This window comes from Drosophila montana, unplaced genomic scaffold (assembly GCF_035044405.1).
Source record: "Drosophila montana isolate Dmon_TW-CO22-7 unplaced genomic scaffold, ASM3504440v1 contig_402_1, whole genome shotgun sequence".
Classification (NCBI taxonomy): Eukaryota; Metazoa; Arthropoda; class Insecta; order Diptera; family Drosophilidae; genus Drosophila; species Drosophila montana.
In genome coordinates, this window is record NW_026998739.1 from 5,677,557 (window position 1) to 5,821,735 (window position 144,179).

General features: G+C 36.8%; 3 protein-coding genes across 3 annotated transcripts; 2 read left to right on the top strand and 1 right to left on the bottom strand.

Moving 5' to 3' along the window:
• The first annotated feature begins 16,132 nt into the window (after positions 1 to 16,132).
• On the top strand, positions 16,133 to 17,855 carry LOC135439362 (importin subunit alpha-5-like). Its single transcript, XM_064698081.1, has one exon. It carries the CDS (start codon positions 16,305 to 16,307, stop codon positions 17,646 to 17,648), a length of 1,344 nt encoding a protein of 447 aa, XP_064554151.1. The 5' UTR covers positions 16,133 to 16,304; the 3' UTR covers positions 17,649 to 17,855.
• Positions 17,856 to 33,692: 15,837 nt separating this feature from the next.
• On the top strand, positions 33,693 to 101,804 carry LOC135439513 (chaoptin). Its single transcript, XM_064698267.1, has 6 exons — positions 33,693 to 34,074; positions 69,525 to 69,829; positions 81,124 to 81,268; positions 94,861 to 94,971; positions 95,995 to 99,265; positions 100,249 to 101,804. The coding sequence occupies exons 2-6, from the start codon at positions 69,526 to 69,528 to the stop codon at positions 100,423 to 100,425; spliced, it is 4,008 nt and encodes a 1,335-aa protein (XP_064554337.1). The 5' UTR covers positions 33,693 to 34,074; position 69,525; the 3' UTR covers positions 100,426 to 101,804.
• On the bottom strand, positions 64,971 to 65,713 carry LOC135439213 (uncharacterized). Its single transcript, XM_064697887.1, has 4 exons — positions 65,647 to 65,713; positions 65,505 to 65,581; positions 65,335 to 65,445; positions 64,971 to 65,271 (listed from the first exon to the last, which is right to left on the bottom strand). The coding sequence occupies exons 2-4, from the start codon at positions 65,569 to 65,571 to the stop codon at positions 65,090 to 65,092; spliced, it is 360 nt and encodes a 119-aa protein (XP_064553957.1). The 5' UTR covers positions 65,572 to 65,581; positions 65,647 to 65,713; the 3' UTR covers positions 64,971 to 65,089.
• Positions 101,805 to 144,179: the final 42,375 nt, after the last annotated feature.

Below are 144,179 nucleotides of genomic sequence, written 5' to 3' on the forward strand. Positions count from 1 at the left end.
AATATGAAATTTTTTAATCGATATAAGTTATTTTTATTTTTTATATATATATATTAATAATCTTTATTTTGTATGTATATATAAAAATATATTTTGTTGGGTTCTTTATATACATATACATTTTAAGCTTATAACTATTTTAAATACCTTCATATTTTGTTTAAGTTATGTTATTTTAAAATTTATTGCGATTTTTCTATATATTATTATTTATATTTATATTATTATTAAATTGTTATGCATTATAATCTTATTTAATATATTTATTAAAATTTGTTATGTATAATGCATATTCCATATTTTAAAATAGCAATATGTTTTTACCTAAAATATGTTTTTATTAAAATTTAGTTTCAATTTAAATGCTGCAACTTTTATAATAGTTATTATTTTATATATATTTATATAATCTTTTTTAAACATAATACTTTTTTTTCAAAACTTACCGCCCGCCAAGGGCAACACAATACAATAAACTAACGCTAGTATAGCTCAAAAGTGGAAGTTCGCTTTTTAGCTGTGATAAAATCACAGTTTCCATTTATTGCCCAGCACTATGTCGAAGGTGCCTTACTATATAATACACACACATATTCACGTATATATTTGGGTGAGTGTGTGTGTGTGTGCATGATGAGTGTGCGGTATTATATGAGTGTGTTCATGGTACTTGTGTGCATATATAATGCATACATTATTATATATTGTATTGCATTTTACGCAAGTGTCCTTTGTGTGAACTACTCTCTGTTTTTTTTTTTTTTTGCTGAAATGCACTGCAGTGTTAAGGCAAGAATTCTGTGCCTTTGATCAGCAGCCATAAGCAATGGTCGTCGTCGTCATTGTAATAATTTCCACCTCCTTGACAACTTCAGGGCCCGGGCAATTCAATTTAATGCCATCGACTGTCAGCCAGGCAGCTACTTAAGTTTTATGAAGCGTCGATATGGCCTGGCCGAGTGACTATCCATAAATGGCGTCGACAGAGTGAGAGTGAGAGAGGAAATTGCCAATGCAACTTAATCTCTGTGTCCTGCCATGACAAATCGTCCTTATCGTTTTACGAACAACAACAACAAAATAATAATAACAAGAAACAAGCGGGCATATTAGAGTCTCGGGCATGCTTTGACTGAGTAATATCCTGTAGAATGGTCTAGATTATTATAGATTTATATACTCCCGTATGACTGTTCAGGTTTATATATATCTATAGATATATATTTTCCTGACCAGATTAATATAGATGCCTATACAAACACACTTTTAGCTGCTGGATCACATTGACCAAACATTTAGGTTCTAACTTACTTGCCTGATTTATTTAAAATGTTTTAAGCTTTTTAGGTTTTCATATTGCTAAATGTGAGGATTTTTAATTGTTGCTAATTTGGAAACACACTTTTTATGAGAACAAGAACATTTTGTAAAATTGGAGAAGTTGTTTGTTCAGCTTTCAAAAGTGTACGAACCTTTATTGGTTGGGCTTATAATATCATTATTATTGTTATAATATTAATTATGTTTGTGGACAATATCACTTGAGCAAAAATTTATACAAATTTCTTAACAATTCTTTGGCTAACTAAAAGTTGTTATAGCCAATGTTGGCAATCATCGAAACTTCAGGCATCCTTTGCTAAAAATGTTTGTTTTGTTTAAACTGCATAATACATAATATGGTTACTGCTGAATTCGAACCAGTGACCTTCTCTTTGCTGCCTTCAGAGCGTTCTCTGTGCCATCATCAGCTGGCTGCTAACATTAGCCAACTTTTTGTGCGCTTTCTAAGCTGCATAAGAGAACAATACACTTTTTGTTTATAAGTAAAGAATTGTTACATAATTGAACGCATTATGACTAAAAGCTTATACAATTTTATATACCCTTTATATTTAAGAATATTATCTTAGACTAGCTCATAAACAGCCAAAATCCAATATAAATTTGGGCATAGACCTGACACGGCTGTTAAAGCTAATAAATCTTGTCTGTCTCAATGTTATGTTACCCTATTCGAGTAATACCCATTTTTATAGGGTATTTCAAGTGGATAGACCGAAGGCAAAGCAACCGAAGTAAAGAAAAAGCAAACAAACAAGTTATAAAAACATACGAAAACAGGAGAGCAATTCACACGCACAACAAAAAAACAACAAGCGCAACAACAACAACAAAAGCTGATAAAAGATGTTTGTTTGTTGTCTTTTGTTGTTGTCTTTTTATGACTTCAATTAACTGTGGCACACAGGTTCAGCTTCAACTGCGGGTCCAGTATAATGTTGGTTGGGTGGGTGTGTGCGTGTGTGTGTGTGTGTGTGAGCGTGTATATTGAAGATTTGCGTTCATAATTTTTTATCTCTGCTGGCTGCGTGCTCTCAAGTTGTTGTTCTCTCATTGTTGTTGCTATTGTTGTTGTTGTCTTTGGCATGCATCATTAGTTAGCTTAATGTAGTGTACCCAGGCTAAATGACCACGCCCATTTTGGCCTAGCAGGTAGGCAGGCAGCTGGCCAGCAGCTAACACAAAGCTTTAGCGGGCAGTTCAACTATAGATACTAGGGGTGAGTGCGTGCCGTTTTTTTCACAGGCTCGGACATCGCCCTTAAAAACACGAAAAACAATGGATCGACCGATTAAAAGCTACATAAAATATTGTGCAACAACTAAGTATTGCAGCTAATCCCAAATCTAGCTTAAACTAACGATATAACTAATTAAAAGAAACGCTTTTTTAACCAAAATCCAAAATAATTATCATAGTTTACAAAATTTCTCGACTAAAAATTCAAGAAAATGAATAACTTATAGAAATACAGTAAAAATATTATATTTCTCGACAAAAAAGAATTAAGAATCTGTTCATCCAGAAAAAAATTGACATAAATTTAATAATAAATATTTTTAGACAATTAAAAAAACTGGACAATATTTCAAAAACCATTTTGCAAAATACAACGATTTTAATAAAAGATGTTGGTCTCTATAATCCAAAAACAAAACGAAATCATTAGCTTGCGGCTGATTATTTAAGATTTTAGTCCGCACAACTTAATTAAGTCAAATGGCGTAATTGGTCCATGAGAAAGACTATCGATAAGTTTTGAGCATTTAAAGTGAATATCGGTTGTTAATATACACAAATTGTAGCATACTTTTAAGGGTTACATGACGGGCCTGGCTTTTTACAAAATCTCTCTTGCGAGATGAGGCTCTTTACCCAACTGAATGTTTTGTGCTCGTGCCTGGCACGTGGCCATCTCTATTAGATAGCAATCACATATAGCCAAAGATACGCAGACATTTTGGCCAAGAAAAACGGGCAATCAATTGCCAAAATTGAACAGTCTTAACGTTTCGTTGCGAATGTTTCGAGATAATCGCTGCAAAAACGGCGCCACTTAGAGCCAATGTGCGGCAAGCAGCGGCATATTCCCCTGGCCCACACACAATCCAATATCGAAGCTGCCACACACACCCCCCCCCCCCCCGCACTCCTTGATCTGGCATAAACATAGACTGGCTGGCCCTGGTAACGACTATCCAACTAGGGTCCATTTCTAGGCCGCGGCATCGTTGTAGGCGGCCTTTTGTGTGTTTGACGTTTATGTTAACATGTGTGTTGTCTGCCGATGCGTGTATCTCAGTCTCAGTTGCTGTCAGTGTGTGTACGTGTGTGTGTGTGCGTGTGTGTGCTTGTGTGTTTGAGCATCTGCGGCGTGCCAGAATCCAGCTGGAGGAGCCCAGTTGCCACAGCTTTTTCCAACCTTCCGCTTTATGCGCCACCCACTGTCTGTCTGTCTGCCCCTCTTTCTGTCTGCGTATCGCTCGCGTGGCTGCCACCGCGTTGTCTCCGCATGTGCCACAGTGCCGCAAATGAAGCTATTAAGTGTGTAAATATTGAGTTGACATCAAAAATTCACACATTGATGAACTCGTCGATAATATAAATCAAGTTAAAGGCGGAAAATTACAAGTGAATTGCAACAAATATACAAACAAAGACTGCTAACAGTTGAAATTATTTTAAATCGATAGCAAATCAGATAAATCAATAAATTAAATTAATCTTTTTTAAAAGGCACGGAATTCGGATTTATTTATTTGTTAGGGAACTCTTTGAAATGGTTCCATTAACTGAAAAATATTGAATAAGTATATATCGGCGTTGAATTTACAGAATCCATATTGCTTTCTTTGATGCAATTGAGTTTGATTTTATGTCTAAATACATACGAGCCAAACTAGGAATATAGATAAGCTGTTTATTGGAAGAAAAACAAACTTGCAAGGTTCCAAAAGCATTGGTTGTACTGCAAAAAAGTTCGTTTTATATAATAATAATAATTATAATAATAATAATAATAATAATAATAATAATAATAATAATAATAATAATAATAATAATAATAATAATAATAATAATAATAATAATAATAATAATAATAATAATAATAATAATAATAATAATAATAATAATAATAATAATAATAATAATAATAATAATAATAATAATAATAATAATAATAATAATAATAATAATAATAATAATAATAATAATAATAATAATAATAATAATAATAATAATAATAATAATAATAATAATAATAATAATAATAATAATAATAATAATAATAATAATAATAATAATAATAATAATAATCAATAATAATAATAATAATAATAATAATAATAATAATAATAATAATACAATTAATAATAATAATAATAATAATAATAATTATAATAATAATAATGATAAGTTAATATATATTATTTAAAATAAAAGTATTTTAATAACATTGAGTAATATTAATACTAATAATAATAATTTATAAAATTGCTTTTGTTTTTAAGAATATAAATGTATTAAATATTAATATTAATGATAATTAAAATTAAAATATTTAAGAATTTCTTAATATTATTATATTATACAAATTTTTATTAAAAATATTACTATTAAATATAAAAGGAAATTTTTTTATAGTCTGATTATTTTTAAGCATAGCTTAAGCTGTTTAAAATACTTAAATTTTTTGATTTTTTATGTTATGAAATTTTTTACTTTTATATTCTTCATTTTATCAATATTTACTATTATTTCCTATATTACATTTTTTATTTTATTTTATGTTATTTTTTACTTTAAACTAAGCAACAAGTTAACTTAGGTTGAAATAATTTAATTTAATTTAATTTAATCAATCACTTCAGTAAATGACGCCTCGAAATGAGAAGCATGAGGAATAAGGTTCAAGTTTGAAATCTATGGTTCCTTCTAATTGGAGCCAAATATAATTAAAGGATATTACGTTAAATCTAATAATTATAACACACCTTTGAATTTCCTACATCAAATTTTAAGCCCACAAATTGCTGTTCAACTCTTGTCCCACTGTGCGTTTGGTTCTTTGTTTAAGTTTTCTCTAGCGTTGACGCTTTTGTTGCTCTTGTTGTTGTTTTTGCTGCGTTGTAAGTGTTGTTATTGTACGCCTGTTTGTGTTGTTGGGCATGGAAGCGAAAAAGGTGTTGATAGCGAACGGGGGGTGGGAGGGGCGTGCCAAGAAAGAGCGGAGCGCTGCGGTACGGGGATAGCGTGTGCCATAAAAAAGCGCTCGAGGTTGTTAAATTGACAACGTTAAACACTTTGTTTGGCATTTTCTGCATTATTAGGCGAAACTGCCGTCTGTCGCTGTAATTGATGCTCCGACAAACAGGGCACACCCTCCCCAACTGACAACATCGCCCTCAAATCCAGAGAGTTGACTGTGTTATCGCGACCCAAAAGTCACAAAGAAGCCCGAGCACTGATTTAAATGGCTCAAAAGTTAAGTTATCGTAATGCTAAGCGGATTAGCTATGAGAGAGGAATGGCAAGTCTCATATGGTTGGCAATCTTATGACCTGGCTTTAAGAGGTTAGCGGCAGGCGGCGGCGTTGGTGGGTGGGGGCAGTATTATTTGGGGGCGTGTTAAGTAAACATTTCAGTTGATTTCACTGTCAATTTGAAATGACATTATATTATGGAAAGTTTTAATCCTTTTAAGTGGCTGCCGAACGGGCCGGAAGTGAAGGCTGTGAACTCAACTCAACTCAACTGAACTGACGTGAAGCGAAGTAAACTGCTGTCCGCTGTTTGTTTTATGCATAAATTCGATTAAATGCCAAAAGGTTAAATCTCAGACATCCATGCTAGTGCAAAGCACGCACCGCACCGCGCCCAACCCCACGCCGCCCCTTACCGCCTTATCCTTAAATTAGGCACGAGCGCACGTAAAGCTGTTGAATGTCATGTCAAAGGGCACACTCAAGACGAGCTACGATGCTCGTAAATTTCAGTCTATATATATTTCATTCTTATATTTTGCTGCTGGCTCGCCCTCCTCGCCAACTCCTTGTGCACTTTTTTTATGACAAAGGCAAAGGATTATTCAGCTGCCTGGGCAAATCGCATAAAATGCAAAACGTATTAAAATTGACAATAAAGCGGCTTTTTTTATGTTTATATGCATGAGGAGACCGGCGGGCCTGCCGGAAACAACCTTTTCCCTGTCCACCCTTTAAAAACAAAAAAAAAAAGAGATTGTGAAATTCGTTTTAAAATTGTTAAAAGCTCGGCCCACTTTAAAGATCGTTATGCATTTTTTAGTGGCCTCAAGAAGGTTCTGTTTATTTGCCACTTAATTTACCACAGTCTGTTGCAGCAGCTGCTGCTTCTTCTTCCATTGCCGTAGCCACTGAAGTACAAAATATCCGCTCAACTGCAACTTATAACAATCCCCCTTCTCCACCCACACACACTCTTACACGCACACATATGCATAAACACGTGTTTGCCTGTTATTATTGTTGCTCCTTTTCGTCCTGCACCGCACTCAATCCTGTGATTTAACACACGCCGCTTGCCCCTCTCGCCCAACTACTCTCTGTTATTTTTCTTGTAGAGTTTTTCTTTTTTATTTTCTTTAATGCTCTCACTTGTTAAAGTATGTAATGTATTTTCTTATCTAGCTTGTTATTTACGAGCAGACAATTGTCGTTAATCTTTAGTTAAACTTTCTGCAGCACAATTAACAAACCCTCATTCGACGTATGCTAGTTAACAAGCTCTCCCAAAGGGGTTGTGCTTAAGAGTGTAATCAAATTCTTTGAAATCTTTGAAAATATTCTAAAGATATGCTTTAATTCTCAAGGCATCTTTAAAGAAGTTCATTTTAAGTAGATGATATTCTACCTTTTTTTAATTATTTTAAAATTTTAAAGAAAGAGAAAGACAAAATTTTTAATAATACCCATTAATATTTTAAGACTATAAATAAGATTTAAAATCTCCTCAATTGCTGTAAGTGCTTGCAGAAATTAATTGAACTTCTTTTGCCTTTTAAAAAAGTCTATTTTAATACAATACTTCTATATTATAAGACTATAATATAATGCTTTAAATATCCTCAATTCCTGTAAGACTTGTTTGCACTCTTAGAAAGTTTAAATTAAGGCATACCAAAATAATTTAAGACTATAAAAGGTTTATAAATTTCTTCAATTGTTGTATGCTTTGAAAGCTGTAAGTTGTTTAAGAGCCTGTTCTCAGCAGTTTTGCAATTCAATTCCGAAAGATTTCAATATTATTTCTCAAAAATTTCAATCAAATTTCTTTCAGATTGTTTTGCTTAAACAAGCAACCAAGTTTTGAAATCTAAAGTTTTGTTGCTAATTAAAATATACATTTTATCCAATTTTGTTTGATATACAGCGATAAATATCAAATATTTTTGAATTATTGCAAGTTATGTAATCGAACTAATCGGACTTGGCTATATTCTTAACTCTGAAGTTTTCTACGCATTATTCCAAACTTTAGAGCAAATCTACGCTTGCATTTTTAAAGAGCACAACATTTTGAATAAATTTCTAAATCCTATTGAATGCTGAAACTCTAAATCTGTAATCTGTATCTCTTAGTAGGATATTCAAATTGAAGCATATAGTTTCTTTTATTTTTTGAGCTTTCAACTATTTATAGAGCATAAGAGTTTCGTTCTTTTATCGATGTTTACATATTTTGTTTTTTGCGTTTTTACTTGCTCAGTTGTATTTTTGTGTGAGTTATTACGGCAACTTTCAAAGCATAAAAATTTCTTACTACTTGGCTCCAACGAAGCATAAAAACTTATGACTTGTCTATTCGACATACACACTCGCACACACACACATACCTACACACACAGATAGACCAGACACTCACACACAGACGCAATGAGCTGGGGCTCGTGCTGCATGCGCGCTGTTGGCGGCGTTGCACTTTGTTTGTTTGTGCCGGTAATATTTCCTTAAATCGAGTAAACAAGTGGAATTCAACAAAGCGGAAACGGAAGCACAATGCGTAGCTGCTGCCTGTGCTGCGAGTTACCTACACAGCCACACACTCAGTCACACACACTCAGCCACACACACATGCTTGCTGCTACACGTATCTCATACGCGATGTTGTCTCAAATATGGCGGCAAATATACTTTGCTGCTCAGCTGTAGCACCAGACGCTACTCTTCTCACATCCTACCCTTCACGCTGCTCCACTTCTCTGTTAACGCTTGCTTCGCTTGGCTTTCTGTTGTTTTTCTTGGAAATTGCTGTTAAAAATAACAAAGCTCCTTGTGAGTTTCTCGCTTCACGTTGCTTGCCAAGTTACTTCCTGCCTGCACCCGGCCTTTACTCGCTTTACTTTTCTTTGCTCTGGCTCTGCCGTTGAGCTTTTCTTGTTGTTGTTTGTCTTAGTTATGCCATCCACAACCACCCACCCACTCATCCTTCGCCCAATTGAAATTGAGACGCGGCTCTCGGCAATTGTATTTATTTGCTCTGCTAAATGGCATAATCGAAGACGACCCGACCAGACCCACTTGTGATGGTTGACAGGCTTTGTGGTGCTGCACAGATTTTCAAAATACCAACATCAAAAGGAGCAAACAAAACTCTGCACATTTAAGGAATATAAGGAATCCTTTATTTACCTTATTAGTGTAGACATTCTCAAAAGGGTCCTCATAAGAAACAACAATGCCTTGATTTATAAATACTTTTTGTCTTCAATTTGTGCAAAAAATGTACAAATATTGATTTTAATCAAATTTGATAGTTTTTGATTTTCTTTTGATTAGTTTTCTTTAAATCCTTAGTCTATTTTATTTTAAATAAGAAATATAATATTAACATATTAAACATATTAAAATATAACAGGTATATTTACTTATAACAATAATGGAAATAATCTCTAAAAATAAATAATTAATTATAATTTAGCTATTTATTATTAATCACATAATAATTTGAACAAAAATGTCATTATAATTAATTTTTTAAATTACTAAATATAATTAAAAACCAATATTTAATAGCTAATTATTGATTAACAATTTACAAATAATTTGTAAATTATTAATAATAACTATAAAATATTATTTAAATCTAAGGATATTATATTATTACTATATACAAATTAATAAAAAAAATGAATTAAATAATTAAATTATATATTTTATAATTTGCATATGATTAAAATAAGCAACTTACAAATCATTTATTTATATTCAATAATAACCAAAAACGAATATCACATATAAATTTTATAAATAATATATTAGAGTAATATCTTAAAATAAATATTTAATAATTTTAAAGTGATCATTTACTAATGATAACTGAAAGTAAATATTTATAATTCATTTATAAATACATTTAGGCATATATTTAAAAAAAAAATTTTAATAATATGTGGTTAACTAATATGAACTATAAAAAAATTATGTGTAAATAAAAAAAAAATGTAAATATACATTTTATTATTATAATTTATAAATGATCAAAAGTAACAACAATTCTTGTATTATTTATATAGTATACATATTATCTGAAATATACCTGTGCATAGGATGGGTTAAAACTTTAAATATATGACTTATTCTGAGAGACAATAGATACGATTAACCGCCAAGCATTTGTGTTAGGAAATTCAAATACTCCATGGTCTATAATATATTAAAATACAATTCTATGTGGACTGCATACAGTTTGATATAAGCCAATCGTTTATTTTAATATCTTTATTTAGCCACGTTTAATTCTGAATAGTCACATATTATTATTATTACAAATATTTCATTTCAATTCTTTTAACTATGCTCAAAATTCCGATAAAATAATGTTATATTAATTATCAAGAGGCTTAAATAAAGCTACAGAGAATCAGAATCCATAGCTAGCATAGCTAGTTTATGTAAGTGCTTGTAAATATGAACAAGCAACTACTTATATATAAGGTGTATATTGTTTTCTCCAATTAATTCTGGCACAACTTTAAAACAAATAGCTGAAATAGCTGTCTAGTGTTAAGAGTCAATCAAAGATTTGCTTAGATTCTTTAGAAATTTCATTAGTTGACAGATTTTGTGGTGACAACGGCAACTTCAAAGCAATGTCTGTGAACAAACTATAAACTAGAGGCGAGAGCGAGAGCGAGAGCGAGAGGGAGAGGGAGAGAGTGGAATTTATTAAATTCCGCTCGTTTGCACTTGGCTCATAAGCAGCGTAGCGTCTTTTGAAAATTCTCAGCAAAATAACGCAGCTGTATAAAGTTTTTCTGGCATATTCAGGATGTTTGTTTCGTCTTGGTTTTATGCAAAAGTCCTGGAATAGCTCAGCTAGCTGAGAGAGAGAGAGAGAGAGACAGAGAGAGAGAGAGAGAGAGCGAGAGAGAGACTAGAGCTAAGCTAAACAAAAAGCTGAAGCTGTTGCAATTTCGCATATATTTTGCGTAACTTTAACGTTCTCAAAGACAAAACTCACGCTCAAATTGTTTGTCATCAAATTATGTGGCCAGTTGCTGTTGACCCTGGCCGCAAAAATGGGCATCATTAAAATGCTGTTACCGGACACACAGAACCAGAGCTCCCGACTCCCAGCTGAACAAGTGACCGGACTTTGCTGCCGCCCGCAACCGCCCGCAACCGCTCTCCACCCTGTGTCAACGCTGGAGCCCTTAACCGCAACAGGATTGCTCAGGCATACCCTTTTTTAATTTGCAACATGTCATTGGCAGAAAGACAAGCAAAAAGGACGTGGCACATCGATGAGAGCCCGGCTAACCGAAAACTGAGCCCAACTGAGAACTGGCTACCGAGAAACCGAAAAACTGAGAAACTGAGAAATCGAGAAACCGAAAGACTGAGCAACGCCCAGCGCACACGCTTTGTTGCGCCTTTTGTTGGGCTTTGCCGAATAACCGAAGCAAAAACCAAAATTAGCAGCCGCAGCGGCACTGCAAAAACAAAAAAAAAAATGTCCAAAAAAGCACAGAAACGGCGTAGGCAAAACAGCCCAGAACAGTTGAGAGAGGGCAAATCAACAACTATTTAGGAAGCTCAGAATATGGCAAAGAAGATGTTGGTCTTGAGAAAGGCGCAAAAAAGACTGGGCGAAAAAAAATGTTAGCCAAGGAAAAGGCATTTTGACCTTAACAAATATTTGAACAATTTAAAAAAAAGAAGAATATTCCAGTTCAAAAGTAAAGACAAGGCAAATGAACTTGTCTAACACTATTCGGCTTACATTCAACACAAATATTAAGTTGCCTCTAATATTGAAACAGCAAATAGAGCTGAAACAGTTTTTTCTATTTAATATACAAACAAATATATATAAACTAATATATAAAATAATTAAATATTTGCACATTTATAACAATTTTATTTTAAATATTCATAAATATATATATATTTTATAAAATTAATAATATATATTTTAAAATTCAAAATAAAGTTGCATTAGGTTTTTGTATTATATATCTATCATATTTATTTTGTATATATATTGGTTTCTTTTAAATATTAGAAATTTTTTTAAATAATTTTTATATATAAATTATTTATATTCATTTATGCAGATATTTTTTAATAGTCATACATACATCCTTGTCAATATATTTATTACTTTTCTTTCAAATTTAAAAAATATATATTTATATTTATTTTGTGCAAATATGTCCATTATTATATGAATAATAGTAATATAGTATATACATTTATTTTTTTTTTTTTAATATAAGCATTATTTTGAAATGATTAATCTAGATAATTTATCATTTATCATTTGGTATATATTACCAAATAAAAAGAAAATATATATGCCCCCAAAAAATATAATTTCATTATATTATATTATTATATTTTAGTATATTATACATTTTATTATATACATAAGTTTTTAATTATTAAATATATATATTTTATCATTGTTGTTCTACAAATTTTCTATATTGTAATCAGAATTTATTGATTTTAATTTAATTTGATTTTCTTTATTACATAAAATCGCTTATTATAAGAAATATCTCTCCTAAACTATTCGACTTAACTTTGAGAAACTTTAACTTTACTTTTCTTAATACAATATATAATAGTATTAGTTCCTTACTAACTTTAATTTAAACTAAAATTTTTTCTATCAAGTAGATATTGGAAAGTTGTGAATATAATTAAAGTGGCTGCCTGAATAAAAAATAGAGGCTCATTATATGTATATTTATGGAGTGTGAAAGGTGTCGATTTTCACAGCTGACATCTATTAAAATGAGGTTTTAATTTAATAACATTTTTTTAGATGGCCCAAAGTACTTTCAAGTTAGTTGATCTTTTACAATGTTGTCTCTAGGTTCTTTGCCTGCTGTGAAGTTATAATGCCACCCTCGCACACACACACACACACACACGTAAGCACAACGTGATAGACGATGAGAAAAGCAAAAAGTGAATAAAAGCCGGAGAATTTCGGCATTTGGGCTAGGGGTATAACACGAAAGAGGGGGATAGGCAGAGTATGCCGCCCCGAATGTCATACAAATGACCCATATTAAATTTATTATGGCACAGTGAGCAGCACAATGAAATTCAATAGCTGAAAACCTAATGGCAAACAAAACAAATCGCCGACGCCTACCGACTATGTATATCTCCATATATATATATATATATATATATATAAATTGACATATATATATATATATATATACATATAATCTATCTCTGAATACATGCATTATGCTGTTGTACAAAGAGCCATACTTACATGGATTTGGGGCTTGGGCTTGGGGGGTTTGGCTGTATCAAAAGCAGCTTAAAGACGCTTGTGTGAGCCAACTTTTTGCATTGCTTGTCGTTACACTGTCATTCTGGCAGCTTTACCAAATTGATTTATAATCCTGTCTCGAATATCCTGAACAGGAGCCGATATAAGGCGCTGCTTTCAAAGTTGCGACGAGTTGCTTCGCTTTATTTTTGTTTTGGTTTATATATATATATTTATTTTTTTACTGTGCTTCCTTTCCGCGCGGCTGTAATGAAATTTTCCCAATTACTTTGCAATTATATGCGTAACAATTAATGAGCAGAAATTTTGTACGCTGCATACGCTGCGCAGGCGTTGAGGCGACGCGCTGGCAGCGACGCCTGCGTTTGTTTACCTCAGCACGTGCTTCGGCCCATTATCCTGCAGCTAATTAAGAAACGTGAGACAAATGACAAGCGCTAAAATATTGTTTGCTAGAGCTTAAAAGACACGCACACACACACATTCACAAATGCACCTAGAAATATGTACAATGATATTAAGCTAGACTTAAAGATATCCTGTTAAATGTTTATCATACGTTTTTTGTCTTTGGTTTATGGAATATTGTTATATCAGCTTAAAATTGCCTGAAACTATCTGAAAAATTACATCTTGCAGATAATTTGCAGTTATTATATGTGCATAGACATAAATCTAGACTTGGAAATATCCTGTAAATAGTTTATCAGAAGCTTAAATGCCTTTGCTTTGTAGAATCACATTATATCAACTGTAAATTGTCTAAAGTGAGCTGAAGTTAAGATTTTCTTCCAGATATCATATCTGAAATGTCATCGAGCTAGACTTTGACCCAGTAAATAGTTTATCACAAGTTTAATTACCTTTGCTTACTCTACTGAGCTCTATTGATTATTGCTCAATCAGCCAAAAATTGAAGTTTCCTTGCAGATGGTTCGACTAGTAGATATCCTGTAATTTGTTGTTGACTGCTTTTATGACTTACGTAGAATAAGTCTCTTCATGCTCTTTAAGCCGTTAGAACGCTAAAAATTAAGTTAGATTACTGATAAAATGACTATAAGATATCCTATATTTAAACAATTTTTAATTGTATTCATTTGTTCATTATTATTATGTATATATAATTATATATAAAAACATATATATATTATATATATTGACTGTACACCAGCTTAGCTAAAAGCTTTTGCAACATTGCTGTCTTAATACCTTAAGAAAACGAATAAGAACAAAATGTGAAATATAGGATATCGCTAAGTTGATTAAGCATTTGCATTGCTGCGGAAGCTAATTCAACTCTTTTAGTAATGTTAAGTATAAGCTTAGCACGCAATAAGATACCCTGTATTTACTTCTTGTTTATTTTTTGCTGAAAAATTATTTCTTATTGGCTTACAATATTATGAAATGATAAATTGATGGCTATGCTGCGAGATATCCTGCAATTAGTTTTTGATTAGAGTAGTTAGGCATTACTCATAAAAGATTGAAAAAACTGAACAAGTTTATATTTACATACTACAGATAGGTCGACTGCGAGATATCATATATTTAATTTTTGATAAGCTCTGCTTAACTATGGCCCATTCTTTTTGGTAAACTTTTCATTCATACCCATTATATATGTTTAAAGTGTATAAGGTATCTGCCTAATTATACTCGTATACATGTCATACATAAATAAATAAATGTTTTGCTGTATGTGTCTATATGTATGTATATATATAGAATGGTCTTAAGACAACACCAGGAATTTATTAATTATCAAGTGGACTTTAGTTACGACCTCGTTGCCAACCAGCCAACCAGCCGACCACCCATCCACCCAAACACACCCGCACACATACAAGCACTTCATCACACATACACATGCACATATACAAAGAGTTCTGCAATCACAGCCGCTTGATTGGCATTTAAAGCTCTTTAGGAAATCTTTAGCTCTTGAAGGAGCAACGGTCCGGTCTGGTCTGGCTGACAGCAAAAATCGAAGTGGAGTGGCTACATTGAGCCACAGCTGAGCTCCTTAACGCTGCTTCCAGTCTGACATAATCCATGCAATTGTAAATTTAATAAGAGCCGAAGAGAGCGGTGGTCCACGGAGGGGGCAGGCGTAGCTAGCTGTTCAGCTTTCTGGACAGGACGACGAAGCGTTCTGCGCTCGACCGAGATTTGTGTGGGGCTGGCCGGGGTTGAAACGGAAAAGCAAGTAGTCAAGGCAATTAAGTAAACCAAGTGGGCAGAGAGTGAAAGAAGCTGGTCTGAACTTTAAGTAGACATACAGTAGTTACATCGCATATATATAAGAAAGAAAACTTTCAAGTACCATCAGAGCTGTTCAAGTGCCGCAGACTTTTGCTCTGCGCCTATAAAACTGAAGGTCAAATAGGGCTGTCAAGTGCTACAACTTCTTTAAGCTAAACTTTCTGTGGCAACAGTGTCTATACCAACACAGTGTTGAGTAACTCATTTAACTTATCTGCCCATTTCCATTGGGTACTCAGGCTGGAAATAGAGTTGTAATGAAAACGAAACTTTTGACAAATCAATAGAAAGGCACAATTATCGATAAGTACGCAAACAAACAAGCTTTTGTTTTATCGATTAAAGTCTATATATCTAGCTCTTTTATCTGTCGCACAAAATTTTAGGTTATTTATAGTTGCCTGCCAACCCAATGTAGAGCTGAGCTGGAACAAAGATGTTTCTTAGATGAATTTGCACTACTTGGATCTACTCAGAAGCCCTAAGCTGTAGACTTGTTGGAAAGATTCTGTTGGAAAATACGTATTTTCCAGCACTGAGTTTCTTGTTTACAATTTATCCGCTTGGCAAAATTTGTCAGCAACTTTTGTAAATGGGCCACAGACTTTAAATTATCGATATATGTATGTCTGTTGTTCGTCAGCCCTGGTATGTCATGCAAAATTAATCACAAATTTAAAACATTTGTTGAAGCTAAATACATAAATATCTAATGTAAAACTTCTAGAAAGCAGAAGAAAAGATCTAGCATAACTGCACTTAAATAGGAAAAAACTACAATATTTTGAAATTCTAGAAGTTAACAATTAATTCCGGAATAATATTACAAATCTTTGCGATAACTGTTGCTTCCGCGTTTTATCCCATCCACAACACACACATCTCTCCTCGCCATGACCACCGAGGAGTTGAATTTTATTTGCGAAAAATTGGTCAGCTTTCAGTATCTGGACAATCAATTGGACTCGGCCAAGGAATATGCCCACTGGCTGCTCACGAACATCGAGCTATGCTGGCGCGGCGGCCTCATACCAGGTCTGCTGGGCTATCTGCGCGAGCCGGGCCCGCAGCGTTCGCCGCGCCAGTGCGTGAAGGCGTTGCGCGTGCTGCACGAGATGACCACCCATTGCACCAAGGTGGATTTGAAGCGTCTGGTGCTGACCACCGACCTGCTGCTGCTCCTCCGCGACATGCTGCAGCTGTCCCGTTTGCGTGGCACCATTAAATGCTGTTGCCTGGCGCTGATGAGCAATATCCTGGTATCCGGCTGGCGTTTGCGTGATGCGGTCGTGGAGTCGGGCCTTCTAACGGAGCTCTTGCAGATGCTGACGCATCGACGACGCGGCCAACAGCCGTTGCAGCCGTGCGACAAGGGGCAAGTTCTGTGGCTGCTCTACCAAGTGCTGCGCTACAAGGTGCCCGGTCCCACATTGACGGCCATCCGAAAGATTGCCCAGGTTCTGCCCGTCTTGCTGCACCACTCACAGGATGTGGAGCTGCTGCTGCCCGCATTGCAGCTGGCACGCTTAATTTCCGAATACCACTCGACCATGGTCCCGGCCATGGTCAAGTCGAAGCTGTTGAGCCGCGTGGTGCGCTTTGTGCTCAGCCCGCTGCCGGAGGTGCAGCGCGAGGCGATATTTGTGCTGGCCAATGTGTGCCTGGAGTATCGCCGGCGTCAGGCGCTCTTTCGCTTTCCCAAGAGCATATTGCTGCATGTGCATGGCCTGGTGCTGGGCGGCAGACCGGATATACGTGTCCTGGTGCTGCAGCTGCTTGGCGGCATTATAGACAACAGATGCATCAAGCTGGAGCACTTCGTGGAGCTGGGCCTGCTCAAGAAGATTGTCCAGTGCGCCAGCAAGCAGGAGAAGGATGCCGAGGTCCGTCTGGCCGCTGGCTGGACACTGGTCAGCCTCGCTCTGCACCTCTGCCGTTGCTACTTGGACTATTTTATTGATTGCGGCGCTCTGCATGCCATATGCGATCTGCTGCGCCTGGAGTTGCCCGTCCAACTGTTGCGCAATATACTTGTGGTGCTCTTTCTGCTCGGCGAGAAGCACTGCCACAGCAAACAGTGCCTGCTGCATGTCATGTGGCAGTGCAACATTTGGCCCAAGATTCAGGCCCTGCAGGGCAGCAACAATGCTGCCGTGAGAACTCTCTGCACACTTCTCACCTCGCGCCATGCCATGGAACTGATTTGGCCCGAGGCGCGAGTCTATCTGAGAATGTAGCTTGGCACGGTTTCTCGTTTCGTCCAACATGATAATCCTATGTAAAATGTAACGTTATATATTTCCACTTACTGGGAGCAAAGAAATTACTTTTTGCATGCCTCGAAAATGTGCAACAAAAAGGCTATCATAGATTTGTGCATGTGTATGTTGCAGGTGAAAGGAGCTGCTTACTCTTACAGCAGAATATATATATAATACTCTTAACGTCTGTCCAGCTGCATAAATGCCTATATCTCGGCAACCATTTGAGCTGGAGACAAATTCCTTCTATTAGCCGCGTAGTTCATATATATTTCAAATGTTTGATAACTTTTCTTGCTGCTTAGAAATCGATAAGAATCGATGTCGATATCCTTTATCTTATTTATATTTCATTAATAATAGTTATAATACATTTTTAATTAATTTATAACAATCTTTTTGATCAAACTTATTTAATTCTGCAATTTGTAATATACATTTTCATATCAGATTAACCACTATTTACTACCAGATCGAAAATATATATTTAAATCAGTTTAATTTGTATAACACAATTTTCTTCAAAATCCATCCAAATATGTTGAATACATGAGTGATTATTGACATTTATATATTTTGTGATAAAATGATTAAGCAGTAAAATCTTCAGCAAATGTGATATAGTTTTAAAGTGAAAATTTTACAGAAATAAATTTTTGAAATTGTTTTCAAATATCTTACAAGAGCTAGAATTTTTTAGAGCATTTCAGTTTTCTACTCCAATCGAGTGCTGATTGACAGCAAAGAAATTTGGAAATATTTAAAATGATGTAATTTCATGATTTATGATTTAGTTTTTGAATGGAATTTTTTGAATACTTTTCGTTTGTCTTAAAATAACTCTTTTTAGAGCATTAAAGTTGTCTTATTCGTTTTCTCTACTAATCAAACGAAACTAAAGAAATATAAGTATATAATATATATTATTATATATATTAAGAAATATATTGTCATTTCAATATTCCTTCCAATTCCATATGATGCATTTTTAAGCAGATAGATCCTCATCAAATTCGATATAGTTATTAAATAAGTCAATTTTCGAAGTAGTTTCGTAAATTAAACAAGAGCTGGATTTATCTTAGAGCTGTTAGGTTTTTTAATTCATTTCTATTTTAATCGAACTCAAAGTAATATTGAAATAGTTTAAGAAAGTAAGAAAAAGTCTTGAATTTCCTTTGAATTTCAATTTTCTGTGCAATGCCATATTATCATTTGTTTAAGCAGTTAAATCCCCATTAAATTAGATATGATTTCCTAATTAATATTTTTACAAAAAGGAACTTTTAAAATAGTTTTATATATAATTTTATAGAGCGTATAAGGATTCTAATTAATTCTTATGCTAATCGAACTCAACGAAATATTGAAATAATTAATGAAAATATGAAAAGTTTTTTAATTTTCTTTGTAATATTAAGAATCTATGCAACATGATAGAATGCTTAAACATTTTAACTTTTGTACAGAGCATTTAAGTTTTCTTGTTCATTTCTGTGCTAATCCCAGAGAAATATTGAAATTATTTAAGAAAATATGAAACACTCTTGAATATCCTTTGCCATTTGAATTTTCTATGCAATTCCATATGATTATTTAACATGCTAATTGAAAGTAACCAAAATCTATGTAAATGCATATATTATTTATGAATTTGAAAAATTTATTCTTTTTGCTGTTGCTGTTGTCAGTGGCAACGATAAAAGTTGTTGCTATCGCAGCGATTTTCAATTTGTTTTTCTTTTTATGCGCATTTAACTTTGCAAAAAAGTTTTTTGCGTGTGTGTGTGTGTGTGTGCGGTCTGTGTGTATGTGTGTGTTGAATTTACATTTCACAAACTAATTGTATGTAAATATGTCAAATGTGTGTCGTCAACACCTGCATGCGTGGGCGTATGTGTGTGTGTGTGTGCGTGGGTTGAGTGTGCGGTGTGTGTGTGGTCGTGCCTGTCGGTGTGTGTGTGCGTGCACACATGTATTTGTATTGCATATTGACAATTTCATAAATGCGGTAACATTTTCAATTAAATATGCGCAACGCCGCAAACACAGCTGCACAATCGCACATACAGAGCTGCCACGCCCGCCCGCCCGCCATGCCTGCCACGCCCAGACAATCAATGCAGCGCCCAGTCCATCAATCCACAGTAAGTCGATTGATATATACGCACAGACATATGTGCAGGTGTGCAGCTTTTGGTCGGTTACAAATTGCAAATCAATCAATAAATAATTGAAATGAAAATCATTTTGCTGGTTTCAACTTATCTTCGAATGCCGCTTCTCCCCCTCCCTTTTGCTACGCTTTGCGCTGCGTATGCAAATGGGCGAAATTGTGTACATCTATCACTCGATTCGGATCGGCATCAGAATCGAAAGCGGCAGACAGACCGACACACACCCGCACACACACAGCAAATAGAACTTTGGAACTGAAGCGAGAAGCGAGCAGGCGAGCAGCCAAATTCAGACTCGTGAGTGCGTTTCCAGGTGTGCGGGATTAGTGATGAGACAACTGATGTATCTATATATATATATATAAAAATATATGCAGGTGTGCGTGTGGGAGGGATAACTTTAGACGTGATTTGTTGGAGCTAGCGATAGTCTCTAAACTGTGATTAGTCTACACAAAAGTCTGGAATTGCAAAAGACTTTCAAAAAATGCACGGAAATTTCTTTTCTGCAGAAAAATTTGAAATTTAACTGTTCAAATTTTATTCATATATGGGTTAAATTAATATTTTCCTTATTGAATATAAGTATAATGATTATATTGTCAAGAACCGAGCCCAAAGCCTTGGATTTCGTTCAAAACGAAAAATAAATCATTTTTATAGTCTTGTTTAAGTTTACAGACACATTAACAGGAACATTCGGGATCTGAATCTGATTTAATAGAAATAGAAATAGAATCTTATATTGAGTATTGATATAAATTATTATTGAATAATAGGAACCATTCACATATAAATAATTCAATTTTAATATCAGAATGTATAGGACTTGATTTAATTAATGATAATTGCATGTTATACCAATTATGCGAGCATATACTCAATATGTTTTTTACAGTTGCTTAAATAATGGATTATGAAGACAATATTAGTTAATATTAATATAAATATTTTTTTAGGACAATCTAAATATTATAAATATTATTTTGAGCGACATTTTTTTAAATTCCTTTAATCTTTTCTTAAATCGTACCTGACAAGAGCCATATATTATATTAAATTTTTAATTTTTTTACAACAACATATTTATGTGTTTTTCGTTTAAGTATATGATGGTGATAGGTGAAAATGCTTTATATTTTCATGAAATAAATCGTTGAAAATTTAAGACAATATTAAAAAATATTTATGTGATTTATTAATAAATTAATTGAATTTATTTATCAGTTGCGATATATTAATTGCTTAAATCCACAATCTTTAATCTTTTCTTGAAGTGACAAGAGTCCTGTATCATATTAAATTCTTAAATCAAATTAAATTTTAATCTACTTATTTTGGTTTTGTAGTCTAACAAATATTATTTTTCTGCTCTTCCAACCAAAGCTATCAATTTGTTCTTAGTATTTATAAACTACTCGACATTATAATAGTAAATATTTGGAACTTAAAAACAATAAATCCAATTTTAAAAGATATATTTTTGTCAACTAATTAAAATCACAATATATATCAACTCTTAACACTACTTAGCATAAGTCCTATTTCACATTAAATTTGTGGCTTATTTCATTTTGTTTATGACAAACAAATATATCCAACAAATATTTATATTCTATTGATGTGAAGTGATGCTGTGAAAAGGCTTTTAATACTTATACTTATACTTATAAAATTAATAAATAAATGAATTGAGAGTAGAATAATACATACTAAAGGCCAAATAACAATATAAATCATATTTGCACGATATATTTTTGACAATTGCTTAGCTGCACATTCTTTTATCTTATATGTCAAGAGTCTCATTTTACATTAAATTTGCAGCCTATTTTATTTGGTTTTCTTATCTAACAACTATTAACATTGTGTTCGTTGAAGTAGATACCGTGCAAATATTTTCGAAATTTATTAAATAAATTAATGAAACATTTGAGATAATATAAAAAAGTATTTGCAACCAGAAAGTATTAAATTAAATTTTACACTATAAATTCGAATCAGTTTAACTAGCAGAAATTCTAATTCACATTCAAATTAAAGTTTTCCTTTGTTTGTAGTCTCATGAATATTTCTAAAAAATTCATTCCAGTGTATATATTTTCTGTATAAATAAAATTGTCGAAATCTTAAATGTTCACTGGCAGCTCAATAATGGTATTCCCTTTAACGCACAGTGATTTAATGGAACATCTCTAGTGCTTGTGTGGTTATTTGGCACGAATGTGTGTGTGTGTGTGTGTGTGTGCTGGCATCTGTGGTTGATTGTGAATATGTGGCGTGTGTGTGTGCGTGTGTGTGCGTGCGTGCGTGTGTGGGCGGCTGATATTATGTTAAATTACCAATTTCACAAATCTATTTGGCACTTTTTCAATAAAATGCGCGCGACCAAAGCGTGTTTGCCATTTTTAAATTGAAAAATTCTATCAAACAAAATTTGCTATTTTCTTCCTCTTTTTTTGATTGTTTGTATATTTCCCACCAGCCAATCTAGAATATGTATAAAATGAAAAACGCTTAGCCTCAGCTCGAGCTGTAGCTAGTATATATGTATGTATGTAGCTGCAACAGCGTCTCCGACTACAACTGCGATGGCTACGGCTACGGCTCTAGAGTACCCGGGCTTTAGCTGGCGGGTTAAATTTAATTTCAAAGTTCGCTTTTGTTTTTGGCTGTGCTTCGTTTTTGTCGTTATGCCCAAATCCCGCACAAATCCTTTGAGCTAGCACACGAACAGCTGCTTTGGACCAGGACCAGATCCAGAACCAGGGCGTTGTTCACTTTTGTAGCTGTTGCTGTTGTTGTTGTTGTTGTTGTTGTTGTTGTTGTTTTAAGCGCCGCTGCTTTGGTTGCAGATTTACGCACCAGCAAATCGTTGAATTTATTGGGGGCATGGCTGTCAAGGGGGGCATGGGCCAGCTGCTATGCGCTGGGCGTGGCGGCATTTTCAATTTTGTCGCTGCATCACGAGGCGTGCCAGCTGGCGGGCAATGCCAAAAACCCAAAACCGTAACCAAACCCAAAAACTGCAGCCCAAAAACCCAAAGCCTTAACAGCAGCCAGCACCCGCAGCCGCACCCCTACGCCTAACCCTTGCCCCAACCCCATCCGTAGCCGCCCCTCATTCAGCTAGACTGATCTTGATTGCATTTGCCAAATGCCAACACCAAACTTGCAGACACACATCCGTCAGTTGGGTGACAATCTAATCAAGCCAAGCGGACACAGGAGTCGTGGATTTAAATGGGCGAACGGATGGTTCCTACAGCCCGGCGACAAATATCTATATATATAAATATATAGATAAAAATATATGGCACATTTGATGGCATATTGTGAGCTCTGCATAAAAAGTGTCAGCAACTTTTTGCATGATTTCAAAAAGCTATCCAAATTGTGTTTACGCTCATGTTTTAAACAACAATTTCGTTGCCACACTTTTGACTTTTCAATAATTGTTTGCACTCCATCGAGTGTCCTCTACTTAATCGTATTCATCAGTAACGTTTGCATAAAGCTAACTGAGGCAAAGGGCTTGCAGTTGATTTTTATATACATTTTATTTTATTTTCTACTTGGCATATTATTTTATTTGCTTTTCCTTTTTTCACCTTTGGCATTTGTTTAATTTTTTAAATAATTTTTTAAAAGACAAGAAATATTTGTAATATATTTTTTAGTGTACACCCAATTTAGCCTAATTTTATTTATTTTATTTATATATCCATTTAAGAATCCCTTGGCTCTATCAGCCCTTTGCAGTAGACTTTACATTTGCCTAAGCTGCATATGGCTGGTAGCTAAAAGAGGTTGAGAATTGCAACGCTTCAAGCGAAAAAAAAACACAGAATTACTTCACTGTAAAGGTAGCTTGCAGGAACTGCGTCTCGATGCAGCATAGTTCAGTCAAATATATATCAAAATGGACCAGATCAGAATACAATATCATAAAGCTCCCATGAGGAATATGTTCTTATTTTTCAAGATATCCAAAATAAGGAACTATGCAAATGTTAGTGTCTCTCTGCAAGCATATGTGCGACTTCTCATATAAATCGGCTTACTATATCATATAGCACTGCTGTGAGTTTTAGGCCGCAAATCTTTTAATTTTATATGCAATATTATGTAGTTTTCATAGGAAAAATCGGCCGAGAATCAAACTCTTAAATGAAATGTTTTTAGGTTTACTGATATCTTGACCAAACTCCGCATTTATGAGTTATACAATGCAGCCTTAATATCAACTATATGTTCTATACTATATATCAATAATATGTTGAGGTATATTAAAATGTGGTATACATATTTAATATACTTTATATGTTCATCAATTATATATACTATACTTATATATTATATTGGTATACATTGATATACGGTATGCATACTCTATATATGGTAAATCTATAGGAAGAATCGATCATAAAATGAATTTGTATATGAAAAAATTGTCGTGATTCTCAAGATAACTTCGACAAGACTATTTTGTATACTTGCCCAGGACAGTCGGTGCTTCTTGTTTTTATTTTGGACTGTGTAGCTTATGCTACGCTGTGTAGTAGTTAAATAAAGTGGCAATAGAGTTGCAAAGAGCTCTACGCAAAACAAGAGACGCCATAAAATCAATTGCTGTTTGCGCGTGCCGTGCCCAGAAACGGGGATAGAAGAAGGCTGAAGAAGGGGGCGGATGCAAATGGGGCACCCATATTGGGGCCTGCCAATAGGACGGTGGATGCATTTGGTGCACGTGCCGCACTTCATGCAATTCACATGAGTGTTTCATGAGTTGGTTCCAGCTGTTTGGTCAGCTTTCTATTTTTTATTGTTTTCGTTTCTATTTGGTTTTTTTTTTTTGAGGGTAGCTTGTTGTGCTAGGGGTTCGTATGTAAATGAGATATTTTGTGGTTTGTAGAGGGGGGGGCAGCAGGCGCTGGGGCACGTACGAAATTCAAATGCGGTTGAAATCTGCATTAACTATTGCAATTAGTGCAAAATTTCGCATAAATTATGTAAAGAATAGTTTTTGGCGCAGTTTTCTATGAACTACTACAGCAATGTTGTTGAAAAGCATTTCGAAAATTTGTTGCATCCACACAAGTAGGTGTTTGGTCGCGCATCGGCATTGCGGGGGGAACGCGGTGCGATTCAGAACTTGTGCAACACACTAAATGCCACTTGCCAAATGCATAATGCAATTGAATTTAACATTTAATGATAGGTTTTTCATACACCCAATTGTCTATGGGTATTATTACTAGGGCATTTAGCTTGATGAAAAAACATTTCAATAAATCAAATCCAATTCGATAGCAATAATTATGTTGGTTACAGCAATTATTTATTTATTCAATTCGCTTTAAGAAATTTGAAAATAATATCGACTTAAAAATAAACATTATTAGGTAAAATATACATTTTTGAAAAAATATTATTTGTGTTCGGTAAAGCATATTTATTTATAATATATATAATAATAAAATATATATATAATAATATTTATTTTTACCTAGCCTTTCCCATAGCTAATACATTAATTAATAAAAAGTTCAGAATAAATTGCATTTATTTGCGAATTTTATGATTTCTTTCCATTTTTATTTAATAATCGAATTTATATTGCACATTTATTTATTGTGCAATATTTTGTTGTGCTGTATTTTATTTTTTTTAAAGTTAAAATTTATCTTGATGTATTTATTTATTTTCTTATATCGCTTTTCTTATTGCTTAATTGTAATGTTTACTTTTTATATTTATTTCGTATTTAAATTTCTGATATTTATATGTTTATATAATATTCGATTTTATCTTTTTTTTTTTTTAACTAGTTTGATTATTTTATTGTATTCAAAATCTCCATAAAATATTTATTTTTGTATAATTTTTGTTGAACTAATTAATAATAAAATAGAGCCTGTAAAAAAATTTGTAAATATATTTTTCACTATTAAATTTGTTAAACGTGTTGAAATATTTACTTAGTCGCCCTCCAATTATTATTTATTAGAGCATCTGGCGCTCGGCGTGCCAGTTATTATGTTTTCCTCATGTTTTGGGCCGTGTTAGTAATATGTTTAAATAATTCGTGTGCTATTGTCTCTTTCTCCCCCCGCTGGTGTTTGTCGGCTGACGGCTCGTTGTTTCGCCTGTTTATTGTAAATTTCGTTTAGATGTGCACTTAAATTTTAATTAGCCTGTCTCTTGTATTGCCATTGCTATCCTATATCTATAGCTGTTTCCATTTTCATTTCCATTTTCAATTCCAATTTCTCTTTGGAGCGTGTGGTAAATAGATTTCTATTTAAACATTCAACTATAACAAAATACCTTTCATTAGAGTTGATACGCTTAGGGGCTTTGCGCTGTATTATACACTTGATGTGGCCTGTACTCGGCAAAAAGCTTTATTTAGTTTTGTTATTAGTGGCATGCCCAATCCTCGTACCCCCCTCCCGCCATGCAGCACCACCCTCTTGCCGCTGTAAGTTTCCACTCTCATGCGCCATTTAACTGTAATCAATTAATTCATTATTATTCGTATTCTGTTTTCAAAACCTGCCACTTTGCTTTATTGCATGTTGAAGTAGTTTTCATTATTGGTTCTACCTTGTTGCACGGCAACAGCAGCAGCAGCGGCGGCGGCAGCAGCAGCAGCGGCGGCGGCAGCAGCAGCAGCCGGAGGTAATTCAGTGGGCTGTGGGGCAGCTGCTTTAACATTTACTGGCGCCAGCGAAAGCAATGCAAACTTGTCGGCAAGTTTTGCAAGGCCACTTGCCACCCGGTTGCAAGTCCACTTATTTTCGCTCTGCTTCTGCCATTTTGCTGCAGGTCTCACGGGTAACATTCCAACCAGATAGCCAAACAACTGGGGCAAATCTTTCAGCATCTACGTTAAGCGCGCTGTTCTCAAGGCTTTGTCTAAGCTTTGGTTTATGCATGAGCCTGCAGCAGCCTGTCCCTAAAAACAAAAAGCAGCAGAGATCTATTAAACTTGAGAATCGAATAATATAAGTATATAAAATATACATATAAATATATAAACACATAGTAAGAAAGACTTTTAAACAGTTGAAAGCTTGCTAGAGTTGGATATAAAGGCGGTAAGCTCAGGAAATTTGCAAAACCTTCTTATATAATTAATACAATACTCACTCATCTCAAAGATAATATAAATATAAAAATAGTATATGATAAATATAATGTATAATATAAATATATAAATAGTCATTTATTAACCATCATTTAAATTTCAGCACTTCATAGGCTCTGGAACTGAGGAAATACAAAAAAAGAAATGTTTTAAAAATTGTTGGTAAGTTTTGACATATTTTTATCAATCATTTATTTCATTCCATGTAAATGAAATTATTCGGTATGAATAATGCTGAAAATGCGAGTGGAAAAGAGAATACCTCTGCTTAAATTAATTTAAAATCACACATTTTATAGAATACCTTGCAGAAGGTATCATAGTTTTGTCATGACATATGTAACGCATAGAAGGAGACATCTCCGACCCTAAAAAAGTATATATATTTTAGATCAGTATCAATAGCCGAGTGGATATAGCCATGTCTGACTTCTGTCTGTCTATCCATCTGTCCGGCTATCCGTCCGTCCATCTGTCCATCAGGCTGTTTCTATGCAAACTAGTCGCTCAGTCTCAAAGCTATCGTATTTAAACTTTGCAAAGATCCGTCTTTCTGTTGCAGGCAGTCCATATATATCGGACAACTCTTTTGTGTTTCAAGATATCTTAAACAAACATGGTATGAATGACTTCCACTATAATCCTCATAGACACTCAAAATCTTATCAACAGCAGTTCACTATATCACATTGTTGTCATAGATACGATCGGTCGAAAAGTAGGTTCTTATGTGGCAAAAAATATTCTTTCTTTCATGATATTCTCATCAAACTCAGCATTTATGAGCTTTACGATTCTCATATATATCACCAAAAGGCAAATGTCTACAAGGGTTTTAAATCCTTACTTTCTCGTTTAATATAAATATACACAAATATTTATTTACTATATTTACTAGTCTAAGTAAGTATATGAGCCGGACAGTCAATCCCAACTCCAACCTTAAGCAGTTGCTAGAAAAATTATCTGTGTTTACACTTCGTAACTTTCGCTTACATTTTACGCACTCTTAATAAGCTGTGTGTAATAAGTTAAGGGTTTTATGAGATTTGGTTAGGTAATGCTGCTTCAGTTGCCTGTTAAATAAATGCAAGTGTGCTCATCATTTAGTTGGATGAAAGGGGCGGAAGGTGGTACAGGGGGTTAGGGATTGGCAGTTCCCTCTTTCGCGCACCTCTGACCCCATCAACTTGTTTTCCTGCTGCGCTGAGTTGATTGTTGAGCTCTAAAACGCTTTGCGACCAAAAAAACTTTTGACCATTGCCAGTCCCATAAACGTTCAAGTCGCGAACAACTTCAGCAGCCCCCCCCCCCTCCACCCCCTTCCCCTACCGCAACCTCCCCCAGGCTCTCGGTTTTATTCGCAATCCGCATTCACATTCGCATTGCCCACATTGAATGTTGTTTTTATTGTCGCTGCTTTTACAATTTTCATTACATTAACGGTTCGCCACGCCCAATGTGTCTGCTGCCTTCATACAGCCCCCGCCAGCCCACTGACTGCCCTTCAATTGTTGCTGCTGTTTGTTTGTGTTCTAATGCGCAGCTACTGTTGCAGTTGCTGCACCTTCTGCTGCTGATCCAGCTCCTAATACCCAATTTCCCCGTCAACCCTCTGGCCAGGTGCTTTGGCAAAGTTTCACGCAGTTGTCCTTCAAAGAAGTGAAATAAAACGAGGAAAGCCAAAGCAAAGCAATCGAGCTGAATTTGCTGAATCGCAACCAATCGCCAACTATTTGAACAGCTTCCTGCAGCGGCAAACCCAACCCTCTGCCCGCACTCCTACTCACCGAGCCCCGCATCAATCAATGAGCATGTGATACTATGCCCCAAAAGTTGAGGCCCGACATGTGTAACAGCGCGTCTCATCGCTGGCGCTGACCCCGCTTCACTTCATCAGGTGTAGGCACTTTTATAAAGCTATAAAATATACACGAAACTCCCTTCCGCCCTCACCCCGCCTAGATAAACCTACGAGCACGCACATAACCTTTTCTCAGAGCGATCGATGGCCAGGGGACTGGGAAGTGGAAGCCGGGCCGCCGGGCCGCCGGGGGTGTGAGCCCGGCACTGTCAACGGCCTGTTGGCAACCTTTTTGGGCAACTTCAAGTGCGAGGGCAGTTGAAAGAGTGCTACAAAGAAATACATAGAAAATTCAATAAATTATTAAGTATAAAATTATTTAAATTAAACAACTTTATTAATATTTAAAAACTATTAGACTAACATAAAAATATATATATATGACAAAAATGTTAAATTATTTAAATTAAAGTTTCTATTAAATGAATAAATAGTTTTTAATGTATGCTTGTTAAATTGTTTTAATTAAAATTTCGTATTATCTGAATATTTTTTAAATTTCTATATAATTTTATACCTGAAAATATAAAATTATTTATATTAAAATTTATTATTATTATTCAGTTATACTAATATTATTTAAAAATTACCAATCTAACATACAAATATAAATTTATGTGTATAAAATAAAATTAATTAAAATTTATTATAAATATTTAACTAATTTTTAACAATTGTAAGCTGATTCTCTAAAACTATGAAATAGGTCTTCTCGGAAGACAATCCATCTAAAGAAAGATACGGAAGTCCCAATGAAATTTTAGTTCTTGATGTACTATACATTTTATTATTATCGTCAAATATATCCTATTGTTATTAGGCATGTTCCATTAATATTATTTATATTTATTATAATTAATTTTTGTATTATATAATTTTTACTATAACTTTTCCCAGTGGTAAATTCTAATTGGCTATTTTCTAGCAATTTATCATAATCCGTTAACTTTTCGAACCACCCTCGTTCGGGCTTGGGCCTGCTTATGTTTGGTTTATGTTATTTCGGGCTCATTCTCGGCCTCGGACTGAGCTTGGGCTTGCCCTAAAAGATTTATGTGCGTAAATTTCATGCTGACGGCATCAGGTGATTTAACACTTTAGATAACTTGGAACAGTTTATAGTAGAGTTCCCCCCCCCCCCCTCCCACACCTTCCCAATCCAACTAACTACCACAATAACAAAACAAACAAACAAACATGGAAAGTTCTTGGGTGTGGGGGGGCGGGGGGGCCAGTAAGTGGGTTGGCTGGACAAAAGTTGTATTTTTATTATTTTATTTTATTGCGCTTACATCTTTAAATATGTTTGTTGTTGCTTGAGTCAAGCCCGCTCCCCCCTCCCCTACAGACAACCCCCTGCAGCATTCTAAGCCCCACCTTGCCACGTTCGGGGGTTTGCTTTGGAATTGATGTGTCTTTTGGGGTCATAAAAATTACAAAAATTTCTTTCGCCTTTTTGGACTGATTGTGTGTGTGTGTGTGTGCGATTGAAAGAGCATCGGTCCCAGGTCCTTTAGATAGCCTGCGAAACGATATAAATTATATTGAGAGCTTTGAATTAGTTTTTTATGTGGCACTCATGTAGTGAGAAATGAAATTAGATACGTGCTGGTTGGGGAGTTAATTTGTGCAAGACTGTGATTCCGATAGCCCCCAGTTCCAAATCCAAATAGCAAAACTTTTAGATTTACACAGATATTCCATATGAACAACTACAGAGCCAAGCACATTTTGGTCGTACCTTATCCATTTGAATAAAAAAAGATATAAATATTTTTGAAAGGGCTCATTTTAGGTTGAGTAATTCTATGGCAATATTTTTGTCCCAAAAACTCAAGAGTAAGATTCAAAGATTAATCAGTTTAAATAATAATAGAATTGCAAGTGTTGATAGACCCTTTTTTGATTCCCGTGTAAAGGACTTCATATAAATTTATATTTATATATCTCAAGTATATTTACCTTGAAGATAAAAACAAAAGTTTTGATTGCTGGCCAGCCTAAAGGGTTTTTCCCGGAAGTGCCCATATGGACAAATAAATATTTGATGCTTTAAGCTTTGTCCTGATGGTAGGTACATTAAATGTTTAGCTGGCTGCACAATGCACCACAATTTGCAATGCTTCGAATCCTTTGGGTCTGCTGAGCTGGTCCTGGGAACGGGCGCAACTTTGCAATCGAAGCACAACAATGGGAAGCAATTACCAAAAAGAAAAACTGAAAAAAACTGAAAAACTAGAGAGTGTTTGGGGGGAATGTATAAAAAAATTGAACACGAAAAGGGCAAAGCGCGAAAAGGAAGTGAAAGAGCGAAAATAACATCGAATTGTTAAGAAACTGCAAACTGCAAATCCATTAAACCACAACAAGCTAGGGGAACTCCAACAAGAGCACAGATAAAAGCCTCAGAGAGGTGGACAAAGATGAAGAACGAGAGGGTGAGGAAGAGATAGACAGAGAGAGAGAGAGAGAGGTAAATACAGATATTGAGTGAGAGTTTTAAATTGTCTTCTACACGGCGCGTCCAGCTGCTGACACACAATTGACTAAAAATTGCTGCAGCTTCAGGGTATTTGCAAAATGTGTGACCCGCTGAGGATTAGCTCTTAAGAGGTATCAGTATTGGTGAGTTAGTAAGTGGAGGATTGTACTTTATAGGATCAAGAAATACGCAACATGCTATAAATATTTTTTTTCAGTATTTTCAAACGTATGAAAGATACGAGTATGGGGGCCTTAGTAAATATAAGATTGAACTTTATATGATGAAAAAGTACTCAACACACTATATATAACTTTTCGGGGTATTTGCAAATGTTCGACCCGCTGAGGATTAGCTCTTCAAAGGTACGAGTATTGTTGCCTTAGTAAATATAGGATACCAAGAAATAGGAAACACACTATAAATATTTTTACAGGGTATTTGCTAATATGTAGTCCCATGCGTATTAGCACTTACAAGATACGAGTATTGGTTCCATGGTAATTTATAAGATCAAGAATTATTTATATATATATTTTTTTGTGGTTTTACGGTAATCTTTGATAGGATAGGGAATATCCTATCAAACAGCTCTGAGACACAGCTCACTTTTGCGACATTTCTGGGAAATCGAAAATAGGTGATAATAGAGATTTTTGTCTGTGCTAAAAGCATTTGTCGCTTGGAAGATAGATTAGCTATAGTAATAAACCACATTCATCCCTAAAGCTGTTCTTAAAGCTTTTCTTTCAGTTAAGTATCTTACAGTTATCTTTTGACAGTTGACTTTGATACACTTCTTAAGCACGGGAAAGCATCTCGCCTGGAAGATAGAAATATGTTGCTACACGGCGACAATAGCTACGTTTAGATGTTTTTAACTTACGATAGATCTTAAACCTCTTTAACTATAATCTTTATACGTTGTTCTGTTCTGTTCATATTTGTCTGAAAAAGTAAACTTTCTGTCCTTTGACAACTTTGAGTGTTACGTAAACGTTTCGCCTGAAAGATAAGAAAATATATATGTCATCCATACTATCCAATGATATATCGTTAATAGCAGCTATTTTCTAGTTATCTACTAAAGTTTCTTACCGCAGAGTTTAATGAAACTCTCCATGATTGAATATTTTGGTCTGGTCAAATACTCGCCTCGGTCAATGTATTGCCATATGGTATCGCCATTTTGTCTGCCTGGCGATAAATTTAAGCACTCGGAAATAGTTGCCAATTTTCAAATAAGTTGTTTAAAGTCTTGAAATGTAGCTGCTTGTCCAACGCAGTTTAACCGCACAACACGCCAAACCGCAATTTCCACCTCAGCTCAGAGCCCAATTTCTTTTGCCCCAATTCGATGAGCCACCCAACTATGAAAAATTTACCCTTTGCAGCAAGCCATTTATTTGTCTGCTGGCATCTGCCATCATATCTTAGCATGCGGTTAGAAGTTTCTCTCCCTGAGCTCGGCCGGGGAGCTCTATTTCTTGACCGATGCTGCTGCTTCTGCTGCTCCTTAAAAATTAATTGAAACATCACTACCGGCTAATATTGTATATTAAAAACCAAGCAACAACAACAACAACAGCAACAGCAGCAGCAACAACAAATGGCTGAGCATAAAACATGCAATGACCAAAAGACGAGCATAAACTTTATAGGTTAGGTTAGCTGTGGAGTAGGATGAGGATTGTTTCGTAAGAGTGAAGCGAGGGGGATGGAAGAGGGGGGAGACTTGCAAATTGCCTGTGTGCGTGGCCATTTGTCAGTCTTAGTGCCAGGGGCTAGAAATGTTTTACAATAAATTCGACGAACATTTTGGGTTTTCGAGTTTATTAGCTGTCGGCCGGTACCTGCGGTCAAAGGGCACACAAAAAACACAACATCAACATCAACAACAACCACAATGATCCACAGACACCCCCCGTCTACACCACACCACTCATTCATTCATCTTCATTGTCAAAGCGTCGTCAAATCAGTGTCCGGTTTTTTGAATTTCAGTCCGATGCTATGCCGCAGCATTGCCAGCTGCTAATATTTAACAGTTATTTGCCTAATGCGCATGCTCCGGCGCTCTTCAGTTTTAGTTTGGCGTTCTCTCGGACGCTCTCAGCTGCTGTTGTACGCTCTCGTACGCTTTAAATGCGGCTCATTGCATTTTTGGCACGTTTACCGTTCGTCTGTTGCGCGCCTAGGCCAATGTTTTTCTTATTGTATGTTGTTCGGCTGCGTCTTCGACTTTAGCTTCGTGGGTGTACTAAAAGCGCCCGAAGTCCATGGCGAAGGTCGTCGGCCATAAAATGCGCATAATGTTGTGCGGATGTGTCAGTGCACGTTTGTTATTTGGCGAGACAACAACAGCGGCAGCGGCAGCGGTAGCGGTAGCCTGAAACGTAGACGTGGACGTAGGCGCGCGCGTCATATTCGTCGGCATGCGGCGAGCGTGAAAACGTGAAACGTGTCGTTGCAGTTGTAACGGTACAAAGAAATCGCACAAGATATTTCAAGGCACACAGAGTGATTATTGTTTTTGTGTGCGTGTGCGTGTGTTTGCGTGTGCGTGCGTGTGCTTGTTGGCAAGTGTAAAGTGCTAAAGTGAAGTGCTCTTAAAACTGTAACAGCAGCCCATACTTAAATACTTGTACTGTATGCAACAACTGGATACGGATACGCGCGTCTTGCATTAAGCATAAACCAGCCCATACCAACCAGCTAAACGACAAGTAGGTACAACTTAACGATAAACAGAACGTAACGTAACGATTGATGCTGTTACTCTAACCGCCCCCCTCATCTACCACTACTCAATGAGCTCTCTGCTAAAAGTTCAATTTCCTGCGTTCCTTTAATTGAAGCGCAATGCACACAGCAAGCGACTTGTTCGCACTCTACAAGCCACCAACTGTGATGTGAGTGGTGGACAGGGAAGGGGAAGGGGGCAGGGGAGGGTTTGTGTTTGTCCAGTGTGTGTGGTGGGAGGCGTTTGACTCTTGGTCAGTCATTAGTCATTTGCTCATTTCCGCAATAGTAGCCGGACGCACAGCACTTGTCAGCCAATAAACAAGCGTTGAACGCGGACGTGCGAGTGCGAGTGCGAGTGGTCCGGGCAAGGGTGTGGGCGAGGGCGAGGGGGACGGTGATGCACAAAAATGAATGAAATGCTCATATCACAAGGGACACGTTTATATATAGAACTGTTCAGCCTGCGTGTGCAGGATCAGGGCAAATATTTAACGGGAGTTAACGGGAGAGGGTTGGCGTTTCGACCCTGGCTCGGCATAGGTGAAAGGTTGTGCTATAACGGTTGTATGTTGCATTGAATGTTCTAAGAATGTGTTTTATACTTGATTGGAAATTGAGAAGAAACTTGAAACTGGAAGTCCAAGACATGTGCTAGGCTTATCAAAAATGAAAATATATAGAAGGTATAAAATAAAAAATAAATAACTCAAAACGTGTCGCACACAATTTTTAAAAATCAAACCCAAAGAGATACATATATATAGAAAGAGATATAGGAACAGTCGAATAATATTTGTAATACTTACAAAAATTTTCCCAGCTAATATCTCTTGCGATTGTCTCTTTGAATTACATCCGATACATGACATTTGGATAGTATGTGATAAATGTATTTATCCAGTTGAAATCTCTGTGTGGATGGATGTCTGTCTGAATTAATCCCAATATGCATGACATATGACATATAAGAGTCAAGTGATTGCTCTCAGGTCTTGGGGCTTGTAAGTTATCATCGAAAGTGGAACGCATTTGTGGACTGGCTGACTGAAATATGTGTCATACATTCATTTTAGAATACAATAACCAAGAGTAGAGCAGCAGAGCAGCAGAGACAACAAGTACCTTGCAGAGGCGCAGCGTTAACATAGGTGCAGGAAAAAAAAAGAAGAAAAAACAATGTAACAGAGACGTACCTGCCGGTAACAATGGAGGAGTGCCTGTCCGTGCCCCCACTGCCACGCCCACATGCAACTACTCAACCTGGCGCAACACACATCCCGCCACCTAACCCAGTTTGTTGATGTTTCTTCACGGCCTACCTCTACGCCATTGCCGTTATATTTCTTTTTATGTCCCGACTGACTGGCCGCAAAACGACGAAGACGAGCCTCTGGTTTAGTATGTAGCCCCGCTGCCCGCTGCCCCCCTCCCCCCCTCACCAAGAGGAACCCACAAAAAGCAGCAGCGCTTTGATGGAACTTGTTTTGTAATTGTTTTTGTGTCGAGCTGTGTGGAATATTGTTGTTGGCAATTCCATTTTTTTCGGCTTTTCTTATAGCCTATCCCCCGTCCGTTGGAATTCCCCAAGAATGCTGTCGGAATTCTCACAGTTTCAGCATGGCCCGGGGGCCATTGTCACGTAAATCTCTGACTGAAATTAGCCTCGTTGACAAAAATATGCCTGCTTACACATTATTTGTACAAACAAATAGACATGGCCACAGTTATGACGGGAACTAGGGAAATCAAGGGGGGGATGTGAGGGTGTATGGGGGGTTACTAAGGGACGCTTGCGAAATTTGCATGGGAACTGCGACAGTTGCTCTGTTTTGGGGCTTGTTCTTTGCTCTTGCCAGTAGTTTTCCCCCAAAAACTTTGTTTTGTTTTATTGATCTGTTTATGCTTTGGCCTCTGGACAATGCGAGTGCCAACTATAAGGACATAAAATAAAATAAGACAAGGAAAAAAGGTTATCTTTGGGGTCGGCCATAGATTAAATACCCTCAGAGGCAAAAGGAGAACTACAATGAAATATTTCGGTATTTCTAACCACAGACAGGAGCTTTATGAACTTCTAGTTCGTTTTAAAAAGGTGTCGATGCGGAAACAAAATGTATATCTAGAGGTTTGGTCAAAGTATGTTAAATGGGGAAACTTTGATCATAATAAAACTCGGTTCTCGATCCTAAAGATGCTATAACAGATTTAAGATACATTTATCTATCCTCAGTTTCCATCAGTTGAGGATAGTCGGACATGATTCAACATTTGATGTTGATCAGAAATATATATGTGCGTAGTGTATATTCATACATTGTCATGAACATGTAACATGATGCGTTAGATAATTCAGGAACCCTCTAGAAGGGTATGGAAACAATTTCAACTCTTTTTATTTCTTTGGGGTCTCCAATGTTGCAAATAAAACCCAATGCGATGATTAAGGTTGAATCGCTGTCACCGTATCGGAGCCGAGAGAGTCAGACGGAAAAGGTTACTGCTCCGACAGGCGTGAAAATGATAATAAACCGAGTTTTGTGTGTATCATTTTAGGTAAAACATGCGCCCAACATGCCATTGTCTTAACTCTGTGTAAAGAATTCCATTTTTGGTTTCGTCAGGTTTATTGCAGCTAATTAACATTTCATAAACAAATAAATACCAGCCGACTGTCGGTCGGGCCCTTGAGGCAGCCAACCAACAAGCACCAAGCACCGTGAAGAACTGTCAGTCAAATCTGGCATAAACACAGACTTTGATGTGTGTTGTAGGCGTTAGCCAAAGCCAAAGTCGAAACCGAATGATTGAATGCCTCCGACGCGCTCTGAAAATGTCAGACTGCGGGGCTTTTAGGTAATTTCCTAATTGTAATCCATAAGGATTGCAATTGCTAAGCATATTGGTCGACTCGTCTTAAATTATGTACAAAATGATTACACAAATAATTCAAGTATATAGCAGTAATAATTTATTGAATATTGCTTTTGATGCTTAAGGAAAAAGTGTATTTGTTTTGAAGCCTAATAAAATTACAGACATTCAGCTTTGATTAACTCTAACCAACCCCCAAAAGTATACTATGTAAAATCAGAAAGAAGTCTTGTATATGAATTCTGAATTTGTCTCATATTTTTTGTTTCTCTTTGCCAGGCCCAGGTTTTGATTGTTCTAGAAATTTCATTTGTTAATGCTTAAGAGTTTATTTCGTAAGGTTAATTTTTGTAATGAAATATTAAAGCGCAGCCTACTTAACTCACAGTGCTGCCAGATTAAATGATGAAATTAAATACTCAGGCGCAGCCAACTTAACTCGAACGAATAATACACTGTTTTATTTTTAAACTAAGCTCAATTAGACCATTATATTGATTGACATAATTTGATAGAAGCTTCATACGAAGCAACCTATCTCAATTTAATTTTCCTTCTCTTTCCTAATGTTACCTAAGCTCAATTTTCCTTGACATTTAATTTTCATCAATCTGTGTCTCAATTGAGTTCTCTGCCAGTCGGGCACAAACACAATTCGCTTCCAGCCCAGAATCTCAGCTGAACCGGACTTAATCCAACATTTCAAATTTGTGGGCCACGACCCAACTATCGAATCGTATAGCACACGCCATCTAGCGGTCGAGTGAGTAAGTAGCCATGCCATGCCTATCGGCCTATCTGCTGTCCGGCACTGAGCTTTATGTCACACGCTGATTGATTTTTAATTACGAGTGCGAGTACGAGTGCAACCCCACCCCCGTACCGCGTACCCTGTATTCTGCCCTGATTGATGTTAATCATATGAATGCAGTTGGACGTTTTCGGGGCAGACCCAAAAACGAAACGATTTGTGATTGTGGCAAATACACGTCAAATCCGTTTTAATGGCCCGACAGAGGCTATTAGAGAAAATATAAGTAAGATATATGCTTGAGCAGGAAGAAAGTTGTCAACTCTGTCAGTCTGAAAAGCAAAATGATTAAAAGTTTGCATAAAGCTATATTTGCTGCTGATAGCATATATGTTAACGTTGGCCCGATGGAAATACTTTATCATAAAGCAGTAATCGTTATGAAATTGAGATTTTATATTCAAAACTTTTTGTTTTATATGAAAGTAAAATCTACAATCAGCCAGATTGAAGAACTATATCATATAGCTGACATCTTCACAAAATTCAGTTTTTGCGTTCAAAACTTTTTGTATCATATAAACCATAATCCATAATCGGGCAGATAATATTATAGCTGTCGTCGTTAGGTTTTAGCATTATTTACTCTTATGCTTATTAGATATCCCAATTCCTTTTTATGGTAATAAATATTATCATTTATATAAATTCCTTTCATAGACACTATCTCTTGAGTTTATAAAACTCTGCTTGGATTAAACTAAGATCCGAGCCAGTCGATTTTTCCTCTTTAATTAACCGTAGAATTATGCTTGGTTCATTATTATTGTTTTTAAATTTTATTTATTCAAAAGTTAATTTCATGCAAATTCTACTCCTCTGGATAGCTAGCCTTTTTAACTTATTTATCCGTACCCGACTGAGACGTGATAATACACCTTTATCTCTCAAATTTGCTAACTATATCTCTCATTAACCTTTGGGGCGTCTGTGATGATTATAATAAACAGAGTATTCTGCTGGGATTCGTCTGTTTTGCGTATACAATCTTCTATTCTAAACTATTTAGCAAATATACTATAGTCTGTCGTGGCCTTTAGTCTTGATAAAAACATTTTGGTCTTTAAGACTGAAATAAGTTTTCGCAGGCGAACTAGTTAATAGTTCCATAGGCATGTGTTATAAAGCAATCATAAGGAATCTTATGCTTCCTATGATATCCAAAGGGCATTTAGTTAAAATCATCAGATTTTTATATTAAATACCTTCCATAGAGACTTTCTGTTCAGTTAATACAAATATTTTTGTTCTTGATAATAGTTCTCCGGGAACGAGAACTATAACGTTTAACATAAATAAATATTTTAAAGATATATATAGTATATTTGTTATTATTATACTATAATATATCTTATTACTAGGATACCTTAAGCCTCTCATATACCTAAAGGGCATTTGGTGTGCGTATCAAACTTTCCGTCTGCTGCTTTTACCAAATAAATACAAGAGGCGAGTGCTAAATTAGAATTTCATCACAGGGGCGGAATGGTATTTAGGTTGGGATGGAATGGGTGGAACGGACGGTAAACACCGCACTTAACCGCTTGCCAAACCAATTTCACAAATTTGTGGAAATCGAATATTATCCAGATAGTGCAAAAGATCCATTTACGTGACGTCGGAAAAGGCAAATAAAGAGCGTTTGCATTTTTATTGAATTCGGTTAAAAGCGCTTGCGGGGTTAAGGTTGCCATGGCGGGCCCACAAAGAGCAGTGGGCGTGGCAGAGCCATAGCCATAGCCATAGCCATAGCCGTTGCCAGAGTCTGAATCGGAATCGGAGTCGGAGTCGGAGTCAGACCGACATAAATAAACCTCAACTAAGCCGTGTGTTTTGACATAGATTTAAATTGACATGGCTGTGCAAACAAAAAACGCAAAACATCGAGGGGGTGCGGGCGGGTGGGGCTAAAGGGGGGTTGAGGGAGGGAGACGCTGCTCATGTGGCAAGCGCAAGCCGCACAAATTTGCGTCAAGGAATTCGAAACGCTCGAATGAGCCACATTCACAGCCGCATTCACATTCACATTCGCATTCACATTCACATTTGCCTAATGCCCAACGCTTGGCCATTGATACGAATACAAAGAAATGTAGAGAGTGAGTGAGAGAGACAGAGACGGCGAGAGAGAGAGAGGGAGGGGCTCTGGGCGAGGCAGATAAAAAATAAAAATGCAAAATAGTTTGTTATTTAACATATTTGACGGCGCCTCGTGGCAGCCTCTTGTCCTTTATGGAAATTGCCCGCCAGACATGGATGACAAACAGAGCTGCCTGGAGGGGGGCTGCTGAGGTGCTGAGGGTTGAAAACGCGGCACATTGCGTACCCTTTGACAATTCCCTCGTAACGCCCCAACGGCTCGTTGGCCAGAAGCCAATTTGGTCTTAAATATTTGCCAGCCAAACAGCTGGAAAAGCGGCCTCGCAGCTCGCCGAGTTATGTTCTATTAACTGGGCACGCAGTCGGCAAATTGAAAGGCACACGCGCAAGGCAAAAAAAAAAAATAAGTAGAAGAAAAATAAGAGTGCTCCGACTAGGAGATACCCTGAAACTAGCATTTCCTTCTTGTTGTGCAGCTGCTGTGCTTGCTCTTTGCTTAGAGTTTTCTATCTTATTGGGAAATGTATTTTATAGTAACTTCGGTATTTACTGTCCGATCTTCATGCAATTTTCGGGGCATAAGTATGGAGTATCAAAGTGTGCATATATCAAAGCCCAAGGCTATACCTCGTACACTTTTTTTCAATTATAGGAGAAACGACTTGAGGTATTTATAAAGCGAAATATTTTGAATGTGTGCGAACTCTAAGATATCCTAAAGCCTAAATTTGTTGTATCTAGTTCTAATGAACTCCGAGATATTGCCAAGAAACCCAATTAGCAAACAGATGCTTTTGCTTGTTACGTACATTTGCACAAAACCCTTATACCATTTTTTGCCTTTTTAGGGTATGAAAAAAGATTCAAAAATGTGCTTGTGGAGATTTGAGTGCAAAAGCGAAAAACACGAAGCTAGTGAAAGTTACTTTAGAGTGCATAACTGATAGATACCCTCTGTAGTTTCACACTTTAACTTCTAGATCTACTTACAGAAGTGATGCTGCTTATCGATATTTATCTAATTTTCCAAATTAGAGCTAGCCCAAAGAGTTGATGTAAAAATCCCTTTTTTTTTATCAATATGTCGGGAACATGGAAAGTTATTTATCTACACAACTCATATAATCCCTGGGATCAATGGGCGCAAAGGATGCGTAGATGGACCGATAGATATAAACTCTGCTCTTCAGAATATATATATTTTTTTTCGGTTACGTCTGTTTATTTTGTTATACCCCTTAATAAAACTTTTCTGAAAATACACAGAGTATAAGATACACAAAAAATAAAGCAAAAAAAAAAGGGAAACACAAACATATAGTAGAGCGTCCGTTGCGTTCTATGAATTCCAATTGATGCGAGGACCAATTTAAAAGGACTTACTTTTTAATGAAGCGAGCCAAGTAGGATACATGAAACACAATAGCAGCTACGAATATGCTGGAGGAATACACGAGTTACACATGGGATAGAAGAGTCAGCACGAAAGCTTTACAAAGTTGAGAAGCTATCGCTGCAGAATGGAAAAACGAATTGAATGTTACACGAGACACAATTAGAGGGATACAAAAACAAAAAATTGAAAAGCGACTAAATTATGTTATAAAAAAATGATGGAAAATCTGTTAGTCAAAGAGCTCGGCATAAATGATGTACATCTGCATGGAGGGAGTGCGCGCGCGGAGTGTGATTGATCTGAGAAAGTTGAGAGTGCAAAGGGAAATGACACAAAATGCAAGCAGACAATGACAAAATGGGCAAATTACTTACATGTCTTTAGAAACATGTGAGCAATGACATGAGGTGGAACAGGTAAATGTCGTATCAAAAGAATTGAAGTTAAGTTGGATCAGTTTAAATTTTGATTTGTAGATAAAAGTGAAGTACAAAAAGGAGTTGTCTTCAAGGGGGAAGGGGGAAGGTTTCGCTTTGCTTAGAACATACATATGTGGAGATAATTGAAAAAATTGCATTCATTATAAAAATTAATATTCATAATTATTAGATATCCACTTTAAAAATTAATAATAATAATAATAATAATAATAAATAATTTTATTTGCCTTAAGTTGGCTTTCCAAGTTTACAAGGGTGTTGGCTAAATTTTAAGAAGAAAATATTTCATGTTTCCTTAAAGTTGTGGAGGTACTTAAAAGGTAGAATTTAAGATCTCGTCCGTCTAATTTATCTGAGAATGAATGTAAAGAAATTAATTGTTAGTTCTTCACTTTAAAAACACATTCCTTCTCATCACTCTTTATATATACTATATTCTTATTATTATAAAAATTATTATTCAACATTACAGATTTTAAAAAACTTCTTTATATACAGTTTAGTTCATCCCAGTCAATACGTGTTTAAAGTTATTTTATTTTTTCAAATTTACAAAACAAATACATTTTTCTCGTTTAACTCTATATCTTCACTCTACGTTTTATATAATTCATCTAATAATTTATTGAATTCTTTTTAAATACAAACAACTGAAGAACTCAAATTTAGCTAAGGACAAAAAAAACTCGTTGCCAGATTATTTCCAAGGCAATTTATTGCCTTAGTTCTTAAGTTTCTAAGAGCTCCAAAACGGCAGCTAAATCAAATAATATATTATGAATTGAATGTTACCAAGAAATCTTTTTGCTTTCTTAGACTTTCTGGCTCAATGCCGTTGCCCTTCGCAAAGTGTTAAAGGTATTGTCAGTTATTTGGAACAAACTAGCATTTGTCTGTCATGTCCATTTGCACACGCTGACTTATGGAATGCCAGCTAATGAGGTTTCCGTACCAAAACGTACTTACCCCATTGCAATGGTCTCGCCTTTGGCATCGAGTGAAACCAAACCAAATCAAATCACATAACATGTCAGCCAGAGCCGGCAACTAAACCGAGCTACCAGCCAACCGACCTGTCAGCATATCCATCCAACTACCCGGCTACCGAACCCAACTGCAGACCCAGCGACCAACTAACCAAAGCAAACCGAATTCAAGGGTTTTACCCCAGCTATGCTAATAACGCGCATTTTCTTTTACGCCACGCTTTTCACCTGACGCTTGCTAGCTGCCTAGATAGTTATGCAGCTCTCTACATATAACCCTCTCCATTTTGCCACTCGCCCGCCCACTCGTTCACATATTTCACCTTTCTTTTGCAACGCATTGCACGCCCACTTATGGCTTTGCTATACACTTGTTTTCTTAGGGTATGTTTGGCATCTTTCGCTGGCTTTATGGCATTTTGCATTTTTTCGATATTACTTGATATACAAAATGTATATTTTGTATCTTTTGCCGAATATATTTGAGTAACCTCTAGGGTTTGGTTGACTTTATTAATGTCATTTAATTACATTTTTGTGATTTTTGTCCAGCTTAAACCTATAATAATACTTAAAACAAATGCGTGTTTTTTAAATAGCTTGGCATTTTGATCGCCAATATCCATTTGTATCATTTAAATAAATATTTCTATTGCATATTACAAAGTAGGTTGTCTTTGAAATATTTGATATAAGTGGGGACTCCCACATAATTTTGGTCAAGAATTTATTTAGTTTATATTTAGTTATATTCAAAAATTGTTAAATTATATGAATTACCCTTTGAGATAAGGGCTAAGCTACTTTATGTATAAATTGCAGCTATAAACTTTAAAACGCTATTACATATTTCTATTAAATAGTTAAAAACCTAAAATGCTGATAATATATTTAAATAATATTTTTAAAATTTTTTTTTATTGATATAAATTATTATATGTATATTATACTTGCTTTTCTTTTTCTTTTCTTTAAGCTAAGAACCTAAAATCTTAAAAAACATTTCTAAAACTTTTTCTTTTATTATTTTAATATTACTTTCTTGTAAGTTGAATATATTAATGGGCTTGCACACAATAAAGCCTCACAGCAAGTGCTCATTTTATTATTATATATATATATATATATTATATATTGTTATTTTATTCATAACATTTTTTGAGCTATCCAGTTTTTTTATAACTATATTGTATTTTTTTAGCTGACATTATTTTTGGACTCGCCCATTTTGTATATTCTGTATTTATTTTTTCTAATTTTATATAGTTTTAATTTGACATCACATTTTTTTTATTGTAATATCAATTTTTGGCTCGCCCACAATATATATTTTTCATATTATGTCTTTATTATACAACTTTTTTTTAATGTGATATGGTTTTGAGCGTTTCTCCCTCAAAATATTAAAATAACATGTTTTTATCGATTTAAATTTCCATTTTGCACAAAATGTTAAATATGTATTATGGGGATTCCCTATGTTACATGAAAGAATAGAGTTGTAATCTTTAAAACAAATGTTGGTTAAATAATTTTCACAGCTTGTAGACAGGTGGAATCTGTGCCGTTACAATGCGAATGTTTTCTTTATAGGGCAGGTAATCTTCGACCTGTCAAATGTTGCATTTTTATTCGCCCGTTTTCAATATTTATTCGCATTTGGAATCGCAATCGCTGTTTGTTGCGTTGTCGTCGTTCTTGTTGTTGTCGTCGTTGTTGGCGTTGTCGTTGGCGTTGTCGTCGTCCAATATGTGTCAAATGCAAATTTAAATCTTATTGAAAAAGGGGATTAGGTGACAGCAGCAGAAGCACAGCACACACACACACACACAGATATCATGGTAGAAGCGTGTGAGCGGGGCGTTGTGGGCGGACTTGGGGCATGTGCAACAAAGCGACGTTTCACCCAATGTTTTGTGGCAACGAAGATGCAGCAAGAAGCAGGCGGCAGCAGCAGCAGCAGTTGGAGATGCCGTTGACTTTGTCGAAAACATGCTCTCATTTGCATCGTCGTGTGCATTTTCTTCTCTTTTTTTTCTACTTTAGCCTGGCAGTTTTAAATGGTTTTTTGTGGTTAGTGGATTGCATTCATAGTCATATCATTTTGGCATCATCTCAGCTTTCTCCCGCACTCCTTCAGTCTCTGCCGGTAAATCTCTTTGTACCTAGTCTATTGCTCGTTTTTCATATAATAGAAATTCTGGTGCATAGCGTAGTCTAATCCCACGGCAGCGTTAGACATATCAACATATGTTCAATGAGATTTCTACTTCAACCACACACACACACTCGCGCACACCCACATGGACAATACAAAATTCAATACAATGCCAGAGACATACAATTTTTTCACAATTTCAAAATGTTTTATGCTACGAGCTGCTCAGCTCCTTTGTGTGTCTGTTTGGGATATATATTCAATATTTTCTGTCGTAGACGAGGGGGGAGGCGGGGGGGGGATCTACGTAGCCTGTGTGTATTTCAAAGCTTTTGTTATCAATATGTCGCTTGCTTATTGAAAATAATATAATATACGTGAGTGTGTGTGTGTGTGTGCGTGTGTTGCCCGCTTTGTTGTGTGCGCATCTTGTAGATACTTTCGGTGCGCCATCCAATACCCAAATGCGTGTATCTGTAACTGCGCTTTGTCACCTGTCTGGGCCGGCACTTTGGCATTGATTGCTTGCGTAATTTGAACAACAATAAAAACAACAAGGAGCAACAGCAGCAGCAACAGCAGCAGCAACAGCAGCAGCGGCAGCTGATTATGATGATCTTGTAATCATCATCATCAGCAGCATCAATTGTCATTTTAATACCCTGCAGCTATTGAAAACGAATAAAGCGGGTCGCACACGCCGGAGAAATTGTATTTGAAGAATAGCGAGGCTTATTACCTTAAGGTATATATATAAATATATTTCTGATTGACAGCCAAGTTCAGAGACTGTAGAAGATAGACACCTAGAGCTCTACAATTCTACTTGCTACTTGTCCTCGCCTAGCGATTTATATTTTTATATACATTCAATTCACTTTGATTTATTATGCGCTGAAATCGATCAGAAACTTCTGATCTCTACCAGGCAAAAGACTATCAAAGAAGGCTTTAGTTATAATAAAATGTTACAATGTTGTTAACGGGATATTTAGAAAGGAGGCAATTGAGGACACAGGCTAATACTGTTAGGGATTGAAATGATTCACCCCGCTGGTAGTCGCAGGGTGTAACCTTGGACCCTTTAACCTGTCTCTGTAAATGGGACAGCTAGGACCCTGGCGACCACGTTCAGGTGCCGCAGCAGCTTATCGGCGTCTTGAAAAAGTTGATCTGTTCTGCGACCTTTGCTAGGCAGAGAACGTTTTCAGGCGATTCGTTTAAGTTAATTATATTAATTTCATTTCATGTTAATTTAAATGTATATCAGAAAAAGCGAGATTGACTCAACTCTTTATTATGGGAATATAAAAATGAACAAGCTCCATATATTAAATTAAATAAAAAAATAAAGAGTAGTAATATAAATTTATAATGATAAAAAATAAACTTATATTATAATATAAATAAATTAAATTGAAAATATATTTCATACATATCCAGAGTCTATAGGTAAAACTAAATTATTATGGTTTCTTTTATATCATACGCAGATCAGGTCAAGATTAAGAAAATGTTACTAACGCGTCTCCAACATCGATAATTATCGATTTTCTTTAGTTTATGAAAAGATTATTTAGAACTAATTATAAGAAATTTACTAAGTAGATTTTTATAAGACCCAAGCTAGTCAAGTTTATTTATTTATCGTTTTGAGAACTTCCTTTTTTTCCCTTGAGTACTTTTTGCCACGAGTATTGGTCAAGCTACAGGGTATCAGCTAGTTTCGCCAATTGCTCTAGAGCATTTATTGGTTTCCAAAATAGAATATGAAATGAAAACATTGTCAGGACTTTGATTTAACTGTCAAATGTGTGTGCTGCACACACAAATACAAACACACACACACACACACGAGAGAGAGACATACACATGCAAATATTTATTTATTTGAACTCAGGTGAAGTTTTGGGTAATTTGTCTGTGTTTTTATTGTGAATCAATTTCAATAATGGCTCGCTTCATGATCAACATTAAATATGCATGCCGCAAATGCCACTGCACACTTAAGGACATGCACACAGTTCCTGTCTGTCTGCACTGTGTGTGTTTGTGTGCATGTGTGTGTGCTTGTGTCTGTGATTTTGGCCAAATGCCTTGCACGTAGCCACATAAATTGCCGTGTCCAAGACACACTTTGAGCTCTTCTTTAATGCGTATATATGCACATATATGTATATATATTAGGCATTCGGCGTCTTGGAATTTATGTTGGGCTTTTGTTTGCCAGCTCGTGTCCTAATTGAAACATGCTCGCAAATACATTAAAGCCAAATAGCACGAAAATAATGAAGCTGATTAATTCAATCAGGCGAACTGAGGCACGCCCACATCATGGCACAAATGCTGCGCCCATAAGCAGCCATGTTTAGGTTTCGGTTAGATTTGTCTTACGATTGTAGTTCTGGTTCTGGTTCAGGTTCACGTTCAGGTTCATTGCTTTTGTGTGTGTGTGTCAAGTAGTTTAACACGCTAATGTGATTCCAGCCCAATGCTGAGCGGATGCTTTTAGCCCCCCCTCCCAACCCTGTTCCATTTAACTGATGATAGATCCATGAGTGCCTAATGGCCGACCCTTAGCAACACACAAATCTAAGCCCAATTGTTTGTTGGACTGTGCTATGCAATTTTTTTAAGGCAATCGAACAACAGGCTTATGTTTAATCTATTGAAAAGACGCAGCTCAAGTTTTATTATTAATAACTTAAAATAAACAAGTCTAAAATTAGATGTGAAGTATGTTATGTGTTTTCAGTAGGTGAAAACGGGTATATTGGCTTGGGCAATCTCTACCTGTCTCTCCGTAAATAAAGTTTTTATAAAATAATTAAACTAAATTTTTAAGTTTAAAAATAAAACTAATATTAATAAAAATAAAATATAAAAAGTTCATTAAACTCGTCTTCGAAAATGCAAGAAAACTTATAAATCAGAATAAAATTAATGACAGCATATCTTTACATTTTACTTAACTAAAACTTAATAACTGATCAGTTATAAATTTAGATTGACGTTTAGCTCAGCTAAATTTCATTTTCAAACATTTAAATATAAATTGCCAATGTCATCAATCAGTTTTGAACCACATATAAAGTGAATATTTAACAACAAAGACTGCCACACAATTCAATCAGGATTGACTCAATCAAATTAAGAAACTGGCGGCATAATCCAAAATGCTAGTTGAACCATATCATGATTGAGCTGCTTTGGCAGCGCATTTGGGGCGAATGTCTGACGACCTTGACTCTACACATTATCCAGTCTATCTATCAAGCCGGCGACGCTGTCAAAAGTCAAAAGTTCAGTCTACAATTTGAACATGACATTTGTTCAGGAGACGGGGCAGACAGGCAGACAGACAGACCGACAGACAGACAGACGAACAGACAGACAGGGAGAGATATAAAGACAGGAGCGAAGCGAAATGGCGACATATCAACTGAACCTTAAATCAAGTTGTAAAGAGGCTGGGCAATGTGTTCAGGGGCTGGCAGCAGCAGCTGTTGATGAAATGCTAGCGACAATAATAACAAAAACAGCAACAACAAATACAACAATAGCAACAATAACAGAAGCGACAAACGCAACAAAAAAAATACAAACCAAAATGAAGATGGGCAGCTGCGAGGCATATGTACAAATATGCAGACGGGCCCATATATCCTACACAAACACATGAAACCATTAATACAACCAGACACACACACAACCACACTCACTCACACTCACACACACACACACACACATGCAGCTATAAAAGTGACAAATGTTAAACGAAATGTAAAGAAAAACTGACAACAGGAAGACGCGACGTAATGAAGCATAAAAAGTACATTTTTCGAGACGACTGCAAATACATACGACTCCAACAACAACAACGACAGGGGAAAATAAAATATAAAAAATGTGCCAAAAATTAAGGATACTTTTGTTTAAAACCGAAGCATGAATACTCTTCAAAATCGCTGTAATCATGATTGAAAATGAAAATATCTTGCGCTTGGGCTTGTCTTTTTTTTAGGGTAATATTCAATTTATTTATTTACTTGGTGTGATATGTGCTGTTTGTAGGCGAATTAAACAAAAAGAAAACTTTTTAGATACAGTTAAAGGGAGTATTAAAAACTATATTATTTATATTTTAGTCAGTCATCATATATAAAGTACTATAGTGGAAATTTCAGCCTTCCTAGCTCTTACGGTTCGACTGGCTGTTTGTCAGTCAGGACAAACAGTTTTATATATAAAGATTCACATATATTTGAAGGACCTTTAAAAATTCTTATATTAGAAATATGTTGGAAATCTTTTCAAAACTTCATTATTTTGCTACAAATTATAAATTTATTTAAATAGTTCTATGTTCTATATAAATAAAGCATTTAAAATATATTGATCTGAAGTTCCAGAACTTTATTTTACATTTAAAAATACGCGCATTTTATTAATATTATAGAGATTATGTATGGTTACCAACTAGTAATGCTCTATGCATAAAAATCTCTACATTAACAAAATTTTCTCTCCATCAAAATTGTTTTTTTTTTTAGCTCATTATAACAGCTTAAACAAAAACTAGAAGATGAGAAGAGAAAAAATTTTGATTTGTTTATAAACTGTGCAACTCGTTGACTATAAATGCATCCATTAAAACCTTAAAACTAACATTTGAAGTACATTAAATTAAAGTTTAAGAACCTGATTCCAAATTACAAAAAAACTCCATTAATATTATAGAGGTTACGTATGGCTAGTAAAGCTCTATGCAGAGAAATCTTTGGCATTTCATAATTTTCCTCCTATCAAAAATATTTTTTGTAGTTTATGTTCGATATAAAAAAGAAGAAACTGTTGTGCACATATAGATTTTGAATTTCTATTAAAAGTAATATTTAGAAGCTTTCAAGCAAATATTCAAACTTTATTAAATATAAAATCAATAAATTTATACAAAATTTAAAAAAAAAAAATATTTATTCCCTACATAATGTTGAGACTTATGGATATTAACACTATTTCTACCAAGGTTTTGTGTATACCTAATTCAACCAAAAGGTGTCTTTTGACACCTTAGCTTATAAGAGAGGAAAAGTTTTTAAAATTATTCTCTTTTTATTTCTTTGTCGAGGATTATGCAACCACTAAATTAATTTCACAATCAATTAATTAATGAACTTAGAAAATAATTTCAAGTTAAAAATTGCAAAGGTGTCTTTTGACACCTTTGGTATAAATAGTGTTAAGTAGTAAGACTCTAAGCAGGGAAATTCAAGGCATTATAAAATTGTTTTATACAGATTCTTGTAATTACAATTTTGTCTCTGAGATTGTAGTTATTTTTCTTTAAACAATTTTATTTATTTATTAATTACAATCTAAAAGACATGAATGCAAATATTTTATTTTTTCTGAACACAATTTGAATTTTGTATATTCATATGTATTTTAATTATTTGCTATAATTAGTCCCGTTTTATTATTTGTTCACATATTTGAAAATTAACTCTGACATTTAGGTTAAAATATTAATTTTCTTTTGTGTATTAAAAATTAAACTAAAATATTAAAATAGAAAAAAGGAAATAAATACAATCCTGTCTTCGGGATTGTTATTAAGAAATAAAATAGTTCCAATCTAAAAGAAAGGATCGTAATTTATTTTCTTTTTTTCTGTACACTATTCATATTTATTTGATATTTGAATATTTGTACACCTTTTTTGATTTTCCTCACATGTACTCAATCTGGTTGCTTGTAATATCACAAATTTTAAAGTAAACTCTGTCTCTTAGATTAAAATTTGATTTTACCTTTCTGGCATAACAAATGATAAAGTTCTCTGTCCCTTTGATTATAAATGTTTTCCTTTTTACTCTACACCCATTTTTATTCAACTGACATGTGCTCAATCTGGTTTTTGAAAGTTAACTTTGCCTTTTGGTTTGAAATTTGAAATTTGATTTTACTTGAAATAAAATGCAGTCAACCCCTTTTATTAAATCACAATGGTTATTTTCTTTTGTAAGAGTACACAACAAGCTGGGGATTTGCTTTAATTTGGACTAGGCCACAACCAAAAATCCTAGCATGCCCTGCGGCGTTGCCTGACAATGAGACTTTTCTTCTTTTGCTTCTTTTCTTTTTTTTTTTTTTTTGTCGATTTTCCTGACGTTTTTCCTGTGGTTCTGCGCTCATCGTCGCATATTCGAAATACATTTTCACGCTTGTAATCAATGCGACGCTTGCTCCCTGCGCTGCCCCCCCCCCCCCCCCTTTGACAACTTATGCAAATTGTTGCCCCCGGCTGGGGTGCCCCTGCCCCCTGCTACGCCTCATAATTGCTTGAAATTTTTGTGAAAAGCTGAAGCAAAAAAGAAAATAATAAGAAAACGAGAAACGGCAAACCGAATTTAATTTGTTTTCGCTCTTTTCTTGCGCTCAACTTTTCGTTTTTGTGTTGTTTTTCTTTTTTGTTCAGATGTTGAATTTTCCTTTTCTTATTTTCTTTTTTGTTATTGCTGTTGTTCTTGTTGTAGTCTAGCTTGTAATATTTATTATCGAATTGTGTAAAAGCAGCAGCAACCAGAACCGGCAGCAGCGCCACATGCCAACGCAGTGCGAGCAATTTCAGGAACTTGCCTTTGCCTGTTCCTGTACTATATCCTGTAAAAATAAGGTTTGTAATAAGTGGGCATGACAAGTTTGAGCATATCTAAAGATTTTTTCTATGATAATGCATAGATTTTAATTATTTTTATTATAAATTTAATAGATTTTTTAATATTAAATTTATGTATTAAAATATTTCAAATATATTTTAAAATACATTTTTAATATTTATTTTCTAAATTAATTCTCTTTTTTGATTGTAATAACCAACAGATATTGAAAATGAAATAAATAGGAGCTACGACAATATACTAATTCTAAATACTAATAATAATTCTTTTATAGCGTAGATATCGATTGCATTTAAGCAAAACACTAATAAAAACTCTCTTTTCGTCTTTAGTATATACATTTTTTATATTTTTGTATATATATTGATATATTTTACAAAAAAAAAAAAAAATATATATATATATATATATATTGTTTAGTTCTTCAGATACTATGTTATTTTTATATGTATTATATATATTTATAAAGTAGTCTTTATTACCTACAAATTATAAATATAATTTTTACCTGTTTAATATACTGTTAATAACTACTGAAAGTTTTAATCTGAAGTAAGTGTTAGTGGGAAGTGGTCATAATAATTTTCATTTATATATACATATTATCATAAATTTTACAATTTTTACCTAATAAATATACTTCTAATAACTAATTAAAGTATTATTCAGAGTTCCTTAAAGGCAATGGTCATTAATATATTTATTTTTATTTTATTTCATTTATTTATATTAATCCAAATTTAAATCTTACTTTCGAGTCAAGTCTTGTATTGAGTATTTTTTGGGTCGTGCATACCTCACTTTACCTGCTGAATTTCTTGTCAATTTCTTTGCTGCAGTTGCAGCACAGGTTCCCCGCATAAGTTGCATTTGTAGCTACCAGTTGCGAGTTCCGTTTTGGCTTTTTAAAATGTTTGCCAACATTGCAATTGGTATGCACACGCGTGGACCTCGCATAGTTGTCCTCAACCTTATACTTTATACCCCTCACTGTCCCCTTTCATGCACATCCTCCAGCTCGTCCTAGTTGTAGTTGAAGTCGTTGCAGTCATCGCTTGTCCTCGACAGGAAGTCTCGCCGGCATATGCCCTGCACGTATTGCCCTTATAAATTGTTGCCAAATACATACGAAAGACTACCCTATAAAGTAGTGTGTGTGCGCGTGTCTGTGTCTGTGTATGAGTGTGTGTGTCTATGGGTGACAGTTGCAATTGTGTTTGTTGTTGCAGCTTTTTTGGTATGCACAGGACAATTTTGCTAGCAGTTGAAAACTCAAGCAAACTTTTTGCCTGGCCATGTTAACTGCCAGTCAATACGAATACAGAAACAGATATGGCTTATTTGTGCCGAGTGCTGCTATTGTTGTTGTTGTTGTTGTTGTTGTTGTTGTTGTTGATGTTGTTGCTGTTATTATTGTTGTTTGAAAAGCCAAGACCTTATGACTTATTCAGATGATGTTGGCTCTCTCTCAGTTTCAGTTCAGTTTTAGTTCTGTTCAAGCTCTGCTGTGTGTTGTCTCTGGCTCTGACTCACGTCATTAATTATACGACGCGTGCGACGTTGAGCCAATTAAATTTACGCATTTAATGAGAGAAGTGCCACATAAACGACATACACATACGAGGGCTGTTCCATAACTTGAATTGCGAACGAATTTATTCAGTTGGAGAACACTTTTAACTATCCTGGCAAATATAGCAGTTAAACATAATTATTAATTTATATTATTCGTATTTGATTTTTCGTTTTACAATTTTATAGATGTTTATTTATTTTTTTATTGTTACTTCCATTTTTTTTTTGAATTAAAAGAAAAATTAAAAGGAAATATTTACTTGAAATGTCAGTCAATTTAAAAGAAAACAACAAAAACCTATTTCTGTTAAATTTCTCTGGTAAATTATATTAATAGAATCAAACATATATAAAATTTAATTATATAAATCTTTATTACTAAAAAAAAAGATATAGAAAATATCAGTAGAAAAGTCTCGTTTTTAGTTTCTGTGATCAAATTCAATATTATCAATATTAGAATATTTTTATAATAAATTTAATACATGTTATTATCATATCTTCTTTTTCTTCTTCTTTTTTACTTCTTTTTCTTTACTAACAACAAAGATATTTTAAAAATCTCATATTAAATATTGTGCCTTATACAATTATACAATATTAAGTCATAGCCAGATATAAAAATACTTTGTTAATTGGTAAAACTTAAAAAAATGTATTTTTGGCTGCAAAGCTATTTAGGCGTCCCTCCTATTAAAACACGGGACGTATAACACATCTTGCAAGTTTAATACATTAATTAGGTTTATAACAGCACACGCATATCACCGTTGCGTTGGTCGGTTCTTGTGTGGATTGGCGAGTGGGTAACCATTACCCCTGGGTGGCTCCCAAGGGGGTCATTGACACACATACCGGGAAAATTGCCCCGGAGACCATCACACAGAGTAGAGTATCAGTTGGCTGATAAAAGGAGCACAAGTTAAGCGCCTCGTCTCGACTTAAATTCCCAACTTTGAGCTTTTATTTTGACCCGTTGTCGGGTCAAGTGCTTTGCATAATCATCAGGCGGCAAAGACCGTCGCTCTAATGCTTGGCCAAAAAAACGTTTTCACCTTGTTGGGTATAATTTTTATTTTTTTGACTTGGTTTTTTAGGTTCTGTGCGTGCCCAGATATTGCCTGAGTCGCTCGCAATTTCCAATTTAATTATACACCTGGCCAACATTTGAATATTCCCATATAGACGAGTAAATAGGCATTTCTACGCACACTCACGCACACCCACTCACACCCACTCACACACACACACACACACACCAACACAAATGCTGCTCCACATGGCATATACTCGTAAATTAAACGCATTAAGATATTTAAATATTGTTTTTTATGCGCTTTGCTTTGTGTGTCACGTGATTAGCTTAAATCATGCCACGAATTCATAAATTTTACGTAATACCTACTTATTTGGGTGTGTGTGTGTGCGTGTGCGTGTGTGTGTGTGAGGCAGGGCACGAGTTCTATTTTAATTCATAATGAAGCAATTATTGCAAACCAAGTGTTGGCCCATTGAAGATTTTGAAATTCAAATGACAAATTTGGTCGCTTGAATTGGGCCGATAAATTTAATTTCTAATTAAAGCAACAATTGAAGATTATAGACTACATTTGGAACTTGATTCACTGGAGAAATTGAATCCACAATCTTTGATTGGGTAACTCTTCACCAAAGCAATTCAATCTCTAATCACAGAGTGTTGTTCTATTGAGGATTCGATATTCAAGCAATTTGAATCCCCAATCTTGTTGTTCTTTTTCTGCTTCCACGCAATCATGCAACTAAGAAATTATGTATATATTTAAATAATAGGCGATTCTTCTGCTCACTATATTAGTTAGGCAACACTTTAAATAAAAAGTCAAATATCTCTTTCCCAAATGGGCAGCACTTTTTCTATTTATTGTGTAACACTTTATAAAGGAAATTTAATATCTATTCTCAAAATGAGCAACATCTTTTATGGAAAATTGCACATCTGATACAAAATGAGCAAAACTTTATATGAGCATTCCCAATCTTAATGTTCTCTTTCTTTTTCCTCATATCATTTCATCAGTTGGGTTTTTAACACTTTACACTGCAACACGTTAAAAGGGAGGTCAAATATCTGTTCTTTAAATGCGCAGCACTTCTTCTCTTATATCAATTGAGCAACTCTATAAATAAATAAAAAGTATCTTACAAATATCTTTTTCACAGATGGAGAGAACTGCTTCTTTTATTAATACAGCAATACCAAAATACATATATATATATATATATATATATATTATATATAAATTTATATTGTCTTTGGCAACCCTACATAAGAATTGTTATATATATTCCTAAAATTGGAAGCGCTTTTCGCATTTTATCAATAGATCAACACTTTTTATAAGGAATCAAATATATATATATATGTCTTAAATAGGCAACACTTTATATGAAACACTGCGATTTTAATTCACAATGATTAGCGCCTTAAATTAAGAAATTGCATCAGCAATTTAATTCTTCTCTATCGCTTTGTTTCTTTTATTGAGCCGCACTTTAAATAGGAAAATTAATATCTATTCCTAAACTGAGTAGCACTTCTTCCAATTTTATCAATTAGACAACACTTTAAATAAGTTCTCAAATGTCTATGCTTCAAATGGGCAGCACTTAATATGAAACATTCCACTTCTTATCGAAAATGGGCAGCACCTTAAATGAGAAATAGCATTTTCAAGCTTTATGGTATGGAAAAAGTTAAAATGAGCTTAACTCTTATTAAAATATTTGATTTGTTATCATACAATTATATTCAATTTGTTAAGGATCTATCAGCTTAAAAAACATAATATTTCTTCACTGAAATTCACTTTGTCGCTCGTTTGTAATATATTTTATTTCACTTAACGTTGTTGGCTGAACATTTGGCATTCAGATTTGCTCGTTTCTCAAGTCCATTAGCATGGTGGCAGGTCTGCGCGTGAGATGCTCTGGCTCGTTTTAAATTTGGATCAGGCTGTGGCATAAATCACGACGACTACGCTCAGTTCATTGAAGTGTCGTTTATCGTTTTGCTATTTTGGCAAACGCCGCTCGTGAACCTCTTCTGGTCATAAATATGCCAATTTGGCACTGTACCCAGAAACTTTGCTCAACCAAACTCAGCCGAAAAACTCCACAGCTTGCCACAGTCGCTCAGTCAGTCAGAGTCAGAGTCAGAGTCGAAGTCAGAGAGCTGAACAATAAAAATAAAATTTATTACTCAAGTTTATGGCAAAGCAATAAATGTATCTTTCACTGAGTATCTGCTCCCAAGTAGTGTGTGCGTGTGTGTCTGTGTGTGTGTGTGCACCTCATCCATAAATATGCACCCATTCGCACCTAGTCGGGCGCCCTGGGCCACATGTGGCGCTCCCTCATAGTTGCCTGCTGTTAAAATGATTATGTTGTTACCCGTGAGCCACTCAACCCACTCGGGCAGCCGCCAACCCTTGATTCAAATCCCATAAACTTGTTCGACTTGATGTTGTTGTTGTTGCTGCTGTTGCTGTTGTTGCTGTGATAGTTGCCGTTTATATGGCTGGCAATTGCCGCATCATTAATCTTACTCACGGAAACGGCGCTTAGGTCAAAGTTTTGAGTTTGGGTAATTTATCTTCCAGTTTTGCCCGCAATTATGTGCCGAAACGGTATAAAACCTGAAACGAACTCAAATTCCCTGTACCACCCACAATAAACACCTGAAGTTGCCAGCTGCTAGCTTGGCCTAGTCAAATGTGCTTGGCCAGCACACACTCACACTCACACACACACACACGAACACACACACATACAGATGCGCAAAAGTGCCTTGGCTCTAGTCCCCGTTCTAATAATTCTTTGCCTTAATAATTGAGCAGCAATTTCGCACCCGCGGCACTAAAATTAAATTGAACTGTTTACAAACACATGAATTGCTTATGAGCGACAGCCGAGCGACAAACTATGCACCACATAGCGGCTGTTGGTGGCGGCCGAGGCGCCGCCAAGGGGTAGGCGTGTCAGGCTGTGTCGTGTCGCACAATGGGCGTGGCCGGACGTGTGTGTGTGTGTGTGGCCCAGTGTGTGTGTGGAATGCTTATCAAGCAAATGACAGTGCAGAACTGAAGTTGAGAACGCCAAACAGATGATGACCAAGCAACCCGATCGCACAGTGGTGCGAAAGCACAAGAAATTAAAACTCAATTACAAATAAGTAGCAAAAAATAATAATAATATAAAAATGAAGCAATTAAAAGCTGTTGCTTATCACTTGGATAGCTTGATAAAAAAGCAAGAAAAAGTTAACTAACTAGATAAATTAATTTGATTTTCCTTATCCCAAACGGAACTTAAGTCATTTATATAATAACTAGCGGGTATAACCCGGCCTTGCCCGTGGCACGTATGTTATAAAATCAATGTTCTCAAACAAATTTGAAATGATTTTGAAACTGATCGGACGGTAAACAAATAACTTTCATACAAAGGTTTTCCGCCAATTTACCAATGTTGCGAGTGGAATTTCATAAATCGCTGAAACACGTATTCATTACATTCTTATGTAGAGCTTTGAAAATAAGTTTGAAGCAAATCGGACACAATTTAAAACTTCGCACCAAAAAATCTTTGAGTCGCATTTCACCCGAAACAGCTTGGATTCTGCGAAAAGTGTGAAACACGTCTCAAATGATTTTTCTTATAGATCTTTGGAAACGAATTTGAGCGCGAAACGTCACCCACCAAATCTTTGACCTCCATTTCCAACAAGGAGGACCGGATTTTTCGTAAATTGTGAAACACCCCTTAAATGAATTTGAACAAAGATCTTTGAAAATAAGTTTTAGGCCGATCCGATGGTAAACAAAAAAGTTACATACAAACGTTTTTTGCGATTTTTCCACACTTGCGGGTGGAATTTGCCGAAACCCCGTCTTAACGTGCACCTTCATCACATAAGGTTGCTACAGTGAAAATTTCAGCTTCCTAGCTCTTACGGTTTGGGCTGTGCGTTGATCACCAATCAGTCAGTCAGTCAGTCAGTCAGTCAGTCAGGACAAACAGTTATATATATAGAGTTGAATGACAAAACTTAATTAAACACTTGATCGAATTATCTTATGGGCTTTCAGATCGACGCGTTAATATTGACGGACAGACAGACTGGCATGGCTAGATTTAGTTGCTGACCAAGATCTTCCGCCTGTACATACATATACAAAGAACAATTATACCTTTTTTACCCATATTCAATGTATTCAGGGTGTAAAAAGCCAAGTTATTTAAAGTCCTATAACAAATTGATGCGCAAATAGTATATATAGTTTAATTAAATGCTAAACAAATGCTTATAATGTTATAGTAAAAGTATTTTTAACACAGCTGCGAACCACGCCCCCAAAAAATGGTTTATGTCATGGCTAACAGTTCAAACAGAGTTGCCTCCTTGAGCTACGCTTCATGAACAAGGTTCAACCGAGACTTAGGCTCAAATCTTGATTTCTTCCAAAATTTGCAGCTAACAAATATAGTTAGCGTAATAAAATGGCCGGCGGGAAAGTTCTTTGCGGAGCTGAGTCTACTTCATAAGTTATTTTATTTTTAATCATAATGAAAGAGTAAGGTTCGATTTGGTCTTTGTCATCGTATCAGTAGCAAACAATTGATTTGGTGGTGCCGCACTGTGCAGGCCACTGTGCACCGCCTATGACCGCACAATTAATTGCGTAAACAAAACGCAATGGCCGGGACCGAGAGCTGAGCATTGAATTATTCAAATCGTCCATAATTACAGCTGGCAAAGCGCGCAGTGCCTGACGCATTTATCAATTAAATGCGAATGCGGCAAATCCAGCAATTGAAACGGCTGCAACAACAACAACAACTGCAGCAGCAGCAACAATTTTGCCACTGGGCAGCGGCAATTAAATTATTAAAAGTTTGCCATAAATAAAGGCAGCAACTTGACAATTATTAAAACGAATTACATGCAAGTTGGGCGACCAAAATGATGACCTCGGACCAAAGGGCTAAAAGCAACAAAAAAAAAACGGGGTAGTAAGGATAATTTCGGCACGTCAAAGACTTGATACCCTTGAAGAAATTTGACACGGCTTAGTAGATTTGTGACCATATTGAAGCTCTTAAATGCTGAGCTTGATAAAAATATCTTGGAAAGCAGAATATTTTGCCATAAATAAACTCACTTTTCGAACGATTCTACCTATAATATAGTAGTGCGATCCTGATTAGGTTCTGAATCACAATTTAAATCGTCAAGGCCAGGGTTAGTCAAGATGCCTTAAAACCAAAAAAAAGTTTTCCACACAAGAACGTACTTATCGAGCGTTCGTTCCTATGGCAGCTGTATGATATAGTGGTCCGATCGGGCCAGTTCCGACTTATGTACTGCCTGCAACAGGGAGGCGGACCTATACAAAGATTCAAGACGACAGCTTTAAGTCTGAGAGACTAGTTCGCATATAAACAGACAGATGGATGGACAGACGGATAGACGGACAGATAGATAGTCAGACATGGCTATATAAACTCGTCTGTCGCTGATCTAGAATATATGTATATGCTTTATGGGGTCGTAGATGTCTTCTGCTATGCGTTACACACTTCATGACAAAATTATAATACCCTCTACAAGGGTATAAAAAGGGTTTGCTTGCGATTGGTGCGGGACAAAAGGCCAAAACGATATATGAGCTCTTAAATTTATGCGTTGCTTTATGGACAAGCACCCGCGTGTGTGTGTGTGTGTGTGTGTGTGTGCTATTGTGCGTATGTGTGTGTGTGTGTGTGTATGTCCTGCGGGTTTATGAAATGCCAAGCGGCTGCTTTTTTGAACTGTTTAATCTCAATTACCAGTGCGAAATATGCAATAAATCTGTTATTGTTTGTTGTTGTTTTATATGTTATTGTTGCTTTTGCTGCTGCTGCTGCTGTTGTTGTTGTTGTTGTTGTTGTTGCTGCTGTTGTTGTTGTTGTCGCTTCTGTCAGCCGTTTGGGTTCAAGTGCCTGCCGCAGTTGTTTCAAATTGCGCCGCTCGACTTTTTTTATGATTGTTTTCGTGTATTGCGCAATAAAAACAAAAATAATGGCAGCAGTTGAAAAAAATAAATAAAAAACAGAAAAAAAAACATGTATGTGGCAGGGCGCAACATACGCAATTTGTGTGCTGCGTTTGGGGCATTGTTGTGCGCCGACTGCAACATTGCCATTTTGGCTTTGTGCGGGTGGGTTTTTATTTTATTTTTTTTGCCCTGTTTTTATTTGTACTTTGTTAGGCTGGGCTAAAGCCTTTAAGCACATAATTTCAATTGCTGTACATAACACAATGGGATTAACTTTGATTTTGACATATGATTTGCTGGTGTGAGCGCGTGTGTGTGTGTGTGTGTGTGTGGGTGTATACCTATGTGTGTGCGAACAGATGTGGCCATAAAAACAATTGCATGCTAGGTTGCTCTGGGCTTGAAATGTTGGCTTTATGCCTGCCAGCGTGTAAATTACCGAAGCAGAATACATGAAATACCTAAAATCAAAACCTAAAGCGAGCCCAACTCAAAATGCTCAAGTTGCACGCAGAGTTTTTCCAAAAATTGTGTTAGTGTGGTTTTCTAAGCTTTTGTTAAGCAAGAAAAGCGGCAGAAAACAAAGTTATCCAATCGACTGTAATTTTAAATCCCTTTTTGTACTATATGTGAACTATGTTCAATGTGTTTTGCGAGTCAATAGCTTACAATAGGCAAAAGCAATTTGAGGCCAGCTTATATGAGTTTTGTTCTTAAAAGTTTTCTAGGCTTAAGCCGAATCTATAGAATTCTAAAACAAGTTAAACTCTGACTGCATTATAATGAAATCAATTCAAAGCTTCCACATTTTCTATTGTTATTCATTAATGCATTAAGTATATATATATTATATGATATTATATTGTGAATTATATATCTTTATATACTACATTCAGTTATATTTATTTATTATTTAAAGTTTCTTCCAAGTTTCCATGAGTTCGAATTGATGTGGTTAATACCATATATCCGTTTATTCTAAGGATCGCTTTGCTTTGAAGAGCTCTCCTAAACAGTGTGACCGCTGCACTATAAAATTCCAATTTGAAAGTCCATTTTCATGCAGTTATGGCCACACTGTTTAATTACAGTCGTGTCATGTTTTTAATTATTTATTGAATTAATTTTTTCATTCATGCACAAAAACGAGCTTTGATGCGACCAATGCGTAAATATTTTATGCAACCAAAAATTGTAGCTGCATGAACAGAAACCAACAGCAATTACAAAGTGCAATTAAATGCGTACATGACAGGTAAACTGTTAAATTAAACTGGCTTTTTATATTCGCGCCAGCCTTTTGAATTATTTGTTGCCAAAAACCGTTTTAAATCTGAGTTCGTTTGAAAACTCTTTGATCCACTGTCTGTGTATAAAGTTTCCTTTATTTCTGTGAAAAAAACGCCCAAGCAAAACAAACTAAAACAATAAACAAAAAAAGAAGAAAAAATAAAACGAAACGAAATTTTCATGAACTTTGAACGCTTCTAATTGACTTTGAAGTGCTTTTACGGCGATTAACTCGGATGTATCTCACAGATACATGATGCTGCTTACACCTACGTGCCGACGAAAATGCGCTAAATACGCTGCGCACAAATACAGCTATACACAAACTCACACACACACACATTTAAGTTCATTTAAAGTTTTGAGCCGCATCTGAGCGGCAGCTTTAAATTTTTGCCACGCTCGAGCTGCTGCCTGTCCCAATGCAGTCAGCAGCTTATGGGCTAAATTTAAAACCTGCACGCCATTTACAACACACACAGAGAAAGAGAGAGAGAGAGAGAGAGAGAGAGAGAGAGAGACATACACACGCACAGACATGCATATACAAGCAACTTACATATGTTATTATCGCACAAACTCGCAAATTTTCGCCAGAGCGCAACGGCTCCCAAATGTATGCTACGTTTTTCAGCATTTTTCTTGCTGCGCTGACTCTTCGCTGCGCTCCTGCGCTGCGCTGCGCTACGTCCTCCATTGGGACGCTCAGCCTTAAACATATTTATGCTAGTGGCTGCCCTGCTGGCAGGACTCGTTGGCCAGAACTTGACTGCTGTTTGTTTTGTGCAGCTCGTTGACATTTGATGTCACTGTGTCACCGGCATAAAAAATTAAAAGTATAAAAATGATGCAGATCCCATGCCCTGAGCCAAGCTGAGCCAACGAACGGGTGGGTGAGCGCGGGGCCAAATCGCTGGCATTATCTGCGTAATAAAAACTTGCGGTCGTCCTCCTGCCTCCTGCCTCCTGCCTCCAGTTGACCTTTTCATAGCACCAGGCAAACTGAGCCCGGCCGTGAGAAGGGACAGTTTATTGTCCTGCTTGCGCTTTGCCAGCTGCTTGTTATACCCTAAACAGCGAGGTATTTGGCTAAAGAGACTTGAAGCAACAACAAAAACAAAATTGAAAAAGCAAATAATGCAGAATTTGTTAAGCAATCAAATGTGTTGAGATTAGCTTAAAGGCATCTTGAGAAAAAAACGGAACGCTATGGAAATTTAATGGGAATTATATATAAATCATAAACATCTCTACCATCAAGGCCGCGCAGTTATTATAACTATTTTTAATTGATATATTAATGTTTAAAAAGACGTTGTTAGTTCTTTCAAATAATTCTTTATATATAATTCCCAACGTTTTATTTTTTCCTATGCCTAGTTCTTCAAGGCATCTTGGGGGAAAAAACGAATGCTGAGGAGATCTAAATGGGAATTATATATAAACATGGCTTTAAATGTTAGTAGTAGTATAATTTTAGTTTTTTGAAATAATACAGCTCCTTTATATAATTCTTTATACCATATATAATTCCCATTGTTTTATTTTTTCCTATGACTTCAAAAAATTTGTTTATTTTCAAAGCATGTTTGAAAAATGTCCATAAAACCTCTTTAAAAGTATGGTTAATAGTTTCAATTATATATATATATATTATATATATATATAGCCTTATAGTATCAATAATAAACAATAACATAGATCCCATAACATAAATGTACAATTTTTTTTGATGTATTTTTCGGCCTTATCAATTACCAAACAAATGTTTTCAAAGTGTACACAAAGTTCGGCTAAGCACAGGCAAATTTGTACTTTTTTTTGTATTTTTTAAACTTTCTACTCAACGCTTAGGGCTAGAAGTGGGTGGGGGGGTTGGTGGTTTGTTAGGCAGCGCCCGCATTGGGGCAACTGGCGGTCTGTGCGTGACAGACGTTGCTGGCCTGTCACTCGCTGCTAGCCGGCTTTCTTTGTTTAACGCACTCGCCCTCTCTGTCGCTCTCTGTCACTGTCTGTCTCTGTCTCTTTCGGCTGTACCTGCTGGCTATGGGCATAAGGTCTGACTGTCCGTCTATCTGTCCGTCCGTCCGTCTATTTGTCTGACTGTCAGCCAACAAGTTAGTCATTTGCTGTATCAAAAATAAAACGCAAATAAAAAACTTTTACGACATATTTATCTTTCCTGGCGCAACTCTCGACTGTTCTTCCTGACCGAGTGACTGACTGACTTTGTGTGGGGGTGTGTGTGTATTTGAGCAGAAAAATATTTGAAGGTGCATAAATGTGGATAAGACACACACACTCGCACACAAACACACACTCGTTCACCCACTCAACTGTGTGATGTATCGTTTGGTTTTACATGGTCAGCCCAAATGTTGCAAGAGGCAGATTCGATTTGTCACCATCAACATAATGAAAAACAATCAGCAAAAGTGCCAGACGGCAATTGAAGATTGATATTGATTTTGCTGAGCAAAGCTAGATATCCATTGCCCAGACATATGAGAGCTGAGAGCTGATGATTAAGTAAACAGCATGAGAATTTCAGAGAGAGGCTGAAACAATTTAATTTTATGCAATACAGATTTCCATGGTTATCTATTTTCAAGCATTTTAGTTGTCATTTAATGAATCTTAATTGGCCCTGTAATTAGGAAAGCAAATACGATTTTACCGACAAAGGCAGCACTTACAGTTGAACTGAATGCAAATAAAGAGCAAAGATTTGCACAAAAATTAACGAATTATTAATATATAAATATTTTCATAGAGGGAAAGGGATTAAGCAAACATATCAAATTGACTGAGTGCGGCGGTGACAATTAAATAATCAAAATAGATATTTGCAGAATAACAAACAAAGAAAAATTAAATTAAATAAATATGGATGTGCAGGAAAACTTATTTTCATTTATGTCAGTTTTTATTTAAGTGATGCATAATTAAGTAAACAGCTTTGAATTGGTTGGGAAAGGCAGATCGCTTATATAAAATTAATAATAATACTTTTATAGAATTGTAAAATAAAATGATAAATATATTCGTCTACAGCTATATTTAAATAAATAAATAAATATAAATATTTATGATATAGTTAAGATATAATTATGCAAACAGCCCGAAAAGGTCAGCCTCTTTTGGTATAAGCTTTAAATATAAATAACGATTTGCATAAGAATCTATTTAACGGAATTTGGTTTTGTTAACAGCCTGATAATTGCCAAAAGGAGCTTGTTTTTCGAGCTGTTTAAAAAACAGCTTAATATTTACATGGAAACCTGCTTGAAAGCATATCAGCTGTCATTTAACGATTGCCAGAGCCGCAGGCGAAAAGCTGTTTTTTCAACAAATTATGGATATCACATAAAAATATTTTTTTCCTACGTTGTCATTCTGAATGAATCTTAAGTGGGGCCGTTTTGCGGGCTCAGTCAGAAGCTGCTTACACATTATTATCACCACATAAAAATGTATCAAGTAAATACTGGACTTCTCTGTTAGTCTCTTTATTGCCGGGATTCGCATTAAATGCGAGTTCTTTTTGCTGCTGCAAACAGAATTTCAGAGTTCCGTCTATTGGAGCAGCTCCTTTGGCGTCATCTGTTTACATATTTGTTGTGGTCCCCTTCTGCTCAGTGGCAGCTGGTTCCTTTGGCTGACGCTGGCGGTCCAAATAGCTGGGCCCAAAGTAATGGGTGCGTTGATAGCGTATGCTTTTGTGCTCCTCCTCATCTTTAGCTGCTTGAAGCTTTGCCTTGGGCAGCACAAATTTCTCATAATACTCATCTGCAGGTGTTGAAGGACATTTTTGAGCTTCACTTGGGACAAATGATTCAAAATTGGACTTACCAAGTGTTAGCTCCATAATATTTCTATCGAATATATAATGTTCCCGACGTTTGCCCTTTGCGGAGCCCACATTGTCAGGAGCATTGTGCACATACTGCTCGGAGTATTCATCTGTGTGGGATGGTAATGGAATTTGGCAGGCATATACATATATTTTGGTTTTAACTTACCCAGCGTTAATTCCAATTTTTTGGAATTCGACACTTTCAACTGTTCAGCAATCGGCGTCTCAGCCATTGGAAAGTTTCTATATTAAAGCAACTTTTCAATTAATCGCTATTGAACTTTCAATTCTTTTGCTAATTTACTAACAGCGAATCTAACGTGACGGCTGCTTAGCAAACTTGATTTTTAGTTTTCTTCGGCGAACTTTTGCTTCAGAAGTGCGATAGTAAAAAACAAAGGTTAGGGATAACATATTTTCGCTAATCGATATATTGAAATATGTTAAAGATTGCAAATATCGATAGAAATAATGAAACGATGAAACTGTGTGAAAAGCCAATGTGTCGGAAGAGAAGCAAAGAGAAAACCTTTGCTGTGTTTAAAATATTTGAGAAATTTATAATATTGCAAAATACGGTCGAAAACATTGAATACGATAAATATCGATATGCAATTGTCGGACATTAATATTGGCAGACCCTATCAAATATCAAAGCTCAGACATCCATATTTTATATTATCCTTCTGTTGTATATAATTTTCTTATATATTCAATGGATTTATAGCTTACCAACTATAAGCCTTGATAGTCAGTTCTCGACATTATACTATACTATTTTATTATTATTTATTATTCCTACAAACTTTAATTGAATTTAGTCCACTAGAAACCTTCTGCTGAATAAAGTATATGTTACAGCTATAGCTTCTTATAGTTCCCGACTTGAGCCTCCTTCTTAACATAAAGCCTATATTTTACTTATACCCAAATTTTAAGCTGACTTAAATAACTTGGGCACACGCCTGACTCGGGGCTTGGCTCACTTCTCTGCGCTCTTTTTGCCTTTCGTAGTCCCTATCAGTAGATGGGTATTTTTTTTTTTTGGGGGGACTCTACTTTTATGTTCCCTCGTAATGTGCGCCTAGGTACCCAAACCGTCGAAGCCTTAAAGCTCAACAATCGTGCTAATGGGCCGTACTCGTCGTCATCGTCGTCCTTGTCAGAGTCCTAGCAGTTGTCGCCCGTCGTCGGCGTCGTCGTCTGGTGTGCCAAAGTTTTTATTTGTTATTATATACTTTGGCGTGTCAAATAAACATCACACATCTACGTACATGAAACATGTTTTATATGCCAGAGCTCTATGAAAGTCCTGTGCCAGAGTGTGCCTGACTGTGTGTGTGTGTGTGTGTGTGCGAGCTTCTACGTGCTGTGGTTGCGCACTTTTTTGTAAGGTTTGAGGCATTAGAATGCGAGTATGTGAAAGTGTGTGTGTGCGTGTGTGTGTAGGAGAGTGTGAGTGCCGGAGCTCGTGTGTGACTGCGACTCATTTGCATGAATTGTCGCAAGCTTTTAGGTGAACTTCACCCTTAGTCGAGCTGAGGAGCTCTCCACAAGGCGACAATGTGTGCACACTGGCATTGAAATGCCTGAACTATAGATAAAAAATGAAATATGATTTATGACTGGAAATAAATAAAATAAAATAATAATATAAAATAACATAATATAACAAAAAATAAATAAAATAATCTATAATTATATAAAACATTATAAAATAACATAATAAAAAATAAATTATAATAAAGGTTCACAGGTGTTAAATTATTAAAATAATTAAAAACGACCCGCTAACCGCAAAAATTTAATTTATGAGACTGTATAATATTTGGCGCAATCAGCTAAATGTTAGAGTTGGGTCTTACATTAAATTATTCTTTGTTATTTACAATCATCATTTTTTATTTTTATTTATTTTATTTTATTTTTTTTTTACTCTCACACTCTTTAATAATCAAGAAAAAATATGTAAATTTAAATATATTTACAAATTAGCTTAAAATATTTATTTTTTAGTTAATAATAATAATTTATATATAACTTTATTTGAGCTAAAGCTAATGGATGTTTATTTACTCTTTATTATATTATATTATATTATTAAATGGTGTTATTATGTTATTAATAATGTCCGAAATTTATTTGACCTGAATAATATTTGACAAAAGAGATACTTCAGATACTGAACATAATATTTTATCTAACGTAAAATTAATCTTTAAAGTAGGCAAGTCTTTAAATATTTATTTTTTGTATATGAAATTTTTATAAGATCTATTTATTTTATATTGAAATTGATTTTGTACACAATATAGTTATTGTTACATTTTCGAGGCTAACATTATTTTATATATCCAAATATTTATTTATTTACTTTAAATTTTTGTAAGAATTCTTTCTATTATTTTTAATTAAGATGAACATATTAATAGTTAAAAATCTTAGTTAAGCTGTTCCGAGGTCCGGGTTTATTAAATACAAAAATGACACATAATTTTATTTTTAATATGTATTTTATGATATATTTGGGCTGCTCATCGGCAACCGTGTCCAGGGCAAATATTTTACACGTCCGCGCTTTTTGACGTGGAGATTGAAACTGTTTTATTAATAAGTTAGAAAATAATTAATATCGTATTTAATACCTTATAATAATAATTTAAAATCCTATAATGTTCCTTATAGTGGAGTGCAACAAAATATTAATAAAAATTACTTTTTATTTATTTACCTTATATTACATAATACATTTTGGGCTCCACTGTGCTATCGAGTTGCTCCTTTTAATGGTGCGCTCATGGCCATGGGCGGGAGTTGCGTTAATTTTATGCCATTCTATTCGGTCTAACGTGCGATTTATGCTAAGCAGCGACAAATAAATAAATGCCTATACCAAAGGTGTCTGACAGAGCTCTCTTAATGAGCGTCTTTATATGCCACGCTCCATTAAATTTGCACAGCTCCAACAAATGCTCGAAATTCGTCGAATGTAAACTTTATTTCTATCTCATCTTTTGCAAATATTTTTGTTGTCGCAACAAACCACCTGCCGTTTTTCTTCTACTTATTGTTTTTTGAATGTTCAATTTGCATCGTAAACTATTGAGAAATTGTTGTTTATTTTGCCTAACCGCAACGTTGAACGTTGAACCAGGCAAATATTGCAATATTTGAATATTTACATGCAGTTTTCGTTTTTGGCCACTAATTTTTTTGTTGTCTGGGGCTTTTAGCCTGTGTGAGCTTTATCCTAAGTGCAGGTCTTTCATAAATGCATTCCCCAACAATTTTTATGACCGCTGACAGTTTGCTTGTGTTTAATATATTTTTTGCAAAAATAAACTGCAAATTTTGAAATATTTAGAAGCATATAATATTTTATTTAAGATAGTACTCTACTAAATTTCATTTTGCCGGTGTCACAAAAACCTCTTTTGAGGCGTTTTGAATATTTTACACTTTGGCAAAGGAAAATATTTACCAAATATTTTATGCTCTCAATTCTTAAACTATTTTAAAAATATAAATTCAATAAAAAACATATTTAGATGCGCTTTAAATACAATAAAAGTTGTAAATGTTAAGCAAATATTTTGTACTCTTAGTTTTTATACTTTTTAAATAATATATAAATTGATTTAAAATAACATACTTATTTAAGTGCTTTTAAGCATAGTTGATTTTGTGGTATTAAATAATTTTCTACGTTTTTAATTATTTTAAAAATTATATTTTTCAATAATTTAATATAAATATTTTAATAAACATAATTTTTTGACAAAGTAAGGTATACGATAGTTAAATATATTTTTTGTTTGCTTTATTATTTAAACTAAAAATTAATATTAAAAAAATTAAAAGCAAGATATTATATTATTTAAAAATTAATTTAAAATTCCACAAAACAAATATAGCCAGAGCGATTGAGATCCTTAGACTAATAATATAATAATATTCGTATTTATACAGGTATTTCATGTATATATTTCTTTAAATATATATTAATATTTAAAAATGTTTAAACACAAAGCTACTTGGTAATATTAGCTTTCTACAAGTTCTCTGGCATCGGCCCGCTTTATGAGCAAAGTTTATACACACCAAACTGAGAGATTAGAACAGAGAATGTTGAGAATGTAATTCAACTCATTGCTAACTGTTTTTATTGCCATCTTTCTGGTTGCAGCATGCACCTGTATCTGGCGCTAATCTCGTGCCTCGTGTGCACCGCCCACTGCTGGCAGTTCGATGGCGGAGGTGCTGCTGTCGCGGGCCGCAGGGCGGTGCAGCGCAGCGCCAGGAATACGGCACGCGCTTTGGCGCGCGGCCCGCCGCCGGCTCGAGGATCGGCCGCGCTGCTCGGCAGTCAGCAGCAGGATGTGCTATACGCGTGTCCACTCAACTCGATGTGCCAGTGCGCCGGACTGCCCAACGAGACGTCCACGCTGATTGAGATTAATTGCAACGAGGTGGCGCTGTACAAGTTTCCAGGTGAGTCAGCACACATATATATACACACGCATACAAACATACATGTACATTGGTCAGCTGCTGTCAATGTGTCCCTGACGCAGCAGCAGAACCAGCAGCTGCCTCAAACTTGTCTCAGTTTTATTTATGTGGCAAATATTTTTGTTCGGCTGCGCAATAAATTGGCAGCCAGGCGACAATGCCACTTGCCACATGCCGCTAGCCCCCTATGCCCCACACACACCCTCCCCCCCACCCCTTCTTTCATTATTTTTCTGTCTTTTGTCTCTGTTTGCCGCCTGCAGCGCATTGTAATTTTTTAATGAAGCTTCAAACGGCTTTGTCCTGCCGATTGCTGCTCCTGCTCCTGCTCCTGCTGCAGCTGCTGCTGCTGCTGTGTTACCCACAACAAAATTAAATCTTACATTTAAGTTTGCCAATTAGTTGTAAAAATAAAGTTTTTTCGGCTGTGTCCTGCCTCGGTTTCGTCTGCCCTGCTCCAGCTGCGTTCGGCATAAAGTTTTTAACGATTGCTGTGGCAAATTCCACGCTAATTTTGTAGTTTTTAAGTAATGAATGGCAAGTTTTGTGCTCCATTGTCATTTCGTTACCATTCCGCATTCGTATCATTCGCCCCTCCATTCTCCATTCTCATGCCCCTGTTGTCTGCCTGTTGTGCCACAAAATATTGCCATTACCTACAGTGCTGCAGAATGCAAACAGCTGGCCACGCCCGCTGCCGCCTTTTTGCAAGTTGCGGCATAAAGTTGCAAATACCCACAAAACTGTTGACTGGCAACACAGACACACAAATTGACAGCCCTCGCAGGCCAGGCAACTGCCAGATATGAGGGTTTGGGCCATTGAAAAGTTTTCTTGGCTTACAGTCGGCCCTGCGTTTGGATTTTCTTTTTTGGGAGGGGGCCATGCCCCGCCCTGCCCTGACCTGCTGTTATATCCGCATTGCCAATTTATCTGTCACAATGTTCGACGTATTTCCAAAAATTTACTTACCAAATTTGTATGCTTTTTCTTATTCTTTCTTTTTCTTTTTGTCAATTTACATTTATCGAATTTGCATGTATTTGCCATGTGGCTTTTAATATATATATATAATATATATATGTATATATATATTACACCAGCCAATATGGTTATGGCAAAGCATTCCTAATGCTGTTGTCTTTAAGTTGAAATATTATTTTGACTGCCAGAGAATTCGTAACGCATTGCAGGCGGCACTCAAGAGACTTACAAGGCACATCCATCTGCTACTATAAATTTTGATATGGGAAAAATATAAATTTAAATAAAAAAATTATCGAATAAACGCCGACTTGGTGATACCCTGAACCTTCCTCTAACAACACCAAGTGCACGATAGCTATAAAATGAAAGATACTTTATCTTTATATACTATTCTCGAAACTTGTAAATTTGGTGACTCTAACTCTAAATACCTAAGAGATTTGCTCAAAAAAAAAAATATCGATATCGATTTTTATCGATTGCTTGGAAACGGAGTGATCGATTATCGGCAACAAACTCGTACTGCACGAGCACTAAGAGGTCCTAGGTTCAAATTTTCAGTCTCTAGCTCTTATATGTGCTAAGATCTATGCGTTCGTATGAACGGACGGACGGATGGACAGTCGAACATGGCTAGATCGACTTGGCTTTTGATGGTGAATACAAATATTTATAATTTATGACGTCGGAGAGTTACATACATTTTAAACAGAGTGCACAAATTTCTAATTTTCGTTTTCTGCATATTATTATTATTAATAAATGACAAAAACTTTCAGACAGGTCAACGAAGATGATTCATTTTGCTTAATTTACATTTATTTCCCGAGCATATTTTTATTTAACATATTGATTTATTTAAATCAAATATTCTAAAAAATCCATCTGCCATTTTTTGCGTATTCATGAGTACATATTTCTATAATAACAATGTTTTATTCAGTATCAAAATGCTTAAATCATTTGACGCGTTTGCCTGTCCATGTTGCAACTGTTGATTAGCAATCTAACAATTTGGGGCTTGCAGCCTGTGGATGGTCTGGCGTGGCATATTTTCCCTGTGGGCGTTACAACAATTACAATCTGCTCGCTTCAAACAATATATTCAAACAAATGTCTCACTTGAATGCAATTTATGTCTTCCATGTCGCTGGATTGCATTGAAGAAAGTGCAGAAAATGCACAAAACTTTTGGCAATTAGCAATTCTAATGTGGAAAAAACGAGCTGTGCGGGTCGTGATGCGGGATGGGGGCGATGGGGCATTTGGGGAAAACACTTTGCTTGACAGTCTGGCTAATTGCGTGCCACGCCCATTGCGGCCGCCGTCCAGCGCCCACAGCTGGACATTGTGTGCTGTGGTTAGGTTTTGGCCGTAGTCCACAGTGGCATGCCATCCAGCAGGCAGCAGGCTGCAGGACGCAGAACGCAGGACACAGCAGACGTTGCATACTTTTCGGGGCTCACGCAAAAATACACAGAAATATGCAGCAGGCAGCGGGCAGCGGGTGGTGGGTGGCGGGGGAATTGCAATGACGATGACAACGACTTGAAATTCATTAAAAATTCCAAAATTTGTGTTGCCAAAAATATGTGACTATGGCAGCAGCTGCAGAGGGTAGGCAGCAGGCAGCTGCCGCTGGCCCGCTCAAAAGCAAATGTCCTGTCGACACAGACAAATAATAAAAAAAATATTTGAGAAATAGTTATGTTTGATGTGTGCAGAATAAAATACACATGCAGACATATTTGAAATGCTCGCTCTATTTCTAGGCTCAGACACACCCTGTTCCCAGTGATATAGTGAACCGATTTTGATTAGATTTAGTTCATATGTTGCTTACATACGGACAAAGTTTGATTTGCATTTTTCGAGATAACATTTTAAGAGATATAACATTCTAAGAGTGCCAAACTTAATTTTACTTTGATTTTGATAAGATTTTGCTTTTAAAGTAATAATAATTAGATTAAGTAAAATTAAAAGTTTGAAACATTAACTTAAAATTAAACTTAAAAAAAATGATAAAATTTCATTAAATAATAAAATTAAAAAAAATAATGTAATTACATAATAAAATGCAATAAAAGAATAAAATTAAACGAAATATAAAAAATAAAAAATTGAACTATAAAATAATATGATTAAATAAAATGATAATAATAAAAAAAGAAAAAAAATAGGAAAATATAATATAAATATTTTGATAAACTTAAAATATATGTTAAAATCAAATAAAACCAACATTAAATTAAACGATAAAATAAAGCAATTAGCAATAAACAAATTAAAAATTAAATACAATAGAATCTAAATTATTTCATAAAATTAAATAAAATATTAATAAATAAAATTATATAATATAAAAAGATATAATAATATAATAATGAATTAAATGGGAATATAAAAATTAAATAAAATAATACATTTAAATAAATGAATAAAATGAAAGACAATAAATTTAATAATAATTTAATGACATCAAAAATTAAAATTAAATAAAATAATCTCTTTTAAAACTAAATCGTTTACAACTTTATGATATAGTTAGCCGATATATATATGGACTGCCTGTAGCTATGGGGCAACCTTTCGAAAGTTTAATGAATTTGGTTTTGTTTCACATAGAAACAGACGGAAGAATCCTGTGACAGATATGCTTTAGTTAACTAAAACAACTCAGCTTGTTCTCATTAGGAATATAAATACCCTGTGTCAGGTCTTTAAAAGGCCAAGATACACAAACTTTTGTCTGCCTATTTTTTGGGTGAATTTGAAAGTTAAATTTGTGTTGTGTTCGGTTCGTAAATGATATTTTAGCCAGAAATGTGCAATTTAGATTTATTTTTAATGTTTTCTGGTCATTTTCACGCTTGGCCAGTGCTGCTGATGCGCCCCCCGGGGCAGCTGCCCCACATGCAGCAACACACCAACAACGGACTTTTCATATGCGATTCGGGCACAATTTTCATGCCGAAACTATTTCTTAACCAGAACCAAAACTGAAACAAAATGAACGAACCGAAGCGAACCGAACAAGAGGCAAACAGGCGGCAGGCGGCAAGCGGTAGGCAACTCGCACAGCTGCCGCATGTTTCCTGGTGCTGTCATCCATTTGGCTGGCGCTCCTTCTGCTCCTTCTGCTGCTGCTGTGGCACAGGACACAAAAGTATATGGATATAAATGAAGCACACAGTTGCTTCTAGCAGGCATCGCCTTGGCTCAATGAATGCCGGACCAAAACAATAACTTTTCAGCTGACGTAATCTTCATCAGCACATACGTTGCGAGGTCAAAGGCCAGGCTGAGGGCGAACGCTGCAATTGCCAGCCCGATTGGCTGCCCTACACTGTGGGGCCTATGCGTTTCATACGGCTGTGAAATTGAAAGTGTATGTCTTTGTGTGTGTGTGTGTGTAGCGATAAAATTGAGTTGAAAGATAACTCGCAAACCCTCTCTGTAAAACTTGATTTATTGCTTTTTCGAAATATTTCATATATATTTTTCTTTTTGGTCAACTCACTTTTATATCAGCTCAAAATGTTAGTTCTAAACTTTGTTCGTTCGGGATTTTGTGTTTGAATGTCAGTTAATTTATAAAATAGTTTTTTATTTATTTATTTGTATTTTTTATTTTTCTTTATTTATAGTCATGTATATTTATTATATCTTGTTAGTAAATGGTCTCCAATGTAAAGTCAGTCTAGCTGTCTGCTTGTTCATTCGTCTGTCTGTTGCACGTGTTTTTTTCTCGCAAATGACCCATACATTAATATTCATTAAAATATAAAAGTATGTCTAGCAAAAGTTAAAGATGAGAAAATACCAATTAAAAAACTATTAATTTTTAAATTTCATTCTTTGTGCATTCGCTTTGTTTTGGCCACGAATTTTACATTTTTAAAGAAGAATATTAAATCGTTCATGCTAAAAAAAACCAAAAAAAAAAAAAAGCAACTTGTGCGTAAATTTTAGCCAATTTTAGACACTGATCATTTCTTATTGAATAATTACAATTTATATTATAAACAATTTATTTTAATTTTGCTTTCTTTTTGTCTGCTTTATATTATGGCAGACATCTTAAATATTAAATCTTTTAAGTTAAAATCATCATAAAATTCGACCAAATATATTTACCTTCAATATAGGAGACACTGGCAGTTTTATTAATAGATAAATTTGAATTCTAAAAATTTATTTTTTTAACAATTAATGTTAAAACTGCTTCATGCGTCTAGCTCTTTTTATGTTTAGCCAAACATGCTTATATATTATAAAAAATATACTAAATCTTTCAAGTTAGGAAAAAAAATAAGAAAAAAGAAAGCCAAAAAAGTGAACAATACAGTCTCTTTTTAAGGACTACTCAGAGCTTATTTTATAAACCAAATTGTCTGCAGATTAAGACTTTATTAAGTTTCGTTTAGCTCATATAAACACAGCTTTCATATAGTGTATACACTATTTTTTATTAAATTTTAGCTTTGGTGTTTTTTCTGTTACATTTTTCAGTTTTTCATAAGCTGCTGTTTTATTTTAAATTTCTACTGTTTTCTTTGAATTCATTGATTTTTGAACATAGTTATTTACATAATTTTATTGTGCAATTTTTTCATTATTCCAAGAGTTCATGTTTTATTTTGAATTTCTTTTCATATTTTGTTTCTTAATTTTTGTTTATATTTTTTTATGAAATTTTATTGTGTAAATTTTTCGTTATTTCAAGAGCTTACGTTTTATTTTTAATGTATTCTCTTATTTTAATCTTTGTTTGTATACTATTAACAAATTGTGTTGTGCTTAGTCGGCAAAACTTATTTAAAATTTATTTTGCATTAGCCTAAGCTTTGGCAAACATAAGCGTATTTTTTTGGCGCCACGTGTCATAAACTATAATTATTTGTATTATGGGATTTTATTTGATTTTATGCAATTGATCATATGCATATTTTGCTGTGTGCTCATGTAAATAAATAAAACCAAAAAAACGAGAAAGTAGGGATATCTTTGACACGCCGAAGTTTTAATACCCTTGTAGACCTTTTGCCTTACGGTTTTTTGGAAATGTGAGAATGGTTGAGCTCGTAAAAGCTGAAAAATTATAAGAATCTACTTTTCAATGGATCGGGCCTATATATGATATACCATTCCGATGTTGAAAAGATTCTTCATATAGATGAGGAGCATAGTTTAAATAGTAAATAACGGGGTTGCATAAGACTTCTTTATCACAAAAAAGTTTTTATTCAAGAAACTACTTTTAAACCGATCGTTCCTTTGGCAACTATATGATATAGTGATCCGATCCAGAAAATTCCAACATATGCATTGCCTGAAATAGAAAGACGGAAAGCTTCAAGATGCTTTAAGACTGAGAGACTAGTTCGCATAGAAAAAGACAGATGGACAAACGGACAGATAGACGGACGGAGGGACGGACAGATGGATAGACAGACAGAAGTCAGACATGGCTATATTATATCAACTCGGCTGTTGATGCTGATCTAGAATATATATACCTTATGGGGTCGGAGATGTCTCCTTCAATGCCTTACACATCTCGTGACAAAATGAGTATACACTCTAGAAGGGTATAGTGATAATAAATAAATAAAATAGCGACAAGCCATTTGAATTAAATGCAAAAATAGTATGCTATTTAATGTTGCGGCGAAACTTTGTGAGCAGCGTACTTTGCTCAATTTCAGTTGCCGTTTATCGCAAGAGGCAGCAAAACATATTTAAATATTAATTTGCAATAGTTTCATAAAGCAGACCCCAGCCCCAGATCAAGCCCCCGACTACCCGAACTTTCACTCGTAACTTGTGGCATATTTATACATATATATGGTTTTTCTTTTTGTCCTTTGGACCATGTGCTGGCCACCTAGTAGCTGTTGCTGTTGCTAGTTTATTGTTCATGTTGTTGCTTACTTTTTTATTTGCTTGCTTTTGGCGAGTTGAATAAACACTTGGCAAGTGACGCAAACGAGTGGCAGGGTGAGGGGTGAGTGGTGAGGGGAATGGGCGACAGGGACGCATGGAAATGGCGACGTTGGCAGCTAAAGTAAATAAATAAATATGCTCACCATTTGTCAGAGAATTGACTTGAGGCCATAAAATACAAGAAGCCAACGTACGATGGACATACAACTATACCCAACCTGCCCTGCCCTGCCCGCCCCTCAGGCAACTGGCTACAGCTTCAAGTTTATTAACGCCATATGTTGTGTGCGTGTGTGTGTTCGGGTGTGTGTGTCTGTGTGTGTTGCTTGTCCACTCATAACAACAGCAACAGCAGCAGCAGCAACAACAACAGCAACAGCTGTACAGCTTAGATATGCACACATTTCACACACACATAAACACACACGCACACACGCGCACACACAGTTTCGGCCAAGCGGGCGTCGTGCATGGCGAATGCGTTTTGGCCACGTTTGTTGCCCGTTGCGCGTGTCAACAGGGCGTATGATTAATATTGTATTAATATGCGATATGTAATTAAGATGTAAGCTGTTTGCGTATATCGTCGTTTAGTGTGCACGTGTGTCCCTGTGTTTGTGTGTGTGCGTGTGTCGGTGTTAGCCATGTTTTAGCCACATAAAGCATTTCAAAGCTATTTTCAGTCTTTAAGCTGTGCCTGCTATCGTTTCGAGCTGTGCAAATATATACATTTTTATTATTTATGCCATGAATTCGTAATTTTTTAATAACTGCATTTGGGGAAACCATGAATTTGTCCTATTACAAAATTCAAAATAATTTGCATGCAACTATAAAGTTAATCATCATTCTAGTAGTTCATTTAAATTGAAATAGAAAAGAGAATGCTTCGGCATGTCGAAGATTTGATACCCTTCTAGACATTTGCCTTACGGTTTTGCAGATGTGTGAGAATGATGAAGCTGGTTAATGCGGAGTTTGTTGAAAATATCTTGGAAAACTTAATATATATCCATGCAAAAACTAATTTGTCAACCTATTCTACCCATGGAGCTATAAACTATAGTAGTGCGATCTTGGTAAGATTTGGTTAATATTTAAGCAGCAGATTTTAACTAATTAAAGCTGAGAGATTAATTGACATAGACAGACGGGTAGACGGACATATGTATGTATAGGCAGACAGAAATCAGACATGGCTATATCGACTCGGCTGATCTAAAATATATATACTCTGTGGGATCAGAGATGTCTCCTTCTATGAGTTACACATCTCAAAATAGAATTGTAATACCTTCTAAAGTGGTAAGCAAAATAATGACTGACTGACAGTCCAATTGGCTGAGTTTCTAACACATTTACAATAAATTAAATGTAGCTTTTGCAAAAAAGACACTTGTTATTTTACGGGCTGAGAGTGTCTAAAGCGGCTAAAAATAATAATACAATTAATTAAAATGTTTAGTGCAAACTCATTGTCAATTTAAACATATTTTACTGATTTTAAAGAGTTCACTTACAATAAATTAAGTGAAGGATGTGAAAAATAGATAGTTCAAATTTCGCGTTCTGAAAATGGGAAATCAAAAACAAAAAACACACACACATAATAAAATTAAATTCCTGGAAACTCAATAATGTCAATTTAAACATATTTCGATTTTTGATTACAAAATGCATAAAATATAGGAAAATTAATTTACGAAAATATTTCAATAATCTATGCAAAAACAAAATGATCTAAAAAGAACATATTTTTCTTTTTGATATTTTGTACAATATCAAATTAATATAAATTAGCTTTCACTCATAAAATTGTAATTAAATTTCGGTTTGGTTAGCAATTTGTTGGCTTTAATTTATATACACTACGTAATTGTTTATTAATTGTTTAAGTGCAGTCAACTGTAGGAATTGCTGCTGAAATGCCGTTCACGGCCAAATCAATGCCAAAATCCTGACAATCTGCAATCGAATTTCACTTTGACTTTAGGCCGACAAACACAGAGAAACACACACGCTATCTGTTCACCTACATGCATATTGTATAGCCTGTCAATGTGCGAGTGTCTGTGTGTGTGTGTGTGTGTGTGTGTGTGTGTGTGTGTGTGTATCTGTGTCTCTTATTTTGAAAGCTGTCAGCCAACCTGCTAACTAAAAATACACGAAAAAAAAGCCAAAGAAAAAACACAAGTTTGCAACAAACCAAACCAAACCAAATGAAGAGCGAGAAAAAGAGGCAGAGAAATGACAATTCACGTAAAAAATTTTCAATTAAAAGCGAAAAGTGCATTTTCATGTTGCACGTCAGTTTTCTGGCCCGGCTACTGCGGCCGTGCTGCACTCACTTCTCGGCCCCGCACTCGAGAAAAAAATGTGACGCTTTTTTCTTCTTCCTTTTTCTTTTTTGTCTAGTTTCTGCGGCGGTTTTGGGCGAGTTAGCTGCGAGCTGCGGCCGGGGCGTGGCCAGGCAATGTGACACCCAACAACCCGCCCCGCCCCACGCCCAGCGCAGCCCAGCGCAGCGCGGCGCGGCGCAATGCCGTTTGCTTGAGCTAAGGCCAGGCCATAATTTAAGCTGACAAGCATGACATGGAAATTCCCTTTGGAGGAGAGCATTCCGTATAATCAGGCTAAAAACACATGGTCACCAGGCGCCGCTCGCACACGGGTTACGGCTGCCGCTCCTCCGAGAGAGAGCCGCGGGCGCACTCCAAGGACCTTGTCGCCATTGTTAATTAACACATGCTCAGCGAATCGCAAATTAATTGCGACACTTCACACATTCCCCCCGCGCTCCAAGTCGCTCTTGTAACACCCATTTAAACTGCTCGTAGGCGCCGTGACCTTCACCCCCAAAACAATGTTGCTCAGGAAGTTATACTTTCGCTTTGGCTTATATAAACAAAAAAATATGATAGCTACATTTTCGTTGAAAAAGATACTCAAGATCTGATCATTTTACCTTCTCTAAGGCGGACTAACAAACGGATAATTCCGTATGATATGTAACGCATAAAAGGAGACATCTCCGACAAGACATTTCGTCTTGAAACTTTACATAGGTCCATCTTTTTGTTGTAGTTGTCGGCACAGGCCGGATTGGACGACTGTATCATACAGTTGCCATTGGAACGATCGTAAAAAGTAGATTCGCAAATTATCTTGATTATCCCCACCATATGCATATCGAGCCAAACGCTATCAACTTCGCACTACTATATTATATAGCTTTATATGAAGAATCGCTCATAGCTATTTTCATTAAACTCATCATTTTCGAGCTTCATTATTCTCACATATCTGCTTAGGCACAAGGCAAGTGTCTAGAACCGCATTAATTGTTCTGTATGCCGCAGATATCATAAATTTCGCTTTTATATTACAATTTTGGGCATACAAATAAATAGTCCTGGGCCTGGCAGTACCTGCGGGACCCATAAAGAATATAAGGAATTGTGGGAATCATAAAAATATACACATTTCCATATATCTCAAAAGCCTGTCTCTGACCGCCCCTTCCGTAGGTATACCCAAAACCCATTTATAGTTACGAATATTCTATAAATATTTTAAATTTCCTATATACATATATGTATATATATTTATTTTTTTTTTGTCATGTCTAAGAAGTACTTCTCAACATATTTGGTATTGGCAAAGTTATCTTATCTATTTTGCTCTTAATGTTATATAAATTTTGTGCAGTCCTCCTCCCCGCCCCGCCCACCGCTGGGCAATCAAGTAAAGCGTTCTGCGCGCTGTTTGTTTTGCCAAGGATGTCACTCTTCCAATATATCTAAAGTGCCTTTTTAAATTGCTTTGGTCGTTGGGCCATTATGAAGACGACAGAGTGTGGGGTGCGGGGAGTGGCTGCGGGGTACGGAAAACGGAAAAAGCGCATAAAAATCAAAGTCCGGCCCCGTTGGCTCGCTGGCCAGCAGCTTGCTTCCCAATGCGGGTGGGGTGGGGGGAGGAGCCTCTCCTCACCCCCTTTTGGTCTATTGTGTGGGCCAATGGCTCGCTGATGACCCATTTGCTTTAACGCGCCTGCTATCAAACTGCCAAAACAAAAGCCATCATCGTTAGCCTCAGCAACCCGCTCGCCACCCCCCCCCCCCTTTCATCGGGGGGGCTCGGTTCTGGAGCTGTTGCCACGGGTTATGGGAAACGCTTCAAATGCCGTTTAAAATCAATTTGAATGATGAACTGGCGGCCAATGCTGGCAGTCAGCGTCACTTTGACTTGGTCGCCATCGCCTCAACCATATATGCAGCTCCAACTAACTCTCTCTCCCTCTCCCTCTCTCTCTCCCTCTTTCTCTTTCTCGTTCATAGAGTTCATACACAGCAGCGTGCGCTACATCGAAATGTCCAATACGCATCTGCAGAGCGTCGACGATGAAACATTTCAGGGACTGCGTCTGAAGACACTGAAGTTAATCGACAACGAGCTGCAGGACATATCCGAGCGCAGTTTCAGGTGAGTGTGTGTGAAGGTCAACACCTTTGATGGGGTTGGCAAGGGGCAAGGGGCAAGGGTTAGGGGGCAGCTAGGTCAAGCTAGGGGACTAAGGACTACGTGTACTGGCATTTGCGATTAGGGTTATCACGACCTAAGTGCTGAGCCATGATGATGCACTCTGCCTCATAAAAACACACGCAAAACACACACGCACACACACACACACATGTACACCCATTTGTACATATACATTTCATATGTTCTGATGATGCGACAGTTTTCCAGGCCTATTTATATGGCCCGTGTGCGGCATTTTTTACGGCTTTTTTTTTGGCATTTTTGTAAGTGTGTGTGTGCGAGTGTGTTTATGTGTTTGTAGTGCAAGTGCTTACACACACACATTTATATTTTACAACATATAACTGCAAGTTGTAAAAAAGGCGTAAAATTAAGTTTAACAAACGACTAGCAACAGGGGCATGGTGAGGGGAGGTGGGGGGAGGGGCAGGTTGGGCAGTGCAGCGTATGCGATGTTTGGGTGTGTTTCAATGCGCACTCAGGCTGCAAATGCAGGCAGGAAATGCAAACTCACATGGCGAGCACACTAGAACACACACACACACATACACGCACACACACACAATCTCATTCAGACACACAGCGGGGCAAAAGAAAAACTTTCAGGCGCTATTTGTTTGAGTGTAAATAATCACAAAAAAAAAACAAAAAAAGCATATATAAAGCAACTACAAAAAGGAGTACAAAAATTAAGCACACTAAAACGGCAATTTAATACTCTAGTAAAACCATAGATACAATCTGTTTAAACAACTTCTATCTTGGCGAAAATCTAATCATTTTTTATGACGCTCCTAAAGCATATACAATTTATAATCAGCTTTATATTAACTGTTTATTTGTATATTTTGTCAAAGTATGCTGACGGGCTTCTCAATCTGAGAGAGAGAGAGAGAGAGATAGAGAGAGAGAGATAGTGGGTTAAAAGGGATAGAGAGAGAGAGAGAGAGAGAGAGAGACTGAAAGAAAGTGAGGAAGAAAGAGATAGAGATAGTAGGAAAAAAGAACAAGAGAAAGAAAGAGATAGCGGCAGGTAGAAAAAGGAGCAAGAGAAAGGTAAAGCAAGATAGGTAGAGACAGAGAGAGGGAGATAGAGAGGGAGCGAGAAGAATGTTTATGAAATACCAAAAAAATTGGAATAATAAGATGAATAAATACTATATAGACCGTCTCTCCCCCACTCTCTCTGTCTCCTTCCCTTCCTCTCTCAGTCTCTTACCTAAATATTAATTAAGATTTTGATAACTTTTAAAAAAACAATAATATTCCAAAACCAAAAAGAAACCTAACCTGCCTTGACTTACATTTCGCGTCCCATAAAAGGCTCTTAATACCTATAAAGGCAGCAAGTCCAAAAAAATATATATTTATATACCTTGTGAATCCCATATTGTTGAGCGTATACATTGTTCGGCCATGCTGGCATTACGCAGTTCGACAGCTATAATACCCTACGCAGGGCTATAAACCAAAAGCGAGTGAAAAACGGACTCGAAATATGCATGTTCTGTTGTAAAGCGCACACTACATACATTCATACATACATGCACATATTTCGTCAGCTTTTTTGTGCTCCCACACAACACACAACACACATCACATCAAACATGTGACTGTGTGTGAACCGTTACCCACTCTCAGTCCCTTACTCCCACTCCCACTCCCACTCTCTCTCTCTCCCCCACTCTCTTTTGCTTCTCTTTACCACTCGACCGCATTTGGCAGTTGTTGGGTTTTCTTGTTGGGCGGCATGAAATGAAACGCGAAAATTTTTTAACGAGCACAAAGAACCCAAACCAGCTATACCCCACCCCTCCTCTGCCCCCTTTCGCCTAGCAGCCCGCTCGCCACAAACCAGCAACCGCATCCCCACTCCGCAGCGCCTTACATTTGCCAAAGTTAAATGGACGCACGTTAACAGTTTGCGCAGTTTTTAAGACCCCCCGCCCTCTCCGCCCGACCGACCGCTTGCCGCTCTCCCAACCCAAACATAAGTAAACAGATAACGTGGGACAGCGTTGGCTGCGGAGCGGGCAGAGGCGGGGGCAAGTGCTGGCAAATAGACACAAACTCGCTCGTCATTAACAGGCCGCATCTCAACTTAAATCAAACTAATTAATGTGCACAAACCTGGCAAAATGTGGCTAAAATTACCCCCAAGCAATCCGAACTCCCCCCGCCAGCTGTCTATTACCCACGCTCTCGCTCTCGCTCTCCTCCTCTCTCTCTCTCCCTCTGCCCCATTCACGGCTGTGTCGTATGTTAATCAAAAAGTTAGTTGAAAAACTGAACCCAACTTAAAAAATGATGATGGAAATATGTATGCTGGCATAATATGCAGAGCAAAGAGCAATCTATAAATAATAGAAGACACACACACACCCACATACACATGCTTTTAATGTATTTATTATATCGTATCACACTCCAGGAAACCTTAATTTATTTCAAATAACGTTTATTTTATTCTATATAATAACCCATATAGAGCTTCATATGATTATTAAAGTTAAAATGCGAGTAACAGGATTAAACTCGAATAACTTCAATTATTTATTTATTAATACGAATAATAAGATTATATTTCAATTAATAATATCATTAAAATAAAATTATTAAATCAATAATATAATAAAAATAAATAATAAAACAATAAAATTTAATACAGAACATTTGATAATTATAAAGTATAATAATACTAATAATACAAAAAATGACAATATTCCCATTATTATATACTGAATATAAAAATATCAATATGAAAAAAATATAAAAACAATAATATTAAATACATAATATTTATGTAAATTAAAAAAGCTAATATTAAATACTAATAATGATTATAATTATAATAATAATAACAATATTAATAATATTAATTATAATTAAATTAATAATGTATAATATAATAAATAATAAACATAAAATATAAAAGAAAAAATTAAATACAGTGAAATAATACGAAAAATAACAATATAAAAAAGATACGAAATAATAATAATAATTACAATAATAGTAAGAAAAAAATATAAATATTATTGTAATAATAATTAATTATTTATTATATGTATTATTTCACTAATTAAATTATTAATTTCATATTAAAAGCAATAATACAAAATAAATAATATTAATATATTATATATAAATATTAAATTAAAAAAATGACAGAGTTGACTAGCTAATGTAATCTTACAAAAGTGATTCTTATATTCGAAGAATTCAAATGTCTGGAGGCTTTGCTTTGAAAAGTATTTATTATTATATTTTTGAGCCTCATTCAACGATTAAAAAATGAATAAAATAGATTTAAAGGGGAAGCAAATAAATAATAAATAAATCAATAGTAATTTCGCAAACATTATAGCTTATGAGAGCTTAAAGGGTTTTTCATGTTAAGCTGACTAAGTAAGCCCTAATTCACACAATCCACATTCAGTTGCATTCAAAAATACATCCCTCATAATTTTTCACACCAAACAACAAAATCTTAAGAAACTCGCTTCTGGTTTACTCTTAAGTATGAAAGAGAGCAGAATTCAGAAATACTTTGATATGTGATGTAAGCAAAAAAGCCATTACAATTCTTGATTATTTAACTATGCTATCGAGTTCGCATAAAGGCAACATAAGGGGACTGATATGACGTTGACCCATATATGCCGACCAAATATATAGTATAAATATTATCAGAAGTTTCTGAAAGAAGTTGAATGGTTGCGCATTCAGTTGAGTTTGGATCGTGCTGGACGACGGTCAAAGAACATAAAGAGTTCAAATCTTTAACATGATTGGGCTCTGGGCATTACTCGCCCTGATAACGCGCATAGTCCGGGCTGATGATAGGGTCTTTCCACTGGAAATGGATAACTGCACACGGCTCTGCCAGTGCTGGTTCCGGAATGATACTTCCTGGCCTTTGCTTAGGTCAACGAACTGCCTCAGTTTCTGTTCGGACGACCACACAAAGCCCTGCTTCGATTGGACCAAGTGCCGTGTGCTGCCCGACACCTGTCAGTTATTCTGCGGCGGGGCAGCCTCATCGTACAAGTGCGTTGCCAGGGACTATTCCATTGGGGCTGAAAATGAGTCTCAGCTTCTCGCCTGGTTGTCGTACGTGGGCTATGGACTTCTTGGTGTTCTGTGTGTCTTCGGGCTTATCTTTGGTGCTATGAAAATATATAAATTTCGATTAAGAACTTAACACATCTAAAATATAAAACAATAATATAATAATATTTAAATATTATAATATAATTGATATAATATAATAATGTAGACCTAACGACAGTTGTACTTTGTGCCTACGTTAAAATGTTTCTGATTAGAAGGGTGCATATAAAGTCGGTGTTTTTCGAAAGTTCGTTGATAACGGTTGTCAAAAATCAGTTTAGAGTAATAATATTCCATAAACACTTGCAACGATCTCTGTGAAACTTCCCTTAAAATCAATCCCAATGAGTCAAAAAACAAAATAATTGAAAACCACAAACATCATTAATACTAAAAATAAATAGCAAGAATAGATACGTTCAGTATGATGAAGATTAAATACCCTTTCAGAAATAGACTTCACTTGCGCCAGCATATTCCATTCGATTAATCCCGTATGAATACGACTTTGTTTACATGTAATCAGCATTACACATAATTTCTATGCAGAGCAGCCCTCTTTGCATCACCGACGCTTTCGTCTTACTCGAATTCATCACATGCCAGCAATTAAAATTTTGCGCCTCTGCACAAACGTGCGCCTGTTTAACAGTGCAATTGACAACTGGAGTCAAGCTAAAGCAGAAAAAGTGGGCATTCAGCAATTAGAGCAAGCCATGGGAGCACAAAGGGATTCTCGCTTGGAGTGAAAAGCATCAATAAAAGGAGAGAAAGGTAGATAATGCACAAGCAACTACACATATGTATGCATAGATATTGCATAGGCGAACACACGCACAAGCATAATCATGCGGGGAGAGAGTCGCCAAATATAAGTATGTTTGTATATATATGTATGTATATATATTTATATGCCTGCTTGTGCATTATCTACTTATGCTTAGCGCTCAGCCGAATTTTTTGCTTAACACTTCAGACGCAACTTGCTCTAAGTTCTGTGCGCCCATTTTCTGTCTCCGCTTTGCGCACTCGCAACACAATTCTCAGTTAGTTTAACCTGTGCGATAAATTGCATAATTAAGCGGCACCTGCTAGTTGTGTGAGAATGTGATAAATTTTAAATAGGCAGATCTATATGCACTAGATTACGATAAAATCGTTCAGTTAATGATAACTTTTAAGAAAAAATCATAACAAATAATCAAAATACAAGAGTTGACATTACATTAGTTATTGTAATAGACTAACCACTATTTCAAAAGGTATAAACCCTTCTTTAATAAAAAACAACCCAACGAGAAATTAACATCTTGCAGCTGTGCAGAATGCGAGCCCTGCTTAAATGTCCAATTTATCACTGGGGTCCAAAAATGGAATTCAGTTGCGAGTGCGCTGAGCACAAGTAGAAAGGAGACATACATACGTACATTTTTATATTTGGCGATTGCCACTGAATTTGTGTATGTACATATGTATATACATATGTGCTTGCCTTCGCATATCTATTCATGCATATGTGTAGTTGATTGTGCTTCATCTGCCTTTGACTCGTGCTCAGTCAAATTTTAATTCATGCTTGTCGCTCATTGAGACTTCAAACGAGACTTGCTAAATGTTCTGTGCACCCATATAGTATGTATGTATGTATTTTCGTGCGCTTTGCGCACTCGCATTTTTATTCTCTATTATTTTTGAGCCCAGTGTTAAACAGCACATTAATGCAGGCCGAACATTCTGCACAGTCTCAAGTTTTCACCTGTTAGTTATTGGAAATTATGATGAATATTTATTAGGAAAATTTACTGCGCTAGACTGCGATTAAATCGTTCAGTTAATGATTGATTTTAAAAAGAAGCAAAACTAAAATTTTAAATTTGTTATTAAGGGCGGTTAATCACAAGGGGTAGAATAACATTTGTCATTGCAACAGATTCAATAGTCCACCACTTTTCAAAATGTACATATGTATATATCTACCCAAGATGGGACTTTCTAAAAAAAATATAACCCAATCAGCAATTAATAACTTGCGGCTGTGCAGAATGCGAGACCTGCTTAATTGTCAAATTTATCACTGGGGTCAAACGAAACAGAATACAGTTGCGAGTGCGCAAAGCAGAAGTAGATAATGCACAAGCAAACATACATACATATAGATATTTATAATTGGCGACTCTCCCTTCTGAATTTGTGTATGTACATATGTATATACATATGTGCTTGCCTTCGCATATCTATTCATGCATATGTGTAGTTGCTTGTGCTTTGTCTACCGTTGACTCGTGCTCAATATCTCGTGCTTATGGTTTTCGTCCGCTTTACGCACTCGCAATATAACTCTCTGAGAGTTTAACTCCAGTAGTAAATTGCACACTTAAGCAGATCTAATACTCTGCACAGCAGCCAGTCGGCACCTGCTTAACAGCAAAATAATAAAATTATGGGTTACATTACATACATTTTGTTAAGGTATTTTTTTAGTAACCAGACTTTGTTTACCCGAGGTATAGTCATTTAAAGTTTTACAAAATTTAACTCTGTGCATTCAGCTTAGGTTTTCACCCTCTCACAAGAACTTGCGGCTGTGCAATTGACTAATGGGCATAAGCTAAGAAACAGAGGGAGCGCGAGTCAAAGGCAGACAATACACAAGAAGTAACACGTATGCATAAGTAGGAAAGGCGCATAATAATAAACACACACACATACAACAGTATGCAGAGCGAACCGACGAGTATGCATGTGTGTATATATGTTTATGTATGCTGCTTGTGCTTTGCCTTCTTTTGCCTTGCGCTTGATGGCATTTTTGTTGTTGCTCAATTTGTTTGTGCTCCGAATTTTTGTTCGCTTTGCGCATTCGCAATTGAATTCTGATTTAGTTTGATCTCAGTGATAAATTGTACCTTAAAACGGGCACAGTCGCAAGCTGTCGGCTGTTGGTTGTGTGAAAATGTGATGAGTGCTAAGTGCGCAGATCTTATTGCGCAAGCTTGCGTCTGAATTGTCCAGTAAATAATACAAACAGTAAAAAATATATAAGTGAATAAAAATAACAATAATATTGACAAAAATTATAAAAAAAGTTTCAAGTGTAACATTTTAAGTAACAAAACTTTTTATATTGTAATCGATTCAATGGTCCACCGGGTATTAAAAATGCATATCTTTCCTTTATTGGCACTTCTTCAAATTATACAATACAATTAACAACTTAACAGTGCAAACCACTTCTACTCACAATGTTTAGTTGAGTGGGCGTAACGTGAACAAAAAGATGAGCGCGCAGAAAATAGAGCAAGCACTTGATCACAGGAGAAATCTTAGTTTGGAGTGAAAAGTGTCAATAAAAATCTGACTGAGCGGGAGTCAAAGGTAGATAATGCACAAGCAACTACACATATGCATGCATAGATAGTGCACAAGCAAACACACACACACAAACAAGTGTATTTAGTCAAGTATGCTCAAATGCGTATACGTGTGCTTGTGCATCATCTACTTATGCGCTCAGTCGAATTTTGGTTGCTTGTCTCTCAGACATGACTTGCTCTTATTGATGTGCGCCAATTTTTTGCCCACTCGCGACTTAGCTCTCTGTAAGCTTAACCCCTGTGGTAAATTTCACAATTAAGCCGACAAGATTATGCACAGCCGCAAGTTTTCACCTGCTGGTTATGTAGGATTGTGGTCTATGCTTCATGTGCAGTAAAATTGAAAGAAATTCCGGCAAAATCGCTCCGGTAATGATAGATTTTATAGTAGACGCCAGTTAACTGACATGGGAATTTGAAATATTGATCATCAGCAGATTCAATAGTCCACCTCATTTTGACCTTCTTCAAATGAAATACAACCTAGCTGTGCAGAATTTGCAATTTACCACTGGGGCTTAACAAAATCAGAATTCAGTTGCGAGTGCGCAAAACGGACAAAAATGCGGACGCATAGAAAATTGAGTAACAACAAAAATTCGTCTAAGGTACAAGCATACATACATACATACATACAAACATACACACCTGCTGGCTCGCTCTGCATGCATTTGTTTGTGTGTGTATTTATTTTTGAGCGACACCTACGTATGCATATGTGGAGTTGCTTGTGCGTTATCTACCTTAAATTGTGCTCACACGAATTTTAGGTGCTTATCTGTCCAAGCAAGAACTTATCTTATGATCGATAGCCTCTTTAATTTTCTGTGCGCCCATTTATCTGTCCGCTATGCGCTCCCTCAACTTATTTCTCTGTTTGTTTAAGCTCATCAGTCAATTGCACTGTTCAACAGGCTGATGAATCTGCACAGCCACATGTTTTTTACTGCGGCTTGAGTTGGACTGTGATACACGCTAAGTTTGCAGGTCTTATTGTGCGTGCTTGTGCCAAAATAGCCCATTTTATAGAAGCTTTTTGAATAAAGCAATTAAAATAAAGTTACATAGAGGATATTAAACTCCAAAAATTGCAAATCTAAAATTAGATCAATAATCAACTTGCAGCTGTCAAGAATGCGAGCGCTACTTAATTGTATAATTGACCAAACTAAAACAGAAAACAGTTGTGAGTGCGCAAAACGGATAAAAAGTTGGGCCATCGAAAATTGAGAAGGTGTTATTTGGCGCTATGAGTGAAGAGCATCAATAAAAATTCGATTGAGCGCGAATCAAAGCTAGATAACGCACAGTCAACTAAACATATGCATGAATAGATAATGCGCAAGCAAATACGCACACAAACAAGGGCATGCAATAAAATGTGAATATGTATGTCTGCTTGTTTATTATCAACTTATGCTTCGCACTCAGTCGAATTTTGGTTGCTTATCGCTCCAAGCAAGACTAGCTCAATTTTGTATGCGCTCATATTTTGTCCGAGTGGATTGATATGTTTAACGGGCTGCAGATTCTGCACAGAGCCAAGCTGTTAAATGCTGCTTGGGTAAGAATGTGGCGCATGTTTAACCTACAGATCAGACAGACCTGAACTACGGCCAAATTGCCATCGTTATAATTGAAAGCTGAATACTGTTTTTATAATTAATAAGAGTAGGTAATAATTATTCCTATTATTATTCATAGGCAAATCAATATTGTATTACATTCGATTCTGTAGAAGACTAAGATCGAACTTAATTAAGCCCAGCTAGAGCCTTTTAAAGTTTTACAAATAAAATAATTTATTCTTAATTTTTTTTCAGTTGAGTCTTTCACGCTCATGGTAAACAAATGATTAAAACAGATGGTTCCTAGATGACCCATATATCCTTGGTCATACCATACCATAGATATAGTCCTAGTTAACCTAAAGAGCCGAATACTAGCAAAATGCGTAACTTATTGAGAAACATGTATGCTTTTTCAGCCGCCCCTTCGCTGGTTCCTAGCTGATTAAATATACCCTTGGTTATACCATACCATCGATATAGTCCTGGCGAACCTAAAGGACCAGATTCTTGCGTAATTCGCATGGAAATGGTCCAAAAATATGTATGCATTTTCTTTCAGCAACCCTGTACATGAGCTGTAGCAGCAGCAGCTCCTAAACACTCCGTTTACAGCACCCCTTTTACATTAGCAGTAGCTGCGTCTGCTAATTAAAAGGCCTATTTACATCACTCAATTTATTACTTAACAGCCGCTTTACAGTACTCATTTTCAGTGGCTTAACAGCACTCATTTTAAATGAAATTTTTCGGGCGCTGAAATCTTTTGTCGACCTTCTGGGCATTTCTGTTTGCCTGGTATTTCAGCCGAATTTTAGTACAAATTGGGGAGCCGGCCGCCAACAAGCGCACCCCTTTTGGGTATGCAACAGAAATTTTTCGTCGACTGAAAAATTTTGTCGACCTTCCGGGCATTTCTGTTTGCCTGGTATTTCAGCCGAATTTTGGTACAAATTGGGGAGCCGGCCGCCAACAAGCGCGCCCCTTTTGGGTATGCAACAGAAATTTTTCGGTGACTGAAAAATTTTGTCGACCTGCTGGTCATTTCTGTTCGCCTGGTATTTTAGCAGAATTTAAGAAAAATCTCGGTAGCCAGCGGCCGCCAACGGACGCCCCTTACGGGTATGCAACAGATTGCAATTCCATATCCCTTGGAAGTAGAAAAACGGGAAATTGTTTAAAAATTTAATATTAATTATTTATTTTTGTTAATATGAACAAATTTGTTGTTTTATGCATGTATTTTCGGTGTTAACTTAAACTGGCTATATCAGGCTTAAAATACGTCCGATCCTGGAAGGATTAGCCGCGTTAGATTCGTAAAAGTCCTTAGAATCGATTAGAGTCCTTGAATCCTTTAATCTGAAAAGATAAAAACACATTTGAATCAAAAATGTTATAAGAGAGATAAAAGGGTATTTTGAGGAAATAAATAGCCATAACTCGGACATATCCTTGCAGATTTTCTAAGGACATGGTGCGTTAGGATCGTGGGGCCCAACTGCATCAAAATATTAGGGGGTCATCTAAGAATCCTGGACTTGCTAATTTTTCAGTCGCGGGCCGCAAGGAAAATTGCGTGAAATCATCAAATTTTAGTAAAATCGCTATAACTCTGAAACTATAAGGACGATCTTTATGTCCGTTGGCCAGTTGGTGGGCCTGGTCAGTACAATTTTTTTGACACATGTCCTGCCAGGATACGCAAGGACACAGCCGAGCTATGGTCTATTTTCTCTTTTAAAATTTGCCAATAAAAGTTCGTTGTTTGAAGGACTTTCGTCCTTCGGGTTGTATATTCTTAAATGGGAGGGTGGGGACTATCTGCTGTCCAAAGGACATCCCGATAGTCCTCCAAATGGCGAAGTTAGTCCCGAATTTTTCGATATTTGGCTATTTTCTGACTAGCCCCCTGTGAACATTTTTAGTGAATGTCCTTTTTATAAAAGTAACCATATTTCGGAAACCACATGAACGATTTTAATGTCCTTTGGCCAGATAATAGTCCTTGCCCATACAATTTGTCTGACACAGGACTTGTCAGGATATGTAAGGACACGACTGAGTTATGGCTTTCTTAATTTATAACATTTTTTCTGATATCTTGGGTGTTTGAAGGACTTTCGTCTTTTGAATGGAATATTCGGAATACTGACGATGAGGACCATCGGTTGGCCAATGGACATAACGATATTCCTTAGAATGGACACGCTGTGGCCGATTTTCTATTTCATGTCCTTTTTAGGAAAATAGCCCTGTATTCCAAACTATAAGGACGATTTCGATATCCTTTGGCCAGTTGATACTGGTATTCCGAACGAATAGTTTGACATACAACTTGTCTATTTTCTACTGCTATTGCTTATTTTCTGTACAAACAAATTATCTTGACGGTCTGAAGGACATTTGTCTTTTTCTTTCCAAATTCTGAATTGGGTGGATTAGGACAATCGGATATCTAAAGGACATCATGATCAGTTAGCATACGTCCCAGCTATTGCATATTTTCTGTACAACAAATGTCCTGCTATCTTGACTATCTAAAGGACGTTCGTCATATTCTAAATTCTGAATTGGGAGGATAAGAACAATCGGTTATGCAAAGGACATCACGATAGCCCAAGAAACAGTTATGGCGGATTTTGTGAATTATGTCATTTTGAAAACATTAGCGATATCTTGGAAACTAAAAGACCGATATCGATGTCCTTTCGGCAGATTATAAGCCTGGTTCCCAAGAGTTGCTTACTACAGGACTTGATAGGATCTGCGAGGATATGGGCGAGACGTTGCGTACTTTGTGTAGAGGGAAATGTTGTTTTATCTTGGCTGTCTGAAGGACGTTCGTCCTTTAATTTGTCTCTGCTCGTCTATACGAGCCGTTAAACATTGGGCTCTTTACGAACCGCTTGGATATTGGGTACTTTCCTAACAGACAAATATCCTTTTATCTTGGTTTTGTACCAGGGCTATCAGCTAGCTATCTTGGTTAAGCATTACATGGCATATCCCCAAATGTTCAAGCTTATTTCATATGAATAAATAATAATGTTAGGCAATAGCTTAACGCTCATAAGAATGTGCATTTTGAAAGCTTGCTTATTAATAATATAATTACCATTTTTATGTCCTTTGGTCAGCTTGTAGCTCTGATCCCTATGAGTTTTCCTCCGAAAAATTTCCACCGAGTTATGACCAATTTTCTGTATGCGGTAATTAATTATTTACACACGGCATGTGGTTGTGTGTGTTTGTGTTGGTGTTTTCGTGTATGTGTGTGTGTGTGTGTGTGGCATGTGTTGATTCCTCTGCTTCTTACGTTGCGTGTTTCTTGCGTGTTGAGGTTCAAATGTTAATGCATGTGAATGTACTAAATACTAAGCATTGCACGTGGGTTGCCACAGTTAAAGGGCCTGTAAATAGATAAACAAAATAATTTTTATTCAAAATAATTCAACGTTTAAAGATGGTCGTTTTTAATACATAGACGTATTTATATAAAAATATGTAGACAGAAAAAAAAGCAGATGCGAGGGTAGCTGGATGACATGGTCGGTTTAAAGGCAGTAGGCAAAGCGCTTTTAAAGCGCTACTTTTCGAACTGCTCTCGGCTTATGCACACGCATACACATGCAAGCTCGAGCCTTTTGATGACAAACGCACTCACGCACACACACACACATCTTAAATGGGCGACCACAAGTAAAACAACAGCAACAACAAGCGGCGAGCTGCCGGCAAACGGCAAACAGCAAATGGCAACCAAAACGCAAACCAAAAGCAGCCGCCGCCAACAAGAAGAGCCGCGGGGCGAAAAGGATGAGAATGGGAGGTGAAGAAGTCGCCTAGAGCGAGAGAGAGCAAGAGCGACGCCAAAGGAGCCACAAAAATTTGGTTTGCGTTTGATTCTTCGTCGCATAAGCGGCAGAGCCTGTCAGCAGCAACAACAACAACAACAACAACAACAACTATAACAAGAACAACAAAGGGCAGTAACAACATGAACGCGCAGCAGTAAAGCAGCGACGCGACGCAGCTTTGGGCAGAGGCTGATGCTTGTTGGCAAAGCCTCGTGGTTTTCATAATTGAGGTCGCTCTTTTGCGCTCTTGCTCCCTCTCTTTCTCTCTCTCTCTCATTCTTTACTGTTTGTACTGCGTGTATGTGTAACTATTAATGGAGTGCAGTGGTAACTGGATGCCGTGTGGTGCTGTCCTAGGGAGAGGCGGAGGGGGGGTCAAGGGACAGGTCACATGACTCGTCGTCGGGTGTGCGGTGCGTTAATTAAGTTTAAATATTTGTTTTCTGACTTGTGTGTTGAATATGTCAAAAGGCAGGCGCCACCTCAATAAGCGGAGGGGCTTGTCGCTTGGACAGTGGGCGTGACCAGCAAAACTTTTAGCATTATAAACGTATCACAAGTACATCAACTTGCATACAGATAACCAACACTTTCTTCTCTCTCTCTCCGTCTCTCAGCACAATGACGTACTCTCTGATGACTCTGGACATCTCGGGCAACAAGATGCAGCAGCTGCCACTGGAGGCACTGCAGAGATTGCACTCGCTGACGCGACTCGTGGCGCAACGGTAAGTGGATTGACTCCAATTTCTGTTGTCACGACTGGGCGTGGCAAAGTGGGAGGCACTTTTGAGTGATGTACAGAGAGAAATTTAGTTAAAGTTCCACTGAAAGAAATCTAGTACTAATTGTGATATAGCTTAGGCAGTTAATATTATGCCATATAAACTACATATATATATTCTAATTTTTAATAAATCTTGGCCTAACTGCAATAATAATAATAAATATATCATAATTTATCGATTCTATAATATGTCCGCTTTATAAGATGCATTGGGTATTGATATTAATGCGAATCAGAGAAGATCAATTGATTTAATTATTTGATTTATAGCTAGGGTCGGTGGCGGAGATGGGTGGGTGGAGATGGCAATGAAATGATCTGTATAATCCAGAAGCCATATGTTGTACAAATTATCTTACTCTAGCTCCTAAGACCTAAGAGATTTGTTCAAAACACAGTATTTTGATATTTATTTGTATCGATTATTTGGAAACGGGACAAGTTATCGATTATCGGAAAGAACCTCGTACTGACCGGGAACTAGGAGGACTTTTGTCAAAATTTGCCCAAGCTCTTATAGGTTCTGAGATCTATACGTTTATACATACGGATATACAGACATACTGACGGACGGACACAGGGACAGACAGACGGGCATGGCTAGATCGACTAGGCTATTAAAGCTGACCAAGAATATAAAAAAACTTTATGGGATGGGGGAAATGCTTTCTTCTACGTGTTATATACCTTTGCACAAAACCAATATATTCTTTTTACCCATAGAAAAACAATAAGTTAGAAAAATCAAGACTGATTTTCTCTAAAAGTATCTAAGCGTGCATGATGAAACATACAAAAAACTAAGAAACCAATTTCTTAAGAAATTCTTGAAGAATATCTGAGAAATATCTCCGAAAAATCTTGTTTAGTTAGATTGAAAGAGTTGTACGCACCAAGTTTGTTAGATCCCTGTATATATTTCTCATTAGTTCAATACGATGTCTCTCTTTCGTTTCTTTGATAGGAATCACATAACCAGCTTAGAGGGCAACTGGGAGGCGCAGCACGATACGCTGCGTTCACTTCATCTGTCCGGGAATGACATTACGGAAGTGGCGCCAGGTGGTGCTCAGGATTCGCTCGCCAATCCTGGCGATAACAGCTCACAGCCGAGCAGCTTGACTGCGGTGCAGAGTCGGCTGGATGGCAGCAATACGTTACATGCAGCTAATCCTGGTGCTGACCGGGCGGGCGGCCGTCCCTTTGAGCAGCTGCAGAAGCTGCTTTGGCTGGACTTGTCGAACAATCGCATAACCCATGTGGCGGCCAACTATTTGCCACGCTCGCTGGTGACCATGGATCTGTCCAGCAATTTGTTGAGCGTCTTCCCCCAGCAGCTGTTCGAGCAGCTGCCGGAGCTGCGTATTGTCAGTCTGCGGGACAATCTGCTGCGCAGCGTCCAGTGGAAGGAGCTGCAGTTGCGGCCGCTGCGCATGCATCTGGAGAAGCTAGATCTGGGTCAGAACTGCATTGAGCACCTGGAATCGGACTACTTCCAGCAAAACTATTCGGACGTGCACATACGTGCGCTCAACATGGAGCAAAACTATGTTGGACAGCTGCCGGCGGAGGTCTTCAAGGACACGGGCATTGTGCATCTTGTGCTGGCTTTCAATGCCATCAGCCGAGTGCATCCGGCTGCATTTGAGGGTTTGACGGATACGCTGGAATACTTGGACTTGGAACGCAATCACCTGACCACTGTGCCGGTGGCCATATCCACACTGCATCGCCTGAGATATTTGTATCTCACCTCCAATCAGATCGATCAGCTCAGCAATTTGCCCACGTTTACGGAGAATCTGAAGGTCTTGAGCCTGAGCGGGAATAATTTTACAATGATACCCGTTTTGGGCTTGAAGAACTACACCCAGCTATCCTATCTGAATATGGGCTACAACTCCATAGCCGATATACCCGAGGGCATCTTTGCCGTGGACGGCTGGGGCGCCAACCTGCAGACTATTCTGCTGCGGAACAATAAGATAACGCATCTGCATCTGGGCTCGTTTGCGGGCCTGGAGCAAATACAGGAGATTAGCCTGAGCTTTAACGATATAACCATACATCATCCTTTGGTCTTTGAGAATGTTTCGCATACGCTGAAAATTCTGGAGCTCTCGTTTGCTGTGTTTCCGGCTAGAAGCTTGGAATCCCTTGATCCGCTGGATGCCCTGTTGCCACTCTCACAGCTGATTTGGTTGGGCCTGGACAATAACAATCTGAAGAGCATTTCGAATGAGTCGTTTGCGCAAATGCGCGAACTGAGCTACATCAATCTGAGCTTCAATCAGCTGAAAGCGCTGCCACGCGGTCTCTTCCTGCCGGATGCCCACAGCCATCTGGTTGAGATTGAGCTCTCCTACAATGCCTTGGAGCGCTTGGAGCCGCAAACCTTTCACAATCTGGGCGACTTGCAGACGCTTAATCTGCAGTCGAATCGTCTGCGCAGCATTGCCCGTCATGCCTTTCACAATCTCGAGTTCCTACGCTATATAGATCTATCGTACAATCGCTTGACCAACATATCCCATGCCGCTTTTACCGTGCTGCCCAATCTGGCTGCACTAGATCTTATGCATAATCAGCTGTGTGGCATATCCTTGAAGTCCTTTCACTATGTCTCGAATGCGACAACTCCGCTGCGACTCAATCTTAGCCACAATCACATCTCGAGCTTCGATGATGAACTGAGCAGCTATATGTATATATATCAGCTGGACATCAGTCACAATCATGTGGCCAAGTCGGATAGTTTTACCAATCTGGCCAATACGCTGCGCTTCCTCAATTTGGCCCACAACGCTTTGGGCGCTCTGCAAAGTCACGCGTTCGGGGACTTGGAATTCCTGGAGATTCTGAATCTGTCCCACAACAATCTCAGCTCGCTGCGTCGCCGCAGCTTTCAGGGTCTGAACAGCCTGCAGGAGCTGGATCTCAGCCACAATCAGCTGGACCAGCTACAGGTGGAGCAATTCTCGAATCTGCGCAAGCTGCGAATTCTGCGCATCTGCTCCAATCGGCTGCGCGCTTTGCCGCGCGAGGTGTTCATGAACACGCGCCTGGAGTTTCTGGACATATCCGACAATCAGCTGAGCGTTTGGCCCGTGCCGGCTTTTACGGACATCGGCTTTACACTGAGATCCATTCAGATGTCGCGCAACAGTCTGGAGTATCTGGACGCTTCCATGTTTGTCAACTCACAGTTCCTCTACGACATAAGTTTGGCGCGCAATCGCATAACTATACTGCCGGATAACACCTTTAGCTTCCTTAACAATCTGACCAATCTGGATCTATCCGAGAATCCGCTAGTGACCACCAATTTGCGTGAGGTCTTCGTGCACACGCCGCGTGTACGCAAACTAATCCTTCATCACATGGGCCTCTATGTTCTGCCCACGCTGAAGCTGCCGCTGCTCTCCTACCTGGACGTCAGCGGCAATTATCTGCAGGAGTTGTCGCCGCTGGGTGGAATGCGGCACCTGCGCTACGTCAATATCTCCCACAATAAGCTAATAAATGCCAGCTGCGCTGTGGAGCATTTGCCACCTTCTGTAAGGGTTCTGGACCTGGCGCACAATCCCCTACGTCGCATCACTCTGCACGATCTGCTGAGCCTGCGCCATCTGTCGGAGCTCAATCTGCTGGACGTTAAGGTGGCCAATCCGCAGGCCTTCTCCAAGCTGCGTTCGTTGCGAAAACTCCATGCCAGCTCGCATGCAAATCTGGGCGATTTGGTGGCCCGTCTGCCTGGCCTGCAGGAGCTGCGCGTACACTGCCTGGAGCCCAATATTGGGGGTCAATTGCTGGCCAAGCTGGCCAACAATACGAAGCTCCAGCTGCTGGAGCTGTACGGCAGCAATGTGCAGACCATATCACCCGATGTCTTCACTGGACTCTCGCGCAATCAGCGGCTGAAGGTGAAGATCTCCCATACGCGCATCTCGGATCTGCCGCCAGGCATTTTCTATACACTGCGCGCGGTGCCCCACCTATCCATTGATATCTCGCATAATCGCATCAATGCATTGGCCGCCGATAGCTTCTATCCCAACAAGAGCTACTGGGATGCGGTGGGCACGCGCAGCATTATGGGCGGCCTCATAACCGCGCACAATCCGCTCGAATGCGAGTGTGGCCTGGTCTGGTTCGGGCATTGGCTGCGTCGCTGGCTGCGCGAATCGGCGCAGATCAAAGTCATACAAAAGGATGACCTCAAGCGTATGGTGCAGGTGCGTCTAAACAATCCAATAACTATATTTCTATTCTACTACTCAATCGTTATCTTTAATCTTGGTTTATTTTTTTCGCAAAAGTTGCCTCTATCGGTTGCCGATATGCGCGTAAGCTTTTTATTGTTTCTATGTAATTTAAGAATAAACCCAAACAAATATTTACCTTTCGGTAAAACTATAAGACTAACGATACTTGGAAACTCTAGTCGATCAATATCTACAGATCCCTCAAATATAACCGAAAGATACAAAAATATTTAAAAAAAGTAAAGCGATTTCGAGATACAAAAGTATATGCAAAAGAAAGAAGTATCAGTGAGATATTAATGTATCTGAGTGATTAAAAAATATCTGAAAGTCGCACAAGAAGCAAACTAATTTAATGAGAAGGTTGGTGTATCTTACACAAGGATTTGTATCTACCAGATGCGTTTTAATGGACTGAGATAGTTTTGCACCTTACAAATTTAATTCTCAAAAATTTTAGAATCCCACATAAATATTGTAGTCGTTTTATCTCACAGATACTGTTGTTGTAAATCGCAGATATGGTTATATCTTACATATACTTTTGTATCTAACAGATACTTTTGTACCTTACAGATACATTTGTAGCTTACAGGTACCTTTCTAGCATACAGATACTGTTGTATCTTACACACACTGTTGTATCTCACAGATACTTTTATATTTTACAGACATCTTTCATACTTGCAGATGGTTTTCTAGCTTTCAGATACTATTGTATCTCATAGACAATTACAGATACTTTTGTATCTTACAGATACTTTTGTATCTTATAGATACTTTTGTATCTTATCTTTTGTACTTTTGTGCCTTACTGATACTTTTGAATCTTACGGATAAGAATATACCCCATTTATGACCCAGTTACTTAAATTTTTTCTACCTATCGACTAAGAAAATGTATCTAGGAGGCTTGTTTAATTCTATCTTGAACTTCTTACCTCTTTAAACAGCGTGCGCGAGCCAACACCTGCCACGATACTGCATCGGGCCGCCATCTGCCCATACTGGAGATTTTTCCCGAAGATCTGCTGTGCCAGGCCAGCGCTTTGAGCAGCTCCGGTCAGCGCATCTTCCTGCTATCCTTTGCGGCGGCGTTAACGCTGCCTCTGTTCACCATATCCCTTTGATGTTGGCTCTAGTAGTTGCTGCAACTGGCCAACTGAGATGCCTGTTGGATAACGATAATATATATGTATGATATTTGTATATAAAGTTGAACATAATATATATATATATAAATATATATGTACTAAACGTAGCCAGAGTTTTGGCAGCACTTGGAATTAGCTAATGAACCCAAACAATAACGGAAAAGAGAAAAATAGAGAAAAAATAAACAGCAAATCGGTTTATGTCCACTCGTAATGTGTAAGTTTTATATATGCATATGAAATATGTAAAAGTATATATTTACGGAAGATACACACATATATAAAGTAGGACTTTAAAAGACTGCGGCACGTTGTCGCAGTCTTTCAGCGCCAAGCGGTCGGGAGTTTACATAATTTTAATTGTTATTCAAATTATTATTCACTTCTTCATTCCTTTTTCGGACTTAATATATTGTCTAATTACTTCATCTTAACGCTTCAGTAAACTATTTTCGACACTAATTAGTGCTCACAGCTGTTCCGTATTATTATTTAGATTGTTTATCATGCGATACTCTTGTTTTAGCAATTATTTTTCATATAATCATTTACTTAACCACCATCAAAAGACCATTAGGTTATTTAAGTGCAGACGCTACACACCCTGTCCGCTTAGCGCTGAGTCTTGGCCAACTTAATGGTAATTAATACAATCGATTACATAAAATCACAAACACATTAACACACACACACACACGTACAAGCGGATATATGTTGATTCCTAATAAGTGACAAGGACACAAACATCATACTTATTTATAGACACACCCACACACATACATACATGCATACACACACACAATTAGAGCGTAGTTAATAAACACTTTTGCATCTATAGATTTAATAGACAATTAAGTTGTTAATAATAGTATACATGAGGTATATATATGATATATATATGAGTAATTTTAAAAGCTGAAACCGATTCTAGATACAAGTATGGAATACAACTTAGCAGCAAGGCCAATAAGTAAATGATAAATAAATAAATCTATATTAAATAATTTAATAAATATAACTAAATATATGAATATTTAAAGATACGAATATGAACATAACGATCAATTGGATAGCAATTACAATGGTTTTTTAATGAACGTAGAAAAAAGCGCCACCTTGCACACTTATCACTTAAAAAATAAATTTAAATTGAAAAAACAAAATGCAAAAAAAAAACGAGGACTACTAGGGGTTTACGAACTTTGGCGGCAGTCAATTTTTAACACACATATAAGTACATATCAGTTTTGGCAAAAGTAATATAATAAAACATAATGAAAAGCGTAAACATTTACAGAGTGCACACACACACACACACACACACACACACACACACACACACACACTCACACACAGGCCCGCGACAACAATATGAATACCAATTAAATGGCATAAATTATCAAACACAATTTTCCAACCACTTTTTTTGCTCTTGTTTTTGTTAATTGTTTTTCAAAATGAAATCACTTTTTGTTGTGTTTTTTCGTTACAACAATGACAATCGTGATACTAATTGTAGTTGTTTACACGACGATGATGCAAAATGCACAAGTATAATAATAATAATAATAAAATTAAACAAAAAGAACTAAATAAACTATTCACTGAGAGAACAAATGAATAAATTAATTAAAATAACCGAAACGAAGACCCACGAGATTTTGTGGTGCGGGGTGAAGGGTTCAACTGCTGCTGGTCATGAAATATCTGTTTTTAATCCTTTAAGCAATCATTTTCTTTTTGGGTTTTTGCAATTTTTGTGAAAACATTTTTATTATTAAAATATCATATTGTAAATATATGAATATATAGAGGCAGCGCATATTACAAATATTATGACATTGCATTGTGTTCTATTTTTTCTATCATTCCTATGATGCCCAACAGCAAAAGCAAAATTAAAGTAGTGGAAATTAAAAAAAAAAAAACAATTGGAGAAAATGACAAAAAAAAAATGAAAAACCAAAACCATATCAATACAAATGAAATTGAATAAAAAATAAATAAAAATGCTAGAAATATTAACACTGTGTGTTTCGATAATGGAAAACGGCAACAAAGGTATTTTAATTAAAATGAATTTGATAGAGCTGACCCCCCCCCCTTCCATCCTTAACACACTGCCCACTGTAAGTGACTACAACCCTTCGGTTGAACCGAAAATCCAAAATACCTTCGTTTAGCTGAGCGCTTACGTGTTTTAAATAACAAACACAATGCGCTAAACGGAGCAAATGGGTATACCGCACACACACACACCCAAACACACACACAGAGAGAGGGACACGCCCCCTCTGATTAAAGACTGCGACTGCGGCAAGCCGCAGACATTAGCCCCCCAGTCAGGAGCAGCTAGTCGACTCCTTGGCAGCTGCTTAGGTTCAGGTTGCGACCCTTTTATACATACATTTTAGTGTTTTGGCCAATGTAACTTGATAATAACGCGAGCAGCCCGCAAAGCCAACAGGCAAATAAACTGGCTAAAATTATGTGAGAGACGCGCGCACGCCACGCAGTGCCCCTACCCGAGCACCTCCCCACACCTACCACAAAATAAGTGAAGCCCTCCCCAAACGCCGGTCAGACCCTTGGCCATGCTGGCAGGCCATAGCCATAATTGGATTATCGGCACGCTGAAGAGCTCTGACGAGTGCTCTACTTGTGCACTAGATGCACTTGGCTCGGCTCTGATATCCTGGCTAAAATAAAAGTAAAAGTGCCAGATACCCCAAAGTGCTTCAGTTGAGTGCGGGGGCTAAGGGGCGCGGCGGCTATGTAGCTATACACACACACACACACACACACACTCTGCGTATAAATATACTTGTAATCTGGAAGTCTTAGTGCTAAATGTGGACTTACATTTTGGAGCAGTTACCGCAGCATCTTTTTGGGCCTGTTTCGTGGGCTTTCAAATTTCACATCTTTGTCAAACCAAAAGCTAAATTTTAATAGTAAAATTTCACACTATTAGCTTAAAATTCCACAATTGAACTTTTAAAATTCATTCAAAAGAAAATTCAACACATTGCGACTGCGCGGAACCGTCAATCTGTTTAACAGTCCAATTGACTACTGAAAACACAGAAAATAGATCACAAGAGGAATTCTTGCATGAAGCGAAAAGCATCAATAAAAATTCGACAGAGCGCGAGAGAAAGGTAGATAATGCACAAACAACTACACATATGCATGCATAGATAATGCACAAGCGAACACACGCACAAGCATGTGCATGCGGAGAGAGAAGCGCCAAATATAAATATTTTTTTTATATGTATGTCTGCTTGTACATTATCTGCTTATGCTTAGCGCACAGTCGAATTTTTGTTGCTTATCGCTCCAGACATGACTTGCTACAATTACTGTGCGCCAATTTTTTCGTCCGCTTTGCGCACTCGCAACTTAATTCTCTGTTAGTTTGACCCCAGTGCCAATTTGCACATGAAAGCAGACCGAATATTCTGCGCAGTCTCAAGTTTTCACCTGCTGGTTGTAAGAAAATATAATAAATATTTAATGGGCTGATCTTACTGAGCAAGATTAACACAAAATCGCACAGTTAATAATAGCTTTTACAATTAAGCAAATAAAAAATGTTATATATCATTTTAAGGGCAGTTAAATACAAGATGTAGAATAGCATTTGTCATTGCAACAGATTTAAGGTAGGACCTTCTTCAAAAATGTAACTCAATCAGCAATGAATAGCTTGCGGCTGTACAGAATTCGAGCCCTGCTTAAATGTGAAATTTGTCACTGGGGTTAAACCAAAACAGAATACAGTTGCGAGTGCGCAAAGCAGAAGTAGATAATGCACAAGCAGACATACATATACATAATTATAATTGGCGACTCTCCCTTGTTTGAGTGTGTGTTTGCCTGTGCATTATCTATGTGAACTTGCTTGTGCTTTATCTACCTTTGAATCGCGCTCAATTTGTTTTGTGATCAATGGCTTGCTATATTCTCTTTGCACCAATGTTTTTTGTAGTTTTTCCCATTAGTGAATCGCACTGCTCAAGAGAGATTTTGCATAGAATCATATTGTTAATTGCTGATCAGTTAAATATTTTTAAGAAGGTTCTGGACTATTGAACCAATTAAAATGTAAAATATAATGTTACTCCTTGATATTTTTATATTTTTGGAAATCAGCAGTCCGTTATATTAAATTTCACTTTCGTGTGTTATTTTTTAAAGCTCTCATAAGCTGGTCTACTGGCGTAATCTATCGCATCTTAAGCACTTATCATATTTTGACTCAACCAGCAATTAACACCTGGCGACTATACAAATTGTCAGCCCTGCTTCAATGTGCAATTTATCACTGGGATCAAACTAAAACAGAATTAAATTGAGAGTGCGCAAAGCAGACAAAAATTCAGGCGCACAGAAAATTGAGAAAGAGAAATTCGATTGAGCGCGCGTCAAAGGTAAAAAACGCACGGGCAACTATACATATGCATGACAAGATAATGCGCACACAAACACATATGTATATATGTATGTATGTCTGCTTGTGCATTATCTACTTGTGCTCTGCGCACTCGCAACTGAATTCTGTTTTAGTTTGACCCCAGTGATAAATTTCACATTTAAGCAGGGCTCGCATTCTACACAGCCGCAAATTAATAATTACTGATTGGGCTATATTTAACAAACGTAAGATCTTGGAAATATACACCTATTGAAAACTATGGTTGTCTATTGAATCTAATCGAAATGGCTAATGTAATTTTTATCTTTGTATTATAACTTTATTTTTGTGAATTTTTTAAAAGCTCATTAACTAGGTGATTTTGTGGTCGTCTAGCACAGAAAAAACTGATCAATAAATATTCATCAAATTTTCTCATAACAGCAGGTGCACTCTTGAGACTGTGCAGAATGCTCGGCCTGCTTAATGTGCAATTTACCACTGGGGTTAAACTAATAGAGAATAAGATTTGCGAGTGCGCAAAGCGAAGGACAAAATATGGGCGTACAGCAATTTTAGCAAGTCTTATTTGAAACTATGAGCGATAAGCATCAACAAAAATTCGACTGAGCGCGAGTCAACGGCAGATAAAGCACAATCAACTACACAAATGTATGAGTACATAATGCAACGGATTATAGTCGGTAAATATATATGTTTATATGTATGTCTGCTTGTGCATTGCGCTCAGACGAAGCTTTTTCTGCTCTGCGCACTCGCAACTGAATTCTGTTTTAGTTTGAGCCCAGTGTTAAATTGGGCATTTAAGCAGGGCTCACATTCTGCACAGCCGTAAGCTGTTAATAGCAGATTAAGTTATACTTCAATTAGAAGTTCCGATTTAGGAATGATATGCATACCTTTTAAAAAAGTAGCGGACTACTTTTGTAGAAATGAAACAAACATGAATAATATGTATTTCAAATAACTTCTTTCTAGTCTACATTTTGACAATTCTACATATTCTCAAATGTGCAATTTACTACTGGGGTTAAGGTGACAGAACTAAGTTGCGAATGCGCAAAGCAGAGGACAAAAAATTGGCGCACAGAAATTAGAGCAAGTCATGTCATGGAGTGATAAGCAACCAAAAATCATCTGAGCGCGATGATAAGTATGTAGATAATGCTAAGGGGACTCTCCCTTCGCAATAACTTGTTTGTGCGTGTGTTTGCCTGTGCAGTATCCATTCATACATATGTGTAGTTGCTTGTGCTTTATCTACCTTTGACTCGCGCTCAGTCGAATTTCTATTGATGCATTACGCTCATAACTCCGGACAAGACTTTTTCAATTTTCTGTGCGCCCTTTTTTTTTCCTCCGCTTTGCACACTCGCAATTTAATTCTCTGTTAGTTTGACGCCAGTGGTAAATTTTACATTAGAGCTGGCAGATTTTGCATAGCCCCATTTAGCACTTAAATTCTTATTTTAAAGAATACCATTTTTTATTGTCAATGCTAAATAAGCAATATAATAAGAGAAAGTTCTTTGAAAGAATAAAAAAATTAAATACGTATTCGCCGATGAAAGTCAAACTGAAATTGAAACGTTTTTATAACGCTTAAAGCATTTTTTTATTGTGTTCCCAACTTTTCAGGCAAATAAATGATAACAATTTGTTAATTAAAACGATTATTAATCTTTAAAGTTTTTTTAATTATTGCCTAAACTAAACTGAATTTGTATTGCTTGGATTTAAGAGCATTGTTTGTTTTCTGGATTACTGACTATGTATATAAGAAAGAAATAAACTGTTTCACTTTTTTCGTTCTTTTCAAAGTTATTAAAATAATGTATATGATTTGTCCAAAATAAATAGATATATTTTGTTAAAATTGATTTTATCTTTGGCATGAAATTTGGCTCTTAAAGTGCCCACATTGTTAGAGTTTTCTGCTCCTATATTACCCATACATTTGATAATTGTTATCCTGATAACTTTATTTTTTAACATTTTAGAGTGCAAATTTGAGGTTAATTTCTGACAGTGTATCCCGTATATGCAGGCTAAATGAAACCTTTCAGCGCTTTTGGGGCTTTCCCAGTGCCTGCGGCAATGGAAATGCCACTTGGTGCTGTTGCTCGAGTGGCTCGAGTTGCTCGAGTTGCCTGGTGGTGCCGAATGGTGCTGTTGATGCATGTTGTGTAGTCGTATGTGCTTGCCCCTTGCCCCGTGCCGGAGATTGCATGTCGATGCGACTTAATTGCATTTCAGACAGCGCTGCCAACGAGCCGTTTGCCGTTCGTCGTTCGCCGTTGGCTGTTGGCCGTGTTGAGCGGAAGGAAACGCCGCTAAGTACAAGTTGTCGGTACGGGAGGAGCTGCCTGGGAGCAGCTACTGGGCCAGTTGCTGCCATGTAATGGAACGCGGCATTGTTTAGCCAACGGCTCAAGGCGAGCGAAATCGAAAGCGAAGACAAAGGAATTCTCAGGCAGCAAAATGTTGCAGTTTAATGGCCACAAAGGAGCTGCAACACGTCCGAGTCGGGCAAAAAACTTAAACGCTAAGTTTACGTTCACCTTCGCACAGACACGACACACACGTCAGCTGGCTGGGGGCTGTGGGCTGTGGGCGTGGCTGGTGTTGGGTCTGAGTTAGTCTATGCTGCACTTGCAACGCCTGTCACAGCTACAGTCAAATCCAAATCCACCCAATTTGCGCAGAGCTCGCTACCATTCACCGCCATTCACCATTACTAATGCAGATGCCAACTATCAGCAGTGGCAACAACAGCAGCAGCAGAAAGGTCTGCAGCTAGGTATGTGGCAGTAATGGCAAAAACCGCCGACAAATCTGCTGCATTGCCACTGTCCAGAAGGGGACTCTGGGGCAACGACTGGAGGCATGGCCAGGCAGAGGGGGAGGGGGCGGGCCCTGGCTGAACGGACGGAGAGCAGCCCATCGAGCCGGCGGGCAAACTAACAGAGTGCTTATTTTAACGAAGTTACAACAACTTTGGCAATACAAACAGTAATGCCAGGCAGATTCACACTCGGCACAACAGACACACACATACACCAACGCACACACCAATCTACCATATACAAATTGTAAAATCGCAGTGCTTCTAAAAATATACAGCACGACCAGAGCGAACAACGAATTTAAAATGCTCTTCAATAACATTTCAATTCCGATGTTAAATAAAAACTTATTAAAGTATGATAATAATAATTATAGTAATAAAAATAATAAATGTAATAATAACAATAATAATTATATGAAAAATAAATAATAATAATTACAATATTAAATATTAATAATGATAATAGTATTAATAATAATATTGCATATATTCATATGATAATATTATTATTTGGGAAAACTCTTCAACTCTTCTTTAAATCAAAAATTAATGCACTATTAGAATAAACAACTAGAAATAAAAATCAAATTTAATTTTGATTAATATTAATCTTTTAAAAAATGCAAAAATATACTATGACAAGCTTTTCAATTTGCAGTTACAAAGTGGTGCGGGATATTTTAATATAAAAAAGTGCGAAGTTTTCTTTGATTGCCAATTTAATATAAATTTGATACGATATAAGGTATTAGATTTAAAAATATGAAAGATTTAGAATTATAAGTTTAAATAAACTTTATTATCTAAGTCTGAACTATTAAAACATTTTACTAAAACCTGAATGAATATAATATTGATTAATATTAGATAAGAAATTAAATAATAATAATAATAATCTTTAGAAAAAAAAATATATAACTATAAAAATAAAAAACAAAAAACCTATATAATTTTCTTTGATTGCCAGTTTGATGTCGAACTTAACGGATATGAGGTATGCGTTTAAAAAATGTACGAGATTTTCCGGTTTATATGTTCTGCTATCAGAATTAAATGTAGATCTTAAGTTAGCTAACAATTGAAATGATTTTGATTAAACTTAAGCTAAAAAACTATTAAAAAAAAAAAACCCAAAGTATGTGTTAAGAAAATTAAAGAAATTATATTAATGTGCTTTGGGATTTATCAGAATGTATGGATCATCTTTATGAACAGGACAGGAAAGTAAAAATACCCCAGCCAAATATAATCATATAGCCAAAATCGCAGTGTGCTTGAAGCTGCTGCTCAGTTGGTGCAACGTCTGCGCAACTACTGGCTACAGAGGGCCGCGTGGAGGAGGGCAGGGAGTGTGCAAGGTGATGAGAAGGGGAGGGGGGGGGGGGGTTAAAGCTTGGGGTCTGTGCGCCACTAGAAACTTTACGACATGCAAAAATTGTGAGCAGAGAGCGGATATAATTGTCGGTCTTCTCGTAACTTTGCCGTGGGGAGTAGATTAGTTGATTTGTACGTGCACACATACACTCCACTACACACACACCAATACCAATACACACACACACACACACACACACACACACACTCACTCGCATACACTCTCACATAGTGGTCCAATGGTTTTCGCATATAACAAACCAACGTTGGCGGCGTCGAGTAAAACGAATCCTTTTAACCAAATGATATGCGCTGAACAATTGTTCCCAGCTGCAGTTAGCAAGTGTGTATGTGTGTGTGTGTGTGTGCGAGTGTGTGTGTGTGTGGTGTGTGTTTGGCCAAATGTGTAATGTGGGGCAGTAAGCAATAGTTTGTTGTTGCTGCCGCTGTACTGGGCATTTGCTAACTTTCTACCACATCGCAATTTAATTTTATAGTCGAAAACACACAGCGGCCGCCTCTGTGGCTCAGCGGTTGCTGCAACTGCCACAGCTACTGCTGCTGCAGCCGTTGGTCTGCTGTAGTCTATAAAAATATAAAGTTCAACGTTTGTCGAGTTTAGCAGTTACAGCTTTTCCACCTGCGGACCCTCGCCCCCCTCGGCTGCCTTTAGCGTCTACATATCTGATTTATGGACAGTTCTTGGCTAAGCAAATCAAAAACTAAATCATAAACGATTAGCTCACTGGTCGACTACACTGATTAAAACAAATAGACGAGCCACTCGCAGTCCTTGTCGTTATTTCCGCCCACCAGTCCCCGCCCCCCTTTCTACTATCTATCCTATCAGCTGCCACCCTCAGGGATTCGCCCAGCTCAAATCAGTTGCTAAGCGCATACATGACTGAGCAATGCAGATGAAGAGTTCAACAGCTGAAGAGCTTCTAGCTCAGGCATCTGTGTGTGTGTGTGCGAGTGTGTGAGTGTGTGAGTGTGTTTGGGTGCTGCACAGCGCTGAGCCGTAATTTGATTTTTTAAGCTAGAGCGGGAAGCGTAGCAATTAATTTAACAGAATGCAGAGAACTCATGCTATTAAATGATTAGATCATGAAAAGTCAATTGGAAATGCACGAATGCGTTCGAGTGCATACGACTGACCAGTGTTGTAAGTGTTGTTAATTTTCAACTTGTGTGAGAGCAGCCATTCAAAATTATAAATATTTTTCCCTCTTGAACTCACAACGTAGGGATAAGGACATGCTGGAGGGCAAGTCGAGCAAATAATAAAATATACTTTCATATATCCACATATCTATATCTCTACATCTATTTATATCTATATCTATATCTATATCTATATCTATATCTATATCTATATCTATATCTATATCTATATCTATATCTATATCTATATCTATATCTTTATCTATATCTATATCTATATCTATGTCTATGTCTATATCTATATCTATATCTATATCTATATCTATATCTATATCTATATCTATATCTATATCCATATATCTATGTCTATATCTATATCTATATCTATATCTATATCTATATCTATATCTATATCTATATCTATATCTATATCTATATCTATATCTATATCTATATCTATATCTATATCTATATCTATATCTATATCTATATCTATATCTATATCTATATCTATATCTATATCTATATCTATATCTATATCTATATCTATATCTATATCTATATCTATATCTATATCTATATCTATATCTATATCTATATCTATATCTATATCTATATCTATATCTATATCTATATCTATATCTATATCTATATCTATATCTATATCTCTATCTATATCTATATCTATATCTATATCTATATCTATATCTATATCTATATCTATATCTATATCTATATCTATATCTTTATCTATATCTATATCTATACCTATATCTATACCTATATCTATATCTATATCTATATCTATATCTATACCTATATCTATATCTATATCTATATCTATATCTATATCTATATCTATATCTATATCTATATCTATATCTATATCTATATCTATATCTATATCTATATCTATATCTATATCTATATCTATATCTATATCTATATCTATATCTATATCTATATCTATATCTATATCTATATCTATATCTATATCTATATCTATATCTATATCTAGCATACGACTAGTCCCACGTTTGTTAACGATGGCGTGCTTCATATCGGAAACTGCAGTACTTGAGAGAGTTTGCTTTAAGATGTGCTTACCGAAACATACATTTATTAATGATTAGCATAATTTATGGTAGTTCAGTTGCTGTCTACCTTTAGTTAGCAGTCAATCTGCACGTAGCCCATGATTCGCTTTATGATTGTGTTACTGCCCGCTTTTGTCACTGGCGTGGTTCCGAGTGCGTCGTCAGTGGCTCCGGAGTTGCCATGGCCACTGATATATGACGTTGCCTCCTTGAATTTGCGAACTAATCAAGTGCAGTGCCCAGATATGCCCATGCCCTTAGAATAGGAATCGCTTGGAGCCCGTAAGCCAACCACCCGACCGCCCAATCACCCATCCACATTGCCCCACTCTATGCTAACGTTGCGGCCATTTCAATTTTGGAGCGCTTTCCAGGTAAAGCAGCAAACAGCAATAAACCGAATCCGAATTCGACTACGAATGCGAAAGTAAGTAAGTCCCGTGCTTTGTATCAATACGTACCCCTAACCCCCTTTCCCCAATCTACCAAGCAGAATGGGTGGGTGGTGTGTTTGTGCCTGGACACGCCCACCAAATGACCAACCAGCTGGCTGCTCATTGAAATGGAATCTAATCGGCTTTTGATTTTACAAGTCCTTTTCACAAAGTTTGTCGGTGGCTGCCGCTTTGCTCGCTGTGTGTATTACTATATATATACATATACATATATATACTTATATACATATGCACATATATGGTCCCAGCCGTGGCACGCGGTGGTGCAGCTGGTGGCGTGCGGGTTGCCATGGGGTTGCCCGAACGTCTGGCGCAGCTCGCTGCCATTTGGCACTCGGCATAAGTATGCAATATCCGTTTCCGTTCGTTACGTTTGTTACAGGCTCGAACTTGACTCCAAGCTGAGGTGGATTGGCGGCGAGAGAGTGTGGGGAGGGGGGCATCTATGGAAACTGAAGGACTTCAATGCTATCCACTTTTGACTAGCAGGTGGCAACGAGAACATCGCTTATTGTAATAAGCATGAGTCAAAGTGCAATTTCTTTACAAACTTTGACAGTACAGCAGATACGAGGGCCCTACCAAAAGTTATTGACTAACTTATAGTACATGCTTAACAGTTTTTTTATTGAATAATATTTGCAGCTGTGCAATAAAGTTTGCTGATATTAAGATATATAATATCAGGGATCTTTATTATACCCTTGCAGAGGGTACTATAATTTTGTCGTGATATGTGTAACGCATAGAAGGAGACATCTCCGACCCCATAAAGTATAAATATTCTTGATCAGTATGAACAGCCGAGTCGATATAGCCATGTCCGCCTGTCTGTTTATATGCGAACTAGTCTCTCAGTTTTAAAGCCATCTTAATGAATATTTGCAAAAGTCCCTCTTTCTGTTGCACGCAGTACATATGTCGGAACCAGCTGGATCGGACCACTATATCATATAGCTGCCATAGGAACGATCGGTCGAAAAGTAGGTTCTTGTATGAAAAACATTCTTGTTTATCAAGATATCTTGACCGAACTCAGCATTTATTAGTTTTATTATGCTCCTTATATATATGCAAAATCCTATCAACGTCGGACTACTATATCATATAGCTGCCATAGGAACGATCGGTTGAAAATTAAGTTGTTGCATGGGAAACTTTTTTGTCTTTCAAGATATTTTGATAAAACACGGCATTTAGAGATTTCACTATGCTCCCTTCAGTTTTGCAAAATCTTATATACATCGGACTACTAAATCATAAAGCTGCCAAAGGAACGATGGGTGGAAAAGTAGATTCTCGTACGAAAAACTTTTTTGTTTGTCAAGATATCTTGATCAAACTCGGTATTAACTATTTTCATATCATACTTATACAAAACATAAACAACATCAAGCCAGTTGGATTAATATTATTGTAAAAAACCTGCCATATTTTTGTTTTCTTTTGCCAAATTAATTTTTGGAAACTTTGCGAACAGCCCTCGCCTAGATACAATTGTAGATACAGCTGCACATCTTTGAGATGCGCTTGCGAGGCTAAGCCTTTTGGCCTATGGCGCCAAATAATGTCCAGGAAGTGATAATATCAGAGAGGGATAGAGAGAGAGAGAGAGAGAGAGAGAGTGCGCTCAAGTGTCGTCGAGACTGAGCCGCCAACCGCTGTGCATTCAATTGGAAGGGCATTCAAACTTGGCTTCAGCTTAAAGCAGTTTCGAGTGCTTGTCGCCGGCGACGTCGTCGCTTATCGGAGCATCAGGCATTTTATTATGGCATAGCCCCAGAGCTGGGCGTGTTCAGAGCTCGTCGGCCTTTTTGGAGCTTAGAGCAGCAGGACACGTCAATTGAAGAGCGGAAATTATCGTCTGTCTGGGCTTTGAAATTGCTGTTCTATCTACAGTTGATTACGTTTGCCGATTGATTTGTCAACTGTTGACCCCGCCGTGGTAAGGCCAGAATGCATTGCTCTGACCCGTTTGTGGGGCAATTGAGGCTCGTTCGCTTGATGCAGCCACAAGCATAGTTAACGCAATGCTATAAAATATTTAATTGGTTTGCCATAATTACGTAAAAACATTAAAATATCTTTTATTTATGAGCGAAGAGCGAACGTGGGCGTCTCCAACCCCCCCTGGAGCGTTGAGCGAGTTGAGTTGAGCTGAGTTGAGTTGAGTTCTGTTTAGTTGAGTTTAGTTTCCACTTATTTTTGTTAAACAGCAGCCGAGTTTCGGCTGGCTTTGGGGAAACTGTTTCCCAGACCCGCTGCGTGTCCCTGCCAACGGCAACCTGGGTCTCCCTCAGCCTCCGCTCCCTCTCCCTCTCCGTCTCCCTCGCTCTCACTCTTTCTGTATGCATTAAACATTAATTATTTAATATGTCAGAGCAACTAGGCTAGAAGCTGGTTGCGAATGAAAATGGGTATCAACGTTTGTGGCTTGGCTTACTTTGCAGTTCAAATGGCCAAAAGGGGCGAGCCAGAAATCAAAAGCAACCCAATATCGCTTTTGTAAGCCAATTTATGAAACCTTTACTACACGAAACAATATTTGTTTAATTATTAACTATTCATAACAATAATTAAACAGAAAATAATAACAATGAGCTAAAAATGGTTAACTTTACAATTTGGTATTCTACATTACTGAGAACACCCCAGGCTTGCCTTGCCAAAAACAACCCTATAGAACTTTTGAGAACTAACCTAAAAAACTTTTACCAAATGCAAACATTTTTTGTCGACTATAATTTAATAATATGCTAAAAATGCAATTTAAAATGTAGCCTTTTACGTTTTCGGGAAAAACCCACACGCGTTTGCGTTTTGTATGTAGCTCAACTTCAAAGCTAACTTTGAAAGCTGATATCCACATTTATAGCTAAGCGAACTGCGCTGCTCAAAATGTCAAATTTGTCGAGTCGGAAATCAAAAACTTCCAAATTTCTCTACTTTGTCAATTCGCCTACAAAAAACCTATCTTCAAAAACAAGTTTATTAAATACATTTAAATAAAAATGTATAAAGAAAAGGAATGAAAATATTTTCAGCATCCGTTTACGCTTTTTAAGAACATTCTATAAAATCTTCCATAATTTATTACCGTTCCCTATTGATCAACATAATCTTCTCAATAGTACTAAAAATTGATCGGACTTATTATTGAATCGACAAATTTGCAACAAATACAAATCCAAAAATCTGCAGAGATATTTATAAAAATCCATTTCTTCGCGCCTTTTTTGAATTTTTTAAAACGTTTCCCGAAACAGCCTGCTTGCAAGTCTTATGTATTCTTTCTTTTCGCAGTTTACTTTTGGTACATTTGTTGGAACAACCTACATTTGAATTTCATTGGAGTTTTCTGCTCACAGTTGGTTTTTGGCAGGTTTTCTGGAACAACCCGCATGAGAGCTTTATGAGTAGTTCAAAGTTAACTTAGCGTAAAGCAGCTGGGGGATTGAGAGGTGGGCGTTGCCATCAACTCAGCTAACTGTATAAATATGCACATACGACTAAGCTTTTGGCCAGCTGCTGCTGCTGCTGCTGCTGTTGCTGGTACCCTGAACAATGACGAGCGGTATTTTTGGGCTTCTGGACATGGTGCTGCTCAGGTGCAGTCGTCCTTCTGCCGCCGTCGTCGTCGTCGTCGTTGTCGTTGTCCTTCTCATCATAACCCAAACGAAACGAGGTTAATTAATGAATTGTTAATATCATTTGCGACCACACGTCGCCACATACATATCGTGTTGTCCTTAGCAGCAGCAGCAGCAGCAGCAGCAGCAGCAGCAGCAGGAGCAGCAGCCAGGCTGCAGTCGTCCTTCTGCGGGCACACAGCATACCCCCCACCCTCTCCCCTGACTGCACCCCTGCTCTCTGCTAAACAAACAGTTGCAGCAACGATCTCTGCGCCTTGGCAGCTGCAACATAATATTATTATGTTGGCATGTGGGTGGCAGCGGGGCGGCAGCGGGTAGTTGCATTCATTTTTTTTTGTTGCTTTGCCTTTGCCAAGCGTCAGCTGCAATCCAATTTTTAGCTGAACAATGTGTGCGTGTGTGTGTGTGTGTGCGAGCGTGTGTGTAGACATGTGCTGCTAAAATAATAAAGCAACACACACAGGCACACCCAGCTGTGTGTGTGTGTGTGTGTGTGTACTGCTCATTATTATTAAAATTTGTAGAATTTTTGGGTTGCAACTAAGCTGCATATAAATTCAGCTGCTTGCAGCTCTCAAAATTTTGCAACTGTTATGTTAAAGGATGCCAGCCAGGCTGCTGCTGCTTGTGCCGCATCCTGCCCCAACCCTCCCCCGGCTGCATAATTTAAAGCGCAACCGCAACTTGACAATTTGCAAGCATGTGGCAGCAGCTGCTCCTCCAGCTGGGAGTGCCAAGGAGCTCTAGATGCGCCAACAACAACAACAACAACAATTTAACCCACTTTTCGCCCATAGACATAACTCTAGTAAAAACTCAAGCGATTTGCAGAGATTATCGCTGCCATCTTCGGGCTCAAACTTCATATTTCAAGAGAGACGGAGAGAGAGAACTTTGTACTCTATGCTGATTAATGATGATAAATATTATGTCGCAAGCTGTTTACGCTTTAGATTTTGGTAAATGAATAAAAAACTCTTTAAATAGTTCAAAAATATGCGAGTCTACTTTTGAATTCTATAAAGTTTGTGCTGGATATTTATTTGGCATAAACGCTTAAGTGGATATAGTTCAAATTTATATAATTATGAATATGGCTCTGGGCACGCTTAGTGCAATTCGACAACAATTGTGTATTGTGAAAAGTTGTTAAACAAAACATGTGCATTGCCTTCAGCCCACATCAATTAAAACTGAAATGTTTTTTAAAGGTAGATACATATAAATAAAAATAAATATTGTATTAATTAGGGAATAACGAATAAATAAAAATAAAAAACAATTAATATTCGAACAACAAATCGATTAAGGCACTTTAAGGACACAATGGAACTCTTACATTAGAGTTCGTCTTGAGTGAATATTAATAAAACAATCTGCTGTCTATTTAAAGTTGTCGTAACTGAAGATGGTCACAGCACATATATTTACTATACAATAAATTGCATTAAGATTTAAGTTCTATAAAAAAAAGACGAGATTGTAAAAATATCTTCGGCATGCCTAAGATTTAATACAATTCCACACATTTTCCTTACGGTTTTGCAGATATATGAGAATAGTGAAGCTCGTGAATGCTGAGTTTGATGAGATTATTTTGGAAAGCAGAATACTTTCTCATACATGAACTTATTTTTCGACTGATTCTACCTATAGAGCTATATTAAACGGTCTTGATAATATTTGGCTCATATATAAGTAGCATAGTTTGAATAGCAAATAATAGTTTGGTCAATATATCTTGATATATTGTAACCTTCTTTTAGACCAATTGTTCACTTGGCTACTATATGATATAGGTGTCTGATCCGGCCGGTTCCGACATACTTATGTACTGCGTGGAACAGAGAGACGCACCAAAACAAAGTTTCAAGACGATAGCTGTAAAGCTGAGAGACAATATCGCATAGAAACAGACAGACGTACAGACGAACGGACTGATGGATGGACACAGTCAGAAGTCATACATGACTATATTTACTCGGTTATTGATGTGGATCTAGAACATATATAATTTATGGGCTCGGCGATGCGTTACACATCTCATGACAAAATAATAATTTCCTCTGCAAGGGCTTAAAAACAGATCTGGCTAAGTCAGTAGTATTGGCTTCACCGCCGATCTTTTTAAATCTTGCCCATTTCGCAACAATTTTAGAGGTACCACGAATTCCCAGAGCACTTCCGTTTCAAGCCCAACTCTAATCTTCTCATAGCACAAAAAACAGTTTGAACAGATCTTTTATAATTCTAACATGTGCACAACAGTTGCTTTATAATTCACAAACAGATTTATATATATTTTATTTGAACTAGTTCCCGGAACTTCGAATGCATTTGTTTTAGCAATCGAATTATTTGCTTTCATGTGAACCTTTAATGGCACGTGCTGGCAACATTCAACAGACAAGGCAATTGAATTAGGCACGTGCTCTAATGGCGACCTTTAAGTTTTGGCCAAGCCAAAATAGTTAGCCTTAAAGCTAGCCTAAATTATGGTAGCTGCCATTGCTGCAGATTAAGCCATTTGTGCCTTTTGGCACTAGAGAGCTGGCTCCAGCTCCAGCTCCGGCTCAGGCTTTGGGTTCTGCTCCAGCTCCGGCTGTGCACTGTGGAGCCTTCTCGCGCCAAAGCTGAAAATCCATCAACCATAAAATTCGCAGTCAAGCGTACAAAGCGAGACGCTGCAGGCAGGCGCAGGCAGCGCCCCCTCACCCCGCCCCGCCCACCGACCAACACCCACTCAGGCCACAGTACACAGCATCCACAGAATGCGGCTGCTTTAAGGCCATTAATCTTCAATGAAAGGCGTTTAATTTATTTGGTTTTAATTTAAATTTTGGCGCTACGATTTATAGGCCAAACTTTGACGTGGCCATACGAGACCAACCATTGCAATTGTTGTCATTGTTGTTGTTGCTGTTGTTGTTGTAGCTGTTGTTGTTGCTGTTGTTGTTGTAGCTGTTGTTGTTGCCTCGGTTGTTGGCTAATTATAATGTGAAACACGCAACGCCCAGTTAAAGATACACACAGACTGTAAATAACTTATTATAATTATAATGGAAAGGGTTCGACTCTTTTGTGCCCTGTACAAACTGTGCTTGGAAAAACTTTACTTCTACCAAAGAATTCACTTTTCTATACGACAATTATAAATACTGCCTTTTGAGATTTAAAGTGTGGTTTAAGAACTAGCTCAAAAGTGGTTCAGACTTTGATTCTCGACAGCTGCTAAAAATTTGTGTGCCGGCGACTTCTGGATTAAAGACAGCTGGAAATTACACGAAGGGTAAGAAACAGCTTAGAAAATAGTTCAAAATTAGTTCAGTTCTAAAGTAGTCCTACGTACGCCATAAAAAATAATAATACTTAACAGTCAGATATTCATTTCGCTGTGAAACTGTTTTTTACTGTATAATTTCTTACCAATCATTAACTTGAAAGTTTTCTTATTTTTTGTTAATTTTATATAAATAGGTATATCAATATTTATTTATTTATAGCCCAATTGTTATTCTTCCTTATTTTATTTTAATCGAACTCTCATGTCTTCTTGTACTGTTTATAGAAGATTTCTATACAAATTGTTGGCCCAACTTAAACTTGAGCGCGGCCTATTTGGCCCATGCTACCCGCTGCAGAAGCGTTTTATAAATAGATAACTGGCTACAATCGAGGCTGAATGCTGCACAAAAGGAAATCCGCCAGTCACTTGGCCACATTAAGCATACGCCCTGTGTACATTACTATTGTGTGAGAGTATGCGTGTGTGTGTGTGTGATTGGCCTGGCTTATTGTTAGCTTACGTTAAATATAAATATCAATTTCGCCTGGCTTGGCCTAGCCAAAAACTAAATGTGAGCGTTGTGCTTTGGTTCGATTACCAGATCAATTGCCAAAATAAGACCACGTTGCCAACTATGTGTAACAGAGCGAAACAGAACGTGTGAGGGCCAGGTAAGAGGACTGGGGGGTGCGCCCAGTGGCAGCAATAATTGTGCCCCAAGCGCGCCACAACGCCCTCAAACAAAACACAAGTTGGCGCTGCTTATCTGCTGCCTCGATTTGTTGTGCTGGGCGCAGGGGAGACCACCCATAATATCGTCAGCCCCTTTGGCAGTGCTGCCAAGTTGTTGCATGCCCCCCCCCCCCCCTACAGCCGGCCGGCTGCTTCTACCCGCCACCCACATCGTTGTGGTTATAATTTTGTGGTCTTTTCCATTTTGCGGTCAACTCCAATTGGGATTTAATTTGTACTTCTTTGTTGTCGTTCGTTCGTATTTTATTGTATGCCATACCAGCTAACAACAGCAACAGCAACAATAACAATACATGACAACAACAATGCGCCTTCGACGCTTGCCATCATTTTGGAGCCACCAACAGCTACGCCCGTGGCCTGGCCCGCCCCCTTTTCGGCTCTTCAAATCTACCCCTAACAACGAGCGCGATTTTGAGTTTTGAGCCTCAAAACGAAATTCAATTTTTGTTTGCAAACGCCCCCCTATGTGAGAGTGTGTGTGTGTGTGTGGGCGTCTATGTGTGGGCTGTGTGTGGAAATGCAAACCGAGTTTATCCACTCGAACTGTTAATGGGCATTTTGTATTTTATTTAATGTGAAAAGTTTTCGTTGAACATTTTTGGCTTCGGCCTCATTGGAAGCATGGGGCTAACATTTTGGCATTTGCGCGTGCCATGGCGAGGGGAAGGACGGGGGGTTAATATCGCAAATGCTAAATCTCAGCGAGAGGCCGCAGAAAAAGTTTTATTTTGTAATATTTTAATATTGTTGGCTTGTAATTCAAGCCATTTAATTAGCCATTCGAGTTTTGCATTGCTGTTCTTGTTGTTGTTGTTGCTGCTGAAGATTGCCGCACTTAGAAACAAATTAGAGCAATGTTCTTTTATTTTTTTAACTCAATTGGAATGGTGGGTAGGGAGAGTATTAGAATTGTGAGGATGCTCAACGAAATGGTTTATATATAGAATAATATTTAAATGCTTGCGTATATGAAATGAACATAAAATAAAGCACGTTCTTATGACATTATTATGTTATATGGTATTTCGAGTAAAAAAGTATTTATTCCAGGTAAAAATAGCATGGCAAAAAAACTTTCAAACGTACTTACCTCTGTGTTATTCGATACAGTAAAACGCTTTTGATTATATGAATATTTGACAAAATCCTGTTGAAGATATCGGTTTATGTCTGTAAAAAATTGTTGATAAAAAATGCTATAAGCATCTATTTATTGTGTATTATAAGAGATAATAATTAAATAAATAATTTAATTTTTTCCCTTATCTATTTTAGTTCACAATCAGCTTTGGTGAAAGCAGTATAAATATATCCACACCTTCTGCTTAATAAATACAATTATGGAGCAGAAATAATAATGAGAAAGTAAGGATATCTTAGGCACCCCGAAGATGTGATACCCTTCCAGTCATTTGATTTACGATTTTGCAGCTATGTGAGAACAGTGAAGCTCGTGAATGCTGAGTTTAATGAAAATATTTTGGAAAACAGAATTTTTGGTTATACACAAACTCGTTTTCTGACTGATTCTAGCTAATGACAGATGTATAATATAGTAATGCGATCTTGATAGGATTTGGCTTATATATAATTTCAGAGGTTGGTCAAGATATCTTGATAAAAAAAAATGGTTTCCATACAAGAACTTAATTTTTGACCCATATAGTAGTCCAAAGCATATATGTCGAATATATATAGGGAGCAGAGCGTGACAGAGTTTGGTCAAAATATGTGATTAAATAAAGAAGCTTTTCAAATGAAGAAGAACCTACTTTTTGACCGATCTTTCCTATTGCAGCCATATCATATAGTGGCCCGATGATGATACGATTTTGCAAATAGGTAGGGCACATTGTGAAACTTATAAATCTCGTCTGTTGATGCTCATCGAGAATATACATACTCTACGAAGTTTGACCTTTCTCCTTCTATGCATCACATATTTTATGACAAAGTTATAATACCCCTGCAAGCGTATAAAAATGCGTCAATGCACAATTATAAAAAATTCTTCAAATTTAAAATTGTTTTGTGCTGTAATTCAGACATGCATACAACTTGCATTGACATATTCCTTTTTATTAATCAGTATTTGAATATGATTTCATATTAAAATTATTTTGCCATATTGCCAAAATTGTTGACAGAAAATATGCAAAAATTAATAGTGAAAAATAAATGTACACCCGTTTACAGCTGAGATAACTTTCAAAGTTATTTTCAATGTAGGGGCTGATTTTTGATTTAAAATAATCTTTGTGATGAAAATAAATATAAATATATTAATATATATACATATTTATATATATATATATATATATATATATTTATGATTTCATATATATTAATAATGTACTCCATTTCACAGCTGAGTTAACTTTAAAATGTGTTTTTGATGATTTTTGATTAAAAATTTGTTTCCTGGTTTCATGTATATTTTAATATAATTTAATAATATTCGTTATATATTTTATATATGAGATAAGTATAAACTGTTAAGAACATAATAAATATTAAATTGCTTAATTTTCACGCTCGCTGCTTAACAATTTTATAAAATTAATGCTTTGCCTCAAAAAGTAATAAGTATTTTTAATATATGACCACAGCTTCAAACTGACAGCCTGCGCAAGTTCGCCAGCAAATTTTGACAGCTTGAGGTTGGCAACACAGTTTAGAGGCAGTGAAAACTTTGCGACAGGCACAAGTGGGGTGGGGGTAGGCGTAAGGGAGGGTGTTGTGGGTAAAGGATATGCCACCAAAATGCAGCCATGTGTGTCGCTCAGTCGGGCTGGCGGGCGGGCTGGCTGGCAGGCAAATCAAACATTAACTAGTTGTTGGGTAATCCCGAAAGTCGCCTAGTTTACAACGCGCTCCCCTCTGCAGCCGCTGACTTACAGGCAAATGAACACGCTGAAATTTTAATAAGCCAGCCTAAAAGCAGGCAACGGCATTTGCCAGCCAATTTGCTACTGCAGTTGACGAAGACGAAGCGAGCGAGCCCCGGATGAGAATCAGTTTTAGGATGTGGCTACGTTGTCAACGCTAAAGGTCCCGACTCCCAGCTACAGATGCAGCTCATGCTCAGCTGCTGGGCGCTTTTAATAAGGTGCCAGCCACAAATTTTCGCGACGGCGACGACGACGACGACGGACGATGACTTGGTTGCATGTTGTGCCAGAGTCCAAATTAGAAAAGTCGCAAAGAAAAGCAAAGCAAACAGGCTGCCTGCGGAGCAAGAGGAATGCCAGAGCAGGACAGGAAGCGGGGAGCAGAAAGGGGTCGAGAGCGGGGGAGAGGGGCAGGCAAAGCGAACTGGGAACTGCGCCGGAAATCAAGTGTCACGTGATACATGCAATGCAACAACCACGTGCGGCTATAAATTGCATGTGCCGAGGCAGCAGCAGCAGCAGCAGCAACAAGAGCTGCCAGCAGAGTGGCTGAGTGTGTGTGTGTGTGTGTGCGTGTGTGTGTGTGTTATGTTACTAATTATCTGACGGATTAGCTTAATTGGTAACAAGTGCACTTGCAGCCACACTTCACTGCGACTCTGCGGCCAACTACTCGAAAGTGGCATTAGCCTACTTTTTTGGGCCGAGCTCTCGACAAATTTTCGGCCCTCTATCAGTGTGTAAGTTTGAGCATGTGTGTGTCTGTGTGCGTGCATGTGTATGCATGGATAGTTTGCCGTACAGTATGTGGTTAGTTGGCGCTGCAATTTCACTTCAGCTTAGCAGCTGACTGCCAGTTATAATTTTCAAGTGAAATGGGCTTAAAAACTTTTGCGGTCAGGTCAACAAATCGGTACTGGGCAGCGCTACGACTACGACTACTGCTACTGACAGGAGCAGGAGCAGCAGCAGTAAGAGTAGCAGCAGCAACAGTTACTTTTAGAAACGAAAAACTGGTTTATTATATACAAATATAGAAATTATATACTAGCATAATTACAAAACATAGAGAAAGCTGCGCATTTTCTGAGCAACCTAATATTATTCTAATCCCTATATATACTTTTAAATACCTAAAAATTATAGATGGCATTTTCTGAGCAACCTAATATTATTCTAATCCCTATATATACTTTTAAATACCTAAAAATTATAGATGGTATATTCTATTTTGGAAATATATATAATAATTCCCAAGTTTATTTAAAAAAGAAAATGCTCCTTTTTTAAATTATATTATATTATATTCTATTATAATTTAGTATAATATAATAATATTATATTATATATTATTTTTAAATATTTATTTATCATACTATATAATATTTTTTAATAATTTATATATTATTTTTTTATTATTAGATTACAGTGGAAACTCTCTTGAAGGCATATCATATTATATTATATTATATATTATAAGTATTATATATTATAATTTGTACACTTTGGCACTTTCGTTGGTTTTTACTGTATATACGACGAAGTTCAACCTTGGATATTGTAACTTTAAGCTATTTTTTTATTAAGGTCCGCTCAACAAGAAAGTCAGCTTAATCCATTAGGAGAGTATTCACTGTATTTATTATGAAATTATATATGGATCGAAATTCACAATTTGATACAAATTTTACTTTTATATCATTACAGGAGCCGTTAAAAATGTTGAGAGACTCCCCACTGAATGAGCCCAATCGCAGTCATATAGATATTACAACTTTGAAATGCAATTACTGCATAGCCATTAGTTAGCAGGAACAAATCACATGCTGCTTCACAGGACTCACAAACAGAACTCATTTTGGCCACGTTCCATACGCACACACACACACTAAGAGGGAGAGAGACACATGGCAAGTGCCTGCTAACACCTTTTGGCAAGAGCTTAATCAACTTGGCCCGAAACGGTAGCCGAGACAACAAACATGAGCCACAGGCTGTGGCTGAGGAGCATTGTGTACGGCACATATTTTGAGAAGCTGTTTTGCCTGTTCTTTTGCTGCAACTGCCGCCGCCGCTGCTGCTGCTGCTGCATGCCTCATTTTTTTTCTTTTTTGGCCAAATACGTTTATTGACACTTTGTTATGTGCTGCAAGTGACAGTCAAGACACATGGAAAGCCCAACTCCCGTACGGGCTACTTTGCTAGAGATGTCGAGTGTTTAGTTATGTTGACTCTTGTTGACTCGTGTTGCCTCGAGTTAGCTGGTGCACACTCGTGTCAGTTCGTGTTTTGTGGTTGCTTTACTGTTGTTGTGCCTAATACAAACACGCGTTCTGCTAACACGAGCTGCTGTTCGTGTTAAATCGTGTCACAATTGTTGAGTTCGTTGATAAGCCATGCCAAGTTATTTAGATTCGTGTTGCCTCGTGTAAGATCGTGTCAGTTCGTGTTTTGTGCTTGTTTTACTGTTGTTGTGACTAATACAAACACGCGTTCTGCTAACACGAGCTGCTGCTCGTGTTCGTGTCACGAATGTTAATTTGACACGCGCCCAACTCAAGTGTTGGGCAAATTTCCATTTAGCAGCCTTTTTGGCAAATTGCTAACATCGTTGACGCCCCTGCCCCCCGCTTCCCGCACCATCTCCTCCGACGTTCACCGCCCACACAGAAACATTTCCGCTCTAAACAGTTGAAAACATGACCAGTAAACTGGTCAGCCATGCAATTGACTCGAACTGCATTTGAAATTGAAATGCAAAGGTCCTTTACAGCGTAGTGGAATTGTTCCTGGGCCAGTTGCCTGGCAATAAGCCAGGGCAAAATTAATTGATTGCAATACTTATGATTGATGACATTTGGCAGACTGCGTTTTCAATCAATTATTAAACGAATCTGTTGGAGTAGCTTAATGAAAGTTTGCCCAACTGCCGACATCTCGCTCTCCCTTTCTCCCTCCCTTTCTCTCTCTACTATCTATCTATCTCTTCTTCTCCTGCTTGGTTCCCGTGGGTCATATATACATCGGTTTTCTTGCCTTGAGCTAGAGTTTTCATGGGCGCAGATTCTTTTATTATTCATGCTCGTGCCTTGGTCTGGCTTTTCGTGTGCCTTGCTTTTCATTGTTTGCCGTTTTCTTTTGCACACGCCATGGCTTAGCATGAATAGTAAATAGCCCCTGCACTTTCACCCCCCCCCCTCCCTCCCTCCTTAACAAGTCTTCGTTCACGCCCTTCCTTTTGGCCAGTTCAATCTTTGGCGTTGTTTCGACTGTTTAGACAGTGTTCCATAAAAAACTCTCTTTCAAATTCTCCATATTTCTCTTTGTGGCTCTTCTGCGACTTCTAATTCCAATGCTTCTGCTTCTTCTTCATCTACTTGTGCATCATCTCGGTCTTCTTCCTCTTCTTATAATTCCTTTTTTTGCTTTGCAGCGCATTTGCTTTGATAAAATATTGATTGCGGTCCTCGCTGAGCTTTGCTTGTAATGCTCAAGATGCGTGTCTGTTTACCCCACCTGCTGGCCAGCCCCTTCGCCCTTAGCCTCTTATCTTTTTACTTAGTTATTCTGTTAGAGTGTCTTCTATTCCATCAGTTGCTGCATTCGCCTTGTTGCTAGCGGTTTTTACCTCACCAGCAGCAGCAGAAGCAACAAAAACAAATGCAACAGCTGCTACTTCAGATTCCGCTGCAAAATTCAGTTTCGAAGGCAACCATCAAAAATCGACTAGTTAACCCCATGACAGCCAGTGTGCTCAAAAATAACCACAACCTTAAGGAACAAAATACTTATTAAACAAATTTTGCCGAACGTTTAGATTTACAAGTAAAACTTTCCTATTAACTTATATTTCAAATAAGTGTTAATTAAAATGAAATGTTTTTATTTGTCGGATCTATAAGCGCATGCTCTCACATATTTCAGCTCAGACAAAATTATATTACCTCATAACCATATAATATATGTACCTTTATTTATTTTTACTATACAAATTTAAAAATGTATATAGTTATACCTTGTTATTCACAATATACACATATGTCACATAATTTTTTCTCATGGATGTACAATACTTTAAAAATGATAACAAGTAATTAAATTTAACCGCAACGTACCCAAAGTATTAAACCGAGTAACAAGAAATATATCCTGTATCCTATTCGCATAGAGAACTACCTAACAATTCATTAATGTTAATAACAGGCAAAAGGGGGATAAGCAAAAACAAGGAAGAACACTTTAGTAAAGAATGATCGACTTGGGAATACCCTGTATCTATAGATTTACTAGCATACATAGATTAATGTATGGATATAATAAGTATCTTCCAGAGCATATATTAAAGTTTATATTTTCATTATAAAAAAGTGCCTTTCAGCGCATATATTGAAGAATATATATTTTTACTATATTATAGACCATATGTTAACTTTTCGTAAATTTTGTAAAGCCAAATGATTGGCTTTTAATTGAAATAGTAGGATAGAAAAATGCAAATAATTAGTCCTGATTTATATCTAAGCTAGACATTACAATTATAGCCGGGGGCAAATGTATCATACCCTGCTTTGTCAATTTTGTATTTACAGGGCATGCGAAAAACTAGAAAATGTTTCACTAAGTAGTGCTTAAGCAAATGTAATTAAATATTAAAATCACTTGTTAAATTTTACGCCACTGGGTTAAAACTCGAACGAACACTTGCACACACTTTCATACGTACGTGAACAAATTGCTTACCTTTAAGCGCACACCGCAAGCACACACAGCACAGACAGACAGACAGACACAGAGACGCGCGCACGCACACCACAAAAACAATGAGCTTGATGCGACGCACGCACGCAACGCAGCGTAAAACGCGCGGCGCGCTACGCGTCGCTGCAAAAACAACACCCGGGTGGATTTGACTGCCAGTACACGAAGGATGCTGTTGCTGTCAGCTACTGCTGTCAGCTGCTGCTACTGCTACTGCTACTGTTACATTTGCTGCAGTGAAACCGTGGCAGGCTTATGTTTTCGGTCGGAGCCAACGTCAATTTCATACATATTCAGCTGCTGAGCTGCTGCGTCGACTGGGCCCGTTGACTGCTGCTGGGATTTTGCGGCAATTTCAAATACAAATTGCACTGTTTTTATGGCTACAAATGCCTTTTTGTCATTTTTTTACACTCTCTCTCTCTCTTTCTGCCTTTTATTATTGTGCTTCCTTCTGTTGTTGTTGCTGTTGTAAGCAGCGACAGTTTGTACAAGGGTCTCAGCGTTGTCGGCGAACGACATACGAACGGATTTCATTTTAACAGTTTCAGGCAACGTTAATCCCCAATACCCAAATGCAATCGGTTCTCGTTGTCTCTCTGCTCGCGCGCGCACGTGTATGTGTGTGCGTATGTGTGTGTGTGTGTCGACCCCAAAGGCCAGGGCCATGGACTGGGATTTATGAGTAAGCATTGGTACCAAAAAAATAAAAAAAAAAAAAAAAATTAAAAAAAACAAGAAGAAGAAAAAGCATATGCAGCCCCATAACTGCCCCTGGCTGAGCCGCCTGCACGAAATTCAGTCTGAGTTTAACGCTTAAGCCAGGGCTTTCACTGAGCAGCTCGGTTATTATAAGTTGGCAATGGCTAAAAGGAAAACTCTTTGCTGATACGCAGCACTCGCTGGAATACCGCAGTGGGCTAACCACGAAATGGAGGGAATGTGGAATGCCATGTTTAAAGATTACAGGACATCGCCTAGTCGTGCACGCCGAACTCTGCAAATGCTGGTTACCATTATTCTGTTATTTAAGTTCATTTCAAAATTGCAACATTTTGCGGCGCTTCAATTGACTTTTAATTGCACTAAATTTGCACGGCATTTGGCCAAAATGTAATAGTTGTCGCCCAATGGGCGTGTTGGCCATTTTAGTTAGTGTTAGTTTCGGTTGGCCAACAACACGTCAACACCGAAACATTCAACATACCAGAATGATTGCTGGCCAAAAAGTTCTGCAGCCTCGATTAAGACGACAAACGAACCACAGCAGCCAGTTGGAAGCACACTTTTCCCACTTTCTCTCCGACATGCACAATCATAATAATGATAAGGATAATGATAATGTTGTTGATAACGATAATGAAGCAGACACAGAGAGAGCCAGAGAGTTTGTTTAATTTGTTGAACTTGCAACACGCTGCTGCTGGGCTTATGTTGATGACTGCTGGCAATGGTGATGACAATAAAGACATACGTTGTTTGGCCTAGAGATGCGCCCCAAACTTCGATTCAGTTAGCTCAAAGGGCAGAGTTTGATATGTGAAAAAATTTCTGCTTGCGGAATATATTGTCATAATGACAGCTGAGGGGTTTTACCACTTGTCTTGACTATAAACTAGAAGACTATAGGAGCTAATAAGGTAAGATTTTGACGAAAACTTCCCTTACTGTCGCAAGTGAGCACTGTGGAGGATTTTTGTATATCTCTAACTCCAATTGATCAAAAACGATGGCCAACGTTTTGCATGAAAAGAATCAAATAACAGCCACGAGGTTGCGTGGCTTAGGAGTCTGAGCATCAAACCAGCAAGCAGAAAGTCGCCTGTTCAAATTCAACAGCAATTGACAATTGTTTTTGATAAATTAATTTGTAACTGTGCACGAAAAAGCAATAATATTAAATTTTAAATAATTAAAATACATACATAAATGATATTATTTAAAATAAAATACATATATAAATAATAATAGTTAAATTGTATCTTGTGGAATCTTGTAAAATAGGACATAAGTAAAATAATATATTTGAATTTAAATTAAAAAAAATTAATTTCCATTTTTTTATAGTTTCAATTATGGAAAGAAATATATAAACAGTATTAGTTAAAATGTACCTTGTAAAATATATAAAAAAAGGCATACATTAAATAATGAATATAAATATGATAATAAGATTCTATCAATTAGCAATAAAAAATTAAATAAAATAAAAATATAAACCATATAAGCTATTTTTCAGAATTAGTTTATCTTATAGAATATAAAAAAAGGTACATATAATAAATATAAATATATTAAATAAAATAAATATATATATATAAAAGACATAAATAAAATAAATATATATTTATATAAATTATCGTCTAGAATATAAAATACACAAATAAAATAATGAATATAAAACTGAATAATCAAAATACATAAGTTTCCACCATTTTCTGTCCCCAAAACTGCGTTACTCCAGAATTAATAAAAAAAGTTAACACTTTTCTTCAAAGAACCTTTTTTTTTTTAAGCTAAATAGAATGGTCTGCCAGTTTGGTAGAACATTTTCAAGGGCTCTCAATGCAGCAGTTAACTGCGCAAAATTGTATTTAACAAAATGCCAGCATTGCAAATTTGCAACAAAAAAAAAACATTTGAAAATGTTTTCATGGGGACCTAAATACCCTCGAGCCATGTATACAAATTCGCTGGCAAATATAATTGGCATTTGGTGCAACAACCAAAAAATACTACAAAAAAGTTATGTATTTGTTAAAAAATCTGCAGCCACAATTGGGAATAAGATAAACAAGTAAAAACATTTGAAATAGAATTTGCGGAGCATTCAACTGCGAGAATTCACAACATTCTGCGTAAAATTTTAGTGGAAAATTGACACAGCCATAGATATAAATCTAGATGAATGTTTAAGGATCTTTCAAAGATATTTCAAAGATATTTCATTAAAGTATACCCAGGATTCCATTAATTCATTGAATTATAGAACTTTACTCATGCCAGATTCTATAAGATATTTCATAAAAATATGATCAAAGAATTATAATACTAGATGCATATTGGATTGTTAAGGATATTTCATTTCAAACATAATCCTAGCTTGTTAAAGATATTTAATTCAAATATACTTTGAGCACATCTGGCAAAAGTATCTTTTGAAAATGTATCTCATCTGCAACATTCACTGCCTTGAGTCACTTGTGTCACATTCACAAGCGAATCGCAGCAGACTCTCAGAGCTGTCTCGCACATCTCTAAACTGTCGCTCGCTCAATTCTGCATGGCCCAGGCACATTGACTCCGGTGGCCCCTCTCCACCCCGACCCCCTCCCCCCATCATCCGATTTGCATGTTGCTTGCATTTGCATATTCTCTAATTTGGCTAGTTTGGCAATTGCGGCCGATTTTGCAAAACGTTATTTGCCAAGGGGCATCTGGTTTGGGCATATGACGATGCCCCCCCCCCCTCTATCAACCCCGCGCGACGCTTTTCAAATGGCCTCACAAGTATTTAGTCTATGACTAGTTGAGTGGTTTGAAGTGTGCGCCCAGTGGCACAGCCACAGAGACCCATCAGTCGGTGCCAGCCAGTGTCTGTCCCCCCTCCCTCCCCTTGCAGGCTGCTTTCCCTGCTCCTGTGACTTTGCCATGTCTTGTGTCGTGTGAATTTGTTTAGTTTGAAGTGGTGGCAAATGGCAGAGGTCAAAGTTTGTACATTTTGCTCGCTCGCTCGCTCGCTCGTTTCACCTGCAAATGTCTATAAATCGTTCGGCTTGGCAGATTATTTGTGGCCCTGTTCAGTTGATATATGGCTTTTGATTATATACCCAATGTTGCAAAGCTGTATCGAGCATTTTGTTCAGTCAGGCCAATCACATTATGAAGGCAACCAATTTTAATTACGACCATTGCAACAACCTGCTCGAGAGAAAATAAAGAAAAAAAATCAAGTTGAGCAACAACATTTAATGGGCGAAATGTCAGCTAATGCCTGAGCCAAAAACTCATTTAGCGTTAAAGTAATTACAATTTATAGGCCACAAAAATCCGTAACACAACATAAATCCAAATGAACGCGCAATGCGACTACCTCAAACCAGTTCCCGCCCCTTCCACCATTACACTCTCCCCCCATCGTTCCGCATGCCTGGCCGCATGGAGTTAAAAAATTTTAACCACACACACAAAAGTCACAGAGAAAGCGGCGTCACCTGACAGAGCTGCCCACCTCCTGTAGCCGCCCCTCTCTCATTTGGCCGCCTGCGCCGCGCCCCTTCAAATTGTGTCTTTATTACACGGGCAAAGGTAACGCGCGATAAATAAATAAATAAATGCCGCCTAACAAGCCGCAAGCAGGCGAAATTTGTTGCAATTCATTGACTTGGCGCACAGGCGCAAACATAAATTCCGTTGCCCTCTTCCCTCCTGTCGCGTTGCTGTCCTCATCCCCAATCGCAGAGCCAGTAAAATATCGACAGCAGCAGCTACAGCAACACCTTGTAAATATATTCGACTGCCATTGCCTCTAAAAGGGCGAGGGAGGCATATGTGGGGTGACATATGCCGGGCCATGCCATCAACGTTGGCAATGAGCTCAGCAAAATAGGCAAACGAAAAAAAACATTGCCTACATATTTGGCAGCGCAATAAAAATTCAAGAAAATCAAGTAAAAATAATATTGGTAAGTATGGTTATGGTTTAGGTTTACTTAGACTAAGCAATGCTCTCTCTCTTTCTCCCTTTTGTCTCTCTCTCTCTTTCACTTTCTCTCTTTCACTTTCTCTATCTTTCTCCATGTATCGCTCTCCCTCTCCTTCTGTCTCTCTCTCTCTCTCACGCTTTCTCGCTCTCCCTCTCTCTTGTCTCTCTCCCTCCCTTTGTCTCTCTCCCTCTTTCCCTACCTCACTCTCTCTTTCTGTCTCTATCTCTCTCTATTTCACTATTACTTTCTCTTTCCTTTTTTTTCTCTCTCTCTCTCTCTTTCCCTTTCTTCTTCTCGTTTTCAATCTCTCTCTTTCTTTTTCTCTCTCTATCGCTTTTTTCTTTTTTTTATCTCTCTTTCTCTCTATCTCCCGTACTTCCTATTTTTTTACTATATTTTTACTCATCCTATTTTTTCCCCTCTATTTTAAAATAAATAAAATACTCATTAATTTTATTTATACTTATCAATTAAGCTGAATAAATGTATTTAAATAAATTCACAAGCAAGTCTGAACAAACTTTTGTAAATATTATTACATTAAAAAAAGAATTAATAATGTATTTCGAAACGCAATTTATAAATTTGTGACCCAAACTGAAACTTGAAACTAATTTAAACAGATCCACATATACATTAATATATATGTTAATATATAATGTATTTTCAGATAATTAAACTGAAATTGAATTAATTATTATTGAAGTTTTAGCGTGCTTCAGATTTTTTTGTTTGCTAATTCCGCTCTTCACATATCAAAAACTCCTCAAATAAACGAACATTTTTCAATGTGCAAATATTAAATGTGCAATATTAAATGTGCAAAAATTATTTTAAATAGTTTACTTAGATTGGGATGTTCCATATAAATATTTAAATTTTGTACAACGCATTATTAATACGCACTGTTGGTGCAAGAATAAACTTTAGTTATTTGTGATAAGAAATTTACGGAAAAAATAAATAAAATAATTTATAATTTACACCAAGTAACAATACAAGCCAAAAGTAAAAATCAAAAAACATATAAGCTAAGCATGGCATGCTTTATAACCAGCAAAAAATTAAGTCTTAGTTCAAATATTTATCCTGAAATGTTAATGTAAAATATTATAAAAGACGCACATGTCTAGCTAGCTGGTTTTCATTTCATTTTTTGCCTAAATTTTCTTAAGAAATAAATTTAGCTCACATGCCCCATAAGTTGCATTAAGAGCCTTATATATTATGAATGAAAAAAGTATGTTCTAGCTCGTGTACATTTAGATATAGTTCGACTTTTTTTTTGGTCCGCCCTAAATAAACTTTAGTTCGCCTCTTACGCTCGAATATACCTTAGCTAGTTTATTTCTTGCCCACTAAATACGCACATTAGCCAAGTCCTGGTCCAGCACGCAGCTAATCTACCCACTTCAAGCGTTTTATGTGTGTGAAAGAAAACCAAGCGAACTGACAGCAGCTCAAGGGCAGCTGTCGGCTTTTTGTGCGCCAGCTTGTTGTCGCCTCAGCCGGCGGGGACGCGAGATGGTGCAGGCGCGCGAGTCAGCGCGACCTGTGACCTTCCCTGGGGGCGGGTAGAATGGGGGTCGGCACTGTTTATCTGCCAGACAGACGGCAAGAGCAAATTGAAGGCCGCTTTGTTGCTGCGCTCGGGTCAACAAATCGGTCGCTTTAGCTGTTTATCCTTGCTGGCAGCAAGGATGCAAATTGAAAAATCTATCAAAGCGCTTAATCGACTGCACCTTCTTGTAATTCTAGCTACACTTTTTGTTTTTTTTTGTTTTCTTAGTTTTTCTGCTATACTCTTACCCGACCCACGTGCCGCCACCCAACGCCCACCCGCACCTGGCTAGCTGGCTGGCTGTTTTAACGCCTCGTTGCATAGCGACGCCCCGCAGAAGGACAAACAGGAGCTGGACCGCCCGCCGTCAAGCAAAATGCTGCTCGTTGTTCTTGCGCACAGTTGACATGCTCACCGACGACTAGTTTCTAAACTTTTCTTGCTCATTGTTCAAAGTTTTGCTGTCGCTGTCGCTGCCTCGGCCGCTGCCGATGCCGCAGTAGCTGCCGTCGCTTGTGCTGGCGAATTCAGAGATTAGTCTTCCACTTGGCTAAATCTACAGCAGTGGGCAAAACTTATGGCCATGGCAGCACCATGGCCAGTTATGGCACAAAGCAAGCCGACTACTACGATACCTGCCCACAGCCGGCGGTTCCCCCGCTCTCGCCGCCGGCCAACGTTGCCTGGGCCATGCCTGTATTTGTGTCACTTTATTTGTATTAATGGCACTTGCGCATCCTGCGGCGCGGCTACAATAAGTAATTTGATCGAGTGCCGAATGGAGCACAACGCAATGTGCCGTGTCCTGGCCAGTGGTAGCTAGGCGGACCAGAGAAGCCAACCACCCGGCCCACAGCTTGCCGTTGCCTTTATCAGTCGGCGATTGCATCGCCTTTGCATTGTGCAGCGAGCTGGACCAGACAACGAAATGAATTTTTAGAAAATAGCAAGAAGAGCAAGCACATAACGCACCCCAAATACACTACAAATATTATGTATCTATTATGAGCACAAAATATCTACAACAATCAAAGTTTGCTAAAGCTTAAATGAATATATAAATAAACCAATTTAATGGGTGAAATTTCCCAAATCGCTGAAACATGTATTCAGTTCATATGTAGAGCTTTCAAAATTAGTTCGATGCAAATCGGACTAAACATAAAACTCCACCAAGAGAAACTTACCGATGAAGCTTTGATTTTGCGGAAAATGTGAAACACGTCTCAAATGATTTTTAATATAGATCCTTGGAAATGAATTTGAGCGCGAAACGTCACCCACCAAATCTTTGACCCACATTTACACCAAGGATAGCATTTTCCGAAAAGTGTGAAACATCCCTCAAATGAATTTAAACAAAGATATTTCAAAATGAATTTGAGGCCTATCGGATGGTAAACAAAAATGTTTAATACTAAAGAATTTTCCAAAACGTGCATAAGGTAACTACAGTGAAAATTCCAGTTTCCTAGCTCTTACGGTGTGGGCTGTGCGTTATTCACCAATCAGTCAGTCAGTCAATCAGGAAAAAACGTTTGAATCACATACATTAAAAACTGTTTTTGAATATAGTTAACGATTTAATTTTAAAAAAATACTGTATAACTATATAAATCAAGAAACTAAATACAATAAAAATAAGAACTCATCATTTTTGGCAAGTTTTGAGTGGAATATTTTGAGGGGCAAATTTAATACTCAAGCTTAACTTAAATTATTTGTATAGGTTAAATAACTATTGGAATAAATATAATAAAATAGTATTCATATTCATATATTTAACAATTAAATAAATATAAATCAAAATCACCAAATAAATAAATGAATACTATAGAAATAAACAAAAATATTTTTTTCTTAAGTTTAATGCGAAATATTTATAATTAATACTTCAGCTTAATTTACATATTTTGTGGAATTTAGCAAATCTAATTTGTTAGTGTTTTAGGTTTTCGTCAATTATGAAAAAACACTGATGTAAATAATTTTTGTAATTATCTTTCAGCTTCAATATACAAAATATAACAAACAAATGTGTAAGCTAGAAATGTAATGCGGAGTACATTTCTAGCTTTTCACCTTAAGGAGAAACTCACATATCTCTAAGCTTTTGTGCAAAGCTGTTGTCATAGTTATAATATCCCATTGAACATAAATACCACGTGCATGCGAAAAGGCAAACGACGTACAAAATTTGCAATGGATGCACAGCCGCAGCTGGTAACTGTGACTGCGACTTTGACTGCAACTGCGACAGCGATTGCGGCTGCGAAGACTGCCATCGGTTGCCCAGTCAAAGTGGGTGCTGCTGCAGCAGTTGAACAAGGTTGGACGGCAGCCGAGTGCAAAGGATTAAACACTCTAGATTTTATTAGATAAAACCCAGTGAACAGCAAACGAATCTTCTTCTCCCGCCGCCTCTCTAGCACTTATATCATAAATGCTGTGACAAATGCAGGTAGAAACTTTTGTTAGCCGCAGCGAGAGAGAGAGAGAGCGAGAGAGAGAGGGCGAGAGATAGTATAACGTGTATATAGAAAAGCCCGAAAAGCCAGCAGGCTAATTGGAAAACTTAAAGCCCACCACTCGTGTGTATCGTTTTGAGGCCAATTGATTCGGAGACAAAAACATTTGCATTAAGTTGTCAGGTTTGCGGAGACAGCTGATTAGCCATCATTATCTGGTTAAAATGCAGAGGCCAAGCAGAGCGAGGGAGAGTGGAAGAGAGACGGGTAGTGCAGGCTTGGAAAGCGTCGTTTGCTCAGTTTCCGCCTTGTTTGTCTCTGTATAATATTTTCAGTTAAGTGCGTCAGTTGTGAGAACAAGTGACTTGAGCTCGTTTTGTTATTGAAATGAGCCTTACACACACACTTACAGAGAGCGACTTACATTCATAGATACAAGCTGCAGATACAGCTGCACACACCCACCCACACACACACCCACATACACACGCGACCAACACTCGCACGCATGCATAAGTAAACAAACATAAACATTTGCTCCAACACGCTGGGTATAAAATGGCATAACAAGCAGCAACCACAAGAGCAACAACAAGGATCACAAGAAACCAAAAACTAAACAAGGCATGCCTCACATTTGAATTCCCTGGAAAAAATTTAATCAATGAAAGGATCCTTCATCGATATATCTGACTATAGCTGAGCTTAATAAAAGAATGTGAAGCTAGGTTCAGTTCGAAAAAGATAAGATAAGCTTAGTTAATGTAAGGTTTGATTGTATTGGATTTAAGAAGCTTTTTTTCAAACTAAATGCTTGGATGAAGCTTAATATATTTTCAAAAACTGCTTTAGGCTTGTTTATAGACCATTGCTATAGCAATACACGAGACTATCAAGATATATTTTTAAAAAATGAACGATCAATTGCGTTAAGACATATTTTAATAAAAACATTTAAAATAGGCTCTATCTAGATGTATTTTTATAAACAAATTAAAAATAGATTCAATCAAAATAAAATTTTTTAATAAATAATAAATTAAGATTCTAACAAAACATCTCTTTTAAATATAAATAAAGAGAGATTCTATTCAGATATCAGATATTCAGATCCATCCAGAAATATTTATAAAAAATAAATAACTCTAGATTCTATCAAAAATTAAATATAGATTAATCCAAATATAATTTTGGTAAATAATTAAATATACTTTCTATCCAGTGAACTTTTGCTTATTTATATAAATAATATTAAACATTTTATAAATTTTCTAATTATTGGCGAAAAAAATGTTGTTTGAGAATTGTTGTGTCGGATATTTTTGGTATACTTTATAATAGATCACTAGCGGGTATAACCCGGCCTTGCCCGTGGCACGTATGTTATAAAATCAAAGTTTTCTAAAAGCTTTGAAAATGATTTTGAAACTGACCAAAAAAAACTTTGAAATGCATTTTCCACCGAAGGAGTTTAGATTTTGCGAGAAATGTGAAACACGTCTCTAATGATTTTTCTTATAGATCTTTGGAAATAAATTTGAACACAAAACGTCATACACCAAATCTTCGACCCCCATTTGCACCAAGGAGGGATGGATTTTTCAAAAAGTGTGAAACACCCCTCAAATGATTTTGAATATAGATCTTTGAAAATGAGTTTGGGGCCGATCGGATGGTAAACAAAAAACTTTCATACAACCGTTTTCCGCCAATATACCACTGTTGCGGGTGGAATTTTCCAAATCGTCGAAATACGTATTCATTAAGTTCTTATTGAGAGCTTTGAAAATAAGTTTAAAGCAAATCGGACACAACTTAAAACTTCGCACAAAAAATCTTTAAATCGCATTCCCTCCGAAGAAGTTTGAATTCTGCGAAAAGTGAGAAACACGTCTCAGATGATTTTTCATATAGATCACTGGAAATGAATTTGAGCTCGAAACGTCACCCACCAAATCTTTGACCTCCATTTCCACCAAGGAGGAACGGATTTTTCGAAAAGTGTGAAACACCCCTCAAATGAATTTGAACAAAGATCTTTGAAAATAAGTTTGGGGCCGATGGGATGGTAAACAAAAAAGTTGCATACAAACGTTTTTCGCGATTTTTCCACACTTGCGAGTGGAATTTCCCGAAACCCCGTCTTAACGTGCACCTACATCACATTAGGTAACTACAGTGAAAATTTCAGCTTCCTAGCTCTTACGGTTTGGGCTGTGCGTTGATCACCAATCAGTCAGTCAGTCAGTCAGTCAGTCAGTCAGTCAGTCAGTCAGGACAAACAGTTTTATATATAGAGATAAGGAAAAATTGTATATAACTTTTATCTCTTTTTTTATAAGAAATTATATAATTCTATCAAGATATACTTTTATAAAAAAATTTAATATAAATTTTATCAAGTTATATTTAAAAATATATTTATACATATAAATTCTATTCAAATATTTTATATGCAAAATTAAACATATATTCCAGGAAATGCTATAAATAATAAGATTGCTTTCAATTTACTTTTTTGTTTAAATATTGTAAAACAGAATTATGATATCTGTAAGTAGCTTCTCTCTTTGGTGCCTTTATCGAAAACCATATATAATTTTATCTGTATTTATTTAATATAATTTTTAGCTATATCTATATATTTTACAACGAAGCAGTTTGAACAGCAAAAATGTTATTTGTCTATTAATTTTCATAAAGCCCGCCTGGCATGCCTATTCAATGTATAGGGTATGAAAACCGCCACAAATTTTGCTACTGCTGCTGCGCTTTGCTGCTGCTGCTGCTGCTGCCACGGCTGTGGCTGCGGCTGCCATCATCTTTGCCTTATTACCGCAGCATTTCTTTTGTGAACCCGTTGTTGGCACCTTAACGAGCTGTTGCCAGGTGTGTGGAGCTAGCAGCTCGCTGCTCGCAACTCGACAACAACAAATAAGAAAAAGAAAATAAAGAAAATCGAAAAACCTTTTGGCTGGCCATGCAATTAAATTGCAAGTTGAGCATTTCGACGTTGGGCGCTAAGCAATTGACAGGCTGCCACTTGAAGGTTGACATGTAACACAAATACAATATTCAGACTCACACACACGCGCAGACACACACACGCGCACACACACAGTCGAGTGCACATGCAATCAATTAAATTCGTTGTAAATTCAACGGCTTATCTGCCGTAATCAATCTTAATTTTCCACTTGACATGCAGCGCCCAGGCAAAGGCAAAGGCAGCAGAAAAGCAACTGCACCCAAACTCTATTCCACGGCGAACCCCAAGCTGGGGGAGACATACACTGGCTCGTTTATTGGGTTTGCAACTGGGCTCACATTACGTATACGCAACGCTTTACGCATTTTAAATCAAAATACATTTCCGGCTGACCCACAAAGTACGCAAAACACAATTTATTGGCAAAATAAGAGCGTCAAAGCACTTAAAGCGCACATCCTTTTGCCGTTTGAACAGGGTACATTTGGCTGTGCTTAAATAATTGCAAGCGGAAGGGGTATGCTGTATCTGTATCTCATGTGCAATCAGATAGTTTCAAGATGAGTCATTGTGACCTGAATTCGTCTAAGGGCATGCAGCAACAAGTTTATTCATTAACTAGACGAAATTAGAGAAGACATTTATGCATATTGTTGCACAATATTTTGCTCAAAAGTGTAACCTTAAATGAACAAGAAAAATAGCAATCAATTTTATTAAATAAATCCCTTTTGGGCTTTAAAAAATTCCTGCTGCAAGTGGGCAAAGGCTTTGATCAATGCTTGTGTGAGTGTAATCAACAACAAGCGAAAACCTGCTTTGCAAACGTGACGTAGAGCTTTGATAGCTTTGATATCTGAGCGTTGAACTAGCAAACGAGAACTTGCCGGTTCAAATTTATTTTATTTTAATTTTATCTATTATTTATCAATGGTCGAAAAAGCGAGTGTTAAACTATGTAGTTAATATATATGAATAAATATTTATAAAGGTAAAAGCCTAATAAGAATACAAAAATATTTAATTTGGTATATATAATACATTGTTATAATATAAAAATATAAGTAAATAAAATAATAAATATATTTTAATATATAATAATAAAAAGAGTAATCGAATATAAGTAGATAGGATGGAAATAGTAATGGCAAAGCGCTGAACCGATAAATGATAAATGCTTGGAAGGTGAATTTGTAGTTATCCTTTTTTTTTAAATATGCCTTTTGTTATAGATATAGTTATAGAGAATATCGTTAAAAAAGGGAACAACCAACACACAAAATCTTAGCTCACTTGGTGCCAACTCTTAGTTAACTCAACTAGAAGCCTGTAGTTACATAAATACATATTAACCGTCTCTTTTATTAGCATTTTTAATTATGCCAACTTAGTAATCCATTCGAAAACACACAGATGTTCCGACTTGAAAAGCCCAAGTTATAGCTGGGCAAATGCATAAGTAGTTCACATGACTTCATTTGGTTACGTTTATACGGATCGAGAATAATCGTTTATGCAAACGAGGGCATTGAATCCTTAGCTAACCAAAGGATATGTTGTTGCAATTTGTCTAGTTGGTGCTAGCGTTGACCGCTGCACACTTATCGCACACACAGAGAGAGAGAGAGAGAGAGAGGGAGAGAGAGAGAGTGAGTGAGAGGGGGCGAGGCGAGACATACAGTCGTCTTAGCAGTTACCGGTAGGTATTACTTAATATGTGTAAATTGTGTGGCATCAACTATTATGCATTGTATGTTATCTCTGGCTATCAGAACTGCTGCTCCATCTTCAGCTTGCAACATGGTAAAGCATACGCCGCAGCCCGCTCCCCCGCCCCCCTAGCGGCTGCTGCTACTCTTCGGCATACTTCAACAACGTTGCCTGCCCGCCAGGTCGTGCCTGTAACAATTTATCATTTGAGCATGACGCACGCACATCGCACACACACACACCCACACACACACACGCACACCACTGCCTCTTGCCATTGAGCTCATCAGTGAGCGTATGTGTGTGTGTGTGGGCCGCAGGCAAAGGCATTTAACATGCAGTTTATGTTTGCCACAAGATCTATTACAGGAAATTCGCATATGCCGAGTACGCATCGGTATGTTGAGGCGTGAGCCAGCCACGCCCCCAAAAACCGCCGCAATCAAGCAAGCGAATGGGCGCACAAATTGCTGTTAGTGGGCATGGACCGCCCATGCGGCAAATCCAAATCGAGCAGCAAAACAAAACTTGATTATTTTGTGCGGTCCGTGTGGTCTAAGGTCTAAGTGTTGCTGGGTTGAAGGCCCAGAAATTGCAGGGCGGGTCCAATTCGAGCTTCTGAGGTTTTGCCTGGCCCTCGAGTCCAAAGAGGCCTTGCATTAAATATTGCAAGCCCGAAAGCCGCACAATTAACAAATATGACGCCTGCGAATTATGCCTACAGCCTGCAGCCTGTCTCCGCATTCTGCAGTTGCACTCGGCTTTAGTTTATTGAACAGCAGCTTAGTTTGACAGCTCCGGCCCGAAAATCCAATCAAGCGAAACATACACATTTGCTATAACTTTAATGACACATTCATAAATATTGTGCTTAGATGTTAGTAAATTCTCTTTAAGTAATTATTCAGTTCTATCAGCGGAATGAGTCGAATTTGGCTGAAACGAAATGCATTTCATGGTGCAGCAACGAGAAACCTAACAAGATTATGTTCTCATATAGCACAATGCATGTGTTATATCTAAAGGATGTATAATGCGTATAATCTCCTCTAAAGTACTTGAGGTAGGCGTATTTAACGCTGCGAAATAATTCAATTTACCGCAGGCATAGCTCCTATTTAGTATTACGTACACGTAATATTGTGCTTAGACCATTATTTAAATTTGAGTTAAAGGTTTTAATTGAATATATTTAATAAATAATATTTCTATTGTTTTTGTATATATTTATTATATATATTGTATTTTTCGAATTTCAGCAAAGGGTGTTTATGCTGTATTTATTTATTAATTAATATTATATTTTTTAAATGTAATAAAACGGTTTTTTTATTTCTTTGTTAATAATTATTAATATTATATTTTTCAATTTGAGGCAAAAGTTTTTTATTTGTATTTATTTATTAATTAATATTTACATTATATTTTTCAAAATATAAGCAAAAGGTAGCAAAAGTAATATTACAATTATTTATTCAAATTTCAGCTAGAGGTTTTTTTGGTTTTTAATTAAAATAATGCTTTTCATAATATATCATTCGATTTTTCTATTAATTTATTATTTGTATTTATTTATTAAATAAAATGCTTTTATTTGTATTTATTGATATATTAATATTAATAAAATACTTTTAAAATTTGAGCAGTTTTTTTTGTAATAAATTAATAAATACAAATTTTTGAGATATTAGCAGGTGTTTTAGTATTAATTTATTAATTTATATAAATATAATTATTCTTTTTTTTTTCAACTTGAGGACATACATTTTTTTTTTTGTATTATTCGATTTTTATTGTATTTATTTATAAATCATATAAATATTTTATTTTATTTTTTAAATGCGAGGAAAAGGTATTTAGTATTTATTTATTTAATAATATTAATATTATAATTCTCAAATTTAAAAAAGGTTTTTAGCATTCATTTATTAATTAATTTTAACTATTAATAAAGGAAGTTATTTTCAATTCGTGATAAAAAAAAAACAAGATTGTCTAATTAAACTTTAGTTAATAGTCAACAAAAAGATAAAATAATATTTAAAAAAAAGTGAATTGATTTATTTGTATTCGTTTATGTCTTTAGTTTAATAATTTCATATTGAATGAATAGATTAGAGGAGACTTTGTTGAAAATTATTGAAGAAAAAAGTGAAAGACCTTATTTATGGAGCGCCACTTCATCATTTTGGATTACCCATTGAATTTATAGCCTTGGGCTTTATTTGTTATTTTTTGATTGTAATTTTTAATAAATGCATTTTAAAATGATTTGCTGTGGCACTCAATTTATTGATTGCGCACTTTGCTGAACAATCTGCATACAAATTTTATTTGTAATAACTTTAATTACTATTAGTGCTGGCAGCAACAAGCCAACAAACAAACAAACTAACTAACAAAAACAACAACAACAACTGCAGTGTCACTTGACAATCAAATAAGAATAAGCGCAGCGGGTGGGCGTTCGGCCTGGCGGATGGGCGGATGGGCGGAATGGGTGTTTGGGACCCTCAAAATCAGCTCTCAATATAATGCGGCGGAAGCTTTTGTGAAATCCTTACGTCCAACTTTTTAATACGAAAACTTTTTGCCGAGTTTTAGTATAAAGGCAACACAGCTACAGCTACAGCAACAGCAACAGCAAGGACAACAACAAAAGGCAATTGCAACAGTCACTTGGTGGACTTGTTGTGGGCAGACGACAGCCACAGACCAGGCCCAGGCCGAAGCCCAAGCATATTGCATGTCCTTATGTCCTGGCCAGAGCATCAGCTACAGCTGCAGCTGCTGCTGCAACACCAACCAGTACCCGAGCTCGAAGCGACTAAAGCCACTTGAGCAGCACAGAAAACTAACTTAATCTTGTTTACATTCTATGACGAGTTATGAAAATGAAAGGATTAGGCGAACCACAAACAAACGCACCAGCAAACCGACCAAGTAACTAATACACGCACACACACACAGACGCAATGGGCTGCCACACATGCTTAAGCGTGGCTTATACAAACAAAACTTACGCATGGAAACCCCATCGAGTCAACAACAACAACAACTGAAGAGGCCAAAGTGTAATTTGGCCAAAGTGCCCAAGTCGAAGCCAATAATGCCCTAGGTTAGGCTTACCTATAAGAATCCTTGCTCTAACTGAGGGAACTCAAATTAAGGCAACAGCTAAAATTAATTGCAGTCTGTCAGTTGAGCTAAAGTACAAGACTTTAATAATTAGCTACGAATGCATAAAGTTAAATTAGCAAAATAGAAACAATTATCGGAAATATATAAAGAACCCGGCCTTGCCCGTAGCACGTATAAAATAAATTTTCTCAACAAGCTTTATAAATGTTTTTGACACTGATCGGACGGTAAACAAACGTTTTTCGCCAATTTACCACTGTTGCGGGTGGATTTACTCAAATCGCTGAAACATAAATTCAGTTCGTATGTAGAGCTTTGAAAATAAGTTTGAAGCAAAAAAAACGTACAACTTCGGTCAAAAAAACCTTGGACGTACAAAAAATCTAAAATACAAAAGACGAACACTGCATATATATTAAATAATATATAAAG

Coding starts and splice junctions, on each gene's coding strand:
- LOC135439362 (XM_064698081.1), top strand. CDS start 16,305: ATGACCACCGAGGAGTTGAATTTTATTTGCGAAAAATTGGTCAGCTTT.
- LOC135439213 (XM_064697887.1), bottom strand. CDS start 65,571: ATGGCTGAGACGCCGATTGCTGAACAGTTGAAAGTGTCGAATTCCAAA. Junction 65,446..65,504: donor AAAATTGGAATTAACGCTGG/GTAAGTTAAAAC, acceptor CATCCCACACAG/ATGAATACTCCGAGCAGTAT. Junction 65,272..65,334: donor TATTATGGAGCTAACACTTG/GTAAGTCCAATT, acceptor CAACACCTGCAG/ATGAGTATTATGAGAAATTT.
- LOC135439513 (XM_064698267.1), top strand. CDS start 69,526: ATGCACCTGTATCTGGCGCTAATCTCGTGCCTCGTGTGCACCGCCCAC. Junction 69,830..81,123: donor GGCGCTGTACAAGTTTCCAG/GTGAGTCAGCAC, acceptor TCTCGTTCATAG/AGTTCATACACAGCAGCGTG. Junction 94,972..95,994: donor ACGCGACTCGTGGCGCAACG/GTAAGTGGATTG, acceptor TTTCTTTGATAG/GAATCACATAACCAGCTTAG.